Genomic DNA, 144,179 nt, shown 5'->3' on the forward strand with positions numbered 1-144,179 from the left:
TAAGTGCACCGAGCGAATCGAGCAGTAAGGCTGTGACGCCGCTCTAGGCTTGACCTTGTGCTGGTTTTATCATACTGTCTAAATGCGTTTGTAAATCAGTTGCGCAGGGCTCGTATCTTTATGCTATCTGTGGTCCGGTTATGTCAGGGTGGCCCCTGAATACTTTTCACCACGCAGTAATTCATAACGGAAGCGGAAATCTGCACACGCTGTAATTATCGTTTTTCGTCGCCATCACTAAAACAGTAGTCCTGGCTGGGATAAAAAGGCGTTCTTTAGGCTCAGCTACACATAAGACACAGAGACTGAGAGAGAAAGATCGAGAGGGAGAGAGAAAGATCGAGAGGGAGAGAGAGAGGGAGAGATAGAGAGAGATTGTATGGAAAAGAGTTTTGCGTAAATATATCAGAAAAAATGGCACCGTATCTGTGCACCTTTTGTTGCAACTGTGGACGAGAGACGAAATTGAACGGGCGCCCCTGCCAAGTATACGCCTCCCTTCTCCTTCCCGCTACTGTTGAGAGAATTTTGAAGCCAGGGAAATAACGTATCAGTAGTAACATTTTAGAAACGATGGTATGTCTTGGGACTACCCACTACCCATCATGGTCCTGCTACGAGGAGAGGCATCGTCAAATCACGGAATGATATCGAAATGTGGTGCTTCATTGAACTCCATTGCATCGCCATTTACCCATTCGATGCTTCTCTGATGAAAGCGAGGTATCGGCGCACGTTCAAGATCCCCTGCAGGCGGTGAAAATCAATCCGTAGCCCTCCACTACGGCGTGCCTCATAGATCAGGCGTAGGTTAGGGTCGTTTAACCTCACAGTCCATCCCAATAAAGTATTTATCCCTTTGCCAAAGCAAGGTTGAAATCCCGCTCCACGAACTGATGGAGAGTGCGTTCCTTCATTTCATTCCGCTCTTAACCTTAGTGAGCACCAGAGCTCTACGCTTGTTGTGGCCTGCTCGGTAATTATGATGACGAGAAATAGAGCTAAACATTTACTTGGCTGTAAATGTAGAAGTGGAGAGGAAGCGATGCGGAATATGTGCATAAGGGCAGTTCTCTGCTTGCAGCCAGGCGTGATTCAGTCTTTGTCAAAATTTTGTGGGCCACGGCGACCGTGGCCGGAGCAGGCGCGCAGCCAAGCAGGGACGCTGCGCTTGCCGCTGTCGGCTGGTTCTGCGGCTAAAGAGAGCGAGGGGAACTTCTACTCTAGCTTTTGTAGTGTGTCCGGCGCGCATTTCACATCAGCACAGCGAAGTGCCTGTGCTGAAGTGAAGTGCGCCTGCTATGAGAAACCGGCCCCGCTGCACTTCCCACCTTGCCACCCTTCCTCCCCACACTCCCCACCCGCCCTAACTTAGGCCGAGTCGCCATCCTTATGTTAATAACATTTTATTCATTAATTAATTAATTCATTCATTTATTGCGTCCTCAGGACAAGAGGCATTTCGAATGGGAGTGGGTACCCAAAGCAAAAATATCAAACCTTTGTTAAGAGAAAAACCGTTAAAACACGAAGCTTTCGCTCACACAGCCTCAGTCAAAGTCAAAGTACACAATCCAAAGTAGTAAAGTCCGAAATCCAAGCAGCTTAAGTGCAAAGTGAACGTCCAGCCCCACACCACCAAAGTCCAAAGTCAGCGGCCACGCAACGAATCCACATGAAATGATTAAATGCCCTGCCGGAATGGCGCACTCAAATAGACGTCTTCTACGTGAAGCGAGGTACCCCGGTTCCATTCTTCACACGGGAAGAGTTTTTTTTTTGTTTTGTTTTCTTAAAGTGCTTGATGGACTTTTGTGGAAACCCGTTTTGTAGGTTGGTTTTCATAGACTGCGTTTTGAGCGTAACAATGAACGGAGCCAGTGGGCATAGAAAGTGTCGCTTTAAAAACTACAATACAGTGAGTATGGGAACAAATAAACTTTTGCTTGGTTATACAATGTTTCGAAAAGCACCTTGAAATAAACTGTTATCTTCTATGGACCCGACATGTGCGTCAAGGCGGTTCTACTACCTGGTGTTGTTAAAGGGAATGACGCGGAGAAATGTCGTGCGTTTCTATGCTCGATGCCAATTCCATCCACCATATCAATTCGGCGAGAAATGTACTGCGGTTTACTAATGAAATCGACGTGCATAGTATGGCGGTGGTACAGTTTCTGAAACCATCTGGTGAAAATGCTTCCACGGGAAGCTACAAATCGTTGGTGGATTTCATGGACATGATGCTTGCAGATGGCGTCTGAGCAGAAGCGGAAAATTTTCATGCGATGCTAGCGGCTTCCGACATCGTTATCGCGTTCAATGCTTAAGCGCGAAGCTCAAGTGTGTTTCAAATTTGTATTGCAGTCTTAATCGGCCTTCATTGACAGGTTGCTACCTTTGGAACAGAAAACAGCCTGAAAACTTTCGCCCTAAGTGTTTTGTCTGAAGGAAAGCTCTCCTGTCGAAAATTCCGTCTCTATAAAAACTCGGAGGATTCCTGTTACACCTTATAGAAACAGACCGCTACGCGTATTTCTATCACTTTGAACACTTTTGCCGCGCTCTTGCTTTTACTGGAAATGTTTTCGTTTTATTACTTCAAGCTTTACCGGCAAACACCTCGAGCTTTACCGGCTTAAGTAAACGGGAGACCCGAGAAACAGGACTAGTCAACAAAAAGCGAAATTGACGGATGTTTATAGCACCGAATGTTGTTGACATTAGGTATCTGCAAGCACCAAAAAGGTGTGAAAGACATACCCTTGCTGTTACTGTTGCCCATTATACATATAAAAGAGTTGAAAAGATGGCGACAGCACGCTGATGAAGAACCCGGAGGGGGGTTGTTACGATGCCCGGGTGCGGGAATGTGCGATACGCGGCCGGCGTGTAGGTCCTGACGCGTGGGTAAAGAGGCTTATACAGCACGAAAGTGCCGGAGGAGAATTCGTTGCGACTGCGACCGCAAGGCCCAGGGAAGTTTCGGGAAAAATATGCTTCAGTTCAATTTGCCGCATTCCACGTGGACGCCGAGAGTGGAAGATAGCGTAATCTGCTTGAAAGGAAAAGATGTAGAACATGGCAGAGTTCTCCCTTCTACAGCTTGTTTCAAATTCTAACAGTGCTCCTTGTATATAGTTTACGTAACGGTTTCACTCTATACGATGGTTGCTTCAAAGTTACTCTTATCTTTCCCACTGCTAAGATGTAGTGATACATTTTGGAGCATCTCTGCATTTATTTACGTTTTGGTACTTTCGTTGCCAGTGACGCAGATGAGTAGTTTTCGATGTTTGTCAGAGTTTGAAATTTGTAAAGTTAGTCATTCTACAAGCGACATAGACCGAAGCAAAAGGACTCGCATGAATCTATTATCAGATATTATCAGATTTCTATTGAAATAAGACAAATGGTCTTCCAGCTGAAACGATGAATACTAAAAATCTCGTATTGTTGTGTTTCAGGAAAACAATGCGAATGTGGGGGTGGGTCGAGCATGATTTCTACAGTACCGGAGCAGGACTTGTTTTGTTCATAGCGAGAGGTTTTTGGGACCTCTACCAATACAATGTTAACGAATGCACCTGCGTTATAACGCTGCATCTCACATCAACTGCGGTATTCTTCCTATGAAAGGGATCGTCATTGCGGTTATCCAGGGCGCCTGGTCATGCAGGGCATGACAGAAACCAACGAGCACGCGCTACCATAGGTCGGCAAAACAGAAAGAACTCACTCAAACTCAATCACATTTTTTTTTATTTACGCTGTACTCAATCAAACTCAGACTCAAAAAGTTCGTCTGTTCATAAAATCACTCGTACTCACTCATCAAATACTCATTTGTAATCATACTCACTTGTACTCAAACTCATTTGTCCTCACGAGTATTCGTACTCAATCTGTACTCATGAGTACTCAATGAGTACTACTGCTCATGAGTACTACTCATGAGTACTACTCATTCTGCACTCACGAGTACTACTCATTCTGCACTCATGAGTACTACTCATTCCGCACTCATGAGTACTCAATCAGTACTCATGAGTACTCAATTTGTATTACTCACGAATAATCAACTTATCTGCACTGTTAGCTAGACCGTAGCTCGAATGAAAGACTAAGTAGAAAAAATAAATTGTTTAATTGGTTAGAAAAACACAGGTTACATATAAATCACGACAGAGGAAGAAAATGTCTGACGCGGCGCACTGTCGTTGGGCGACTTACTGTGCGAAGGCAAGTGCACTCTACATGTGAGAAAGCGAAACGGAACGTAAGCACTCGCGTTGCGCCTGGCGTCTCGTCTTGTTCTCAGGCCGGGTCGGGCTCAGGGGAGCTCGGGGCTTGTCGGTGCGGCCGTGGCCGTAAACTGCGTTTTTCTGCGTGTCATCGGGTGGCAGCTTTTGTCGTTTGTTTTCGTTTCTGGGCGCGCTGATATGTATCCTAATCGTGCTCTGAATCCGAAATGCGCCTGCCCCCAGGCACAATGAAGCGTTCGCGTAGATTGACGTCCGTTCGTATCCAGATCACTGTCCGCTTGTTCACAGATGCTCGATGCTGGCGTTTGTTTTTTGTTGTTCCAGATACCAGAAACTTCGTTAAGAGGGTGTTCGTCTGGTTGAGTTTCGGTGAATTTCAAATCTGCTTGATTTTATTGTGTGTGTGCCGTGAAGTTGCCTTCGTCAGACCTGAACTTGACAGTGTTTACGGCGTTGCGCTGGTTGCGCCGCTTCCGTCTGCGATTGTGTTCGTGTAGCTCGTCGCGTGCTTGATGCATGTGCAAGCGTAGATGTCTGGTTTGTTTTACGGCGTTGCGCTGGTTGCGCCGCTTCCGTCTGCGATTGTGTTCGTGTAGCTCGTCGCGTGCTTGATGCATGTGCAAGCGTAGATGTCTGGTTTGTCCGTTGGCGAGCTGCGCTAGGGATGGCATAGTTCGGCGCGTTGAGGACGTTGCTTGAATTGACGCGTGCGTTGCGTATGGTGCGGGAGCCGTTTGGCTTTTCGTTTAGTGTGCGGTAGCGGGGCGTTTTCGTAGGGTGGCATGGCTGATCGGTCAAAGTCGTTGCGGCTCCGTGCTCGCAGTCGCCGTGGTTGTTTCGGAAGTGAAACCGTTGTGGTGGGGAAGCGGGCGTAGTTCGTGCCGTCCGTTCGGTCCCACATTCCTCGGCGTCGCAAGCGTGACTTCATCGTCAGGGCATTCGATGCTTCGTCTGGATCGGGTTCATTCGTTGCCGTTCTTGCCGTGTCCGTGTCGTGGCTCAAGACCTCGTCTTTTGCGCGTTGTTTCGAGAATGCTATAATCGCTATCTCTCCCATGCAAGCAGGCTCCGTTTATCGCGAGTCCGCTTGCTCGCGGTTGCGTCCTCTTGTACGAAATGGTGTTTGTCGTCTGAGTCTCGATCGGAGCGCGGGTGCCGGTGATCTTGTTAATTCTGGCTCGGACATGCCGCATGCGCTGGCCGTGTCGTTGCTCGTTGACTGACCTACTTGCACGAGTGTCACGTCGTTCGTCCGCTGGACTCGGGCGGGAGCAGCGGGTGTCGGAGAGCTCGTACTTTTCGGTAGGGTTGGACCGCGTGCGCTGGGTCTTTTGTTGCTTGTGGCCAGGTGATTTCGGCGGTTGTAACATTCTCTGGCCAAGTCCGGATAGCACCTGCAGTGGGAGCGGAAGATGTCGCGAACAGCAGTTTCCTCCGTGTGTGCTGGCTTGCTGGCGTTCCGTGCGTTGTGCATTTCGTCCTCCGTGGTCAGCTCCACTGGTTCAAGTTGGATGTCGTTCGTCACTTCTGGTGCGTTTCGTGCGCTGTGCGTCTCGTTTTATCTAGGAAACTCCCCTATAATTGGGGTGTGGTCGTTCGCCACGTATGGTGCATTTCGGGCGTAGTGCGTCTTGCTCGCTTGTCGTGGCCATATCCACCAATCCGGATGCGATGTCGTTGGTTGCGTGGACCCGGGCCCGGACAGCACGTGCAGAAAATGTACGTACCGGCTCCGTTGCGTTCCGTGCTCTCAGCGTTCCGTTCGTGTACGTCTGTACCGGAAGAGCGGGTGCCAGAAACGTGGTGCCTTCTGGCTCGTGCGCGCTGCGGACGTTGCGCGTCTCGTTGCTCGTTGCTGGAATGACCTGCGCGTGGGCGATGTAGCTCGTGGGCGATGTAGCAGAGCAACGTGTGTTCGTGATCTCGCCAGGAATGCACTGACCTTCGATGCGTCTCCGTAATCGTGGCGATTACCTGGGAAAGGTCCGGTGAGCACGCAATCACAATTGCATGCGTCGTCTCGTTCATGTGCGTGCCGTCGTGCATTCTGCCTGTGCCCGGATCTCCTGCAGTCCAGACACCGTGGAAAACGTGCGGCCGACTATCGCCAGTTTTCTCAGAAAACTTTCTCGTTCATCACGCAGCCTTCTGCTCTCAAACAGCGCCGCTTGCAGGGTCCTCTGCCGTTTGTTGTCGGAGGCAGCCTGAAGTAGCGTTGGCACATTCGTTCGTTTGGAGAGATGGCGACGTTCTTCGTTGTCCTCTAGAAGACGCAAGATGATGTCGTCCTTACGGCCAGAGCAGGGTAGCCCTCGTAATCGTAGTGCGCTCACGAACTGCTGCTTCTTCGTAGAGCGTAGGACGTAGCGTCAGCACTGTGTCGGCCACCGCTTGCGTGGAGTGCGTCGGTGCCCATGCCTGCGTGCTGCACTCTCGTAGTCGGGGTGCGGTCCGTCCAGGTTGTTCGTCCTCCCGTGGCCTTAAATCATGATCCTGTCGACTGCAACATCTTAGCTAGGTCGTGGCTCGAATGAAAGGCTAAACAGAAAAAAATAAAATGTTTAACTAATTAGAAATACTTAGATTACATATACATCAGGACAGAGGAGCCCGAGAAGAAAACGTCTTACACGGTGCATTGTCGCAGGGCTTCCCACTGCGCGAAGGCACGTACACGGGAGAGAGCGAAACGGGACGTACGCACTCGTGTTTTGAATCGCGCGCTGAATCTTGGCTGAATCGCGGGGCAGTTGGTCAGTTGTAGAGAGGGCGCATTATGTACATGAAGCTACTGCAACGAAAAAGGACCAGCGTCTTGCTTCCGATACGGTGATCGAGTCGATTAGCGAGGCAGTGAGCGCGTCCGATCCTCCTCTTCCTCCTCCTCTACTCCCCCTACTGTCGGCAGGGGGCGACAGTAGGGGGAGTAGAGGAAGAGGAAGATAAGCGTACGCGCGTTCGTAAGGCGCAGATACGCTCGTCGTAATCGATCGCTTCCAGAACTTCAGCATCAAATTCTTCATCCTTCAGCTTCTCCTGAACTTGAGCGTCGAGTTTGTGAAGGCTCACCTGGTCATGCAAAATGAGGTCGAGGACATGTTGTCTGTCAAGGGCCGTTGCTACCTGGCTCCGCAGCAAGGCGTCGAGGACTGCCATGGTCCCGGAGACGGTCGCTCGCAGGACATCTCGGCGAATACAAAGAGCGTCCATGGCACACCAGTCGATGAAGCAAGACGCTGGGGTTGCGAATACCAAGGGGACAAGGGCGGTCTTGGGCACGAGCGGAAAGGGGCGGCGGCCGAGGGCAAGGCTTCCAGGATAAAGCAGCACGAAGGTATCCAAGCCTCGCGTGCCTCGGAGCCGCTGCGCCGTCGAACGTAGATTCGCTCGTGCGCCCGTTCACGGGTTTCGGCACCAGAAAATGTGTAACGAAAAAGGACCAGCGTCTGGCTTCCGATACGGTGATGGAGCCGATTAGCGAGGCAGTGCCCCCCGATCCTCCTCTTCCTCCTCCTCTACTCCCCCTACTGTCGCCCCCTTCCTGAGCATCTTTATTTCAGCTACTTAACGGCAACCCCAGTAGCTCCCATGTGTACAGCGGGGCGTGATATTACGTTGCAATAATGAATTATCTTTATGACGGACACAGACAGAGAGACTGACAGGCCAACATTGTCGCGCTCAAGTGGCCAAAGAAAGACTATCGTCTTTAAAACCATCTGGAAAGAGACGCTGCCGCCGCTGTTCCGAATTCTGCGAACATTGCGCAACCGTACCCCTCGCAACCACCGCCAGCCCGCAAAGTAAGAGATAAACAGAAAGACGAAAACCAGCTAGCGCGCGAAAAGCCAAAGAGGGAGGTCCCGCTGCGAAAAAGGGACATGACGGTCGCTACGCGTCGTTGTGTCTATTTCCGTTAACAGCTAGGCCAAAACCCACACGGGTCTGATCTTACTAATTTTTCTATGCGTGTGTGTTAAATTTGCTGCACCTGTGTGTGCGGTTAAATTTGCTGCACCTGGCGACGCGCCGACGGTGGGCCCGATTCGCGCCTCAGTCAGCCAGCCCGCGGCAGACATGCCGCAACTGGCGGCACACGGCGCCGCCGAGTCTACTCTCCTTTTCCCATCGAGACGGCCGCACCAAATCATGCTTGGGACGACCGGCCCGCAAAAGACACGCAGCGACGAGTAGACTCTGGAGACGGCGCCGCTGAGTCGCCTCCCCTTTCCCATTAGTGGCTCGGCTAACGCAATCACTTCGCCTGTATTCGCCGGATTCAAACTGCGGCCAGTGATAGTCCTGATTGGAAAGATTCGAACTGCATGCGGCTGCGGCGGAACCCCGGGGGCATAAAACCAGCCCTGAAGCAGCGGCTGTGTGGCGGCATTTCATCGGAGGCACTGAGTTGAGAAGTGCTTTTGTGCGAGCCATGTAACGCTCTTGCTACTTTTGTATATATTGTATATGAATGCAGCTTAAAATCACCGTCGGCTCGACAACTTCATCGCTCTCCTCTGCGCCGCGTCGATGGCGGAATGAGCAGGGCAACGTCGCAACATCTATGCATCTGTATTGTTAACCTGTGGCTTTTGTATCTATGTTGTACAACACCCCCCTGTGGGGTCTTCAAGGAAATAAAGTGAAGTGAATCGAACAGTGGTGACTGAGCTAGAATGGCCCAGTCCAAACAGTGTGTGTGTGTGTGTGTTCGGGGGGGGGGGGTCGTGGAGGGGGTATCGGTCGCAGTCGAGGGCCGCAGGGCACCCAGTTGCTGCCGGTACTTGGCAGCCATTACAGCAGCGTAGAACTGCTCTGCCGTGCTTTGTGTACTCGAGAACAAAGTTTGTAGACGCGTTTTTCGGAGGCGTGATAGCTTGCACTGACGTCACTGTATTGCCGTGTTAGTGGGTTGGTTGCAAAGTGGAAATCTGCAGCTCTTATCTCCAGCAACGCGGATGAAGCTGACAGCGATCGATCAAAAAGTGCGGTGACGTCGTTATGTGCAATCCACATGTTTTACGAGACGTTCCAAGATGCGAGCTCAAGCGACAATCCCGGCGTCTGGCGTTGGCGTTCACCAATTCAAAACAATTCCTTCACGAGGCCTCCCACAGTGCGAGCCTAAAATCGGTGGTATAGTTGCTAGCGAGGAGTGGTCGCCCCGCCTGTAAACCATAGAGTTAATACCTGTAAACAGTAGTGAAGGTAGGGGAATAACCACCGAAATTCACCATCATCGTCAGCGCCCTCATTACACGGTGGCATAAACGAGAAGCGGCGAATCGGGTTGCCACTCGAAAGTAAAGTCATTCGAAAGCAAAACGCTCCTCCAGCAGCAAGATGACAGAGCTCCTCGTCAAAATATGCGAGGCTAAACAAGGCGCCGCACGCGTTGAACTGGATATTATGATGTCCGATTCACAACTCACAAACGTGCTTAGGTGTACTCGGATATTTTATTTCCATTGCTGGGGCAAATTCCAACGCCACGCCTGCACGCCGTAGTGCACGGTGGGGCTATATGCTCACTTGTAAATGGCACTACACGAGACCACATTACTAGCGAACCTGAGCAAAATGTTTCAAAACGGGAACCTAATAAAACCATATGGGCGCACGTACATCAGCCAAACTGTCGCTTGAATACGCACAGCGAACGTTACAAACCACGCAGTCGGTTTGACGCGAGTTACGTAAATTAACTGCGACTGTTGAAATGAGCGGTTCGGCTCACGAAACGACTACACAGCGTGACATGCGTCTACGAAAACTTCTGAAGACCGAAAAAGAGGGACTTTAATTAGTACGCCTAGTTCGTGCGTTGTTAGCAGCCTCCACCGCCTCTCCCCTAAAACAATTGGAAGGGAGCAATCGCAATGAAGCCGCCACGCGTTCACAGGCCGCGTCAACAAAAATAACTGCGGCAGTCAACAAGTCCCATCAGAGAAGAGCAACTGCGGCCGCGTTTCCCGCCGGGCCCTCACCCCCTCTTTTTTCCCTCTTCACCGTGACCCCTTTGCGAGTGACCGCCGAAAAATGCTTACAGCGCCAAACAGGGACCGGGCGAGGAGGGAGGTGCAGTTTTCGTTGTCTAATTTTACCACCCTGACAGTTAAGCTGCACAGCGGCACCGCTAAATGTTTGCGACTCCTACACGCGCGTCCGGACTCGAGCTCGTGATAAAACTTGTTTGCACTACTGTACTCAGTAGTGCATATACTCATGAATACACAGTACTCATGAGTACACAGTATTCATGAGTATTGTACTCATGAGTGCTGTGTACTCATGAGTACTGTATACTCATGAGTACTGTGTACTCATGAGTACTCATACTCATTAGTACTCAAACTCATGAGTACTCATACTCAAGAATACTGTACTCACGAGTACTCATACTCATGAGTAGTGTACTCATGAGTACTGTACTCACGAGTAGTGGACTTACCCCTGTACTCACTCGTCATCGTACTCACTGTTTTTTTCTGGGTGTGTGATCACTCATCATCGTACTCACTCGTGAGTTTGAGTACAAATGAGTACAAATGAGTGTACTCACGAGTGAGTACGCCGACCTATGCGCGCTACAGCCCGCGCGTGGACCCTGCGGGCACCCCACCATTTGCGCGGTTACCCAGAGCCGATCCAGCCGCAGTACGGTGCACTCTAAAACACCACTGTCTACCAAGGTGTGCTGGGGCCTGGTGGGACGTACAGACAACTACTTACCATCAGCTTCTTGCATATTCGAGAACACACCAGCAGCTTTCATTATCCGCATTCCACACCTGGAGCAGTTGTAGGATGCGTTGTCCAGCTAGTATCACGAGAGCCCGTGACAGTTTGCGGGCTCCGCATGCAGGACAGCAGCACACACAGGAGGCCTATACTGAGGGCCTATCGCGCTTTCCAGCATGAACCTCCGTTCACCGGAAATAAAATTTCACCACCAGCACCAGTGCTGCCAAATCACTGCATCAAAAACTTCCACAATGTTAGTAATTTTCTCAATCTGAGTAGCTGATTGCTACCTATAGAACAATTCCGAAACAAATCACAGAGGATCTTATCAAGAACATCCCGGGGTTATACTGAGCACTAAGTGGCGGGTTTGATTCCCGGCACCACCGGGTGGTTTACAATTCACACGAATAGGAGAAATAACCACTCCGTGAGGTAGGTTTTCGTGCACGCCCGATACCTGATGCTGGTTTAAATCGGTCCGAAACAATCTACTGCGCCTCGGCTGTGAGGGCAGGCGTCGTAGATTATGAAACGGCGTGAAACCAAAATTGAAACGTTTATAATGAATCCGCGTAAGGTTCGGTTGCTTTCATTCTGGGTGTACGACGGGCGTCCATCTCGTGCGCTTATTTCCCACCCAGTATTAATAACTTCGCGCTCTACTGCACCAGATGCGACTTCTCAGACATGCACCGACAGGCGATATTACGCCAGACTGACGGTGAAGTTCAACGCGCCGAAGCTGCACCTGCGTTGAATTTGAAGTCTGGAGTTGAAGACTGCCGTTTATTTTGGCCGAATAGTGTAGAGTAGAACCTTGTTATAACAAAGTAGTATCGGGACAGCAAATTAGTTCGTTATACCCGATATTCGTTAAAACAGTAGAGGTAAAAATTGGATGTAACGAATCGATAATCTGGTGCACGCAAAAATACTTCATGCAAAAATACTTGAAGCCTCTCCATGGCAAAGAGAACCCAATGCATGGCATTTCTCCACACTCCTGCTAGTAAGCTGGAGGGTCACGTGATCGGAGTCAAAAAACAAATAACAAGGAAATCTGACTGTTTTATTTATTACTGCGCTGATTCAATTTCCTTTTGACGAATGAGTGAATCGGCGCCATCGGTACGCTCCGCCGTTATCAAGCGTAGCGTTTCGCTGTCCATACCGCGTCATAAAAACGGTGGTCACGGCCGTCTTTTTCTCTGGCTACGCCATAAACCTTTAAAGGGACCCTAAACAGGGTTTTAAAAGTTGCGATTTTAAAGCGCAATCGTTGAAGTACTATTCGACAAACATCCTGCCGGAAAAATGGTTTTAACGCGTTCAGTATTTGCCGAGTTATCATTAATTAAAAAGGGACCGCAATACGGCCTGCCGCATTCGCCCTTTCACATCACCTCCAAAGCACTGCGTGAGCTGTGACGTCATCGACAGGCCGCAAGACCACCCAGAGAAACATGCTGCTTCGAGATGCGCGCCGCCATTGGCTCCACTCGGCGGTACGTCACGTTTTTTTAGCACACGACGGCGTAGCTCCGCCCACTACAGTCGCTACCGCCAAGCGGGAGCGGTCGGTGGTCCGCCCGCATCGAACTGCTCCTCGCGTACACCGTGCCCGCGTCGGCAAGTTGGTTTTAGAACAGCGGAAACGAGCATTTGAAGTCCAAATAGGGTGGTTCCAAACACAACATGCTCGCTCACGACAATAATTCAAGATTGCCACCGACGACTAGCGGCCCTCTAGCGTTTCTGCATGCGGCGCTGCCACGAAGAATTGGTCCTTCCGAGGTCGGAGAAAAAGCATAGCATCGCCGCAGTTATTCAGACATCGCTTTGCGAGGCCGCGCCGACGATAATCCCCAGCGATATATTTCACTGCATTATCACCCCCTCTCACGCATTCATAACCTCATTTTCAGCAATAGTCCCGCTCTGGCGGGCGGCGGCAAGTTTTAGCTGCTGCCGTGCAGGGCTTCATCCAGAATTTCGATTTTGGGGAGAGTCTAAGTCCAATTAGGGGTGTGTTGGGAGATGTTGTGGGGCGTGGCCGGGGTTGTGGTTGTGAAATCTTTTTTGGGGGGTGGCGAAATAATTATGTTATTCCAATGTTATTCACAGCATGTTTACAAGAAGTATTCAGAACGTTGGATTGGGAACAGGTGGGAGTAAGGGTTAATGGAGAATACCTCAGCAACCTCGGATTTGCTGATGACATTGCCTTGCTAAGTAACTCGGGGGACGAATTGCAAAGCATGCTTTCCGCGCTGGACGAACAGAGTAGAACCGTGGGCCTGAAAATTAATATGCAGAAAACTAAAGTAATGATCAATAACCTCGGGACAGCAGAGCGGTTTGAGATAGATGGCGAGGCAACGGAAGTGGTACGCGAATATATCTGCTTAGGCCAAGTTGTGACCCCAGATCCCAACCATGAGACAGAGATAATTAGAAGGATCAGAATGGGGTGGGGTGCATATGGCAGGCATTCTCAGATAATGAATAGCAGCCTACCATTGTCACTGAAGAAGAAATTGTATGACAGCTGCATCTTACCGGTACTCACCTACGGGGCAGAAACTTGGAGGCTCACTAAGAGGGTTCAACTTAAATTGAGAACGACTCAGCGGGCAATGGAGCGGAAAATGATAGGTGTAACATTAAGGGACAAGAAGAGATCGGAGTGGGTCAGGGAACAAACACGTGTTAAGGACATATTAGTGGAGATTAAGAAGAAAAAATGGACGTCCGCAGGGCATGTAATGCCAAGACAAGATAACCGCTGGTCATTAAAGGAGCCATGAAGAGAAAATGCAAGTTGATTTTATTCGAAAGATTTCGTGTTTTATAGTGCCCCCAGTGCTTGTCCGGATACAAACGGTGCTTTATTCACTGAGAAATTAAACAATTTAGGTTAAAATTTTGATTTTCCCGCTCAATGGTGCGTTTTCGTGGTCCCAAATGACATCACAGGAACCGACCGTTCTGCAGCCTAGAGTACCTTCATTCATGCATCCGCCGTACAGGGTAGAGACACGTATACGCTGGCGCCGCCATTTTCGGTTGCTCGCTTGCCGCCGAAGCAAGTCATTGTGTCAAAACCGCGCTAAAATTATCGCCGCAACGCGGTTTACTGGAGAAGTTTGAATCATATTGTCTGTTTCGCGTTGCTAGGTCTCGTGGGAAACAAAAAGAATAACGCGTTGAGCCCGTTGGCCCAATTGCGGCGGCACGGGACCGTTCAAAAGTTGTCTCCACCATGTACAGCGGTGTTGGTTTGTTCCCGCGTTTCTTTACGTTCCGTAACCTAGATGGCGCCACCATACCGTGGCAAGCGTTTGGTTTGTTTTTGTCCGCATTTAAACCTGGCTTGTTTTTGTTCTGGGAGAAAATATTCGTTCCCTGAAACAGTGCTCGCTCGACAAATGTGGTCACGTAAGATACCATTGCTTGCGTCAAGACTCCGTTGCTTGCGTCAATCGGCCAGTGTCGTCTGAGACAACCCCAAGTCCCGTAGTGCTGTGCAGCTAAACCATGCATGCTGTGCGCAGTACGAACAGCAGAACGCATCAGTACTTCTATGTTTACATGTGCTTTCGTAACTTCCACTGTTTGTCCCATCATTCTTATTGCTTTGTAAAGAATGTGCCCTAAATTTAAGCGCAAATCGCTCGTTCGTCTAGTTTGTAAGCTCTACCTAATTTGCGTCTGCTTCTGCCAGCCTCCGCCAATCGCAGAGCTAGCTCATGTGACATCATAGGTTCTGTTGCGGGAAATGAGCTGGTGGGTCGCATGACCATTCCCGTTTTTCCTCATTATGTAGCTTATTTGAGCGAAGTTTACGTTAAAAGTGGTGCCAGTATGATTCTAACGAGACAATCTTTTGAATGAACCAAACTTGTGTTTTCTCTTCATGGCCCCTTTAAGGGTAACAGAGTGGATCCCTAGCGAAAGCAAGCGTTGCAGGGGGCGGCAGAAAGTTAGATGGGCAGATGAGATTAAGAAGTTTGCGGGGATAAATTGGTCACAGTTGGCACAGGACCGAGGTAATTGGAGAATAATGGGAGAGGCCTTTGCCCTGCAGTAGGCGTAGATAGGCTGATGATGATGATGATAATTCTGGGGGAGTGTTGGGGAGGTGTTTGGGGGTGTGTATCAATCCCTGCGGCCTTGTATGCTGTACGGTGCATACACCGCACAGTGGGCTCTTTGTCGACCGTGCCGGCAGACGCCTGCAGAGACACTCCGTGTTTTTCAGCGTTATTCATACCTTTAAATGAAGCGCTGTATATACCAACTCAGCTAAGCTCGTCTGAAGGATGGCAACGATCGCCGTTCGTCCCTACTCAGATACGCCGTGCGTCGGTGCAGGAGCGTCGCTCGAGCCGGCGTTTCCCCCAGAGCCAGGAACGCTGATTGGCTACAGCATTTAAAGGGGCCCACCAATAGCAAGGCCGTAATGCTCATTAGTTCGTGTGCCATAGAGGCTGCGTCGCAAGCATTCTGCCACACGTCAGACTTGGCGGCGAGGAAGCGGTAGGTAATCAAATAAAAAAATCGGCCGCGTATCTGCTCCTTTCGTAGCAAATGCCGTCAAAAGACGATAGTCTTTATCGACTTTTGCCAAGTAAATGCCTCCCTTCGCGTTCCCTCTCACCTCTGATGTTGTTCCTGTTGCGTCGCACTCCTCCCAAGGTAAAGACACCAAAGGTTTGCTTAAATCATTTTAAATTTCTAGCATTCCACTGCTCCAAACCGGGTGTCTCGATGTCAACGCTGCCGTACGGTGAAGACGCGTGTGAATCGAGGCGCCCTACTTCAACGTTTATAGAACCGCGTGTCCCTAGTCCACGTGCGTTCCAAGCAGAACGTGGAACCTATATAGTGGAACCTGTCGTAACTCTTGCCAATTGATTTCTTCAAATGCCGCCAGAAGCTATATGGCGCGGGCGACAGCAGGCGACGGCGGAGTGATATTTTTTTCTTCAGTTGATGAAGTATTTAATCTCGCCAAAATCAAACATGTACGATTTTTTATAAAGTAACGCTGCAAATATCACTTCTGTATTAATTTGTTGTCTTATATATGCGTAATGTCTTGTTGTTCTTCAACAATATTGACAAGTATGAACCTTACACCGGACATAGACGGGCACATTTAGCTTTGACTATATAAGACTATTTCGCAGGCATTGTTTTACTTTGGCCGGGTGGCTGAATCGAGTCACAGACAGATAGACGGACAGAGAGACATACAGACAGATAGACAGACAGAGAGACAGACATACAGACAGACCAAAATGTCTGGGTTTATGTAGCCCAAGAAAAAAAAGAAATGATCTTTGTTGCGTGTTTGTGCGGTCCCTGCTTTACGCAGAGGTTTAATATTTGGTACACGTTGTCGTGAAGGGGTACTCCAGTGATAGCGCGATTGAAATGTCGACCTTCAGAAGCCTATTTAGGGCCTATTTAACAGCAGCAGACGATAGCACAGCGGCGGTGACGGCCGGGACGGTAATAACGCAACAAAGCTTGCATTGAAGCAGATATCTCGACTATGTTACTAAAAGGGATCGAAAGAAATAAATAGATGCGGTAAAATAATTGTGTGATCTTTTTTAACTCAACATCTGCTGTTCGCACGCTGTAGTATCAAGGTTGCGTGATCGCCTTGTGGTGTTGACGCATATTTTAACCTAAAGAAATGCATTTCTCTTGCCTGCCCCAGCTGCCTTCCAAATTTTTATAACATATGCCAAGTGTTTTAATACGAAAGTGTTTTATGCCAGGATACACCAAGGTTTCACTGACGTCATATCCATCACGGAAACTACGCAGTAAACGAACACAGGCGAAACGGCAGAAAAAGTTTCATTGACACGGATGGTGCTGCCGTCTTGGAGAGGTGAAGTGAAGTAGTGCATCATGACGCTAACGAGCGCCGACAGTAGGCGCCTCGATCGGGCAGGGTAACCCGTGTAAGAAAACGGTAAGCGCAACAAAAAGTCAACGACGGCGATGGGGATCGTCGCGAACGTGACTGATTTGTTGCGAAGAGAAACAGCGGAAAGCGGAATGCGTTCGCGCGTTCAGAGTCCAAGCTACGAACTTTGCCTCTCGCGTTCCACAAGCTGAGCGCGTTGCAACGCAACCCTCTGCCGTACAAACCACGAAGCAGGACCGAAGTGGTCGCGCCTTTGCCGAAACGACCGGCGAGCAAGACGTCGCTCGCCAAGCACACCCACGAGATGACCGCCATCCAGCAAATCATGCTCCTTTCGCTGCACATTTCGGTGCACATTTCACTTTTGTGTTTTACTGACTCCTGTAACAGAGGAATCAACCACAGTTTTTTTTATCTTTTATGCGCAATATTTCATAGCTTTGCCGTGATCTTTCTCAGCTAAACATCAAATCGCACTGCACGTCGTAATACCTATGCGTGCATCACGTCACTGATTGCCTACGTTTTCCTTGCGCAAAAAGCATGGCGAATTCACCGTGAATTTATACAGCAGAGAATAGGGTCGCAGCTTAGCTTGGCTAGGCTGAGCTAAATCATCCAAATTCCTCGCGCTTTACGTTCGCATTTAATTAGCACGATCGGATATGCTGCGATGATGCTTCCCGCTACCAATGGTGCGTTTCCACGTGCGGCGTGCAACACCTCCGCGACCTTCCGTTTGAACCTGGAAGCCGACGACGCGCCTACGTTGCTATAGCAACAGGGCACATGCGCAGAGGGCAGACGGGTGAGATCAAGCCTGGAAAACCTTTCCCCATATGGCCAGGAGTCCGCGAAAGGGAGATGGACCGCGTAGGACGGAGCGTGGCATCGTAAAGCAGATCGAGCCGCCAGACTGCAAGAAGCATTTTCGCGCGCAGTGCTAGATTTATGAACTGCACGCAGGCGAAGAGCTGGCTTGTTGCCGTGTGGCGCTATAACAGAGTACCTAGGGCTACTTACGTACAATTTAATTGCTACAGATTAGCTCGCTGTCTCATGGATGACTGTGAGTGCTGGAAGTAGTGCATTGCGCATTTAGAAGGGCGACACAGCAGAAACAGATTCACGCCTCAGCACTCCGCCCATTGCTGGGTTGATACATACTCGGACTCCGACGTGCGTGGGGAGAAGCTAGTTACACCATTGCGATCCTTACTTTTACTGGTAATCTCCTGGAAAGAATTAATTGTGTATGCTTCTGGAGATGTCGGTTCTCGTACTTTGATTGCGAGTTTTGCTCCAATGGCATCTCGCTTGTCTAGCTGGCAATGCGCCACATGTATTTTTCCATTGTTTAAATTTTTTCGGGTGACAGTATCTTTACGACGAAGCGTTCCCGTTTCTGACGCCTTGTTTTTCTCGCGCTTGATGGTGGCGCGCAATCTGTATCATCTTATCTGTTTATCTTGCATCGTACTCCTGACAGGAAAACAATCAGTGTGATTTCACGCTTGATTTGACGACCTGTTCACACGTGTGCCGACCTGTCCACACCAGAAAACGTGCCTCGCACCTACAGGCAGTATTTTCGTGGAGCCACTGAAAAGTTTTTCCCGCTATTTTCGTGACACTTAAAAAAAGATAAACAATACGATGTTTTTCCGCTTTGCTTGTCTATGTATTTTTAGTCTTTTCTGATGGACACCTAAAGTGAACTTGGCTCCCAAGTCAACGAAGTCAAGGTAATCTCCTCCGAAGCGGGCGCGGCACCCCAAGGGCCGCTGCCTGGTTCTTGGACTGGACAGCCGCTTAGGAGACTGCCAGCTGCAACTTGCCATCTTTGCTAAAGGGCCAGTCAGCGTCCACGGTAGTCTTTCTTGGGTTACTTTTTTTTGCGAATAGTATGCCCTTTGGCATAAACTCTAATAGGTACAAGTTGGCACCCGTTTCCTGGAGGAAATCCAGAAGGCAGTGGTGGTGGGGCCCCCACAGCCATCGTTGGAGATCAGGGGGTCTCCCAGGATGCAGGCCTGTGCCGCGAAGGTGTCTGGATCTCGCTGCACTCAGGAAAGGGCACGTCCATAGCAGGTGGTTTTGTGTCCGTGTCTTCGGCAGGAACCGTACAGAAGGGGCAGGTGTTGGTAAACGGGGCATGGTATCGTGGTGGCCACGCCCGGGGTACCGTAGGAGAGAGGGCCACCCCAACTCGAATTCTACGCAGCAGGACCTCCTCCCAGCGAGCGAGCCCACTGGGAAGGTCTGTTCCACACGGTGGGATGAGAACGCGTGTGGCGCGACGCAGACCTTCCTTTAGTTGGACAAATTGTTCATGTGGGTCCGTTGTCAGCAAGGGCAGCGGTCGTGGAACCGAAGAGAGGTGACAGAAACTATCCGCCGCAATATGCGCGGTGATAGTATTACGGCGGATCCACGACAGTCGGAGAGGGCAGGGGTACGTGTCCAGCAGTTTATGAATCTCTCTTGAAACGGACGAGTTGGAGGCTACACGGCGCAAATCCCGTATGGCCGCCGTTGAGTCCGTGTACATTTGTACAGTAAAACTATCAGGGGCTTGAAGTGCCAGTAGTAGCGCTTGCAGACCGTCCCGGATGGCTTGTAAGCTCCACCAGCATAGAAGGCCAGGGGCGGAGTGTTTCATAAGCGCAGTTTTGGTTCGCTTATGAATGAGAGGGACATTTGATCGCCGTAGTTAAAACGCCGTCTTGGGCCACAGCGTCCACAAATGCCTCTACAACCTGGGGCTGGTTCACAGCCACTCGTAATGGTGCGCCCGCGGTCTGTGCGTCTGCGTTCCCGGTCGACCGACTGTGAAGTCTAGTTAGCGGCCTGTTGTCGGTCAGTTGATGTTATAACCAGGGCGGCCTAGTTACAGGGTGGACTGGTAAGGTGGGTAGAGGACGGCCCATGTAGATCGCCAACATCACTGCCTCCGCAACAAAATTGTTTGTGCTGGCGGGCGGAGCGGCGCTGATGTACAAGCTCATCCAGGGTGTTCAGTTGAGCTTCTGCCTGAAGAGATGGTATGGGGCGTTAGTTGAGGGAGGCAGGTGATTGCCCGCATTGCAGCTCTATTAATTGATTAAAGTCGGGCCCACTCCGCTTGGGTCCTATGCTGGAATTGAGCCTGATAGCCTGATAGATAAGTCGAGGCTGAAGTATTGACCGCACCAAGAGTTGGGCTATAAAAGCCTCCAGCCTTTTGTGACATGCGCCGGATAAGGTGTAGCATTTGACCTGCTTGTTTGCGGGCAGATCGAAGCCACAAGGCAGCTGACCCTGAGGACGAAACTTCCAATCACAGCACGCGGAGAAAGGTAGCAGTGCGCACAGGCTGCAGGCGGATAGTCTCCAATCTACGACATGTTACATAAACCCGAGAATTGTGGTCTGTCTGTCTGTCTGTCTGTCTGTCTGTCTGTCTGTCTGTCTGTCTGTCTGTCTGTCTGTCTGTCTGTCTGTCTGTCTGTCGGTCGGTCGGTCCATGCCTCGATTCAGCCATGCGCCCAAATTTTTGCAGAATACTTTAACCGGAAGCTTCTATAGCCAACGCATCTCCGAACCACTAAATCTTGAAGCATACGGAATACTTGTCAACATTGTTGTGCCAAAGGAAATTATTGAGCATATTTGAGGAAAATTATCAATACATAACAGAGTCGCATAATTCGGGATTGATATTTGCCAGAGCAAATAAAAATACGCGTTTAAATCAATATTGTTACGTGGCAGAAAATGAGACGACATTAAACATACCGAAGGCCAACAATCTACTAACATAATTATACAGCAGCAATCAGAAAGCCAGCGCCATGTGCGCCAAAGCCAGCGCCATGTGCGCCAGCCCCTTCTTCGTCGTCGTCGTGACTGGTCTTTGGTCATGGCTCTATGGACCGTTGCCCACCTACATGTCTCGTGACATTATTTTCACCCTAAAGGAGCCGGCGCGAACCTGGACCTCGTGGCATTGTTCCAACATCTACGATAACAAAAGGTTCCAGTTAATTGCGCAAGCAGAGGAACGCCGAATATTTGAATTGACGTTAGCAGGCCTCCTCCGTGGTTATCATTGGAGGATCTAAAGGGAGGGTAGGAGCATTAGAGGTGCGCTGTGAAGAGAAGATAGGGACTTCGCCGAGGTGGAAGACGACGATCGTCTTTAGGCGACATTTGTAGCGATGCGAGAAGATTCGCGCCCGGAAAATTTTTTTTCGTGCGCACCAGCTTCCTCTACTCCGGTTGTTTTGGTGAATATTTTCGAACGAGCTCTGCTTTCCGGTAATACGCCGTCAGTGCGAGAAATTGCTGGTTAGGCGACCAATCTATTGACCGAATCGCCATATAACAACCCTCTGGCAGTGTTGATGACGGAGTCTCCGACAAATATGACACCACCACGATGTCTACCGAAGAAGCCCAAGAGGCCTACCAAGGACTCCACCAGCTAATAGCTAGCGCTTACATAGAAGCGCCGCCGGGGTTCTACGAAGCACCCCACTCTTGTTGAGACCTCATGAAGACAGTGACGCTAAGACTTTGGTTTGGACTGACTATCCTAAAACCCTTTTGTCACATTCTGTTTTCTCCAGCCCGCACACACGCTTTATGTGGAACCGTACGCAAAAATATGGGAACCACATTGATTTTTTACTTCTGATGTTTCTTTCGGGCTTTCCTCTGATTTCTCTTTCCTTGAAATCTTGCTGACTTCTTTTCTTTCCTTCCCAGTCCGTTTCCTTGTCTCTCTCTTCACCATTCGGCTTTTATTTTGTGTCTGACTGTCTTCGTGTAATTTTCAGGGATTGATTCAACGCTTGAATACTAATTAAACATTTATAGCACTTCCGTTACTGTGAAGGTGAACACCAGCTAAGCTGTATCAGAGGAGATATATATTGAATATTATATGGTTAATTGGTTTCTTTACAAATAAAGACATATATAAAACTGCGTATAATAATTTGAAATAATTCTGAATTATTACTAACATATTTCCTTTCAGCATAGTATCGATAAACGAGCACCTACAGCCGCTTTCCTTAACCATGAATACTCCCTGCTTAGACGACATTCATGGACAGCTTACAGGAATTCTCTAAGCGTTACCGACAAGGAAATGAAGCTCGGCGTAAAGCACATTCTTCTTAGCGGAAATTTTACTAAAATATTGTTACATCGCGGCAGAAGTGGTGAAGCTACACATGGTTGATGGGAAGTGGTCTATTTAGAGAGATGCGATGGACGTATTTACAGAGTGTGGCTCGATGCCGTATTATCGCGCGCGTAAGGACCCAGCCACTTCTTCGTCGTCCCCGTCGTCTTCTGTCCTGAGCCATGGGAGTACGGGGATTGCCCGCCTATTTGTGCCGGGACAATATTTTTCAAGGTACCAATATCAAATCGAGATATACAGAGTAACCTAATATATCTCTAGAGCGAGCGCATGCGAATCCTCGTCGATTCGACCTGATAAACTCACGAAAGGTCGGTCAGAACCAAGCACAAGCCAGCATAGCATTGAATGCGTATTTGATTTTGCAATCGTACACACCATTTGTTCATTTGCTCACCTTTCAAAAATATAGCCACGCGGCAAGGAAAAAGTGTACGTAGTGCAATCCATGCTCGCCACCTAACAAAATTTCACCTGATGGGCAACACCTAGAACCGAGCAGAAACGCGCTTCGCTTGCGGCAGCTTAGACCAAAGAAATATGTGGCCATGAGAACACCTTTAAATACCCGACAATCGCAGTGATCGGCAAAACTTCTCTGCATCACGCGTAGGTTCCCGTGAACCGCCTACGCGTGAGGTAGAACGTGATCGCCACGACAGAGCTTTGCTCGTTTCGCGGACTCTACCATTACGGCACTCTCCCGCTCAAACGTGCCAGGCCCGACTTCACATGAATCAACTAGCTCTGGTAATTGAGATTTGCATTGATCCTGGCCCGGTCAGCCAACGTCACCAACGTGAATGAAGAACTTAATTTAAACTACCCGACGTAATCCACCCAACGCTCGATCTGGCGTTCTCCGAGTCGTTTAAGTCCTTGCATATGTCTTCACAGACAACTATCGCGCCAGTTCTCGTCACTGCTGCGTGAGTAGAACGCCCGGGCCGAAACGGTAAAACTGAGCGGAAAAACGAAAGCGCTTTTATTTACAAAATGCTACGAGAACCCTAACTCATCGGTCTCTACACATTATGCACGCCATTTGCATATTATATTTCTTCCGCGTCATTTTTTTTCTGGGTTATAAGAGGTGCGTTAATGCTCGGGTAATATTTTACTGACTATATAGCCAGAATTTTGTTTCCTTATTCTCAAACAAGCTTGAAAGTGACTTTAAACACATATCGTGCTCCTCTCAGGCTATGTACAACCCCCCCCCCCCCCACACACACACACAAAAAAAAAAGAAAAAAAGTACAGATTTGATTTATTTTCCGCTCGTGTGGCTTTATACCATTTCTTTGCCGCTTCAGGTTGACTAAACCAGTCGCTGAGCAAGTTCGGGAAGATAAATGGAAAGAACCTCCCCTCGCGTTACGCATGTTCAATGTTCGTGCGTTGTAGCCCGAAATTTCCCCTAGTGCGGCCGCATATTGCTTTATAATGCTTGACTGACCCTCCACAAACTGATCCCCGAATGTGTTTTATTTCGTATTTGGGCATGCTCTCCTGCGAACGACAAAATGAAAAGGACGCGCGGAGTGTGAAAACTTGGAGCACGTCAGCAGCCGCTTATGTGAACATCAGGCACAACCTGCTCCATGACAACAAGAAGGTAATCCACATGTCTGCTCTCCTTTTCCCCCGATCTGCACTCAAGGCGACAATAAATTTACCGGCCACAATTTTACAAGCATAAGTCCCTCAGGACAGGCGGAACGCAACAGCCCCGCTCTTTAAACCTCTCGCACAGTGGAGGGCCTCGCGCTTCAAAGATACTTTACCCTCCAAGGTTTCGTTCGCTGGCACAAAAAATGCATTGAACACTAGCCATACAAGCAATGCGAGAAGAATTCCTTGCGGCACCAAGGTCTGCTCAGCGCGTCTTGATGGCGAAAGGGGGGCGATACTTGATAACAGCTCGTTTATATTTCTTCTACATCGCATTTCGATCTTTGTCTTGACGTTCTTTTTTTCACTCTTTTGTGGCGAATTTGTTGATCGTATTCGGTGCGGCCACCCAGTGTTCACGTCTGTTTCTTCGCTTCAGTTTATTTGTCTCACGGAGGAATTACGCAACCAAACACACTGGCGCGCGCCACAGCTTCTCCATAACTAGGGTTCTGCCTCGCTGGTGTAAACTTGTTCTAATGGCGCGCCGTCCCGATGGGGTGTCACACAGCACGCACTACTTCACATCTTTTGCGCTTCCCATTCCTACTTTTGTGAATTTTGCAAAGCGGCCATGTTAGCCGTCAATGTTCCCGAATCCTAGCCAATCCCCAAGTAGGTAGTGTGACCCTAAAAGAGCTAACCTGGCTCTACGCTACGTTTACTTGGTACCGTCCTGTAGACACCAACGCAATCTCTCCCAATGCCTCGCACTATGCTCCCGGACCCCCCCCCCCCCCCCCCCCGTCTTCGAATAGGCCAACTTTCTCACTTCCCTTGAAGCTTTCGACCTAGAGATTGGTGTCTCAAGATTAGTTCAGGCCGCTGTCTACACCGGTCATAATATTTTGCTAAACACATAGACTCTTAACCCTAAATTGGCTCTGCTGACTGCAGCGATCCCGTCTATGGCGTTCATGGGCTCACCCTTTCTGCTATTCGGCTGCTACTCCTAGCTGCCTTCCCCCACGCTTACTGTATTTTGGTAGCATGGATTTGCCTTTATAACAAGGGACTACAACAACAACTACCGCTGGTAATGTGGTCATATTGATAAGTAGTTCCGCATTGGCCTGCTACGGCGGAGACTAGAGCTCATAACGGAGGTGGGGGTACGACTTATTAGTGCGGTGCTATTCAAACTTTGCACAACCGCTACTATAAAATTCAAAATTATTTCTTTGCTGTGCAGGTATTCTAAATGCCTGTGTCACATAAAACAACTTTTCTGCGCAACGTACACGCGATAGTTCTCTGATCAGTGTGTTTCCAGGGAGACCAAGCAGAGGCGAAAAATTGCCGCGAGATGCCGCTGTTTCCCTGAAAGGAAAAACGCACGGAAAATCAATAAAGACATTATAAGCCTGTCAAAACACTCTGGATAGGTGTGTAATGGCTTACTGCTCCATATATTGGTATTCCTTTTTTTCTAATAACTCACCAGAACTTTCGCTCTGCCAAAATCACGACGGTATTTTTCTGCTTATGCTTTCCGACTGAAAACTTGTGGAGTCATCTTTTTTGAAGAGAGTGGCCGATTATGCACTGAAAATTTTTAGCTATGAAAATGAAAGCGCTGATACAAATAAAATATCGCACTGGAAAAAGAAAAAAAATTTTAGCGATATATAATCGCTTTCAGAAGATGAACACCGCTTTGGGAAACAGGTGGCACATTAGTCAGGTGGGAAGGGTGTTGGGGATAGGAATACGGGCGCCTTTTACCTGCAGGGATAATGGTAAAATCATTCTGAAAATGGCATTTGCGCGTGTTCTCCCACCTAATCGATACGAACGCGTATGAAACGACAGAGGGAGGAGGTAATGGTTTTTTTCTCGTCTAATGCTTCTAAAGTCGCTGCATCTCCCGTGATGTCGGTGGCTTCTTGCAGTTGTTGCTCGAACTTAGAAGCGATTACGAGACACAAATGTGGTCGGGGTAAGTGCTCTTTGATGCGCACATGAATGCACACATTGTGAATTGCTGCATTGGCGGTAGACGCTTGAATTAACGCACTCTCGAATTCGCGAACCAAGGAACTATTATGTGCAACAGTTGCAACATCCCCATAACAACCCAGTAGATTAAAATGCAACTGATAGAGCGAAGTAACGATAAATGAAACCAAATAAGCAGTAAACGGGGCAGGGAAACCGCAGCTTATCAAAGGGTAAAAAGCGTGAACATTATACTACCGAATTTAACGTACAATTACCACACAACACACGCGGTATCGAGCAATGGTAGGTTCCTTTATATTTCAAAAGATTCAATATTTGTAATAATATTGACTGCAGATGTGGACTACCAGACGATGTCTTCGACAATTACCTCTCAACGTGCAAAATTACGAAAAAGAAATGCGGTGAACTAAGCGAACTATTTAAAACAAGCTTCCCCGAATTAAAACAGCAAATTATCAAAAACAAAGCATCTATTGATATGTAAGAAAAGCTGGTCAAGACTAGTAACGTAAACATCGCCTAACAATAAAATTACCAAACAAAAATCACGTAGAGTGCTAACAGGTTCTTAGCATAAACGGTAAACAGGTCCATAAATACACAGGTTTCACCACTGCCATTATGCAAGTTACAAGAAAAAACAACAAGAAATGATATTTAAAAAAATGCCATTCAAAGAACACCAAAGAAAGTACAAGTATAATCTATTTTGCAGTTTTATATTTTGTACATGTTTTTATCAATCCGTGCAATGAATTTTCCAGATTTCCTCGCTTACAGTCATAGGCACCGGTTGGGGCTTTTTTTCATTTTCCTGTAGTTCTTTTTGCGGCCCTGAAATACCCAGAACTTCTTTGTCAGCCCTACTTGTCTATTGGAGGTATAGTGGTTCTTCAGGGGGTCATGAACACAAAGTGCAACTTTGTTTAATTTGTGGCAAGTAGGCTTCAGTACCTTACTCACTCAGCTCCATTCAAGCCACGGAAGGTTTTTTTAACCAAAACACTCAATAAGAATTAAAATTTTCCTATTTCACTCTACAGCGACGTGTTATCAGGAGATGTGTTAAAGAATTTTATTCTACAGGGACGTGTTATGGGCAGACGTGTTAAGGAATTTCACTCTACACCGACGTGTTAGAGACGTGTTAAAAGGAGTGACGTCATATGAGCCAGCACTAACAACATAATATTAATTGGGTGAGCAACACATTAGCAATCAAGTGATTCGATAAAACGGAACTACCGGCCCCAATACAATCGTCGAGTCATGTGTATTAGCGATGATATAGGTTCATAGTGGTGAAACAGCGCGGAAAAAACAAGGACAGAAAGAAGTTCTCCAGTTGTTAGTCAGCGCTCGTGTTGTTGTCTTCTTCCTTCTGTCCTTGTTTTTTGCGCGCTGTTTCACCACTATGAATCTGTACCAACTGGCCCAGTTCGCGACACTTTTGATGGTATAGATAGGCGATCGCAAATCTCGCAAACAAGCTATTGTGACGTCATAGCAAACTTGCTAAAAGCTAATGGGGAGTCGCCACTGCTTCGCATTTTTTTAATATCGCCATTATTTCTCGAAAATCCGCCATGACGTTTGTATCATTTTTGTGGGGACAAGGCATTCTTTTTAATCATCCAGACTTGAATTTTTCTTCATGGCTCGTTTACTCAAGTGGTAAATCATAGGCTAACATTACATACACGACGCCAATGATACAATGCTAAACGCATTCACGTAGGCCATCTCGGGCCGAATTGGAAAAACTTTGCTATCCCTTCCTCAAGAAAGTTCAAACAAGCGCAAAAGCTGCGCCAAAAGTGCGACGATATCTTCGCCTAAGTGCGCCCATATCAATGTTCAACTTATCGAAAGTCCAAATCGCAAACACAGAGCGAACTCGTGCCATGATTTTTTATGCACTCAGTAAACGCACCTAGGGAACATTTACCTTTTTCACGTTGGATGCGAGTAGTGTCCTATGTAGCACCGTTCCGTTTTCGCGATTTTGGAGTAGCCGTTTTCACACAAAGGAAAATCGGTTTATCGCACGCGACGTGCGTCCAGTGTTCTTATCAGTGCATTTCGCTCGACCAACTGGTTAAAGGGAAATGCATTAGTTGTTTGACAGGATGTCATCCGTCCCAATAAGAAAGCTTCCACATATGAAAAAAAAAACGTTGTTCTGTGTCAATTTTTGTTTGCGTGATAACATTTTTCTCCCACTGGTGCTGCGAGAATCATTCAGGTCTGAATCTTTTTTATGAAAGGGGAGACATGCGCAAACGACAGCCAAACGGTTAAATATTGCAGTAAAATTGCAATCAGTTTCAAGCTGCGCGTCTAGTGAAACTCGCGGGTTTCCGTACGCCCCAGCTTTTAATAAACAATGGAAATTGCTTTCCTACGACGAATACATCAAGTTACGGCACCTGCTTCCAGGCAACAAAAATATGGCAAAATGACAGACGATTTGCGCTTAAATGAAACGAACATTGTTATCCGGCGAGATTCGCTTGCCTTGCTTGTGCGAAGATTGGAAAAGCAGGGCGGAATGATTTGGCCCTTGGCACTACTTTGAATGTACGCTGTACAGGCCAGAAAATATTAGGGCCGGATTTCTCCCACGAAGACTGAACATACAGAAGAAATCGACCAGAGGAGGGCTGAAATAAAAGGCAACAACTGGATTGTGGGCCATCACGAGACAGGCTGAGTAAACAAGCGTCGAGGAAGTGAAGAATGCCGCCAGGTAACGGCCTGCAAAGCGCTTACCGTCGAACCGTAATGGCTTCGGAACAGAGTGTGTACACACGAACTAAACAGATTTATGGGATTGCTACGCGTGTAAACTGAAAGAAAAACGATTTCCGGTGAGCTTAGAAAATATTACAAAATCATAGAATAACCGGCAGTCACTTTAACTCGGATGTAGCATGCAAAAAACACGTGACTATTTCTGGCAACGAGTATTGCCGGAAGCAGAAGAGTTTCTTTTGAGGACCCGAAGCCTCTACCGAGATCTAGAGAAAAAGAATATTGAGTAAGGAAAAGTTTTCAGATTCAGGAACTCGATGCACGTTGTAATATATGGCTTCTTTGAGAGATTGCGCGTCAAAGTAAAACTGAACGCCGTACTTTGACAATCGACTTCACTGAAATAACTTTTATTGAAGCCCCATCCTGGTCCGTGTCAGGAGCCGGACCAGGGTGTGTATGTGTGTGTGGGTGTGTGTGTGTTCAGGGAGTGGTGGAAGGAGGGGAAGTGCGCGACACCCTAGCTGCGTCTGGCCGTGTGTACCCTTTATCACCAGATGAAGCAGGGGACCGCATTCAGAAATGCATAGGTAAGCCACCCACCTAGAAGGGAAAAGGTGAGGATCAGTCAGCGTATTCAAATTCTACATCCCGCAGGTTTCCATGGCGTGTGGCGCCATCTGTCGGCTGGTGTGATCATATGTTTACTTGCTTCTTGTACTTTGTTGAAACGAACACAGGTTGTCTGGTTTAATGGTATACAGTTCCGCTTCTCCATAACGACTGCATGAGCAGGTTTCAGATTACAAAGTGCAGGTTTTTTCTTTTAATTGTTTTTTTTAAATGAAACATGCGTCATTTAACATGGCCCGATATCTCTTTATGGCGCATTTGGGCATTTTGAGGCAATTTTCGGGTGGTTTTGTGCTGTTTTGGTCAGTCACAGCCGTTGTTTTCTACTTAGTATTTTAAGTGGTTTGGTCTTTCTGATGCGGTTTCAGTTATTTTTCTTGAGTGTTTTTGTACATTGACTTATTTTATACGTATTTTTTTTGTTTTTGTTCAGAATACTTTTTTAGGTTGAGTGGGTTTGTTCCCTTTACATTGGTTTCAGTTGTCCCGTAGCTAACCTGCCGTATCTTTCCTTCTGGTGCATCTGAAGACGACTCCGTTTTGCCGACCATTATTTATTCCCACCTGCGCTGTCCTTCCAATTAAGTGACTGGTTTCCCAAGGCTAACGTAAGCCGTGGTCAGAACCTGTGGCAGTGGCCCTAAGCAAACATGTAATTCCCACCCTACCCTGGTTTCGATGTCAGCGGTCGTCTCATCTGTTACCATCAGACATGACCTTTACTACTTCACTTCTCGTCCTTGCCACTCACCCTTCTTCCCTCTTGTCCTCGCATGGCGTTCCCCTGCTCAGAAGAGGAATAGAATCGCATTATGCAACGCATAAAAGTTTGGCCAGTCGCACATCCCCCACGGTATCACGTGACACCACCCGTCTACGGCCCAATGGCGTTCAACACGCCGCCACCATCGGTTTGAATGCCTGCCGGTCATTTACCGGGAGTGGCTTAATCGACAGTGCTATGGTCGCCAACTCCTAAGACGCCTGTTTAGTTCCCCTAAGAAGTAGGCTGAATTTTCGCGCGGGCCAGTTTGTTACCGAACATCAAACTGAAGGAAGCTAGCTTAGAATAATTTTCGGGCAAAACGCTGCTGGGATACCGAAGCATTAAGTTAGGAACACTGACGTCAGCTTCCCATGGTGTGTGGGGTATGCTGTCATTATTCCGACGCATATGCAGATAATCCGATGCTATTAAAGAAGGAGCACTACGGAACACAATAAAAACAAGTGGAAGACGCGAAAAGTTCGCCTTTGAAGTATTCACAGTAGGTGTCAACGTTCTACACTTGGTGGACTGCTGCAATATCTTCGCCCATGTGTATGCTTGCGGCAAGTACCATAACCAAGTAGAAGGTGTCAACTCTACTAAAAGAAGTTCCTTTGCGCTGGTATAAGAATTGGACATGGAAAAGCGCCAAACGCCACGCTAAATCCCCAGGGAAGAACTGGGCAGGCACGAAGAAACCGCCTGCCGACATCAAAAGACGGAAAACACATCCTCTTGGGGCTGAAATAACTTCGAAGGGAGACAGATGACAACGGGGAGCCGGGTAGAGGGTTCTAACGGCCGCTATCATTTCTCTCTATACAGCAGTGATATATTAAAGCCTCCAGACGTGAAGAAACCTGGACCGCTGGCAGGGCGAGATTAAACGCCCACCGGGGACACGCCTCAGAGGGTGAACCTAAGAGCGGACCGCCTCAGCAGAGAACCTTCCCAATGGAGCATTCAAGCAGACCGAGGGTCAGGCAGGCCCCTGCAAAGCATAACACGCCAAAACAGCAGATCACGATCAAATGAGAACGTAGTTGGCTCAGTGGCCCCCTCCGCGGGAATCGAACCGAAGGAGAACTCTAACTCACTCACGATGACGGTAAGTGATCAGAACAACGACAAACGAACTTAGGTTTATGAATGGTCAGGTGTGGAGGGGCTAGACAGCGTCTTAGTGCGCACATGAGTCAGGATGACATTATGGAATGCGTTAACACAACGGTAGGTGCACAATTAGGACAGGAATTCACGCAATACCAAAGGAAATTTAATTTTTTACACATAGCTGACCACACGAAATTGGCTGGAATCATTTCTATTTATACATTGCGTTTGAAAAGCATGAATTTCGCGCGGAAAGTAAAACAAACTATCTGCAAAACTTGCCCTTTTATTCAAATTTTAGACAGACAGGTGCGATTTGCTGTGGCAAACCTTTCCCGTTATACGCTGACCCCAAGCTCAAAATATGTAATATGGCGTACCTCTATTATTTTGACTGTTCTTTGTGCATGTAAGATTGAATAAAGGACATTTCACTTAAACTGTGAGAGCCGTATTCTGAAGTCTTCATTGATCTTGCGTAATTTCTTTGAGTAAGGCAGTGGCCTTAGGCTCTTCCTCTCGTAATTACAGTGCTAGTGGAGATGGAAATGCGCGCACAGATCAAAGGGTTGTTGAAAGAGAGACATAGATCCATCCCGTCTTAAACACAGTCGAATATACTTGAGACCCACCAATCGACGACGATAATGAAGTTCTCTGACTTCCGATAACTTTAAAGGGCCATGAAGAGAAACTAGAAGTTTGTTCAGTTTGGAAGAACTTGCCTTCGGTAGTTCACTGAGCTCCATTTCAGCCACGAAATAGCTTTTAGGGGCAAAGCCCCTTAGGCACTTGACTCGTAGGCGTCTCCTGTCACCGTCATCTTATGTAGTCACGGTACTAAAACACCAGAACACTCGTTTCCCAACGTTTTGCTCTTGAACGTAAGGGGTACTAAAAGGAATGTGTATAACAGGATAAAACCAGCTCAACATAAACTAACATGATTTAAAGATTTGTGGAGCACTCTCTCTTCGCTTCAGCGATCGTCTACACAAGCAGAAGCTGTTCGTAAACGGGCTATATTTTCGTTACACTCATGTAGACACCTGCTCTCAATGCTAGGTCACTTTTGGATAGCGTGGTTGGTCGAAGCAAGAAAAGGCATACTTACCTGGGGCCGGTGCCTCGTCGTTCAACGAGGATAATCAGTTGTCGCTTTATGTGTATCGGTTCTGATCATGAGGAGTCATGTGAAGCAAGTTGACTGGGTGCGTTAGCCTCACGACAGCCGCTACGACGGAACGCCGTGTGTGACGAGGCCTAGTTCTGCATTGTTGCGAAGATCGGGCCCACCTGGTGTCGGAGTTTCGCTGGTCACGACAGTGTCACGACCCGGCCTCCCCCGTTGTTGGACGTCTGCTGCCTTCTGGACTTGCCTCATCCTTGACTTGTGGCCAAGATGGCCTCTCATCAGCCCGCAGCAGTGCACTACCGGCCTCCAGTGCCGAAGTCACAGTGCTTCAAGTTTGATGCGCCGAAAGACGCCTCTGTTGACGACATCATCGATGCCATAGAAGACGTCGTTGGTCCCCACGGCATGAAGGGTCTCCAACACCAAGGAGGCATGAAGTTTTGTGCCGTGGTCACGTCCGCTGCTGCAGCGAAGTCCCTGAACGAGCGTTCTGCCATCGTCGTGAATGGCATTTCGTGCCCAGTTACATGCATCGGACCCCAGATTGTGTACGTAACCGTGTACCGTTTCCAGTGGTACATGAACGACCAAGACTTGGGGGCAGCCCTAGCGCCTTACGGTCGGGTGCTCAGCATTCAGTACCCGAACTTCAATAGTCGGCCACGCATTGAAAACGGCATGCGCCCGTCCGCATCGAGATCAAGTCGCCCATCCCGAACTTCCTGTCGGTGCGTGGGTACAAGGTGCAGTGTAAGTACAGGGGCGTGAAGAGAGTTTGCTCTCGTTGTGACCTTGAAGGTCACAACGGCACGGACTGTAAAACGCCGTGGTGCCGTCGGTGTGAGACATTCGGTCACGAGTTCAACTCGTGCTCGGCCCGATGTCGCCGTTGTCGGGGAGATCACGCCACAGCCGACTGCCTTCGCCCACGTTCTTACGCGCAGGCGGCAAGCGACTTTCCCGAACTGCCCCGAAATACCAGCGAGACCCCTCAGGCGACTTTGACCCCCCTACAGGCCCTACCTGCCGATATCCCCTGTAGCCCTGCGCAATCGTCCAACGATGACACGTCGCAGGACAAAGCTGCAGTTGATGAGACGCCGATGGATGATCTCCCTCCTTGCCGTATCCGGACAAGGACACGTCATCATCTGACGAGCAGACTAGCCAGCCCAGTGCAGCGACTTAGAGCAGCTCACCATCTGATGCTTCCCTCTCGCTGCCAAGCGCTTCGGATATCGAAACAGAGGAAAGTGGCTCTACTGATGTTCATACAGCCCCCGCACCACTGAAGTCAGTGGATTCTGCTCGTGCGACCAAGCTTCCCCGAGGACCTCGCAGCCGTGGTCTCCGTGCCCCATCCAACGAGGACGACGTGAAGCCCATTCGTTGTGAGGCGGCAAAACCCTACCATCGTGATGTGACAGCAGCTGACCATCATGGTGCCCCCCCCTAGACTCTCCGAGGAAGCCTCCCTCCCGACCGACCCAGCACCCTTGAGCGAACCGGACTGTTCAACGCAAGGCAAGGACCCGTGTCTGGTCAGCCCAATTAATTAGGTGTGGGACTTGCTAGGCGCCTCACGAGTGGACAGCAAGCGGCTGTTATCGATGCCAACGCCCTCAGATGACACGGCAGACCCTAGTAAGAAACTGTGTCTGCCCGCCTCCAACGCTAGTCCTGATTTGTAAATGAAGGTAGCATCAATGGATTTCGTTGAGAGTCTAGCCATCCTTCATTGTAAGATGGCCGTGTTATTTTTGCTTGCCCACGGGGTTTTAAGCTGGCGAAATGGGAAGCAGTGGTTGAAACGATTGCCAGCACGAAATCCCATTGATGCTCCTTTCATTGCCATTTTGAGGTTCGATTTTGTTTTTGGTTCGACGGTCATTTTCGTCGCCTTTCCTCCTCAGTACGCACATCATGTGACAGCGTTCTTCTTTGCACACGGCCTCTGCCAGCTCCCTCGGTTGCTCCGTTCCGGCATCACGTGCATGCCGTGGGCTCGCCCCACGCTAGGAGCTTGTTTAGCGTTGGGCACGCGAGACGCAGGAAGGCTGCGCCTCACGAGGCCGTATGCTTCGCCTTTCTTTAAAGGTATAACGAGGTCAGCTGAGCTCGTGATCCGCGTCGCTGATTGCTGTGGAGGAGTAAGGGATTGACAACGAAAAAAGGCCCTAATTTTACTATATCCTTTAATGCAAGTGCATTTACTTTCTTTAAATGCTCAAGGCTTCCGCAGCCTTGACAAGCAGAGAGAGATCATGCATTTTGCGCGAGCAATCAAAGTTGATATTCTTTTTTTGCAAGAGTGCAATTTTCGCACCCCGCATGATGTTAAATTATTTAAGCAGCGTTTTTCAGTTCATGCCTTTTTTTCGCTAAACGACTCTATGGCCTCAGGCGTTGGTGCTGTCTTTTTGAGTGCTTACCTTCGCGACAAAGCACATGTAACTTTTGGCTTTGACGGCCGGGTAATTGCCATTGATTTTTACCTGTTCTCACGCCGGGTGAGGGCAGTTAATTTGTATGTGCCTCCACCGCGCCATCTTTCCGCCAGTTTCTTTCGTTCGCTAGACATGTTTTTGTTGGATGCCTACCCAACTTTTCTAGTGGGCGATTTTAACTGTGTTGTTGACCCCGAGCGAGACGTTAGAGGGCCAGGCCGAGGAAGGCCGTATAGAGGTGCGAGCGCGTTGCGCGACCTGATGGATCAGTTTCGCCTCTGCGATGCGTGGGTTCATCTACACGGAGACGTGTTTGTTGCAACATGGTCTGGGGGTCGATCGGCTAGTCATTTAGACAAATTCCTTTTTCCGCCCGAGTTAAGTGGCTTGGTAGAGAGTTGCGAAGTGTTGTCCTTCCCAGAGGAGGCGCCCAGAATTTTAGATCACGTGCCAGTTTCGGTGAAACTAAAATCCCATACAGGTGATCCTAACCCCAATTTGTGGCGAATGGATCAATGCTTGCTTACTGATGCCGTTAGCGTTGCAGGAATTAGGGTTTCTCTAGTGGAGGAAAGGAACACGCATCAAGGGGGAGCCGACTGGGACTGCTTGAAAGCTGGATGGCGTACACTTCTTACCCAAGCAGGGCGTGAGCGCAAGGTTCGCATCACGCGTGAACTAAACGAAACCCTCAGAAGGTTACGAATAGTTAAGAGCGCGGATACTGTAACGTTTGCTATGCCAGACTACATGGATCGGCTAAAAGCGCGATACGAACGCCTTTTGCGCCAATCGTCACGCGCAGCAAGCAAAGCGTTCGTTTTGGGGCGCCCAGTTTCAGATCCGTCTGTCTTAAGGCACGTTAAAGCAGGCTCAATAGTCAGGCATCGCGTGTTAAAGTTCCATACGTACAGTCACCGAATGGTGAACGGAGTACGAATAATGAGGATATCTGCAGGACGTTTGCCCAGTACTTACAAGAATTTTTCAGTTCAGAGAAGGCTTGCCTTGATGAGAACAGCTTCAAAAATCACGTACGGAACTTTTGCGGGCCACTGTCCAGCGTCCCTAGCTACTGGCACGAGCGTCTCTGTGCCCCTGTCACGGCGGAGGAGCTATGGAAAGTACTGAAAGATCTGCGTGACTCCTCCGCTCCTGGTCCTGACGGAATCCCAGCGGGGTTTTACAAAGTGTTTTTTCCGGTCCTCAAAGAGCAGATGCTAAGAATGGCGAACGCATTCTTGGCCGAAGGAAGGAAACCCGACTCGTTTCGCGCGGGGAGGGTAGTTCTAATAGCTAAGCCCGGCGGTGATCCTTCAGAACCGCATGCCTACCGGCCGATAACTCTGCTGAATGCGGACTACAAGTTGGTAGCGTCTGTGCTGGTTAAACGCATCGGCATGGCGCTCCCAGAAATAGTTAGCTTAGCACAGACGTGCAGCGTCCCCGGCCGCACTATATTCTTGGTGCTGACACTAACTAGAGACCTTTTCACCTTCGCCACGCGGACGAGCATCTCCGGATGTTTTGTCTCGGTCGATCAGGCGAAAGCCTTCGATCGGGTCGAGCACCAGTACTTGCTCGCCGTTCTGGAAAACTTCGGCTTTCCTCGGGACTGCGTGGCAAGGTTGGGGGCACTGTACACGGACGTGACATCGCAGCTTTTTGTGAACGGGCAGCTCACTGAACCCTTCCCCGTCACTCGTGGAATAAGATAGGGTTGCCCACTGTCGCCCCTCCTCTTCGCCCTATGCCTTGATCCGCTTTTGCGTCGAATAATTGACCCCCCTGCGATACGCGGCTTCCCGTTGCCTGGCCAGGGCCAGGTCAAGGTCTCGGCGTACGCGGACGACGTTTCCCTGTTCTTAAGAGACGAAGACAGTTACGCGGCGTTTTTACGGCTTTTCACGGAGTACAGAAAGTTGTCTGGTGCTCAGCTGAACAGACGGAAAAGCAAGGCGCTCCGCTTTGGCGCGTTCGCTTCGGACCTGCCTGGCGGCATTGAATGGGTTGCACGAGTGAAAGTGTTGGGGGTTGTCTTTCGCGCGTCGGGCGAAGTGGCGAATGAGACCTGGAGGCAGTTGAAAGGAAAGGCGGAGGCGCAGCTAGCGGTAGCTGCATCCTTCGACCTTTGTTTGTAGGAGCGCAGCTATGTGACAAAAGCCTGTGTGTCGGCAGTCTACAACTACGTAGCGAGGTTGGCGCGGCCACCACGGCATGTACTCAGGAAACTGGGAACTATGCTCGGCTCCTTTTTCTGGGGTGGGAAAACTGAAAAAGTGGCCCGCACATGCTTGCGACTTCCAAGCAGCATGGGCGGTTTCAGTATCCCCTGTTTAGAAACCATGAGTAGTCTCCTCGCAATAAGGAACTTGTTCAACCTAGCGAGTGACGAGGAATACCCGGGGGAAAGCTCTGTGAGTTCTTCCTTGGCACTGACCGAGCATTGTTTTTTGATGGTGTGCGGGTAGGACCGTCAGCTGAGCAGCCACCCCCGTTTTATAAGCACGTCATAAAGTCGTTCAGAAATTTGAGAACGCAACTCCCTGACATTGACGTCCTAAACACACCGCCGAGTAAAATTTGCGAAAACCTCGCAGTGACGCAGCTCACTCAGGAACAGCTCCGAAAGAGCAGGGCGGTAAGGTGGAAGCAGCTGACGGCCTCATTTTTACCGGCCGACGTCAGAGATTTCAGCTGGCAACGCGGCTGGGGGGTCCTGCCCACGGCAGACCGCATCGCAGCATGGAGTGTGGCACCCTCCAACAGGTGCCCACAGTGCGGGCAGCGTGAAACCCTGCAGCATGCGATGTTCAATTGCCAGGTTGCAAAGACCTACTGGAAATTGTTATCTCGGGTGTTTGGACACAAACTCAACGCACGCACAAAGTCGCGTGACGCATTTGTTCTGTTTTTACTGTGCGTTCGTGCCCAGATCATCTGGAAAAGGCGCGGCTTTGCGGCTATCAGAGCACGGCCGCAAAAGTGCATGTTTCCAATGCTTCGAAAAATGCGCTCGCGTCTATTCGATCACCTGGACGCTGAGCTCGCCTCGCTGGGGGAAGAGCAGTTCCTTCAGCGGTGGTCCACTCGGTTTATCCGTGTGGTAAACAAACAAATAGAAGTGTCTATTCTACCCTATTGACTGTTGTATTGATCTTGACGTATTGTCGTGAACTTTCGAGGATGTGATCTACAGTGATCTTTCAGAGTAATTGTGCTTCTAATAGTGTGTGTACTAGTGAACTGTGGAGAACTGTGCAGTGAACTGTGTGTGTAGTGAGTGGTGTAGTTAGTGAAGTGATACATGCAGTGTGTATGGTTTAGGCGACCCGTGTAGTATTGAGCACAGCGGGTCTTTGTATCGGCTATTAATAAATTTTATTGAAGAAAGTCGTGCGTGTGAGCGGCGTTCTTTTACGTGGCGAGGGTAGCTCGGCCACCTCGTGACGTAACCCGTCGGCTGGCCACAAAATTCGGGTCATTTTTCTGGGCTAGCAAGACCGAGTCAGTTGCACGCGTTTTGCTGCGTCTGCCCCGCAGCATGGGGGGCTTTAGCTTGCCATGCCTGAACACGATGTCAAGTGTACTAGCATTACGCGGTGTTTGGGAACTAGTAGATGATGATGAGTACCCGGGGCAGGCTCTGCTTCGCAACTTCTTGAGTACTGCTCGCTTGTTGTTTTATGATGAGCCCATTACCTGACCTACAGCCACCGGCTTTCTATAGGTATGTTGCTAAAACACTTAGAGGCTTTCAATCGGCCAACTCAGATTTGGATATTAGAGCCTCATTTGCGACTGATATATGCGAGAAATTGGCTATTGGACAACTGAATGATCGGCAAAAAGAGAAGTCTCGCGGGGCCCGCTGGCAACACTTAACGTCAGCGGTGCTTCCTGCAGACGTGCGTGATTTCGGGTGGCTGCGTGGTTGGAGAGCCCTGCCGACGTGTGACCGCCTTGCAGCATTTGGTGTGGTTAGCTTTGCCCGGTGCCCGCAATGCAGACGCACTGAGACGCTAGAGCATGCACTTTTTGAGTGTCGTGTGGCCGCCACATTCTTGGTTTTACTCAGCAGAATGTTTGAGCTTAGGCTGGGAGCCCACACGAAATCGAAAGACCCATTTGTCAGCTTTCTGCCATGTGTGGGTGCATTTGTTGTGTGGCGCCGGCGAGGTGTAGCCGCCTTGCAGGCACGACCACAGCGTGCCATGTATCCACTGCTGTGGCGTGTTCTGAAAATGGCCATAGAGCATCTGCAGCATGAGCTGGTGGCGCTGGTTGAAGAATCTTTCCGGATGCGTTGGTCTACTCGCTTTATCAAGGTTGCCAATAACACCGTGCAATGGTGCATCGTGCCTTATTAATAAGGTGAAACTTGCGTGCTGAAGGGAGTTTTATGCTTAAGGCCTAGGCGCAGTTTAGGCCGCCTGGCTGAGCATGCATCTCTGTACGGACATAGAACTGATGTGTGTAAACTGTTGTGGTTTTGGTGCTCACTCCCACGTGTGAACTGGTGTCTGAGCCTCTGCCACGTACATTATTGTAAAGAACCTTCGGTGCGGTGTACTAGTTGTTTTGTGAACTTGTGTGATGTTCACTTCTTTTCCTCTGTGGCACATAGCGTAAATCCTGTGCCCTGTCTACCCGTGTAGTAGCTAGCTACAGCGGGTCCTAGCTGTAACCAGTTTTTAATAAATCCTCCTTATGAATGATTGCATTTTTTCTCGTTTTCGGGCAGCGCTGTTACCACTAGTCGCTGCGTGCTGATATGTGGTTTTATAATAAATTCTCTTCTCATCCCGAAGGCGAAGCGCGGGCATTGCACTGCGCCCGCGTTACCTCTGCCACAACCCAAACTGGGGCAGATGGGGCTTGGAAATTGCTTAAATCTGGTTCAACGCACGAGAGGGCACCACCGCCTCAAACAGCGCTATTGGTCCTCTCATCGGGGCTTCTCCGGTGCCGGTTCCGCGCTCTCCGTCTGGCAAGAGAAAGGCTAAGTACAATCTTTGAATAGACTTCTACACTGCACGCTTCGCCCCTCCCCACGTTTCAGGTTAGTGGAGATGGGCGGTACTTTTATTTTAACCCAGAAAACACAGGACATACGCAAGGCATTCAAATCTTGAGCTACAGTAACGTAATATGAGAAGGACTGGCGCAATAGGGCCAAGCTATAATAATGCAGTTACCAGTGCGTTAACTGCACGTTAGCATTCAAGTGATATGATCAAACCTAAACCTATTCGCCAGTCATGCGTATCGGCGCACGTTAAAGATCCCCAGGTGATCAAAATCAATCCGGAGCCCTTCACTATTGCGCGCTTCATCATCTGTCTGACTTGGGCGTGTTAAACTTCTTAATTAATCACTAAATCTGTCAATCCCAGTCATGTGTATTACCGATGGTTCGGTCGGCGTCCTCCATTCGCACAAACAAGATCCTGTGACGTCATAGCGAAATCCCCGGAAAATGCCTGCCGAGTCTCAACTGCGTCATGTGTTTTTCCTAACATCTCAATTATTTTTTTTCAAGTTTGCGATAAGATTTGTACGATTGTTATTTGGAAAAAGCAGCTTTTTGGTAAACCGAACTTCTATTCTGTCTTCATTGCATATTTAAAGGAACGATTAGAAGCGAAGCAGGAAGAACGTCGGTGGACGCGACGAAGTTTCAGCCCGGCCAAACTAGCCGATTTGGAGGATGGCTGCACTTTGTACAGAATGCAGTCAACATCTGCAGTGAAGGCCTCAATGTTCGTGGTCCAAGCAAGAAGTCTATGGAGAAATTTCCACGAATATTTCCCCCGCATAAGGCCGGCATCATTATAAAAGCGTGCCTCTGAAACGAAGTCATACATGTTACGTTACTGAATGCCGTAACGCTAAAAGTAATGAAAGGGGCAATGTACTGAGAATTTAGAAAATTCTGTGACGGTGCATACCATTTTGCTTTTCATTCTTCCTGTTGTTGTTCACTGTAAGCACAAGCTTACTCTACACAGGAACGTAATCCCACTAAACCGGAAAAAAAGTTGTTACTAACTCTTTTGTGATATTAGAAATCCCCAGGATCGACATGCTCCTCTTGAAATATTTCTGTTTACTTTTGCGGTGTCAATGCGTTTTCGCAAAGATAAACAAAGCAAAAGCCCCCCATCACTCTAGAAAAGGAGTTGCTATGTATTCGATCACGTCAATAGCGACTGAGACCAAATCACGTCGAGAAAGCAGTCCGCTTACTACAGTTAGTGAGCCGTAGCCTTATGCTGTCCCGGAGTATTCACCTCCTTGCGGCACGAATCACTCACAAGATTCTGATTGAATGGGTTCCGCGTGACCTACTGACGGCCCACTGCAAGGCAGACGTAGCAGCCCGGCTAGCACGCTCCATTCCATCTCCGACTTCCCCGATAGAGTTGGATGATGCGAATATCCTGCGCACTAAAAAGGAACACCTCCGGCACCGCTCACGTGCTCTAATTCCACCGTGAGCTGCCACCCTCACCCCGGGTCTTACCCGCACCGAGGAGTTTGCGCTTAGGAGGATCTTGGGGTGAGGGGGGGGGGGTGGGGTGTAGCATTAACTCCCACCGTGACCAGCCAATGGCCTCACTTCAGAGATTGTTTTACAAGCCACGGTTGCCAAGTTCGCCCCTGCAGCGATGCAATAGCCGACTTACACCAGTTGCTATGGTCTTGCCTTGCTTTGCGCCCTACGAGACTGCGACAACCAGCCCTGAGAGACCACTGACCCATCTATAGGTGGGTCTACGAACTGGTTTCTGCGAGGGAACCGGCGCGTCTAGAAACCTGCTGCTACCCCTCCGTTAATGCCTTTCGCTGGGAAACATAGTTAAAATGCAGCTACAAAATTGGAGTTCTACGCCTATAGAAAAATAGAGGTTAGACCTAACCCCTTGGTAACAACGGAAACACCTGCTAAAGCATGGAAAGAAACTGAACAAACCGACTCTGCATCTCGGACCTACTACAGCAGAAATAAGGACCCAGACAGCTGATAAAAGGTGACGAGTCTAGCGTATGAAATATAACTGAATTTAGCGCTTTTGGCACGCTTGAAGACTGGTGCGAGAATGCCAGCAACAAATGTGTGCCGGAGATAAGAAAACTCATTACCTTGAAAGCTACTACAAAGGGACCTCTTTCTAGGGAACCACTTTCCGCAATCTACCCACCCGACTTCACGGCAACAGAACTGTTTGTAGGCGTTGCGCTCCCATCTTTCCTTAGCCGACAAAGAAGGCGTTCTTTTTTTTGTTATCACTTAGAAAAAAAATTAGGCTGCTCAAGAAAACATGCCGACGTGAATCGCTTTCAGTTATGCTGCACAGAAAAAAATGCATTGAAAAATACAGACGCTTTAGTGTGGCAAGATTGGAGAGTCCCTGTTCCCGCGTTTCACAGCTGTTTGACGGCATTTTTATTTCTCTTTCTACGTGCACACCAACCATATATATATCAGGAGTGAAACGTCGTATCAATTACGATTGCCTTCTTCCGCCGCTGCCACGTAACCGGCTCTCGTGCCTCCGCTGCCCACCGCACTCGCCCCCGGCAATCACACGATAAAAGCAATGGGGTTCTGATGAAATCAATTAAAGTTTCCCGAGTTCGCACTTCTCACGCCATATTCTGGGACCACCTTGCTACTGTTGATCACGTCACTCTAGCCAGGAACTCGAGGCTCCAGTGCGACAAGTTTATGTGTTGTCCAGTTAATATATACTCCTTGACGCGCTTTTGTTGGCGTCGCAATAATTTCACTCACGTGTATTTTCCCCTTAAAAACACTGGTAGTATCAGTTATGTATAGATGCTTCGCCTCAAATATGCCAGATGTCTTCTTTTGGCTGAAGATTGTTGACAAGTATGAAGCAATGCATCACATTGAGTCATTTAAAAATACTTTCAAGAATTTTTCCAACTTTTGACCGTGTAGCTGAACAGACAGACAGACAGACAGACAGACAGACAGACAGACAGACAGACAGACAGACAGACAGACAGACAGACAGACAGACAGACAGACAGACAGACAGACCAAGATTTTCTTGTTTAAATAGCCAAGGAAACATTATTGTCTTGGAAAGGGAAGGAACACGGCACGTTGGTAGATTGAGGAGAAAAGGCGCTGAAGGGAAAACGGTTGGAGATATAGGAGGGAAGCGGAATAAGTAAAATGGTTCATAGTAGGAAAAAGTAGTCCCGCGCTTTTGCAGAGTCGGTGCGGATAAGCACCCAAGGGCTGAGGACTTCCCCTTGTAGCGATTTTTCTCTCTGCGCACGGGCTTTTTCTCCATTACCAATGAATGTACGAACAACTTTATTTTGCCCGAGATTGTGTTATGGAAGGCGGGAGGTGGGAGTCCACTTCAACCCTCCCCCGTTAGACGGCGGTTTTGCCGGCGTCTCCTGCCGTTTGAACTGCCTGGAGCTGGACATCCTGTTCGGAACTGAGCAGCACGGTCTCCCACTGCTCTAGGTACGTAAACGCCCTACCTACATACACATAGATTGACAACACATCGTCAGGAATTTCTTTCTGGGTAATCAGCGAGCCACTTGCTACAAGCGCCTCGTCTCCGGCACGCCGTCAAGGTGTCCCGGCGAAAAAAGGGCACAAACACAGCCAGTTCACCCTTACTTAGCAGGCACGCTGCTAAAAGGATCATGCTACCAAAAAAGCTTTCTTTTTAATTTGAAAGAACTAGCTTTTGGCAACTCACTTAGCCCTATCACAGCCACGAAAAACATTTGATTGATTGGTGGGTATAACGTGCCGACGCAACGCAGGCGACGAGGCGCGCCGTAGTGGAGGGTTCCGGATTAATTTTGACCACCTGGGGATGTTCAACGTGCGCCGAAATCTCGTACACACGGGCGTTTTTGCTTTTCGCCTCCCTCAGAAAACACGAAAGACATTTATTAACCGAGAAAACGTCAGAAGTATAGAAAAGTATAGAAAAATCTCAAATTTCGTGCTAAGTGACTCGTTGTGAGGAGGAGTGACGTAATATCAGCCAGCCCTAAAAGCAGTTTTTATGGTGTTGATCGCACGTTTGTATTCAAGTTATAAAGTCAAACGGAACTAGAGAACTCAATACAATCCACCAGTCACTTTTCACGGTGGTGCCTGAAGCAGGCGGCCTCACAATCGCACTGATAAGGTTATGTTCCGTCACAGAGGGGTCGCCAGAAAGTGTCTGATATTTTTATAACGAAAGTGTCTTATTCTGGGGTACACCAAGATTTCACTGAAGTCATATCCATCACGGAAATGACGCCAGTACAACGAAGCAGGCGGCCTGCATAGGGTGCACCCCGGCACACGCAGTCTTCTTGCGGGGAAGCAAACTTTAGTATTATACTTGGGGTTGTTCGTTTTAGGCTATTACATTTTAAAACGACAATGTCTTATGCCGGGATACGCCAAGATTTTACTTACGTCATATCCGCCACAGAAATGATGCCAGTACAACGAGGCAAGCGACCTGTAAAGGGTGCACCCCTGCACACGCATTCTTCCAGCGGGGAAGCAACTTTTAGTACTAACGAGTGCTAACGCGTATAACAAATATGAAGTAGTAAGAGGAATGTGGAAAGGAGTAATGGTTCCGGGTCACACACTTGTGAATGCTGTACTCTGCTTAAAATCAGACTTTTTATCAGGCCTTGAAGTGAACTAAAAAGCGGTATTACGTTTGGCCTTAGGAGCGCATGGAAAAACAACAATCAAAGCAGTACAGGGAGATATGGGCTGGGCGTCCTTTGAAGTTAGAGAAGCACAGAGTAAAATATCTATTGAGATGAGGTTGAGAGCAATGAATCAACCAAGGTGGGCAGCTAAGGTTTTTAGGTACCTATACTTGAAAAGCGTGGACACGTAGTGGTTAAGGAAGACTGGAAGGCTGAAGATGAAATACGGAAACAACAGCGGAGAATCCAAAACAGCCAAGGTAACCATGAAAGATACTAGGCTGATAGAAACGAATAAATGGAGAGAAAAAATGGAAGCTGAAACGTCGCTAGAGATGTGCAGGGCTCAGAAATTGGACACCAGAACGCAAAATTTCTATGAGAATTCCCCGGGCAGTGCTTTGCTTTTTGAAGCTAGAGCAGGTTGCCTGCGAACTAAGAGCTTTGTGGGAAAGTATTCACAAAATGATGGGGTATGCGTGATCTGCGGAAAAGAAACAGAAACTATGCGGCACATAGTGTTAGAATGTGAGGGTATCCATCCAAATCTACATGAGGGAAATATTCGGCTTCCAGAAGCCCTAGGGTTTAAGGGTAGCACAAGGACGTTAACCTCAAGGCGGTCGAGGGGACAAAAAGAAGATTAGACTGCTGGAGGACGAAAAGCAGAGAGGGGAATATTGCCTAGGACAGTTACCACCTGTAACAGGGAAAAAAAGTATTTTGTGCCTAATAAGCTTTTTGTGCCTGCCCTAAGCAGCGCTAGTATTAAACCAAGAGTATATAACATAGGTATATTAGCCCTTTTTGGTAAGATGACATGTCATCACCCGCTACAAAGGGAAAACCAATAGCAATCATCATCATCAGCAGTACGTTACACTTATGATTGTTCGTTTTCGGGTTTTATATTTTAACACGAAACGGTTTTATGCCGGGATGCACCGAGATTTCACTGACGTCATATCCGTCCCGGAAATGGCGCCGTACACCTTTGCCGAAGCGGTCCGCCAGCAGTACGTCGCTCGCCAAGCACACCCCCAAGACAGCCGCCGGCCTGCAAATCATGCTCAGTTGCAGATTTCGCTGCACCCCTCCCTTTCGTGTTTTTCTGATTCCTATTAGAGAGGAATCAACCACTGTTTTTTTCCTTAATATATCCATCATCTTTTTTTAGGTTGAGATAAAACTGGTATCATTGGTATTGCGACAAAGCAACCTGTGTATAAATGCTTACAGCGCGAAAAGAGTGGTGACACGCATAAACGCTACTTCCCTGCGTTTTTTCTGAGATATAGTTCAGTTGAAAGTAACACTTGTCCGTGTCACCACTATTTGTCCTCCGCTCTATTTTTTTTTTCGCGCTGTAAAGCAGGTTCTAACGGCTCTCGAATGGCAGCACCGGAGAGAAAGCTGCGGGCCGACGCCCTCCCTTCGGGGACAAGGGTGTCCACCCCCGCAGTGAGTAGCGAAAGTGTTGCTTAGTAGAATGCCACCAGGATCGACGAGTGGCTACGTCCGGGCGTAGTGGAGACATTACACCTGTTGCCGGCGATCATTAAAGTCTCTTTCACTGCACTTCACTTCGCGCTGTAAGCATTTGTTTAATGGAGAACCAGCTGTCCAAGCTTTCGCTTTATTCAGTGTTTTTTATTAAACCCAGCTTTCATTTTATCTTCATGGCCAGTTTAAGTGAACAACCCTACAGGGGCAGCCACGAGCAGCAACGGCACAAAGCGGGCATGCTTGTCCATGCAATCCCGTGAAAACAACAATCGCCTGTATTCAAGGGTGTCGCTATAGCATAACAGAGTACAGAAAGAGGTAGGTTTGGAATAGTCCGCGCTAGCGATAACCTTTATCGTTCTCCAACTGGACGGATCTGAAAAAAAAAAAGGAGAACCCCATTCGCTCCACCTGAGGGGGCTTGCCAACGCAACATCTCCCCGTGAAGCCCGGATGTTTAGGGGCGGGAACTCGGCTTTCCCGAGTTTGTTGTTTTTTGTTTGGCTTCCCCACTATAACAGCGCAAACTCTACTTTGGTGAGTAGTCTTTGTGCCTAAGTTCCAGCAGTAGAGTTCTTGCATGAGCAGCTGTTGAAACTCTTCCTGCTTTTGTCTGCTTTTTGTGCATCACACACAAAAAAAGGGGCGAACAATGTTACTACCCACTATCAGAAGAAGCAGGACGAATCGCTGCTAAAGTTGCATTTTCTAGTAGCCAGTAGTGCTGTTTTCTTTTTATTATTCAGTGTAGCCCTCTCTTCCACGCTTTTTTGTATGATTTATCAAAACCCGGTAGTCGAAATTTCTACCGTGCTGCCGTATCTTAAGCGCTGTACCCGTAAAAAACCAAACAAAAAAAGTCTAATTACACGAATTCCTAGCCCTCCTTCTCCTTACACACAAAAACGCAAAACACTGCTTCCCGCAACTGCGTCTCGTTCAAATGGCGTCGCCGGTCGATGGAGCCGCTGAATGAACGTGGGCACGGAATCCTCGCGGGGAAAGTCGCTAGGGTTTTCAAATTTCCCGCTGTCGCTTCGAAAACAAAAAAGGCGCATCTTGCCTTTTTCCTCCTTTTCATTAACTCTTCTTTTCGTGTAACCCGTGAGGCCTTTTCGGAGTCGAGTAATGAGGTCCCCGGCTTTCACTATCAGAGAATACCGGGCTACTCTGTTGAGCAGGTTCCATCAGCCCTTGGTCCCCTCCTCATCGTTTCGAAGCCGAATTTGTTTGTGGAAAGACCGCGAAGGAGGTTGTGCACGTGCTCCACAATGTCGGCCCGTAATGGTGCAGCTCCGGCCTAAACGAAACGCGCTGGCTTAACTTCCCTTCGGGCGGATTTGAAGCCATAGCCGTACTTCGCTTGCGTGTGCTGAAACACCCCCAGAGTGATCCCACTGATGTTTTGTGGTTTACTAGCCAGATTACGCCCCGGAAACTGACTTCGGTGGTGCGTCTGATTTTGATAAGCTAACCTATCTACAAAATGTGACCCAGGTCCCTTCGGGGTGTGGTCGGAGCAGTCATACTTGACCGCACCACAGCAAGCAAATTGAGGATGACTGAAGGACATTGTTTTCTTTAATCTTGAAAGCGACAACTGTAATATACTCATGATACAAATTGCATCCGTACGAAGTGCAAATTCGATATCCCTGCGTTTTTACGTAACTGTCGTAACGTGCTTCGCGTTCTTTGTATCGCACATTGTGCCCCGCTGCTCTCGTGTCAATAGACACTAGCAGCAACGGGAATAAAATAAATAAATGAATAAATAACACAAAAAAGTTTAACAAAGGAATATAAATATATATACGCAGTAAGCGCGCCAGCAAACCGAAATAATAATCGAAACCCCGGATCACCTGTTCTTTTCGTCCAATGTGTTTCGCGAACGCAAGGCACTCTATTTGATAACATTAAAGAAAACTAGGTAACTCTGCTTCGCGAGGCTCAAATTCTCGTGTCACCATCAGGCGCTGCCGCTTCTCAGCATAGAGCTCGGCAGATGTTCGGTTCTTTGCAGCTCGGCCTCATTAGTGACGTTCCTCCGGAGGCGGTGAAAGCAGCCGCTCCTGGGATTTACCACTGACAAGGTTCGGATTACCGGACGAAGGGTGAAGAGCCGAGACAAGTCTTCGTTCGCACCACAAACTAACCGGGAAGAGTACGTCAGAAACCGCCTCGAGGGTTACCGAGACGCGAATAAGCCTCCCTGCGGATTCGGCCATTGAGCTGCTCCTTGGAGTCTACAGATGCTGGGCCGCCTACGAAGCAAGCTCCAACTGGCTCGGGGCAATTGCTACCCGCTAAACCGAGCCTTGATTGCAAGGATCCCGTCGGAAGCCCGCGGGCGACCGGTCAGCACGATTTATATCCTAAACGGGAAGCAAGCCCTTAGCATTTTTTTAAAGATGATAGTCTTTCTTGGGCTACCTAAACACAGAAATTTTGGTCTGCCTGCACGTCTGTCTGTCTGTCTGCCTGTGACTCGATTCAGCCACCCGGCCAAAGCGAAAGAGAATCTGCGCAATAGTCTTATATGCTCACATCCAAATCTTAACGTCTAAGTCCGGTTTATATGTTCATACTCGTCAACATTCATGAACAAGAACAAGACATTGCGCAAATATAAGAGAGAAAATATTACACAAGGGATATATTCAGTTATCCCTTATAAAAAAATTTATAGATGCTTGATTTCCGCGAATTGAAATAGTACATCCACTTCAGAAAAAAAGAAAGACGATAGTCTTTGTAGACATTTGCCAAGGAAATGCCCCCTTTTGCTGTCCCGCTCACTTCTCATGCTGTTCCTGTAGCGTCGCGCGCATCCCTAGGTAAACACACCAAGGGTTTGCTCAAGGCGATTTGAATTTACCGCGTTCCACTACTACAGGCCGGGTTCCTCGATGCCAGCGCTGCAGTACGGCAGTGACGCACGTGAATCGAGGCGGCCGACTTCAAGGTTTATAGAACCGCGTTGCCGTGCTCCACGTGCGTTCCAAGCAGAACATGGAACCTAGCTAGTGGAACAACCGATTTAGCCCTGGCCAATCCTCCCTTGTGGGTGCGTGCCAAAACTTTTGAGGGCATCATCATCATCATCTTTTGTTGCTGTTGTCGCGTGATTTTTCATATTCCGCCTGGAAGTGGCGCGGGCAACACCAGGCGGCGGTTTTCTGCAGTAGATGTAGAATATCATTCGAAATCGAAAAACGAATCATCCATGAATTTTTTAATGCCGGAACACTGGAAATATCCCTTGTGTACTAATCTCCTGTCTTATATTTGCGTAATGTCTTGTTCTTGTTCAAAAAAGTTGACAACTATGAACATATCAACCGGGCTTAGACGTTTACCTTTGGCTGTGAGTATATAAGACTATTGCGCGATATCTACTTTGCTTTGGCCGGGAGGCTGAATCGAGTCACAGACAGACAGACAGACATACAGACAGACCGAAATTTCTGGGTTTAAGTAGCCCAAGAATGACTATCGTCTTTAAAAAATCACACTGTCACCTCCTGTCACCCGCGCCACTATAGCTTCTGGCGGCATATTATAAAATGAAACGCCAACAGTTACGAAAGGTTCAACTAGGTAGGTTACACGTTCTGCTTGGAACGCACGTTGAGCTGGGGCACTGCCGTTTTATAAACGTTGAAGTGGGGCGCCTCGATTCATTGCGCCTCTGCGCCGTACTGCACAGCTGGCATCGAGGAACCCGGCCTGTAGTAGTGGAACGCGGTAAATTTAAATAACCTGAGCAAACCTTTACTGTGTTTACCTTGGGAGGGGCGCGACGGAAGAGGAACATCACGAGAGGTGAGCGTGAAAGCAAAGGGAGGCATTTACTTGGCAAATGTCGCTAAAGACTGTCGTCTTTTGTCGACACTTGCTAACGAAAGGAGCACATATGCGGGCATTTTTATTTATTTATTTTTATTTATTTATTTATTTATTTATTTTATAGCTTTGTTGACGGGACAGACAACTGATTGTCGTGGAGTACACGCGTTCTATACCAAATGAAAGCGCATCACTTGAAATACCTTGAACCGAAATTGTTTTCCTGTTAGGACGGCAGAACGTTTGAAAGCGGAATTTTTACATCTAGCGCCCTCACGCGTGCTGCCAAAATGAACTCTGGCAATTATCACAGTGGGCGTGGCGACAACGTTTTTTAAACCAACGTTAGAACTTCTGCTTTTACCAGTACGTGAGATCAAAAGAGGAAATAGAAACTTGTCCCCACCAAAAGCAACCAGAGGTCGGCGAACTCACTCATGAGTCCACTCACTCGGACTCATTTGGACTCAAACTCACGCGTGAGTTTGAGTTTGAGTGAGCGCGAGGCTAGTGTGGCATGGTGAGTTTGAGCTTGAGTGAGTTTGAGCCGAGTGATCCCGACTGAGTTTGAGTCCGATTGAGTTTGAGTACGCCTGAGACCTAGTGAACTCTGAGTCCATTTTGAGTTGTGAGTACATTTTGAGTTTGAGTCCATTTTGAGTTCTGAGTATATTTTGAGTTTGAGTCCATTTTGAGTTCTAAGTACATTTTGAGTTTGAGTCCATTTTGAGTTCTGAGTACACTTTGAGTTTGAGTCCATTTTGAGTTTGAGTCCATTATGAGTTTGAGTCCATTTTGAGTTCTGAGTTGAGTTTGAGTCCATTTTGAGTTCTGAATACATTTTGAGTTTGAGTCGATTTTGAGTTCTGAGTAAATTTTGGGTTTGAGTCCATTTTGAGTTCTGAGTATACATTTTGAGTTTGAGTACATTTTGAGTTTGAGTACATTTTGAGTTTGAGTACATATTGAGTTTTGAGTACATTTTGAGTTCTGAGTACATATGAGTTTTGAGTCCATTTTGAGTTTGAGTACATATGAGTAGCCTAGCAGGCAGCTATGGTTGGCTGTTAAGTTTCATGCGTCACTGTGGGCTCGGAATTCAGGTTACCTGCGGGTACGGCACTCATCGCGATCTGCATGATCGGATGGGAGGGAGGGGGTGTCTGATTTTTTTTAGTTTCTTGTTGAATTTTCATGGCCATAAGCACTTGCTGTATACTTAATTTTCGCGGCTGGGCGCGTGAGTGATAATTGACTGGTGAGGTCATAAAAAAGGGTTGTCTTAACTTTTCCTCCTGACGGATCCACTAGGTGCGTGGGAAAGGGTGGTGGGAAAGCACACGGCGGCGCTGGCGTGCTGGTTGTTTGCCTGCTACTGTTAACGGCTTGATATACTAGGGGTCACAAAGGAAGAGGTGAGAGCCGGGGGGAAATAGGGGTGGGGGCTGTCCTTTCTACTGTTTCAAATGAATTAGCTGAATTGACTGGGCAGCGCCCCTTAAGACAGAATAATGACCACATTAGATTGGGTGAAAAGTGAAACTGATGAGGCTAAGGCGTGTAAGGTATCAAATGAAAGGTCCAGATTAACGGAATCACGCGGGGTAAATAAAAAATGCTTCCTGATTGTAGTCATCAGGCAGTCATAATGAGTCATAGATTTGGTTAAAATTCAAAATGACGCTGCGAGGGCATGTGGGGAATCAAATTCAAGGTCTCGATGTGGGGAATCATTCGGGACGAAAATGCGTTATGGCTATATCATGACATAGTCATGGTAAGTCATAGATACGGTTAAAGTTCAAGTTCATGGCACTAGGGCGTGTAGCGTATCAAATTAAAGGTCTCGATGAGGGTAATCACGTGCTTCCTGATTATTATCATGACATAGTCAAAATGGGTCATAAATTAGGTTAAAATTCACAATCATGCCACTGGGTGTCCGGGGCATCAAATTGAAGGTTCCGATAAGGGAAATCACGCGGGACAAAAATGTGGCAGGGCTATATCATGAGATAGTCATGGTTAGTCATTGATTGGTTTAACATTCAAATTGATTCCGCTAGGATGTGATGGGTATCAAATTAATGGTCTTGATGAGCGGAATCACTTGGGAGAAATACAAAAATGCTTCCTGGTTATAACCATGAGATTGCCATGGCGAGTCTTATATTGGGGTAAAATTCGAAGTGACCCCGCTAGGGCGTGTATGGTATCAAATTTACGGTCTTGACGAGGGGAATCACGTGGTACAAATAAAAAAAGCTTCGTAGTTCGAATCATGAGATAGTCATTGAGTCATAGATTGGGTTAAATTCAAGGTGAGGCCGCTGAAGCATATGGGGCGTCGATTGAAGGTTCCAGTTAGGGGAATCACGTCGGACACTTAAATAATGCACCCTGGCTAGTCATGTTGACTGGTATGAATTCCATATGACCCTGCAGGGAGTGTGAGGTATCAAATTAAAGGTCTCGTCGAGGGGGATCACGTGGGACAAATATAAAAATGCTTTCTGGTTATAACTATGAGGATATAACAAAAGGTACACTCTCACTCTCACTCTCACTCACACTCACACACTCACACACACACTCACACACTCACACACACACTCACACTCACACACTCACACACACACTCACACACTCACACACACACTCACTCACTCACTCACTCACTCACACTCTCACTCACTCACTCACTCACACTCTCACTCTCACTCTCTCACTCTCTCACACTCTCACTCTCACTCTCTCACTCTCTCACTCTCTCACTCTCACACTCTCACACTCTCACACTTTCACACTCACACTCACACTCACACACTCACTCTAACACTCACTCTCACACACTCACTCACACTCACACTCACACACTCACTCACACTCACACTCACACTCACACACTCTCTCACTCTCTCACTCTCTCACTCTCTCACTCTCACACTCTCTCACCCTCTCACTCTCTCACTCTCACACTCTCACACTCTCACACTCTCACACTCTCACACTCACACTCACACTCTCACTCTCACTCTCACTCTCACTCACACTCTCACTCTCACTCTCACTCTCACTCTCACTCACACTCACATCCACACTCTCACTCTCACTCTCACTCTCACTCACACTCACACTCACACTCTCACTCTCACTTTCGCTCTCACTCTCACTCTCACTCTCACACTCTCACTCTCACTCTCACTCTCACTCACACTCACGCTGACACTCTCACTCACACTCGCACTCGCACTCGCACTCACACTCACACTCACACTCACACTCTCACTCTCACTCACACTCACACTCACACTCACACTCTCACTCTCACACTCACACTCACACTCTCACACTCTCACTCTCCCTGTCTGAATCTCTCACTCTCACTCTCACTCTCTCAATCTCACACTCTCACACTCTCTCACTCTCTCACACTCTCACTCTCTCACAATCTTACTCACTCTCTCTCACACACTCTGTCCTCACTCACTCTCTCATTCTCACTCACACTCTCTCACTCTCACACTCACACTCTCACACTCTCTCTCACACTCTCTCTCATCTCACACACTTTCTCACACTCTCACTCTCACATTTGAGTGAGGCCATTTGAGTTCTGAATTCATTTTGAGTTCTCAGCCCATTTTGAGTTCTGAGTTCAATTTGAGTTTTGAGTACATTTTGAGTTTGAGCACATTTTGAGTTTTGAGTACATTTTGAGCTTTGAGTTCACTTTGAGTTTGAGTACATTTTAAGTTTTGAGTACATTTTGAGTTGAGTCCATTTTGAGTTTGAGTACACTTTGAGTTTGAGTACATTTTGAGTTTTGAGTACATTTTGAATTTTGAGTCCATATTGAGTTTGAGTACATTTTGAGTTCTGAGTACATTTGGAGTTTTGAGTCCGAGTGAGTTCTGAGTTTTGCGCTCAATGTGAGTTTGAGTTTGAGTGAGCGCAGATGTGCTGCTCAGCATTGAGTCTGAGTTTGAGTGAGCCGCGCCAACTTTGCCGAGGTATGAAAGCAACAATAAAATGCCGTCTTGCGCACTTTCTATGTGGTTTTAATTCACGCATTGAAACCGGTAGAGTTGTTTGCATACGTATTGTTGTCTCATGTTTAGACAGTATACCCTCTCAGCTTTCGAAAAAGCCGGAGCAAAGTTGAAATAATTTGTAAGTTTATTCATAAATTATTTGTGGTCACTCCACACTATGACACTGGTTTTTGTATCAGCGAGAGTACATGGACGCTACAGAAATCTGTAGTCGGTCCCTTTTTAGCTTTGGTCACCTTTTGTCGGTCGTTTCGGCATCCTTTCGGTTCATCTGGTCTACTCTTCATTCATCTCTATGTTTTAAAGCTTTCGTATAGAAACGAGCATGCTCTTTTGGCAGAGCTGCAATTTCTTGCATATACATTAGAGAAGAATAACAACTTGTGCCTTTAAAATGATTTTTCACATAGCTATCGTTGAAGGCATTAAACAGTTTTGCAGCAGTGTTGGGGCAAAATCTATGGTAGCGCAGTAAGTATCGTGAATACTTTCTAGGAAATCACCACTGGTGGGCTTCGCCACGGTGTTTCTCAATGAACAATGGTGTGTCCAAATGAGATAGAGAGAGAGAGAACAAACCGGTAATAGCCGAAATGGTGGTCAAATGATCAGTTTTTTTTTCTCGAAATGAGTCAAATCCACCGAAACAGAATTTTGAACAAACTGCAAAACTTCATTGCGGGACCTAAATGCGAGGCCACAAGTAATTGAGAAATCATTGGGAAATAAACGGTTGTTAATTTTACATGCGGATGCATCTCATTCACTCGCCTTGTCCCTCCATACGGCGTTGTAGTTGTCCGTCCACACCCCTCCCCCATTCTCCTTGCCACGCGAGCTGCGCTCTCCGCCGCTCTACTCCTCTCCTCTCCGATAGCGAACACTCTCTCGCGAGGGGCATTGGATTGGATTCGATTGGGTTGGCTTGGCTGGGCTTTGATTGGATTGGATTGGATTAAAGTTGATTGTGTTGGATTGTGTTGCGTCATAGCCGCGCCACGTTGCGTCATAGCCGCGGTCGTTCCAGCACCGGCGTTCCGATTTTGGGCACGTGCATAGACTTGACCTTCGCTGCAAATTGCACGGTGGTCCCGTTACTTCACCATCCACTACCCGTACACTTCAGCGACCACAAGGCCGTCATCGTTAACGTTACGCGGCGTGTTAAATAAAGAATACATCATACGCGTTCCTCACACGTTTCACGCAATTAGAGAATCAACCCAACGGAAACACCAAGTGAACCCCCGAGATGCGTCGCATCTCCACAGGGTTCCCCTCGCGGAAAGGTGGGGTAATTTTTAAATAATTACTCACTATTACCAAAAATTCGTGCCAGTAATCCTTTAAAGTAGCACGGACACCAATTTTCAGTGTTATTATTATTACACAATTCGCTTCCTTTGCTCAACAGAATACCCTCGCTGAAATATGAGTTGCCTGCGGCGCGTGAAACATGCCTCAATTTGATCTCAATATTTGACCTCAATCTGACCTCAATTTGATGCCGATTTGACCTCAACAGCACGCGGAGCAAATCGACACCGGCGTGACATCACCCGGTGGTAGGAAAAAAAAACATCCCCCTCGCGAGGGGCACGATCAAATGCAGAGCATTTCTGCGGGGGGGGGGGGGGGCGCCTGCAAGTCGTATGGATTACGTATTGGTTGTTGTTGTTGTAATTGTTGTCTTCCAGCGTAGACATTGTCGATGAAGTCGATGGTGAAACGTGCCGTGAACCCCCTGCCGCGGCTATGACGCAACGTGGAGCGGCTATGACGCAACGTGGCGCGGCTATGACGCAACACAATCCAACAAAATCCACTTTAATCCAATCCAATCCAAATCCAAGCCAATCCAAGCCAATCCAATCGAATCCAATCCAATGCCCCTCGCGAGAGAGTGTTATAGCGCCGAAATCGCCACCACGCGAACGCGTGATGCTGACGTCACGATCACGCCACAGATGTTAGCGACCGCAGCGCGCGCGAACGACATATGTGGTTTAAGCGCGAACCGACCGCGGCGAGAGAGCGCGATGCGAGCGCCCCACCTGTTCTTGCGCGCAAACCTAACGCGGCGAGAGAGGGTGTTGCGCACGTCCCCACCTGTTGTGCGCCCGAACCGAACGCGGCGAGAGAGGGCGTTGCCAGCGGAGAGAAGGCGATGGGGACGCGGGGGAGAGGGCGCACCTCTGGCCGACGGTTGAATGAGTCAAGGATATAAGGCACGTTCGTAACCTTCCGTTCTGTGTCGGCTTTGTGGCTCAGTTGGTAGAGTACCGTGCACCTTGCGTTCCGCCCGCAGAGTCTTAGGATCGAAACCTGGCGCCGGCAAGTATTAATTTTTTTATATAGTGTAGGGGGAGCGATGCGGACGCGGATTACGGACGCCAACGCGGGTGACATCGTGAGTTACTGAAATGCTCTGCATTTAAAATAATGTGGTTGTTACCTCTTCCACAGAAACCGGTAAAACACGAAAGCTCAATTTGCCTTCACAGGAGCAGTTGAATTTTTAGTGTGCACCGATATGAACATGAACACCGCTATTTATATTTCGTCGGTATGGCACCGCTATACGCATCAACATTAGACACTGGATTGCGGACGCCGGAGCATTGCGTAAATCCGACTGAAACTACAGACGCTCGCAAACCGTCGGGGTGCACGAAACCACACGGATTGCCAGAGAATTGTTTGGTGAACATGGTCCGCTGCAGCGAATGGAGCAGTGGAGCGTGTCGCGAGAGCGACATCGGCAAGTCGGCTTTTCAGCAGCTTACGCTGCGCGTCCCCCGTACAAGTAGGCACTGGCATCGAGGCGCCAATAGTCGGCGCTTATTAGCGTCCTCATGCAGTACTGCGATTCGCCTCTCCTAGATTGTAGCACCATCTGAAAGAAAGGATATAACACGCGTTTGTCGTCGTATTCACGTGATCTGCTCCTGCCCCCAGTGTGCAGCACAGAGAGGAGTTCGGCATTCTTCGCTCCAGAGGCTTGGGCTGCCCAACCAGCGCCTGGAAGACCTCCTCTTTTCGGTGGGCCCTGACGGCACCCGCCGCGACGTATTCCACCACCTCCTGGGCTAGGTTGAGGCCGCCGGACTGATCAAGCGGCTGTAGACGGCAGACTGCTGTCCGCGCCGTTGCTGCTTCTGCTGCTTTGCTTCGTTTTGCTTAGAGGGACCACTTTTTCACTTTCTACCTACCCTACCTATTTTACCACCCCTTTCTCCTCTCTACTCTTACACCCCCCTCCTTACTCTCCTCCCCCTGTCCCCGCATTGGGTTGTATGCAGGTGAGCCCCCAGATGGGCTCAATAATATCACCAGTGCATTTCCTTCCTTTTTCTTACCGAACCACTTAGCAGTAGTAGTCGTCGTATTCGCGCGTCTATCCATAGCGCAGTAGGGAGCGTGTTTCATACCTACCGCTGCGGCAAAAAGTTCGTGGCTCGACTCCTGGCGCAGCCGCTTCAATCGTAGTTTTTCTGGTGATGTCTTTTCCGTAATGGGTATGACGACAGTTAGATCTTGGTGTACCCCAGCATAGAACAATTTCGTGTTAAAAAAACTGACGTAGCCGTGTGCCTCCAATGCTCGCCATAAACTCGTGATGTCACTTCACACGTGCGGCCCCCGAGCGCCGACTGGGCGCTGGCGAGTTGAACTGATGCCCGCACCCAGAGTTACACGCATAACTGCTGCCCATACAGGCCCTCGTGCTGAAAAAATGAAGTTCCAAACACAGGAAATCAGCCGCTAATATAGCTCAAAGTCACAAAAGAAGTCGCCATCAGGACTTTTATTGAAAGGGGTCATGAAATATCCGCCGGAATGGTAGGCCTACCGCCATCAAGGAGCTGAGCCGCAGAGCCCCGGCGGCGGAGCGGTCGAAACACGCCCCCACCTGCCTGCGCCTACTTTGACGTCTGCACAGAATGATGAGGTCATACCGTGCTTGTGCGTCACCCGCCAAGCGTGCTGAAAGCGCGGGAAACTAATATAAACGATTTTCAGCCGGTTCATTTTGATTAATTATCTCGCGCTCAAGTATTTAAATTCTTGTTTAGGATTCGCCAGATCATTAGGCATAGATAAAAGCAATGAAAAAGGAACATAAAATTTCAGTTTCAGTAGTCTCTCAATTAATTCATCGCGCCTGACAGTCCGAGCTGTCAGGCGGGAACTCACCAGTATGTTGCCATGTTGGTTATATGACCTCAAACCCAAAGGAAATTCCCATCTAGAAAATAAGCTTGGATCATTTTTATCCTTGCTACTACAGGATCTCGCTCATTTTCGATCCAAAATAAGATCTGCGTACACGTTCGCCGCGCGTTATCAGACCCATTTTGCTGCACCTTGTTTTCTAGGGAAAGTTGTCGATTTTTCTCGGCACTACAGCTTTACGTGATTAAGTCTCGGTTTCTGGATTTGGCCTATTCCTAAATAAAAACTTTAAATGTGCGAATTCAGAGTACTACGAGGGTTAGGATGGGATTGTAGTAAAAAATAGAATCTGCGCTGCGGTAACATCACACATGCGCGTGAATGGGTTGTGGTCCCAGTGCAGGGTCTACTTTTGGCTCTAATCGTATGCTGGGCCTCTTGAATCTGCAAATTCACACATTCGGTCACGTTGATTGGCTGTTCTGAGGTCCTGTGGGGAAGCCAACCTGCGACGATTGCTTAGGTGTAGTATGTATGGTGCGGCGGATGTTGCATGATGAGTTATTTCGTAACCTTTTTATTGCGAAAGCGATATTTGCTTAGCCCTGCAAGTTTCGCTGAGCGTGAGAGTTTTACCATGTGGTGATACCACGTGACTCTCCGCCGCGGCTACTGTCACCGCCCCTCGAGAGCCGAACCTCTTCCCTCCTTCATGCCGCCGAGGGATGAGGGAGATAGAGTGAGGAATGGAGGAGGGCGCGAGCGCAGATGCGTAGTAGTAGTAGTCATAGGTCGGCAAAACAGAAAGAACTCGCTGAAACTCAATCACAATTTTTTTTATTCACGCTGTACTCAATCAAACTCACTCAAAAAGCTCGTCTGTTCACAAAATCACTCGTACTCACTCATCAAATACTCATTTGTAATCATACTCACTTGTACTCAAACTCATTTGTCCTCACGAGTATTCGTACTCAATCTGTACTCATGAGAACTGAATCTGTACTCATGAGTACCCACTCTGTATTCATGAGTACTCAATCTTCTGAACTCATGAGTAATACTCATTCTTCACTCACGAGTACTATTCATTCTGCACTCATGAGTACTCAATTTTTATTACTCACGAATAATCAACGTATCTGCACTGTTAGCTAGGTCGTATCTCGAATGGAAGACTAAATAGACAAAAATAAAATGTTTTATTGATTAGAAAAACACAGGTTACAAATAGATCAGGACAGAGGAAGAAAACGTCTGACGCGGTGCACTGTCGTAGGGCAACTTACTGCGCGAAGGCACGTACAGGCGGCCGCAGAATAAACCGGACCAAGCGAGCGGTGCGAGAAAACTATCGGCGCGACGCCTTACGGCCCAGCGCCTGCTGTCGAGATAGTGGAGGGCGCATGCGTGTCCCTCCCTATAGTTTGTGCATGTCGGTTTTCTTGGTTGCGGCTGCAGCACTTCGTTTCTCTCGAATGCGACGCGCGGCGGCGCCTTAACAGGCGGGCCTACCGAGCGGCGTGATGCTTGGCAGCAGCCGGCAGCGTGCTCTATTTGCTGATGCCGCGTAACTGTGAGTTCATCTGAGAATATTTGTTCGGCTCTCTTTTTATCACTTTATTGACTGGAACGCAAACTGGCGTTGAAGAAAGGCTACGATAAAGATTCCCACGTGACTGAACTAGTGCTGGTCGTTATGCTGGGCCGGAAGGTGTCGCACCGATAGTTTTCGCGCACCGCTCGCTCGGTCCGGTTTATACTGTGGCCGCCTGTACATGTGAAAGAGCGAAACGGAACGTAAGCACTCGCGTTGAGTCTGGCGTCTGCTCTTGTTCTCAGAAATAAAAGAACAAAGTCTGGGCCGGGTCGGGCTCAGGGGAGCTCGGGTCTTGTCGGTGCGGCCGTGGCCGTAAACTGCGGTTTTCTGCATGTCTTCGGGTGGCAGCTTTTGTCTTCCATTTTCGTTTCACTGCGCGGTGATACTCTCGTAATCGTGCTAAATCCGAATAGCGCCTGCTCCCGGGCACAATGAAGCGTTCGCGTAGATTGACGTCCCTTCGTATCACTGTCCGCTTATTCACAGATGCTCGATGCTGGCGTTTGTTTTTTGTTGTTCCGGATACTAGAAACTTCGTTAAGAGGGTGTTCGTCTCGTTAGTTTCGGTGAATTTCAAATCTGCCTAATATGATTGCGTGTGTGCCGTGGGATTCACTTCGTCAGACCTGAACTTGACAGTGTTTACGGCGTTGCGTTAGTCGCGCCGCTTCGTCGGCGATTGTGTTCGTGTAGCTCGTCGCGTGCTTGATGCATGTGGGGGCGTAGACATCCGGTTTGTCCGGTGGCGAGCTGCGCTGTGTAGGAATGGCACAGATCGGCGCGTTGAGGACGTTGCTTGAATTGACGTGTGCGTTGCGTATGGCGCGGGAGCCGTTTGGCTTTTCGTTTAGTGTGCGGTAGCGTGGCGTTTTCGTAAGGTGGCATGGCTGATCGGTCAAAGTCGTTGCGGCTCCGTGCTCGCAGTCGCCGTGGTTGTTTCGGAAGTGAAACCGTTGTGGTGGGGAAGCGGGCGTAGTTCGTGCCGTCCGTTAGGCTTCACATTCCATGGCGTCGCAAGCGTGACTTCATCGTTAGGGCATTCGATGCCTTCGTCTGGATCGGGTTCATTCGTTGCCGTTCGTGCCGTGTGCGTGTCGTCGCTCAAGCCCTCGTATTTGGCCGTTGTTTCGAGAATGCTATAATCGCTATGTCTCCCATACAAGCAGGCTCCGTTCGTCCCGAGTCCGTTTGCTCGCGGTTGCGTCCTCTTGTACTAAATGGTGTTTGTCGTGTGAGTCTCGGTCGGAGCGCGGGTGCCGGATCTTGTTCGTTCTGTCTCGGACATGCCGCATGCGCTGGCCGTGTCATTGCTCGCTGACGGACCTACCTCCACGAGTGTTATGTCGTTCGTCCGCTGGACTCGGGCTGGAGCAGCGGGTGTCGGAGAGCTCGTACGTTCCGGTAGGGTTGAAGCGCTTGCGCTGGGTCTTTTGTTGCTTGTGGCCAGGTGATTTCTGCGGTTGTAACATTCGCTGGCCAAGTCCGGATAGCAGTAGTGGGAGCGGAGGATGTCGGAATAGCAGTTTCTTCCGTGTGAGCTGGCTTGGTGGCGTTCCGTGCGTTGTACATTTCGTTCGCCGTGGTCAGCTCCACTGGTTCAACTTGGATGTTGTTCGTCGCCTCTGGTGTGTTTCGTGCGCTGTTCGCCTCGTTTTATCTAGGAAACTCCCCTATAATTGGTGTGTGGTCGTTCGCCACGTATGGTGAATTTCGGCCGGCGTGCGTTTTGTTCGCTTGTCGTCGCCATATCCACCAATGCGGATGTGATGTGGTTGGTTGAGTGGACTGGCGCCGGGACAGCACGTGCGAGAAATGTACTTACTGGCTTCGTTGCGTTCCGTGCTCTCAGCGTTCCGTTTGTGTACGTCTGTACCGGAAGAACGGGTGCCAGGAACGTGGTGCCTTCTGGCTCGTGCACGTTGCGTACGTTGCGCGTCTCGTTGCTCGTTGCTGGAATGACCTGCGCGTGGGCGATGTAGCTCGTGGGCGATGTAGCAGAGCAACGTGTGTTCGTGATCTCGCAAGAAATGCACTGACCTTCGATGCGTTTCCGTAATCGTGGCTATTACCTGGGAGAAGTCCGGTTACCACGCAATCACAGTTTTGCATGCGTCGTCTCGTTCGTGTGCGTGCCGTCGTGCATTCTGCCTGTGTCCGGATCTCGTGCAATCCAGGCGCCGTGGGAAACGTGCCACCGACTCTCGCCAGTTGTCTCTGAAAACTTTCTCGTTCACCACGCAGCCTCCTGCTCTCAAACAGCGCCGCTTGCAGGGTCCTCTGCCGTTTATTGTCGGAGGCAGCCTGAAGTAGCGTTGGCACATCCGTTCGTTTGGAGAGATGGCGACGTTCTCCGTCGTCCTCTAGAAGACGAGTAGTGAGCGCAAGAGCGAGTGAGTGCGAGTGGTCACGGCGAACGGTGAGCGCGAGTGAGTGCGAGTGGGGAAGGCAATAGGTGAGCACGGGCGCAAGTGAATGCGAGTTGTCACGGCGAGCGTAGTGATCGTCACGGCGATGGGGCTTTAGGCGAAGGGGCGTATGAGTGTAAGTGCGAGTGAGTGCGAGTGGTTCGTATATGCGATTCATAGTCAGTACAGCCAGCCGCCATCTGAGCTTACTGTGGGGGTTATAATCACAGCATAAACGTACATCAAGCATACAAAACCACCCGAACAGAAATAAATACGAGCCAAAACGGACCTCCATTGGTTAGAAACCACGGTGTTGAAAAATATTCAACAGAAATAGCAGAAACCGACCTTAAAGAGGCAAAGCCACAACAACAACAACAACGCCACATCAGCTAAAACTGATCAAAGGGCAACCAAAATAACCGAAATCCCATTTATAACGATTAAAGATGTCATAAATAGATCATATTCATGATAACAAATGTTAATATTCAAATATGACAAACCCTTGAAAATGAAAAAAAGCTGTAACGGGGTTTGAACCCGGGTTAGGATGTTCGGTTCGGAGGAGCGGAACTACTACACTACTAAAGCAAGTGATTTAGACCGGTTAAATTCAGTGCCACAAGCACGTGGCACAAGCACAAGCTTTAATCATGCCCCTACATGGCGCCATGCGTCGCTTGACTGTGCTGACTAGGAAACGCCTATACGCACCCCGGTGCAGTAATGCACTATTTCGACGCGGATATGAGATAAGGCGGGAGAGGACTTGTTTTACCTGTTTCGTATTTCCTTCGCTACTTTTGCGTCCAGCCAAGGGTATGGATAGTTCTAGGTAGCGTGGCATGCTACGACATTTCCAATCATCAAAGGGTTTAAAGCTATTTAGACCACTCTCCTCCTTTGGAATGATTTCTCTGTGTTTCGAGGTGAAACGAGGGTGATCTCCAAAACCTTTGAAAACATTTTTTTTTTTCATCAGGGTGGGGCATCCGCTAGCTTGTTAGGCGACAACCAAACGCAGTTCTGATGCAAACATCTAAAATTATAAAACACCCGCATAAAAGCACGCAAATTAGATCTTTTCCCGTTCCGAAGGAAACAGTCATCAAGGCTTTTGCAAAATTTCTTTCTGTTCTCGTGTTTTGGTTCGTACTTGCGTAAGTGAAGTGCCTGAAGCCTCGGTCCCCTCACACCCTGGTCGTTCGTGGTTGGAGGATTCGAGGGGAACTAACTCGGTCCTCGGCGGCGTGATTAGCGCGACCAGTGCTTGGGGCCCCGCGGGTGTGCGGGCCCAGTGCTCTAACACCGCGACCGCGAACCAAGCCTCGGCCTAATGTCGTTACGGAGTGCGCACGGGCGTTTCCAGCGCATACGAGCGCCCACATTTCTCCCCGGCCACCTTTGCCAACCTTTCCTATCCCTCCGAAAGTGCGGGTCGCAGGTGATGTTTAACCTTGGTGCCTTTGTGCTGGCTTCCCCTGGGAAGCGCTGCTCCAATGCCTGTGTTTCTAATTGCACAGCACTCGACGACGCTCATCAGTTAGCGGCATTAATGCGACGCTCATGTCAGATTTCACACATGCATCGTACCCAAGAGGCTCACAGTGAGAGGCTCACAAGAATGACCGGGCAAGTGGTTCGTTCATAATTTACTCATTAAAAAGATGAGACTAAAATAGTACTTACAGGGGCAATGAAGGTAAAAAAATTTGCGAAGCTTGCATAAGTCGCACAAAGCTTCAACCGTAACGAAGCTAGAGAATTTCTGTCTACGTAAGCACTGACGGACACACCACCACACATCGAATTAGGTTTTAAATTGTTTCTTCTGATGTTCCGTCGTCGCCTTTGACAGTGGTAGAAGTAGAAATTACCATATCCGTCTATATCGTCGTCTTCCTCATACACGAATGGAGGGCCCGGATCGTTTTGTCTGGAGGCATTCACATTTCTCACAAAGTGGAGCGCGTCGGCACGCTCTACACTCCGCGGCAATCGGCTTCGCGAACTGGGCGTCTGTAGTGCGAGCTGTCTTGTGCTCCCAACTTGAGGTGCGAACGCACATGAACTGTTTTCCTGGTATTTTTGTGAGCGCCACGCGCACGCCTGGATGACGCCTCGCGCTCCTCGTGAAAAGCCCTCTTATGCTTGCGGTAGACGTCGTGAGTAACTATGACCCAATTTATTGACAACGTCGCACACTGCACACTTATATAAGGGCCAGCAACAACAGCTTCCCTGTCAAAATACATGTGTGTTGAAGTTGAAAAAACAGGCTTCAAGAAACTCCCTTAGTTTCACTCCTTCCACAAAGGGCGTTTGTATGACCAAAAAAAAAACGCAAGAACTATTGAGAAAATTTTCAGTTTGCCCTACAGTGGCCTAATATGCGCTAGTGTAACCTATTATGGTACAGGAATATATACAGAGTTATTACAGTTCTAACTGTAGGTTCACATTGAAGTGATGCGGTCAAATGGAACAAGAAGCCCGAACATAATTTCCACGTCGGTTTCTCGGCGGTGGCTTTGGTGTGTGGCCGCCAATCGCACAAACCAGGTTTGATGACGTCATAGAACAATCGCCGCAAAACGACTGGGGAGTTGCCGCAGCTTCGCATGTCTTCTTTAGCATCTCGATTACTTTTTTGGAGCTTGCGACAAGATTGTTCGAATTTTTAAAGCAAGAAAGTACTTTTTCTCAAAGGGACCCTGCAACACTTCCGGTAAACACTTTCACTCTTTCCTTCGCATCTGGAAGCACTGAAAAGCTACAGTTATCGACAGCGCGGAGCAGCACTGCGTGATTTGCTCGTCGCGGCAGATACAGTTTCCGTTTCTGACTTGCTTTTGTAGCTTTTTTTGTAAAGGGATTATTGAATGCTTCATTGCTGCAACTGAAGCAAAGTCGGCCAACAGCCGCTACACCACTGTAATAACGCAATTCGAGCAATCGAAGCAGGCCAAGACCGAGAAAAAGAGACAAATCATTTGAACAAGTTTCTTAGTTATCTGCTTGGCATGGAGCAATAAATTTTGGCTGAGGTGCTTTGTGACCCCATAATCTAAGTACTGTACATGCTGGTTGACTGCGTTCTGCAAGCATTCACGATTTCGAAAACAGTTGAAAAAAGTATTGCAGGGTAGCTTCAATGAATCAGACTTGCGTTTGTTCTTCATGGCCCCTCTAAGAAATCGACCTCCCACTAGAAAGAGAACGGCAAATGTCCAGATCATGTGTCAGACCAGGCTGTCGATTCGTTTTGCGCGAATACTACGTTTACTTTTTAATATTCTTTAAATTTCATCTTTGAACTTTCAATTTATTACAAACAGAAATTGGTTTTGCGTTACCTTGCTATCGTGAGGTCAAAATTCACCGTTTACTCATTATTCAGTTTGCAAGCGCTCGTTAAGTTTTAATATGAAAAGCGACCTTTCCTTTCAGAAAAATCAGTGACTAGAAGTGCCAGCGGCTTGAACATTGCTGTCGCAAAAAAGTTAGATAGATAGTGTTTTAGAGAGGATATGTCTATGGATAAAATGTGGGATTTCGCAGAATCCACGCGAAAAACGTAATGCACGAGAGCCAGCTTACAAGGGAAAAAATTGGACGTGTATCTGCTACTTTCATTGAAAATGTCGACACAAGACAACAGTCGGCTGGCACCACTGCCAAGTAAATCCATCTCATTACTTATCCTGTTCCTCTCCCGTCTCGTTTCTTTCAAGATAGCACGCTGGAGGTTTTCTCAGTCAATTTAAATTTACCGCGTTCCACTCCTCCCAGCCGCATGCCTCGATGCCAGCGCTTCCACACGGCGGAGACGCGCGTGAATCGAGGCACCCGATTATAACGTTTATAGAACCACATTGGCCCAATTCACGATTGTTCCAAGCGGAACGTGAAACCTATCTAGTGGAACCTTTCGTTTCTTTTCCCGTTTGATTTTTTCAGGATTCCTACAGGTTGCGTGGCCAACAGCAGGCGACTGTTTTCGGCAGTTGATGTAGTATTTTATTTGCTATGGCAAAAAGCAAGCATCTGCAATTTTTTTAAATCTCGGAACACTGCAAATATCACTCATGTATTGATTTATAATCTTATATTTGCGTAATGTTTTGCTCTAGTTCAACAATGTTGACAAGTAAAAACATGAAAACCGGACTTTGACATTCATATTTGAATGTGAGTATATAAAAATATTGCGGGGCAAGTGTGCAGTTTGGCCGGCTGCCTGAATCGAGTGACATACATACATACATACATACATACATACATACATACATACATACATACATACATACATACATACATACATACATACATACATACATACATACATACATACATACATACATACATACATACATACATACATACATACATACATACATACATACATACATACATACATACATACATACATACATACATACATACATACATACATACATACATACATACATACATACATACATACATACATACATACATACATACATACATACATACATACATACATACATACATACATACATACATACATACATACATACATACATACATACATACATACATACATACATACATACATACATACATACATACATACATACATACATACATACATACATACATACATACATACATACATACATACATACATACATACATACATACATACATACATACATACATACATACATACATACATACATACATACAGACAGACAGACAGACAGACAGACAGACAGACAGACAGACCAAAATTTTCCCGCTGAGGTAGCCGAGAAAGACTATCATCTTTAAAAGCTTTCACCGCTAAGGGATGGCCCTTCATATTTTGGTATAGGACGACTTATATCGTCCCCATAGAAGTGAAGCCAACTATCAGAGGATCGTTGGAAACTTGGTCAGTTTATAACACGAAGCTTGGTCGAGAGGTCGACGGAATACCATCTGGTCAGGTAAAGACATTTGTATCAAAAAAGGGACGACACTGACCATTGTTAAAACAAAATTGATATTTCACGATTCGTGCGGATCCGTGCACAATAGAATGAGGGCTAAGCAGCAGGTTCTTAAGTTGTGCTGAAAGAATGACGTAAAGTTCGGGAGTACACGTGGTTTAGAGTGCCAGATGATTTATTGATTGTATTGCTTGATGACTAAGCAATCTTGGAGATTGAGCCTCACTGCAAATATTTTTTCAAATGGCTATGATGCACGCATTGCGCAAGTTTATCTTGTAGTCCATCTTCTCAGCGTGCTTTGCAAGTGCATTTGACATTGTGTGGGCCTTGGCGACGTCATTCTTGTGCGGCTTAGGTGCCAGCCGAAATTTCTGCTTTCGCCAATGTATACCGAAACGCAGTTGGCGCATGGGATCCTATGGACCACACCAGGAAACGTTGCCGAGGGAGAGGATCCTTCACGTTAAGCAAGCCACCCTTGAGCTTGCTTGCTGGCACATGCGCGATCTGCATTCCACGTTTTCTGAGGACACGAGATAGGCCTTCACTTGCACCTCGAATGTACGCAACCGCAGCACGATTGCATGTTGACGCTGGGTTATCCGTGGCTTGACTGTTCGGCTGCTGGTCATGCATGATGAAATTAGTTGTCCTCCTAATAAAATGTTTGGGGTACCCATTCTTGAGGAGGTCGTCTTCAATGGTCTGGAGCTCCTCCTCAAGGCAGCTTGCATAGGAACAGTTGCGAATAGCTTGTTGAACCAAAGAACAAATTACTGAGCGCTTGTGAGCTTTCGTATGAGCTGATTCGTAGTGAAGGTATCTACCGGAGTGGCTTGGTGTTCGGTACCCGCCAAAAGGTGAGGATTGTGGAAGCCTGCTTTACAGCTCCTTCCAAGAAAGGGAGGCAACCGTCTTTCTGTTGTTCCAAAGTGAGCTTGATGGAAGGCTTGATGCCGTTCAGGTAGTCAAGGAAAGGTTGCACGCCCTTATGCTTTATAACGCAGAAGCAGTCGCCAACGTATCTGAGAAACACCTTGGGTCTCAGCTGAAATAATTGCAGTGCCTTGCTTTCAATTGCTTCGATGTTTAGATTTGCAGCCGTGACTGATATAGATGCTCGCATAGCGGTACCGAAAACTTGCCTATAGAATTCGCACTTGTACGAGAAGTGTTGAAGAGGCAAAACCGAACACGGTTCAGGGCTAATTGACTTCGAAAAGCGTGCGATACACTAATGTCGAGTCTTTGTGAAGCAACTGTCTGAAGTTTCTACCCCAACCTCGACGGGAACACTTGTGAAAAGGGAGCAGACGCCCAAAGGTACTTCTTCTGTGTCCACAGTGATACTCGTCATCTTGTTTATGAAGTCATTCGTGTTACGGAGGGGAGTTTTGCCTGCCAGGGGGAGCCAGGATGCTATGAAGATACCTAGAGAGACTGTATAGAGGTGACATTGTGGTATCTACTGTGGGCCCGTGAGGCGTCCCGGTTTTATAGATCTTCGGTAAGCCGTATATTGCTGGAGCAGAACCATTGGTGCAGAGCAGTTGGAAGTACAGCCTTCTTGCTGACGCAAGCAGCGTCTGGAAAATAGCAGAAAGCGTCTTTTGTAGGCACGTTTGGACTTTCTAGGTCGGATCCTAGTCAATCTTGGCGTCCGTCGTGCAGTCCTCCACTGTCTCCTCCATCTTCGAACAATTCGCCGAACGGTCAAGCACTACTGTCACGTTGCCCTTGCCGGCAGTAAGGAGGCAATATTCTTGTTTTCGTGCAAAGATTTGACCGATTTTTTTCTTGTCTTCCCAGAAAATCTGCCGGCCGTCACAAGTGCGAATCCTCGATAGTATGCCTACTGCTCTCGTGCGAACTTCGTCTCGTTCGTTCTCATCAAATAGGAAAATAGCGTTTTCCGCAGCACAAACGACCTTGGGAGTGTCCGGTTGCTTTCCGGTGGTTTTCCTTTCAGGCGTATTAAACAGTACAGGAATGACGTCGCCAAGGGCCACACAATGAGAAATGCACTTGCAGAGCAAGCCGAGAAGATGGACCACCAGATAAACTGGGACAACGCGCGCATCATAGCCACAGAAATAAATTTAGCCGAACGAGGCTCAATATTGAATGACTGATAAGTCAGACAACAAGCAACACAGTCAATAGATTATCTAGCAATTTAAACCACGTGTGTTCCCGAACTTATTCCTATTTAACTAACCTATTTCACTAACGTGCATATGTTGCAAATTGCTTGAACATATTATCGCTTCTAACATTTACTCTCACCTCGAAACCAATAACTTTTTCTTTGATAACCAGCACGGCTTCAGAAAAGGTTTTTCTTGTGACACGCAGTTATTTGAATTTACCACTGACTTGCACAATAACATGGACAATAACTTGACACTGACTGTATTTTTCTTGATTTTTCTAAAGCTTTTGATCGTGTCGCCCATTGCCGTTTAATCTCTAAATTGTCCGCCCTTCGACTAGATTTTTTAGCATTATCTTGGCTTCGTAACTTTCTTTTTATGCGGGAACAGTTCATGGTAGTGAATGATTATACCTCGCCGCTGTCCCCAGTCACTTCGGGTGTGCCTCAAGGCAGCGTTCTCGGTCCCCTACTCTTCTTAATATTTATTAATGATTTGCCTTCACGCGTCACATCTTGCATGCGCCTTTTTGCTGACGACTGCATAATTTACCGGAAAATAAATGACCCCACTGACCACGTAACGCTTCCAAAAGACCTAAACCTTATCTGCGATTGGTGTAACACATGGCAAATGTCTTTAAACTTAACTAAATGCCAGAAAATATCCATTAGCCGAAAACACAATAACTCTAACTTTTCGTATTTCCTGAACAACCATTTAGTTTCTGAGGCACTAACATATAAATACCTAGGCGTGCTCCTAACGGCAAATCTTTCATGGTCCACCCACATTAACGCCATATGTGCTAAAGCCTCACAATCATTAGGATACTTACGCCGAAATTTCTCCGTCTTCTCCGTCTAACATTCGTCAACTAGCCTATAAAACATTTGTATTACCACAACTACAATTCACGTCCTCAGTTTGGTCCCCCTATCAAAATTATTTAGTTGACAAACTAGAAGCCGTACAAAATCGCGCAGCCCGGTTTATATCCAAATCATATGACTTCAGTTCAAGCATAACAAAAATAAAACATAATCTTTCACTAGAACCATTGCATATCCGACGGCAAATCGCGCTTCTATGCATGTTCCACAAATACATTAATCCTGCCAGACCCTCCCCATTATCCACTGTAATCCCTCTTTCCACATCACGCAGATTATTTAATCAACGCAGCTTCACCAGAATCTACGGCACCACAAACTCTTTCAATTCATCTGCTCTCCTACGTGCTATCCGGTTGTGGAACGATCTGCCTGATAATATCGTATCGCTGACTAACCCAGAAACATTCCGCCATCAGCTGCACAAGCATTTTTACATGTGAAACCACCAAACAGGAACGCTGGCATTCCTTTTTGTTAGCACCATGATGTTTTCCTTTTTCTTTCTATTTTTGTTTTTGCGGTTGCGGCTGCTACACTAGATGTTATTATTGCTTGTTCTTATTGTCTTGCCACTCTTGCTAGCTGTTATTATGTTCTTTTTTTCTTGTTTCACTGACGTGTTGCTGTATTATATATCTAGTTTTTGTATAACTTCTCTTGTTATTTTTTGTTTATCTGCTGTTTTTGCCCCCCTTACCCAATGCCCCCGGGCCTGTAAGGTATTTTGAATAAAAAAAATAAAATAAATGACGTCATGCGCTCAACGCTGCTTAAGACCCTAATGCTTACCCGTCATTCCATTGTGAAGAAGGGGTTGATTCGGATCCCGAAACGTCACTTTTGTTTTAACATTGGCCAGTGTCCTGCCAAAACGAAGCTTACACCGATAACGGCACACGGACTTCATATAATTTGATTTTATATATCTTACATTTCTCCTGAAAAATGTTACCCCCAGCAGTGCATTTGCGTTAAGAGGAAAAGCCTGCCTTAAGAGTTGGGTGTAAAGTTTGTTTTGTGTAAGGTTTCTCTGCCATCCTATGTATTGCGCAGTAAAGCCAACTGATGAAAGGTAGCCCGCATGTCTGCTCGCGTCGCTGCAAATGTCGTCGAAAGACAATAGTCTTTTGAAACTCCTCCCACGTAACTGTCTTTCCTGTTCCATCCGCCCACCTCTCATGCTGTTCCATTCCTGTCTCGGTCCACCCGTTAAACGTTTCCTGAATTCTGTTTTCCCTCTCTCGCACTGCTTCCACGCCATACGTTTGGACTGCTGGAACTTCGCTCTCGAGGCACAAACCTGCTTTGTTTGTTGTGGCACAGACATTGTTTTCAATGAGTTTGTTCAGTGTTCTACCGCAAAAATCGAGCACTTATCTATTTGTAATTCAAATAACACGGTACCTAACAGTTATGTAATGATGTTTTTCTTCAAATATGCCTAATGTTTCCTTTTTGTTGAACAATGGTGACAAAGGCAGCAGGTTGCGCATTCAGTAGATTCACCATTTTTTCCGTATATAAATGTCCTGTTTTAGAACTCTTTCACCTTCGGTTTGGCAGCTGAATCTAGGACAGACAGACAGACAGACAGACAGACAGACAGACAGACAGACAGACAGACAGACAGACGGACGGACGGACGGACGGACGGACGGACGGACGGACGGATGGACGGACGGACGGACGGACGGACGGACATCCGAAATGAAAACATTAGAAATGAAATCTGTGGAGTTATGCAAATTAGAACTAACATTTCCGTTGTTTGCAGTAAAAATGTAGATATTGTGGAATCGATTGTTTCGGTTCATTGATGTTTGGTTCAACCCATTAGGGCTACAACAGGGCTATCATGAGCGCCGTAATGAAAGGCTCCGGATTAATTCTGACCACCTTCGGATCCGAAATCTCGACACACGGGCGATCTCGCTTTCGCCTACATCAGAACCGCAGCCACCACGGCCGGGATTCAACCCGCTTCCTTGGGAACAGGGGAACAACACCTCATCTGTTATGCCACCACGGTGGGTCTCGTAGAAAGGAGCTAAAATAGGCCTGCCGCGCTTAGCCAGAGTACGCGGGTTACCCCGGCTGCGGCAGCCGCTTTCCGGATGAAGGCGAATATAAAACTCCAATGCGTCGAGATATCTATCTATTGAATGATTGATTGATTGATTGATTGATTGATTGTAGGGTTAGCGCGCCGATGCAACGCAGGCAATGAGGCGCGCCGTAGTGGAGGGCTCCGGATTGATTTTGACCACCTGGGGACCTTTTACGTGTGCCGAAATCTCGCACGCACGGGCGTTTTTGCTTTTCGCCTCCATCAGAAAAGCGGCCGCCGCGGCCGGGAATCGAACCCGCGACCTCGTGCACAGCAGCGCAACGCCTTGGCCACTGAGCCACCGTGGCGGGTACGTCGAGATTTCCTAGTGCTTGCGAAATTCCCGAGGTAACTAGTCTAAAGTGTACCACATGCCTTCACTACGGCGTCCCTCACTCTTTAAGTGCACCTGCACGCCTGAAACTTCTAAAACTGGGTTTATTTTTATACATAATGTATAGGAGCAGAAAAAATATTTGGGAAACGTTTTTGAAAGACAACGCCAATTTTTTTGGATTTGTATAGATGCAGTGACCGTTAACGAATGAAAACTTTTAAGGCTATGGATAAACGCCCTACATCGTCCAATTCTGCCAGCATGGCTACACGCACGATTTCGTTATTTTCGGTCATTTAAAGAGTGTGTTCATGTACGAATTTTGGCAGCGATCTAGAAGGGACTACCCCAACCCAGCTTCTCAAAAATGCTGCCGTTGTAAGTGTAATAAATGAGGCGGTTGCTTGAATAGGGGAGTTCGTGGGTTTCAGAGCAGTGGTTTAGGAAGGAGGGAACAGTACAACAGGAATGGGAGGGAGGTTAACCAGGCTACCAGGAGGTTAACCCGGTTGGCTACCCTAGTCAGGTGATAAGAGATATGGAAATGAAAGCGAAATAAACGACCGTGGTATATAATAACAGAGAAAAGAAGAGGAACAAAATTAGAAAAACAGAAGACGTGGCCATGGCAACTACAAAGGCAGTACACAGAACGCCCACAAAACAAGAAAATGCACAAAGCTAACGCCGTTCACCGATAAAATTGGCAAACAAAGGAAGCTGCACTGTAGTGCAGCGTAGGGCAGCGTAGTGTACCCTTAGGTGGCCTGTGCCGAAGGCAGCCTAAAACGTGCCACTCAGGGAAGAGAGATAAGGCTTTAGAATTGCTTTAGAAAAAGGCAGCCATTTGAAAAAAAGACAAACAACTGCAGTGAAAGACGGCCATTGCAAAACATATAGCTTGAAAGACACGGGACTCGAACCCACAGCGTTTGTAGAGCAGTTGAAGGCTTTGCATTGGCACCATGAAGGCAAGGAAACAATTCGCCTTCGTAACCGATGCCCAATAACACATGAGCTCGTGAGTAAGAAACACGGGCCCTTTATTTTTGCAGTGGCTGCAAGCTGCATGCCCAGACTATCCCCGACGCCGACAGATTATTTGTGTACGGACCCCTTAAATATTAGCCTACGTATCACAGTCAGGAGCATTGCAAAAACACCGATATGACAGTTCCTGTGATCGCGACGCAGGAGAGGAAAAATGTAACATTTTGCCGTCAAATAAATACCGCGGTTCTTTGATCACTCGATGAATATAAATATTCGGGATGATAATTTCGTCTATATTATTCCTATCTGAACTGCGCATATGAAGTACGTAGCAGCTAAAACCTTCAACAAGCTTGTTATTGTTAGGCGGACTCGGAAGGAAGTCACGTAAGAAAAAAGTTTTAGTTGACAAGTACTTCGGCGGCCGATACTGGGGTTTCGGGGCGGCATGCATTGTAACCGACGAACGATGGGTAGAAAAAACACTGAATGGAAACGAAGAGGGAGAGTGTCGCGAAATTGCGAAGTGGATGTCCGTTTGCAAAGGCGGTGCAAGACGCTCCTCCGAAATGTGTGGGGGAGGGCAGTTGCCGAGCCCGCGCCGGGCACGTGTGAGAAAACCACCTCCGCGTCTTCACACACGGCAGGGCACCGTCCGCCGCACAGCTCTCTGCGCCTGGCCGGCCGCGCTCCGATTGCCGCAAGCGCCGCCGATGCAGGCATCACGGAGGAGCCCCCTTTGCGGGCGGCCGACGGCTACCTAGGAAATCGTTCTAAGGACCATAGCCTAGTGACGCCCGAAAAGGGAAACGCAAAACCCGGCTTCCATGAAAGCAAGCGTCTTGTTCCTAAGGCGTTGCGCTGCTGACAACGAGTACGCGGGTTTGATTCCTGAGCGCGGCGGCCGCTTTTCTGATGGAGGCGAAAAGCAAAAAAAATCCCGCCATCTACACGAAGTGAATGATGATGAGAGGGGCGAAGCTAAAATGCTTATCAGTAAAACCGTGAAACATTCGCCCACACATCACATAAAGACTCGACACGTCAAGCTTTCCACCGCTCCGTTGACAAGCTTGTCGACGACGTCGATGTTTGTGGTGATTATGTAGGGCTTGTTTGGGACGATAAGAATCTCCATGGGTTAGTTGGCGAATTCGGTGTGTGACATTGTAGCCACCTTGGCCGCCGCCTTCTACAGAGCGTCTTGTGTCGCGTACCCCCGGTACGTGTCTTCAGCTCGCAGGCGACGAACGACAACCTCTTCTTCTTCCTCTCCTCCTTGTTTGGTAGCAACAAACGCGGTGAACGTTTTGACGTATTCGGCCAATCTTTTCTTGGCCAATCCCTAGGGGGATCCTGCCACAATCATCATCATTCCGTCGTGTATGGCAGCAACGAGAGACGGGACAGGGCCCGAGCATGAGTCTTGAGCTCGCACGCGACGAACGACAACCTCTTCTCCTTCCTCTCCCCCTTGTCGGGTAGCAACGAACGCGTTGAACGTTTTGGCCTCTTCGGGAAATCTTTGGTTGGCCAATCCCTCGGGGGATCCTGCCACAATCACCATCAATGTGCGAGTACAATGTGCCGTGTTACACGGCACATTGTACTCGCACATTGATGACGTACCGGCTGTACACGGTGTACGGCCGGGACAGGGCCCGAGCAAGAGGAGCTTCGCCCCTAAAACGCCCGTGTGTACGAGATTTCGGTGCACGTTGAAGATCCCAGTTGGTCAAAATAATTCCGGAGCCCTTTACTACGGCGCGCCTCATCACCTGCGTTGCGTGGGCGCGTTAAATCAATCTGGGCGCGTTAAATAAATAAATAAATAAATAAATCAATCAATCAATCAATCAATCAATCAATCAATCAATCAATCAATCAATCAATCAATCAATCAATCAATCAATCAAGCGTCTTGTTCTTTTAAGTTCTGCGCGCTGTACGTTCATCGGTCCTTCGGGTCCTTCGCCGTCGTCCGCATTGCGTGGCCCATCCGAACCACGTGACATTTGCGCGGGAGGTTCAAACCCGATTTCCAACAACATGCTCCTCGGCGACGCGCTGCAAGATAACGGCAGAGCAGAGCGCGTCGCCGTGCGTTCGCTGGTCACGCGATCGCTTCCTGAGACGAAGCAGCTATGCGTCGTGACCGAGAAGGCTGCGCACAAATTTTGCATTCAGGAGAATAGAGTTTTTTTGTTTGTGTATGTGTATGTGTGTACCACTGCATCAGTACTGAAAGTCGTTCGAGCTTTCGAAGAGCTACCCGAGTTGTACGTCGTTTTGGTACCTGGACATTAATGCCTCGACGGCAATCAGGCGGTGTACGCAGCAGCCCACGCGTAGATACGCCATGCAATTACCCGAGAGGGACAGTCCACGGTCACTGCCACCATGAAACCAGAACCGCTTTGTCAAAACAGAGACATCCTGGAACACTTAGAGCATAGCAGACGAAAACTTCCGCCGCCTCATTCTGGGCTGCATTACCAGACTGCACTTTCGGGGTTGACCTGGGCACGTGTTCTTTCTTTCTGAGTATATATGTATGTTTACGCCTAATAACGTCAGTTGCGAGTTAGCGCCATCGTGTGTGTCTTCTTTTCTGTGTCCCGTTTCAAGCGCTACTTACGATGAATCATTCTGGGCTACCCAGGAAAGAAGACACCGCTCTCGGGAGACGGCGGACAAATGCCTTTCAACTCAAGCACCCTCTACCCTGCTATCTACCCGACTCAATATTCGTCACATTGCAATTTCTGTCCCACGCATGGCGCGCTGTACCATAACATATGGCAGTACCAACAAACCCCTCTAGAACTGCCTACATTCCCTCCCACTCCTACGAGCAGTGGATGACACGCCTGGCCAAACCGGACCACGTGTCTCAGCTAACCTTGGCGAAAATGGCCTGTACAGCCAGCCACAGTCTCAGTATCCCGGACTACAGAGTCCTTACTCTGGGCGAGTGCCCTGTCATCAGCCGTTATGCTTGCGAATAAAAACTTATGCTCATCTCTCTCTCTCTCTCTCTGTGTATGTGTGTGTGTGTGTTTGTTATATTACTTTCATACGCCCTGACCTGCAGCATGCAAGCATAACCTTATTCCCGTTTTGAAAGGCGAAAATCTTCAAAAGTCCGACAAAAGGCTGTGCGCTTCAGCTTTAACCGTTACAGATGAAATGACTGTCCAAATGATATGTATGCTGCAGAGTGTGTGCTTTGGTGAAGTTGAACGGTGTGCTGAAGTGAACTCCGATAAGCTCTTGTATTTACTGCATCAAAATGCATTGAACAAAAATTCCGGTACTTACATTTGGACTAATGAAACCCGTCATACCCGAAATAAACGTCACACACATTTGAAGAATATGCTTGTAATGATAACTCGTTCTACTTTTTTCTCCTTTGCCCGTGCCACCAGAGATTGGAATTAGTTAGATCATACAATCATCGAACAAGCAACTATTGAATAATTCAATGATGTCGCTCACATCGATGTTCTGTCGAGACAGCAGGGTTCCGCAGTTTATATACGTGGATGTGTGTGATTGGGTTATCTCTTCGAGCAATAGCTAGCTTTGTCTGCTCACTTTTTCATTTTCTTTATTGAATCTTTTGTGTGTGGTTGCAAATTCTGTACATCGGGAGAGCCGTCGCTATATTTTACGCAGTGTCTAGAGTTACGTATGACGTTTACCCAAAATCAAAAACTAAAGTTACGGCCGACTGAACTTTCAGACAGTGTCCAGTATTGAAAACTAAGGTTACACGCGACGGAACTTAAAGCCAGTGTCTAGAGTTACGTCCGGCTTAACCTGTGAAGGATATTGAAATTACGTCCGACGGAAATTAAAGGTACGCCGGACGTATCACGACCCCAGCGCTTAAAGATATGTCGGACGTACGCCAACCCAGAAAATCTTACGGTACGTCAATATGAAGTCCCTCCTCCGTTGAAGGGACTTTACGACGGACATACTCAATGCCCAGAGGCTAAAGAAAGGCACGGCAGACTGACAATGCAGGCCCGTCCGACACAGCCGCAGGTGTATCCTGAGGTTGTGCTATGTGGTTGCCTTGGTCACTCGATTGTTCGTCTTGTTGGGGGTCCGTTGGTGCGATTCCCCCTGGCTTCGTAGTGGCGAGGAACCGCCTCGCCGCTACGAATCCCCCTAGTTTCCTTTCATTTTTTTTAGACAATCACCATTGCTATGCATTCTTCTTTCTATTTTATAAGATGAACCTTCCTGTGCCAGCCCCCACTCATAAGTTTTCCCGCGCACGCGGCGCTAAAAAAAGAGGAGCCATCTGTAGCTTGTGTCTATGTCTGTGTTGCTTTAATCAATTTTGTCCTTCCTTGACCACCCGCAACAGTGTTTCAACGACAACCCACAACTGTGAAACATTCACTCTGTGTGCAGTGTAACAAATTTAACTTTTGTTCATCTTTCGTAAAGGGTTTATGGTGAGCCTGTCCTAAGTTCACGAAATTTAAATCGTGTTTTTTTTTACGCTGTGTGGACCGTAAACTAAACGGTACCGCTCCACATCAGCTTCCAAAAATCGAGTGATCATTGCATTGATTGATTGTAGGGTTTAACGCGCCGACGCAGCGCAGGCGATGAGGCGCGCCGTAGTGGAGGGCTCCGGATTAATTTTGACCACCTGGGGATCTTTAACGTGCGCCGAAATCTCGTGCACACGGGCGTTTTTGCTTTTCGCCTCTTTCAGGAAAGCGGCCGCCGCGGCCGGGAATTGAACCCGCGACCGTGTGCTCAGCGAGCGATCATTTCAGTTCCTCGTGTAATGAAAGCAGCGCAATACGTACCACTGCCGTCCATCTTCTATACATGATGCAGAAATGCATGGCAATGGTCATTGTCTCAAAAAAAAGGAAATGAAAGAAGGTTATGGGACTGGGGGATTCGAACCTAGGACTTCTGTTCATGAGCGCGGGGCGGTACCTAGTCACCACGAACATAAGAGTTCCATACAAACATTAGTATGAAACTCTATGGCCACGGAGTCAGACTGGTAACATCTTGAACAGAGGCTTAACAAGACGACCACCCGAGCGACCAATATCCCAGCGGTAATCTCGTCCGATGTACATCGTATGAGATCAAACGGGAGGCTCTTTCTTTGTGGCACCGGATTTAAATTTCCAGAGGGAAACACATGGCACAACCTCAGGATACAACTGCGGGCGCATCCGACGAGCTTGTACAGTCATCCACCGGCTAAGTCCGCCGTGCCTTTCTTTAGCCTCTGGGCATCGGGTACGTCCGACGTAACGTCTTTCAATCGGAGAAGGGACTTTGTTGCTACGTACCTTAAGATTTTGGAAGTCGGCGATCGTCCGACGTCCCTTTGTTTTATTTTTACTTACGTTGGACGTAACTTCAATCATTGACAGGTTAAGCCGGGCGTAACTCGGGACACTGGCCTAAAGTTCCACCAGACGTAACTTTAGCTTTCAATTCTGGGTTCCGTCGGACGTAGCTGTAGAGGCTGGTTTAATTTAAAGTTGCGTCGCACGTAACTTTAGTTTTAGATTTTGGGTTACGTCGGACGTAAGTCTAGACAATACGTATATGTTAGTTTTAACTGATATGTAAAAAAAACATTGTTGTTAATTGGTATTTTTTGTGTATTATCTATTTATTTTTTGTTAATGTGGTATTTATTTTTAAAACAAATAAAAACAGATTTTTTTGTTTATATTTAAGTAGATATTCATCATATTTCATTTATTTATTAGCCAAATTTGCCCGATTCAACAAATAAATAAATGTTTATATAAAGAAGCAAAAATTAAGAGCAATGTCGAAATCTCCGTTTGCTTAACACGACAACGCGTGAAATACCGCGCGCCTTTATGCGATGATCGCGCAGGTAAACAACGGCAAGCTATATATTACGGAGCCGCTATTATGGACCGCATTTATAAAACCCTTTCTTAGTTTAGATACGGTCTAATCAAAGTTACTGAAATGCCCGTTTTGAAAACATGTATGCCTAGAATATAACTTCCTGCTAATAAATGTTTAGATAATTTCATTTCGCCCGCGTTAATCAATATTCCCCTTCTCCCGCACTTTAGCTGCAGGTGCTTGCCTAAAACGTTCTAAGCGGTGTACGACAAGCATTCGCCTTCGCACAACGAAGCCTTAGGCTAAACACGACCACAGGTCATCGCGTAGGATAAACAAAACACGACGAGCACCAAGAAGCCAATGCCTTTTTCCACTCGAAAGTTTGACGTAACGCCGAGGTACTCTACCAGTTACGGCGGAGTCGAAAGTTTCGGCAACGACATGTCAGCAGGGTCGTTGCTCCCGCCTTGTCACCGCCAGCACCGCGCCCTCCGACGACATCAGCCGCCGATTCCTCGTTATGTCGCCGCCCATCAAGAGCATCGCATCGATCCCAGCTGAGCAAGCAAGTCAGCGCTGCTAAGATTAAATTATCGCCATATTTTCCCAACCTTCCAGCTCTCGTTACCACGGCGCCTGGATGAGAGCTGAGACAAAGTGCGGTCCAGTTTTTGCTGTCGCGCGGCGGCAGAAAAGGTCGGCACATTTATTCGGTTTGTGGATCAAGCGTTAATATCCTGCAAAACTCGACATCTACAAGAGGAACGTGGGGATCAGTTGATGTGTTTCTATTTTGTACTATGCGAACGGTTTCCAGGTGTCGCTCAATTCGACACTTTCCGCGTGCAAACTAGGACTAATCTTCTGCTTCCTACTTGATTGGGTGTGATGTTTAACGCGTGGAAGCTACCGATGTGCAGCCCGTGTAGAGAGGGCCTATCCTAAATCCCCATACTCATTATACTCATTCAATGAAATCACTTGACACCACACGACGCAAACATTTCCCAAAATATAAACACAATATAATCCACACCACACGTCTTACTTTTACGATATCAATCAATGTTTCATGTACAACTTGTTTTTGAGTCCCTCATCGACGTAAAATTTTTAAATCTCATTTCTTATCACGCATTTTGATTTTTACATCTCATTTCTCATCATGCACCTTCACAACCTGACATTTACTCCAGTTAGATCTTCATTGCCTTGTGTTTCACTATTGTTTTTACTGAAATGTTTCTCTTTTGCTTTCCTTTTACTCTCACGGAATAACTTCCCTTTAGCACGCTTTCCATCAGTCGGCCTAGCGCCATTAAAATTCACGCATCTTCATTACGCACTCAAGCTACCCCTGCGGTATGAGGTACGCCGTAGAGCAGAGCTCCTGATTATTTTGACCACACGGGCATCTTTAAGGCGCGCCGAACGCTCGCCGCACAAAGTTTTTCGCTCTTCTCCTTCATCTGAAGAGCGGCCACCGTGGGCGGATTCAAACCCGGGTCCTTGGCCTTAGACAATGCGCCACCGCGGTGGGTTGGTTTCTTCCTGCTTTACGACCGGTGCCAGATGGCGACTACTTACTTGCCCCCTAACTGAACTCCTACAAATGCGAGACGTGGCACTTCTGCGTACCGCGCTTCGTGTTGACGCAGCACGGTGAGCAGATGTGACGCCCGCTTGATTCATCGCAGGTCATGCCACGTATTCCCCACTAAAGGTTGAATTGTCCAAAAGGAAGTAGACTGACCACTAATTAAAAACAGGATCAAGTCCTCTTCCAGCCTTTTGGCGTTGCCGGTAGGATTGGTAAAAAAGAAAGTTTTAGGCGATCTGGTGTTTTCAGTTCTCCAGGATGCCCACATGCTGTTGTGTGCCATGGTGCACAAAAAGTGGGAACAGATATGCTCAAGGGGTAAAGGTAACAACTCTAGAAGTTAAAGTAATATCGTTTATGGTGTCATCGCATGTGCTGCAAAAAACATGGGTATTGCTTGTTTCTCATGTATGCGTGTCGCGCGAGCTGCGAATCGTATCGGTGTTAGTTTCCGTCATATAGATACGACAAGAACAATCTGTGTGATACGTAAGGTGTTACCAAAGAACTGCCCGCTTGCCTTAAATCAGCCATTTACTTCGCGCTAACGAATCGGGATTGCTGGATACTACGGCGGTGATCGGTGCGAACGCGATGGAGGCTCTATTTACCCCGATTACTAAATCGAACGGCTAACGCACGCGTGTCTAATACTGACACGTTAGCGCTAGTTCTTGCTTGTTTGATGTTTAAAACTATTTTGTCCTTCGGGCGGCAAAAGTGTCAACAGGCGTCCGAACATAGAGGCTGAAACTCCTGTGTTTACATGCTTTGTGACTTCAAGGCAAACTTAGTTGCTACATTTAATGGCTGAATGTATTTTCTGTACTGTTCGCAAGAAGCCGTGTTTTACGTGCCCATGACGAAAAAGATTTCGCACGGTAAGTTTTGCACTCTCTGTTCGCACCAAATGCAATGCAAATTACGTTCGAGCGTTCGCGTGAACGAAGTTTCTGCCCGACCCAACCCATAGCTTCATGTGTGATTGTTCTTGCCACGAATGACGATTATCTGCCGCAGTCAGACTAGAAGAGCGCAGAAAACGCTACGAGCGCAAAAAAAAGCGCTTTTCAAAGAAGCTTGCTTCACTTGGCAGGTCATTGTGAAGGCTATGTTCACAGTCTACAGGTCTGCATCCTCTTTCCGGCTCCGGTAACGGGCACAAAGCACAGCAACAGCAGGACCAGAGCCCCTAAAACCAAACAGGAAACCCGTGAAGTTAAATACAGACATAGCTGCATTTCCTGCTTAAAAACTACACTACCGCTTAAAATTGAGCGCACGAGGGAGAACGCGCATTCAGAGTTTCTCATTTTTACTACAGTGTGACATGGCCTTTAATGCAATCCCTTGGGAATAAGCAGGGTAGCTGGTGGTTTAATCATTTGTGACGACTATAAAACTGAATTCATGATGGTATATAGAATGTGGAAGTAGAGCACCGTAGTCAGAACTCCAGTAACAGCTTTGCATGACAACACAGCCCTTAAACATTCGGTAATTAGTATACACTTTCACAAGTGTTGTAAAGTAAGTTAACAGAGTTGCACACAGGCAAAATAAATTCAATGAATGCCACAAGCAAAGGTGATGAAAATATGACAACGTTTTTAATGTCCCTGGCACAAACAATGCGTCTGTGCATAAGGCGTACAAATATATGTTCTCGTGCGACAGAGCCAACACGTTGTCCGTCCCGTTATTTCCATGAAACTTTGTTTCAATTCCTCACCAATTGTGCTCGCTCGATCGCCTAGGTCATTCACTTAGTACGACGGAAAGAATCCCTTCGTTTTTTTTTCTTGCAGAACGATTTGCAATTGCTAATTCACTCTGCACCGGGGTGCAGCATTGCAGCGGTATTTTGCTTCTTGGGCAACACAGGTTAAGTTTTTTTTTTTTTTTGCGAACGACCCAATATTCCAGTCAAAAGAAGAAAAAACGCAAAGTTGAATCGTGAAAGAATTTTTTGGCTTTTATACGGGAGATGCAGCGCACTGTTTGTTGCAATACATACCCCCAGCACGACTTGAACACTCAAGAGCCATCAGCCAAATATTTATTGCGTTAAATAAGAAACGCACATAAAGTGAAACGAAACGCGCGTGTTGTGGCTGCCCAGGCGACTGATTTTTCTTCGATTTGCATGCAGCGCCGTTGATCGCTCGCATGCTCGGTACGTTTTAGGCCAGCAGATGATGTAATTAATTCTAGGCACCATTTAAGAATTTTTACGCAAACTCAAAAGCACATACAAATAACAACGAAGCAAGCGTACTTACCATTGCACCGCTTCGTCTTCATGCTCGCCAGGCAAACATATGATTCGGTGGCAATCTTGTAACTGCGCTACTGCGGCCGCGAAGCCGTTTGGGTACCGGAGCAATACGGACAAGTCCACACACCACTCACAAGTTATTACGTGCGACCAAACAGTACGAGACGTGCAGCAAGTCAGTTAGACGCGAATAAACGCATGCGTAACACACGTGCGGGCGACCGGCGCCATGTCGAATGTCGTCGAAGGGAGGGTTCGCGGCGGCTCCGACAGTTGGCAGCACTTTTGCATGAGGTCTATTGTCCTCCTTCACGATCGGTGCGTGTATGTCTTGTCCAGAGCCGTCCCTTTTTTGTGATTTTCAATAACCGTTCTGACACAATGGAAGGCCGGTTTCACGCACGCGCCGTGCGTACAGAGACCTTAACAGAGCTTTTCGGTCGATGAACCCGTCTATGGAGAAATGCCTTATTGTTTTGACAGAACGCTATCGGCCCCTCTAAAAAAGCTTTCGCTTTACAAATATCTCCTCCTGGGACAAAGAACTGGGGAAGGTGTGTTCGCACGACGCTTTGTTGCGTAACGCAAGCACTTTTCATGCGGCCGGCTATGCTGCGGGCGACATTCTCGGAATCAAGGCGCCCGACTGACCGAAGGCCGCAATCAGCCGAGGCCTTCAAACAGACCGCACTCGTGGCCGATGACCCACACGGAGTAGCGAAGGGGGCGGAACAACAGTTGCTTGTGAGGGAGCTTTCCTCTGTGGTGGGCCGGGCTACACACTCTGCGGCTCCTAAACGGCCCCTGGAACGCGATCGGCGCTGTTCTGGGACCATCCCGAGCTCTCGCATCGACCAGCTTCGAGGGACGGGGCGCGATGGCGCCGATTGCTTCCCGGAGGCTGATGACGGTGGTGGTTTGTAGCGCGCCCTCTTCTGACACGTAACGCTTGTCCACGTCGAAGTTAACTGCATTTCTCCAGCTTCTAGATCTGTGAAATTAGTTCGTGGTTCCAAGGCAAACGCTAATTATTGGGATATGGAAAGTGTTTTGATAGCCTGATTTGTTAAACTAAGAAGTAGTAAGGAAATGTCGACTTGTTAACCACTTGTTTTTTATATATTTAGAGTGTAAAATAGCTATCACAAAGTTTAAGACTAACGCACTGCCTGCTTGGTCTAGTTGGCTAGCTGGCTCGTGTTTACCTAGCCATGCCCGCTTAGCACAAAATATTTAAGTTCTACTTGTGCAATTACTTCTGGAAAAATCACGAGTAAAGCAAGGTTTCTGGAAGCCTTAGTATAAAGGAGGTCTGACGGTGCTTTCTAAAATATATTAAAGTAGTTCACTCTAAAAAAAAATGAACTGTTTTATGCCTATTTTTATGCTGTTTTATACCGGTACAAAACACAAAAAAGGGAATTGTACAATCCTCATACGTTTGACCAGAGCATTGAAGGACTCTGGTTTGACTTACGGCGGGCGTAATCGAAAAACATGTGTTTAAAAGCAAAGCTATTTAAGCTTGAGCTTGGTACGTTGGAGTTGGCAAAAACAAAGAAAAAAATAGAAAACCTCCTCCGGCGGGAGGCGTCAGGCACGACCTTCGCCCAGCCGCGCAGGCGTAGCGAAGCCTCGCCTAGCTATGACGTCATCCCTCGCGCCTGCACCACTCGACTTTCCCGAACACTCTGCCCAGCGTTTGTGGCTTGATCTCTCGTGCTCTTTTCCTCGCCAGTTTACGTGCGTTCGCGCCCGAAGTGGGAGCACGGAACAGCTCGCGCTACAGACGCGGAGGTCGTGAAGCCGGTTGCCGCCGGGTCTAGCGCGTGATTATGCGGTCGACAGATATTAAACCCCGCACACAAAACAATCCGGGCCTGCCAGTCATCGAGAACTTTCAGCGGCAAGTTAGGAAATCTATGTGAGGTACAACAGCCGGGGCACCGACGAAGAGAGAGGGGCCGCCAGCTCTGCTGTTTCTCCAGCCTTGCACCCCTAGTGTAACCTGCGCCAATTTTCCTTTCTTTTAAGCGCTAAGAACTATCGCAAAATCAGCGGGGCTGCCTGAGTGATTCTATAAAATTATGCACGTTAATGCTGCGCGTGTAGATACTAAAACCAAAATTGAGGATTGTATAAAGTACTCCACTTAAAGGAGAGGGTGGATTGGTAAATGTAATCGGTTTTTTAGGGCACATACCCCGTCTCATTTATTAAGGCGAAATCCTCAAGTACCCCGTTATACACAGAACCGCCGTTATTGTTGCACGCTCAAGAAATTGGCCGCAACTCTGAAGGGTACATAAAAAACACATGTGTGGGTTGATGGGATTTGAAGTCGCGAGAGAGAGATAAACATTTTAATGAGCTCAAAATTAAGAGTAGTACCCTACTCTGTGAATCCATGCGTTGCCCTAGCCGTCTTTGCCCTTGTCACCAGGAGAGCCTGGTCTTCCGGTTGGCAGCTGCTGAACAATGTCTCTCAAAGCTCAGGGAAGGAACGGGTGGATAGGGGTGGTACGGCTTGGTTGTGGTTGTGAGCGCATTCCACAATTATATGCTGGAGGGTACCTAGCTGTGGACAAATGTTACATAGAGCGGAGTAAAGTGCGGAAAACAATAAGTTAATTCGAACCGAGTGTACGTGACTCGACAGTAGTAGCCTGATGCGGCACGGCTTTGCTATCACAGCACGTTCCAACCGGCAGAAGTAAAGTTGTCCGTGTTTTACCGATATTGTTGACTCCTACCCACTTTGGGGGGTGGCCACGAGCGGCAGCTTTGCGGAGCTTATCTGGCCGTTTTACAAAGTTCACGAAACTGCCTATCGGAAACGTAAAGGTTGTAGAGTAGGGCATGTCGGGCGTCACCTGGACGTGATGCACGTGAGTAGAACAGGTGCAACCCATCAGCACAGAATTCTGGCTCGGAACAAGCTGTGACGAGCGCCAGAGCGCTTGCTGGCGTAATTCACGCCGCACTATAAAGAAACGAAAGTGAAGAAACAGACGTTAATACGATGTTACAGCAAATAAATCGTAAATAGGCATGTTCAGGCTTTGTCCTTCAAAGCACACAAGCAGACTTAAGTGCCCCGATAATTTTTTTTGCAAAGATTTCTCAAAATATAAGTGTGAGACGTACTACAGGCTTACAGAACGCACATAAAGGGCGCTAGTGATTTTTTGCTGGAGGAAAAAAAAAAACGTCTGTAACAAAAATCGCTGATGAAGTGAGGGCTTCGTGCTGACATCTGACTTCAGGTATGAAGGAAAGCGTAGAAGAATGACGTCGACTTTTTAATAAGTTTAGTGGGAGCAAACAGACTAAACCGGTCCACTTTGTATTAAGAGTTTATGATTACACGTCATCTTGAGCGGCTAGGGTAATTGAAGATGCGGCAGCGGCCTAACGAATGCGCAACTTAATACTGCGGTCCTTTGCGTCCTTGGGCAGCCTGTCTTTTCTTGCACTGTGGGCGAGCGATCGTGGAAACGAAGCTGCGACACGGGATGATATAGGCAATGGGAGATCTACATAATTGAGCTTGGATAATATTGCAGCGGAACTAATTAGTTCTTTGAACACATTCTCTACTCATCTAGAGTTGGAATTAATGCGGGTGCACTTTTTTGGGTGCCGGCAAGAAGTACAGTGGCGAAAAAATATGGCATAAATGTGGTCATTCCATTGGCGGTTCCTCGTATGTCGGTGTATGATTGAATTTGTAATTTACTGTTGCAATATTAGATCGTTTTTTGTTATATATAGATCAGAACTTTGGAATTTGGAGAAAGGTGGAAAAAGCCACTTTAGTTCCTATAGTACGCCCGGAATAGCTGCTATTAGACAGCCATTGTCGATATTATACACTCGTTCACGTTCAAAACGGGCGAGCCGCAGTTTACGAAGTCATTGTTGTGGCGAAAAGGAGAAGCAGCACTTTTTCCCTGATAACTGCACGACATTGTATCACGGAACAAAAGCTGCAATCATTCTGCCTATAGTCGTTTATCTAAATAGACGAAAAAAAAATATGTAAACAATAGCCCTGAATGGTGGCACAGACGGCGCAGTGTGAACCTGGAACAATGGGCACATCGAATGGCTTAGTAGCGAATAAGAGAAACACAGAGCCCACATTTCCCATTGTTCAGGTAACAGATTCATTGTCACCACATTTCGCTGCCACTTTTGTAGAGAGTAGCGCGGTAGGACGTGGCAGGGTCTGGGGAAAAGTAAATCGTTTCGAAAATCAGCGACCTCTCGTGTGACTTGTATCTTTATTTCGAATATAATGGAGGGTTTTCCTTGAGTGTGTGGGTTGCTATGCGAAGCAATTCGTTTTAAATACAGAACATTTCAGTAACTCACGATGTCACCCGCGTTGACGTGCGTAGTCCGCACCGCACCCCTCCCTACTATATGAAAAAAAATCCTATCTGGCGCCCGGTTTCGATCCCTCGACCCTGCGGGCGGAACGCAATGTACATGGTGCTCTACCCACTGCGCCACAAAGCCGACACAAACGGGACGCTACGAACGCGCCTTATATCGTTGACTCATTCAAATTACTGCTGACGAGCGCTCTCTCGTCAGCAGTTGCCACAAGTCCAACAACATTAACGTAACGCAAACTACTTAACGTCGTGCGCCCCTGGTGTTGTGCCAGAGCGCCTGGCCCAAAGGCGTTGCACGAGGCGACGCGCCGACAGCGAGGCTGAGTCACGCCTCTCCCTTTCGTCGCTGCGGCGCGGCCGAATCCCGCATCTCAGAACGCTGCGGCGCGGCCGACTCCTGCATCTCGAAACGCTGCGGCGCGGCCGAATCCCTCAGCGGAGAACGACCCAAACAAGGGCATGTCGCTACGCCCGGAGGCGAGGTCACGGAGACGGCGGCGGTATCGCTCTCCCTTTCCCCATTGGCGGCGCAGCTGACTCACCGCTTCGCTACCATTCGTCAGAATTCAAACTTCAGGCAGCGAGAGCCCTGATTGGAGCTTTTCGAACTTCTTGGGGCCACAACGAACTTCCCGGGCTACAAAAGAAGACCGGAGGCTCTCATCGTCGGCTTTCCTCGGCGGCTTCTCTCCGGCACCAGTCTCTTCGGAAGCACCAAGTGAAAAGGGTGCTGTCGCCTTTGTGCGAGTTATGTAACGTTTGCTTCCCCTGTAAATTGTATATAAATGTTACTTCAAGTTTTCGTCGACTCGAGAACTTCTTCGCTGTGCTCTGCGCCGCGCCGCGTCGATAGCGGACGGAGCAAGGCAACATCGCTACACCGGTAACTGCGCTCGGGTGCCCAGTCGCAACAGTTGGAGGCTGCGGTGAGAGGGCCCAGTCCCAACAGCGGTGACAGCGTCGGGATGGCTGATTCTCAACATCGGTGACGAGCTGGATGCGAGTCACAACCTTGGCGACCGACCTGGGATGCTCATTCCCAAAAGCGGTACCAGCGGTGGGATAGTCATTCCCAACAGTGGATGGCAGCTGCGGGATCGACCGGCAACGGCTACTACCTGATGTGGTAAGCGCTCGACGTTTTCTCTGAGTTCACCAGACTTCTCTAGCACAGGTTATGGTAGTTTAGAGAAGGGCTGTGTGAAGCACTGTGTGTAGCTTTGCGTGTTTCAAGCCTAGAGAAAGTGTTTTGAAACCAAAGCTAGTGGCGAGAGGTAAACAAAAGAGCGTACAGAATTACTTGCGCGTGCCTTACTAGTAGCTCGATAGTATAGGTACGCCAAGGGAATTCTAGCGTGGGTAAGCAGCAAGAGGCCAGTGCAAACGATGGAGGACCTTAAAGTGAAGGAACTCATCGAAATTGGCGAGGAGCTGGGCCTTGACTTAGGCCGTGCGAAACGGAAGCATGCGATCCTTGAGATCATGCGGAAGGAGAAAGCAACGGCTGAGGAAGTCAATGAGGCCAGGCTGAAATCAAAGAGCGCCGTGAGCGCGAGGAAGCCGAAAAGAAAGAGCTCAGCGAACGCGAGGAAGCCGAAAAGAAAGAGCTCCGCGAGCGCGAGGAAGCCGAAAAGAAGGAGCGCCGTGAGCGCGAGGAGGCGGAAAGTCGGGAACGCAGGGAGGAAGCCGAAAGACGGGAACGCAGGGAGGAAGCCGAAAGACAGGAACGCAGGGAAAAAGCCGAAAGGCAGGAACGGGAAGCCGTAAGGCAGCTCGAGTTGAAGCGGTTAGAGTTCCGGCAGGGCTCGCCGGCGCCTAGCGTGACTTGTCCAATGGTCAGGCGAGCGGTCCGAGAAGTCAGGACCAACGGCCGCCGTTCGTTGTTGAGAGGTCAGAGCCGGAAGACGGAGCGTCTCAGGGCAAACGCGAAGCGACCGCTATCGTATTCTTGGCCAGAGAAGCGAGCCAAAAGGCGAGAACGGCGCGGAGGCAGAGAAGCCGCTTCGAAATAAAGATTTCGAAACCCGCGCACAGTCCGCGAGCAGTGGCCAGTGCATGCCACTTACGAGTTCACAAGCGGGGAAGCTCCCGCAGAGATTTGACTCTTCCCCAGCGAGCGAGACGCGAAAGGACGCCGAGCAGCGTAGCCCGAACTACGAGCCGACCGAAAACTCTCGCGGTAGGTTAGTAGAACCGCCAGCAGCAGAACGGGGTTGCGCGAAATCCTCCAGTGGAGAAACGCAGCCGGGCCAGACGAACGAAACGTTGTCACCGGTTTCTGATGAGCGGTTACGCGAAGACGAGCTCAAGGTCGAAGTGCTGCCGACAGGGCCGACAGAGGAATCCGGTGAGCTCGTAGCGAATGAAGTTGACAGAGACTGTACCGCCGTCTCGGAGAGCAATGGCGTACCCAAAGTAGATAACGCACTTTCTGAGACGTCCGATAGAGGGCCGTGCGGGTCCGCTGATCGTGTTCATGTGTCGGTCTCGGGTTCAACGATCTCGGCAGAACGCTCAGAATCAGAGGAGACCTCAGAGACGGCTCCCAACAGGATCGCGCACAGTGCGCGAGAGAGCGAGGTTTCGCGGGAAACTTTGGACAGCGAGGCTAGCCGGACGAAGCCGCTAGAGCCCCCGGAAACAGAAGGTGTTCCTTCGGGTGCGAGCTCTAACGCGGGCGATGTGGTGGCTAAGCCTGCGAGCTGGACACGAGAGACGCGCGAGCAACGAAGGCCGAGCGGCGAGCGGACCGAAAGGTCTGGCAGTAGCTTAGTGGAGCCGCCGACGGTCGAAGCGGGTTGCGTCATCCCCATCGGCAGGGAAACCCATGTGGCCGAGTGTTGCGCGGCGAACTCGATGTTGTCCCCAGTTCGCAATGGCTTGCTTGAAAGCAAGGTGGGGCACTTTCACCCGCATTCCAAGCCAGAGGAACGAAGGCGCTCAGGGCGAAAGCGAACGTTCAGAGCTTTCTGCTATGAGCAGAAACGCGATAGGGAAGCATGCGTGCCGGCCGCAATGTTGGCCTTGAAGTCAGCTCCGCGCGACATTACGGGCGTCAGCTTTGCGAGGCTTGTATATGACCGGGGAAAGAGAACGCGTTTCGAATGACGAAACTAGCCTGTGGGGAAGAGCTAGTTGTAACGCTGCGTTCTTCGTTTCCCCGATCGGACAGTCCGTCCGGTCATGTTCAGTTTTGGACTAAACACGAGCCGTATTGCTTTTTGAAACTAACGCATCGGGTGTTTCGTGGCCTGTCAGATTACGCTCTGGGTAGGAGCAAGTACAGCAATTACGAGTCGTGCTGAGCAGGCTCAAAGAAGCAGGCCTACTAATCAAACAGTCGAAGTGTCACATAGGATACGCCGAAGTGACGTATCTAGCGCATGTGGCGGTGGTAGCGCGGCCGACGCAGACCGTCGGAAATCGAAGTAGCCGCAGTCGTAAACTATCACCGACCAACGACTAAGTCAGAGATAAGGACTTTTCGGGTTTGACTAGATATGGCTAGCCCTATTTGAAAGATTACTCCACACTGGCTAGCCCGGTAGTGATACTCTTAGAACGACGGAGCCAGTTAAAGGGGCACTGACACAAAAATTTTGCATCTTGTTTTTTTTTGTTGCGTAAGTAGCTAGTGACCTACTTATAACCTGTAGAAACCTCATTTGCTTCAGCGTACGACGGTTGTTTAATTAGAGGCATTTTCAATGCGGCCAGTCGCAGTTTCGGTTTCAGCGAGTGCCGCGAAACGATGGATTTTGTGGATTTTGTGTGAACAAAGCTGACCACGTGACCGTCGGAGGGATATCACAGAGCAGAGCCGCCGTAGCACTGTCGAATCCGCATCGACGGCAGTTTCTGCGAATGCCCCCACGTACTGATCTCGTGAAGCGCCTAATTAAAAAGTGACCGTGGATGTGACGCAGGCGCTGCGAGTGCAAATGCTACCGCGGCTAAAGAACGACGCGCGACGCTCGAGACGGTGGGTGACAAGACGCGCGCTGGGAGCAGCCGGCCGGTCTGCCTACAGGTCCGCCTACAGATGTGTTCGGCTCAGCACTGCGGCGGATATTCGAGTGCCGCTCTCGTAAACGGTGCAGATGACAATTTTTAATGCAACCCGCCATCGCATCATTAACTCCTTTCTCACGTAAGCCACCATGGTCGGGACTTGGGGACAATTTCGTGCAGCGGTAACAAGCTATCACTCGAGCTACCTGCGCCGGCCTGGGCCACTTCGCGGCCGTGGCCGCCGCCTGCACAGCGACCGTGCGGCTAGCTCAGTGAGCTTTTCGTGCCTCCGGCGCGTTTTCGCATCCAATGGTAGTAAACAGTAATAGAAACAGAGTGCCTGGAATCGCTGTAGAACTTTGGTCGCGGCCAGCTGCTCGATTAGCTGACGAAATCACGGCGCCTCCGCCGCCAACGATCGGGTCGTTCGTTCTCGAGAGCAGAAGCTCCGCCCTCCGGCCCTCCGATTGGAGCGGCGAGCCGCGCGAGCCGGCGCAAAATGCCGGTAGTGCGGAAGCGGCAAACACAAACTCGTGACGTGTTTGGATGTTGTTTATTTACAATTGCGCGTGGTCCTCTGCTGGCTGCTCGGTTGCGTTTCGCACACTTCAAAACTGATTTTAAATATGTTCTAGGCTGTATTCGCCGCTGATATTTTGCAGATTATGTATGTGTGTTCCCACCAATCTATACCCGAAGTTATCTCGCCTTCAAAATTTTGTGTCAGTGCCCCTTTAAGGTGGAATGGGACACAAAGTAGGAGGACGCGTTTTGAGCGCTGAAACGAGCCTGGAGCGAGGAGCCAGTTCTAACGGTCCCCGACTTTTCGAAAGGTTCGTTATTCAGTGCGATCGAGCGATCGTGGCATGGAAGCTTTACTATGCCAAGAGGATACGAATGGCCGCGAACGACCAGTGTTGTACTTCAGCCGCAAGCTAACTTGCAGGAAAGAGGCTAACCGTACATCTGAAAAGGAATGTGGCTGCGTCGTGACGGCAGTGCAGAAGTTTGCGTGCTATGTAGCCGGAAACGCTAACTCAGACGCACTAAGCCGTGCGTTCTAGGTAAGGCTGCGTTCGTCCTCCCCGCGTCTTTCGTTTCGTTCTTTCGTGAGCAGATTTTAGCGTAGCAGGTAGATGGGAGCAAAATTATTGCCCTCATTTGCTGCCTCAGTTGATTATTTCCGCACCGCGTGATTTCAAGCAATCCACCTTAGTTATCATTTAAGTTCGTGTGTTACGTTTGACACTTAATGTGAGTTCTTCTTTTAAGAGTTTTACGTCCCGCATGGGTCTCTTGGTGTAGAGGGTCTAAATTTGGGGATAGACACTTAGCTAGGACAGTTTGTCACGTTTTAGAGTCTGGTGTTCTGACAGAGGACAGACGGTGGTTGCTTGCGCTGGGTGTTGCCTGTTGTCGGTCGGTTCTTTGCAAGCTCCAGAACGATGAGCAACCGGTGCTGAGGACAGACCGGAAGAGCCGGACGAAGCTGGTCGAGACACCTGGGCAGCACGGCGAGGTACCTGCGATCCGGACCTGGCAGGCGGTACCCGTTCATGGAGAGGGACCTGGTGGAGTCGCCCTTTTCCTGGGGCACTGGAGGTGTACCTGGATGAGCCTGGCGAACGAGCGCGCCCAGCATCCGAGCCACGTGGAGGCAGCTCGTCTTCACGGCACATTGTCTGGCGGCGGGGGTGCTGTTGTGCCAGAGCGCCTGGCCCAAAGGCGTTGCACGAGGCGACGCGCCGACAGCGAGGCTGAGTCACGCCTCTCCCTTTCGTCGCTGCGGCGCGGCCGAATCCCGCATCTCAGAACGCTGCGGCGCGGCCGACTCCTGCATCTCGAAACGCTGCGGCGCGGCCGAATCCCTCAGCGGAGAACGACCCAAACAAGGGCATGTCGCTACGCCCGGAGGCGAGGTCACGGAGACGGCGGCGGCATCGCTCTCCCTTTCCCCATTGGCGGCGCAGCTGACTCACCGCTTCGCTACCATTCGTCGGAATTCAAACTTCAGGCAGCGAGAGCCCTGATTGGAGCTTTTCGAACTTCTTGGGGCCACAACGAACTTCCCGGGCTATAAAAGAAGCCCGGAGGCTCTCATCGTCGGCTTTCCTCGGCGGCTTCTCTCCGGCACCAGTCTCTTCGGAAGCACCAAGTGAAAAGGGTGCTGTCGCCTTTGTGCGAGTTATGTAACGTTTGCTTACCCTGTAAATACTGTATATAAATGTTACTTCAAGTTTTCGTCGGCTCGAGAACTTCTTCGCTCTGCTCTGCGCCGCGCCGCGTCGATAGCGGACGGAGCAAGGCAACATCGCCTCACCGGTAACTGCGCTCGGGTGGCCAGTCGCAACAGTTGGAGGCTGCGGTGAGAGGGCCCAGTCCCAACAGCGGTGACAGCGTCGGGATGACTGATTCTCAACATCGGTGACGAGCTGGATGCGAGTCACAACCTTGGCGACCGACCTGGGATGCTCATTCCCAAAAGCGGTACCAGCGGTGGGATAGTCATTCCCAACACCGGAAATGCTCTGCATTTGATCGTGCCCCTCGTGAGGGGGATGTTTCACTGCGTCTTCTCTCGGTCGCGGGACCCGTGGCGCCATCTGGCGGAGGCGCGGCACAACTCGTAGCACTTTCTTTGAAAAAGCGCCTCGAAAGCGCGGCAAATATGAAATAGTGATGACTTTACTTATGAGGCATGTACCCTGGTTTTTGCCGTTCCACGCCCTAACTCCGCTCACAGCTGGGCTGTATAGGCCAGCAAGACCTATTTAGTGGCACGGGCAGGATGTAAACCAGCAGCTAAAAGTGGAAACTTCTTTAAACCTGAGGTTCGCACTTATTGAGACAGCTGTTTCATTGGTCAGAGGTTTCTGACGCTGGAATGAAGCAAGCACAAGAAGAAGTTTGTATTCTACGAAGATGAAGTGGTGCTGTCTGCGGTGGTCAGCAAACGGAAGTACATTGTTTTGCTGGTGAAAGTCGGATATTATAATTTTGATACCATCCTTATTTCGTATCTGCTGTGAATTACGCGGCTACAAACGTTGTACGAAACAACATTATAGGCTTCAGTGCGCACTGCTAGATAGTAAACCTGTGCCTCATTAACTGATTGAGAAATTGTGGAGAGGCCTAATTACGCAAACATGTAAGAGAAAGAAGCATTCCACATAGCAGAGCTACTTCCTGGTGGCAGCAAGCATGCAAGTTGCATAACTGCTGCCTCTCATGCGCAGAGGGTTCATTCTTTGAGACGGTAGCATTAAGGTGAATAAACATACACTTTCGTTGCATTCTGTACATAAAGATACCCTGAATATACAATACAAACTTCCTTTATTTGAAAGAACCAGCCTTGCTAACTCACGACAGTGCTTTCCTTACAAATGACGCAGATCCCACAAACAAAAATATACACAATAAATGTGGAACCAACGTTCAAATCTTGCTCCAGGCAACGTCAGCTATTACGTTAGCGAAACCACATCAAATACAGTTATCATTGTGGTAAAGAGATGTTGGGGCATCTTGAACACATTTTAAACAACGTATTCTTCCTGAACATAGTAACAAACCCATCCACTGCCTCAAAATAGGGGACCTAAAAGTACGCCGGCCAACTGTGATTCTACGCCTTGAGATAACTTACAGAATACCTCACAAAGCATTGTTCTCTTTCCTTGTCTTGGAGTTCTTCGAGCGCTGAAATTTCGTCATTCAGGCCATGCCGCGCCCAAAGGCTAGCTTCCTTTCAGTGGTAGCAATAGGCGGGTTCAGAAGCCTTTTTAAAGAAAATACAATAAACGCAAAGTCGAACCTGCTAAACTTACCTGGTGCGAGCAGCAAATACCCGAAGGCCGATCTTCGCTAGCGACAACTGTTGTTTTGCTGTACATCCAGGCACGAAGCAACAATTTACAGCATTTACCGGCAGTCCTGCAGGGTTCCTTTTACCCTCTGTTGGTCTTACTCTGCTTTCATCCCTGTTGGTCCTTTTGCTCCCTGTTGGTACACCTTGTAGATCTGAAAACCAAACTAAACGCCCCACTACCACGGCACAGGGACATGCGTTGGCACTAGTTATTCTTGTTTCCGACAACAAATGGGGCATACTAAATGGGGCATCAAAAAAGGTAAACGGAAAAGACTCTGCTAAGTACCCTCTACTTCAGCTGCATTTACTTTTATTTTGAGCAATGTTTTGATGTTTCGGTAAAATTTGCATACGTGTGCTTAGAACAAATAAATCTTTAAGATATAGCATAGTTACATTTTAGCGCGACTGATCTGATGCTTCACATCTTTCGTTTGCGGCATCCGGTCCTTGAACTCTGAAGCCTGCCGACCAATGTCGCAAAGGGAAGAATTTCGTGCTATAGCAGAAAGGAGCGTTCTCAGACTAGGAGAAGACAGCGCGGTTTACACACGGACACAGGGGAGAGTACTTGACACACACGAGCGCTGAACACAACACTTGGGCAGTGTTGGCCAGGGCCGAGTGGAGACGTCGAGCACGCATGTACAGGCCCAGCACGCCCAGATAGCCGCGTTAGTTCGTTCTTAGACGACGTGTTGATGAGGCGGCGCATCGACAATTGCAGGCGCAGCGTCTGTTTTTGTGCCAGTTGAGAGCGCGGGAAATGCACTTAATGCACGGAAAAGCGAAGGTTGATAGCATACAAACTATGGGTTTGTGCTCACGTTGTCCTGCCGCTAGTATTTGTGCAGCGTATCGCCGCTATTTCCTTTATCAGAGAGTTATAGATGAGCGGAAAACCGGTCTCGCTAGGGTACCCGGTGCATCTGCGCATGCGTAATGCAAGTTTTCCCGCCTCTGCGCATGCGCAGTAGCCCCGGTGGCGTACCGGTTACCGTACCGGGACCGGTTCTCCGCTCTGCTATAACTCTCTATTGTCTCTTCTCGTGGAGTTTGGGAGAACGGGCGGGCCAAGTGAATAGAGCGATTTCGGTGCTCAGCGTCGCACTCGCGGCGTTAACAGCAGCGTAAACGACGACGAGCTCAACGTGCGTTTATACACATGCGCACGGTCGGTCAACTAAGATCGCAGGCAGCGTGTAGGCAGTGATGTAAAAATAATGCAACATAGTTATGCAAATGATAAATAAAGCAAAATTTAGAATGAAAGCATAACAAGTCAAAGCACCCAAACGGCGTTCCGTTCCCACTCCAGCATCCCCTCTCCCGTTCATCTTACAGGAATGGCGTTTAATTTTTATTGCGGCAGCAACATGTGGCCTGCGTCGTCAAAAACTTGTACGATCGGTCGTATACAGAGATCTCCGGAGGAGCGTAGAACTACAGCGCTTGCGCAGAGGCAGGTGACGTCACGCCGAGCTAGCAGCGGTGGGAGATGACTCCGCGCAGTTGCCGGCCCTGCTGTGGAAGCGGCGGTTTTTCGCTGCTTGGCGCACCCGTCCCCCGGTGTTCCAGCGCAGACTGGAGTGTGAAGAGAGTACAGGGCCGAGTAGGAGGAACAAGAGACTGGAACAGGATTGACGGCCACAAAGTGTCGACACCGGTGGACTAAGGGAGCGGCAGGGAGGCGACGGGGCTACTGAAGGGAGCGAACGTTACGAGTTCAACGCAAGTCATTGTTGGCACGCCGAGCGCAGGGAAGACGGGAAAAGCAGTGTTGCGTACAACACAGCCGCACAAACGTGTGCTTATCGACCCCAGTCTCAACTCCACGAGGAAACGGAATGAGAGGTTCACTTATTCTTTAGGATCAACCAATAAAATTTCCATTTACTTTTTCCTGGCGCGTACCTCGTTGGATTCACACACTACAAAGTGCTCCGAACATACCATAGAGCGAGTTTAGAACGTACAGAGGGCAACACCCTTGTCTATAACACCGGTTTCGTACTTGTAGCCTTACCTTGCGTCGGCCGAAAAACATTTGAAGAAAACTATTGTGTCATTCTGAAGTATTGACCATATAATTTGACCTCAACGTTTTTTGTGACAAATTTAAGTACGCAGTTTTGAGAGATAACCAGTTCAAATCGAACTCAGTGTTTTATACAAGGGTGTTGCGCACTGTACTCCTTATTTTATTTTTGTGTCAAGAACAGTGCCATCTGTATACAGTTCCCTCGGCAGGACTGGGTGTACAATGTAACGAGCAGAAAAAGAAATGAAAGGGTGGTATGGTATGCTTGTTGCATTCAAACGTTTTAGAATAACCACAGCATGGTAAGAGAAACAGTACGGAAAACCGGAAAACCAAGAAAAGCAAGTATCCTCCCCACGTCATGACGTGAGCAATGCTAATCAACAAAATTATTGGGTAGACAATTGCTCACGATGCCACACTGGTAGCCCACTCTGCCGGTAATGCATGTACAAAGGGCAACACACTTGTCTATAACACAGGTTTCGTACTTATAGCCTTATCTTGCCTCGGCCTAAAAGCATTTGAAGAAAACTATTTTCTCATTCTGAAGTCTTAACCATATATCTTTATCTCAACGTTTTTTGTGAAAAGTTTGAGTCCGCCGTTTTGAGGGGTAACTAGTTGACGTTGAACTCGGTGTAATAGACAAGGGTGTTGCGCACTGTACGAACATTACTCAAAGGCATTTTACCCCGCCTAGTGCAAGGCGTTTGCATTCTTACAAGTAGTTTGAAGTGCTCCGAAGGGCCGAGCAGACATGCGGAAAGCGACGCGTTTCTGCACACGTTTTGCCCACGACCGGCTATATTTTGTACGACCTGCGTACGCCGCCGCTCCCCAGCGCGCGCTATTTGTTTTTGCTTGTCTTGTTCTTTTTAGTTCGCCGGAGCGCTACTGCAAGCCACGGCGCTGCGTTTGATCCTCAAGTCGCGGCACAGTCGCATTGACTTGCATAGGGATTGTGCTAGGAAACTGCGCGGGACCGGGACTACCGAAAGCCCGAGCCCGGCTCTGACCGCATGCCGGGTTCGGGCGTTGTAGCACGCATTTTGTCGGGCTCGGGCCGGGCTCGAGCTTGAACAAAATTTTTTTCTGGTCCTGCCGGCACGCGCCGGCCCGCGCCGGCCCGCAGGGCCTGAGGCCCGGCAGTCGCGTGCTGCAGATTTTAAATTGTTGATAACAAAAAGTTTGCTAATTTACCCTTTAGGTTAAGTGAACACATAGAAAAGCGAATGAAAACAAAAACGAACGGAACTTCACCGCGGAGGGCTACGTAATGCAAGCAAGGCCGGCCTGTCTGAACAATTAGAGAGCTTTTTGGACAACTTTTTCTGTTCCACAAAATCCACAAAAGCATATTGAAGGAGAGTTTTTCTGTGAAACGAATTGAACGGATCAACGGAAGGTGGAATATCTGTTCAATAAATGTGTAAATAAAGCAGATTATCCTCTTTTCTCAAAATCCTTTAAATGACCCCCGTTGTGCGTCGCAATTAAGTGCAGCACATGCATTCGCCCAGATTCTTGAAAATACATACTCTAAGTCAGGAAATTTTGGTTGTACGAAGCTCAGGCCAAGTTTAATAGACGTTTAGATCCAATATACTTGCAGTATGCTTACGTATGTTTCTATGTTGAAGACCACACATTTTTTTCGGGCTCATGTTTTTGACTAGGGCTGATATTTAAAAAAAAATGACTGGTTGGCTCAGGCTTATTTTATAACATTCTGTCAAGCTCCGGCCAGACCAGGGTCACATTTTATAAATTTGTCGGGCTCGGGCCGTGTCTCCCGTGTCACTCCGGGCCTAGAAATTGCAATTGCAACACATGTTCACAGCTCTATATGAATTGTGCGTGGTCGTGATATTTCACCTTTTTTACAACACCTTTAGACCACTTTTTTTACAATGCTTTACACGCTGCGGTTTTTTACAAAAACCGCAGCGTGTCATCGCGCTTGTTGTCGACAATGGTACACTGCTGCTGCGTTCCGTTATGCCAGGGGTCGGCCACCTGGCATGCGGCCCGGTTGTTAGAACCGTACGCCCCTCCCCCTGTTCTTAATACTTATCTGAAGGCCGACGCGCCAGTTTTGACATCAAATGGACCGGGTGATAGGTGGGAGACAGCAGCATGCGAGTTGATCGCTTCCCCATCTTCACATTTAGCCAGATTATTGTCAAGTAGTATTGTCAATTTGCTGAGTTTTTTCTCTTTGTCTGCAACCCCCCCCCCCCCCCCGCCCTTTTCCGATTTGCCGTGGGGACCTCCGCTGTGTCGGATTTATGCAACTCGGCCTTCCACCTCAAAAGGTCGAGACCCCTGCGTTTTGCCGTTCCGCCAATCGAATTTCCTTTCACAAGTTCCCGTTGACCAACAATTTATCAACCGAATACCAAATAATGACCACTTTCCCGAAGACCGTTTTAATTTTTGTAATGTAAATGTTCCTAGTCGTTTTTTTACTACATTCTCAAAAAGACAACATTTTACAGCATAATGCTCTACGTTTCGTAACGTAAACTTACGATTTAATTATGCTCACTGATATCTAAAACGTTTTCCCGTAAAGAAACTAGCCGAACGTAAACTTATAATTGAGCTGAATATTCCCTTATAAGTTTAAAATAAAAAAAACGGAGTAGAAGTCTATCATAGCCACAGTTACGAGTGAGGCTGTTGTCAGCGCACCAAAGCAAAAATACATTTGCACGAATATATACAAATACATTTTCACGAGACTTAGATGCATATCTAATTAACATCGAAAAATCGCGCGCCACTGCCGCTATGTTTACGTTATCTGCAAACGTGCAACTTCGCAGACCGTATGGAACCCACAACGGGCCGCGCGTAAACAAGCGATGCTGAGGATCAATTACAGTGCCACCTGACGGGGGCGCCCGGCGCCAGAGCGAGACCACGTGATATTTCGGGGGATGCGGGAGGCAGTTGGAGGCGGCGGCATGCGCAGGTCGTACAAAATATAGGCGGTCGTGGTTTTGCCTCTCTGGGAACCTGTCCGGCAGCCGTCAGGAACACGCATGAAGGCTACAGAAGTGGTTATTGGAGAGGGAAAAACACGTCCCGAAACGAGTCGCTTTCGGCATACCTGTTTGGCCCTTGACGAATTTAATTTTATAGGAAAGCGGACGCTAGGAGGGGCTGCGTTCTGCGGCCATTCCTTCCCTGCAACATGGAATGCTCGTGGCGCTCTCGCTAGCAGAGCAACGTGTTTTGATTTTCCCGTTTGAGCCATTTGCGATTGTGCTCAACTTCTCCCACTCTGGCTATGCATTGTGCGGCCGCGTCTGTTGCCAACTCCTGAATCTGAACTACTCGCACCCAAGAGAAAAAGACACATGGCGGTTGCGACGCGTCCGCTTGAGTTGCGAGGCGAAGTCCTGGTGAAAACGTATGGACGGGGCGGAGATAGAGAACGGTCGAGTGCCCCCAAATGCTGGATGAGTTACGACAGCCGCTCGCGTACCTTGCCTGACGTAATCGCCGAACTCTGGAAACAATGCTGGGTGAGGAAGAACAGCACGCAAATTTTAGGGGCGAAGCACGTTAAGGCCGAGGCTTCTCCGTCCGGCATCCGTGCGCACGGCACAGCACCGTGCAAATCGAAACATCTGTTAACAAAAGGTTCACGAAAGGTTAACAAGAACAAAATAAAAAGGTCCACAAAAGGTTAGAGAGAAACAGAGACGCACGGCACCGTTAAATTGAAACATCTGTGAACAAATCTTCATGAAAGTTTAACAAGAACAAAATAAAAGGTTCACAAAAGGCTAGAGAGAAATAGAGGGAGAGAGTGTTCTTGGAGAGCCGTGCTCCGCATGCGCGAGAAGCATTGGATGGAATTAAATATGATTGGATTTGGATTAGGTTGGATTGGATTAGATTGAATTAAATTGGATTGTATTGGAATTCGTTTTAGCAGCAGTAAGCCCTCTCACGGGTCATTTACGGTAAGAACAATCCCCAGTGCTTCGCCCGCTCGTCATGATTCACTTGTGGAGATGCGTGAATTTTTCGTGCCCACTTTAGTGTGCACAGCGTTGTTTTTATCGCAAAAATACCGTCTTTCAAAAACACATAAACTAGGCCTGGAGAGAAAATACTTGGTGGCATAGAAGTTAGCTGGGTATTGAAAGCAGGCGAGGTAGCGGAGAGAAAGGGAGGTGCGGGAAAGACGATCTCTTAGACCATTCTTCAGCGCGTAGTGGGACACACATTTCCTGGAGAAGTTGTGAGGCAAAAAATAGATCGGTGTTATTTTTTTCCCGGCTCGCCACGTGCTCATAGATGCGATAGAATCTTAATGTATCGTTTGCTGTGTTGATAGGGGAAAACTCCATAAGGAAAACGAGAGGGAGATAAGAAAAACATGGAACCCCACAGGCATCCTCCTACCGCGAATTGCGGTACAGGGAATTATTTTGAGTCATGAATTATTTTGATGCTAAAGGACGAAGTAAGCACCCACGCATTCTTTTAAATTCCCCATGAGGGGAAGTTTCCTCAATTTAGCTGTTGTCGCGTCTCCACAAGAAGAGTTGCACAGTAATTCTCAGCCTTTATTAATTTTCGGGGTTTATGTTTTATGGCAACTGTGACGACAGCTCTCAGCATAGATGCATGCAAGACAGTATTCAGCGCTCCTGATTTTGAAATTAACTGAAGATCCCGTTTTCCTTTAAGTGTACGCTGAACTTCACGGAGGAAAATCGGGAAAAATGTTTCTCAATAATAATTGGACGGCACTAAGAATTCGCACAGTGCAAAGATCTTCTTTTGACACACAAACTCATTAAAAGTTTGCAAAGCTTCGTTTTGATTGCTCACAGAGCAACAGCAGTATTTACGCTTTCACATTGAGGACACCGGGAAGTTGCTAAGATATTTAGGCGAGTTTCTAGTCATATTAAAGTTTTTTCAGCTCAGTTTGTTGTTACACTTCGTAAGAGTCGCATGTCCTCGAAAGTGCTTCTTCCTTACGCTTTGTATGCGCTTAGTTTTCCACACATCTTTCAGCCGTGGTATTCCAATCTTTCTAAGAAATATTTTTGCCTTTGCTGCAAAACAGGTAGGACAGCCTCAAGGGCTTTCGAAAGCAAACTCGGCTGCCGTATACACAACAGGCAGGTCTCTACCAGCAGGAACGAGGGCGAGGCGCCGGTCCTGCCGCTTCCGGGCCACCTTCCGCCCAGGACAACAAAAGCGGAAGCTTTCTCCTCTATAAGCGCGTCTACATCCTCTAAAATGCACCTCCCAGGGCGGCTTCCAAAGCGCACCTGGAGAGTTGCCATAGCAGCGACAGCCTTGCAGGGCTCTCATCCCAGCCGAAAATGACAACAGGAAAATTTCTGTAGTATGTCGTTTGTCGTATTTTTGCGTGTTGTACAGTCGTCTTGTCGTACAGTCGTCGTGTTGTGTCGTTATTCTGACAGTTGTCGTGTGTAGTATTCCTGTAGCAATTTTGTTGTTTCACCGTGTGTTGTAGTCCTGTAGGGATGCTGTAGTATGTCATAGTCCTGTAGTGATCCTGTAGTATGTCGTAGCCCTATAGTAATCCTGTAGTAATCCTGTAGTATGTCGTAGTCCTGTAGTAATCCTGTAGTATGTCACAGTTCTGATGGTCTTCTGCGAGAATCATGCCTGTCTTGTCACAGTCCTGATGCTGTGTTATGTATTCCTGGCATCTCGCATTCGTGACCTGTTGCACAACGCATTCATAACAATTCTGTTGCAGCAAATATCAGTATTTTTGAATCTGGCCATGCACAGTATTCGGGCTATCCACTGTACGTAAACAGCTAGGCAGCCCAAATATGCCATGAGCCCATGCACAGACAAACTGAAGAGAATACAAAAAATTTATTGGTTTCCTTCATGCAAACGCAGCTCCAGGCTGGAAAAAACAAGTACAAGTGCCATTAGAATCAGCTTGCCAAAGGCCAAAAGTGCACCATCCCTAACTAAAAAGCATTATGGATGATCTGCGCCATTCTAAAGCTGCGAAGTTTTCCGAAGATGCAAAAAGCTTACAGTAAATGACTAAATTCCCAGTGAAAAACCACCAATAGCTAGAAGCTGTCAATAATTAATTATAGCTGCAGAAGGCCATGGAAAGACTAAAAAACTATCAATGCAGACCTCGTGAAGCACAAAAATGACATTGCAAATTACATCAACCATAAAAAATGCCACCATTTTCTTAATGATTGTTTAGAATTAAAATGGTACAGACACTGGCTCTGGCGTTCACACCAACCAAATTGGCACACAAGCCCATGTACCTTCTTATCGGCGCAGATCCGCGCACTTCTGCGCAAGATACCTGGCCAGAAGCTTGTTACGCTTCTGCATTTCTGCTGGATCACAGAGCTTTACCTGGAGGTAATGCCACAAGGAATCTGCATCGATAGAAAAAAAAATGGTGCAAGAAAATGACAAGCAGCACAAAAAGACTGAAAATCATACTGCTAATACTCTGTCCTTAAACTGCGCCATTTTATAAAACTAAGCACGTCTCCGCATGCTGAGCAATGCTGAGCAATAAGAAGTGCTCTCTATATGCTGATAACGTGCTTTTCACTTTACCGTGGCTATTCAAAATCATTCAATTTAAATGATATCTTGAAAGCCCCTTTTCATAGCGTTCCTGGAACAAGTAAAGCTATTTGGACTTATATCAGAAAATGCCATTTCAAAAACAGTTTTGTTTTCATTTTGCAACAAAAGTGCAATTTTCGACACGCATCACGTGGGTGCAGAAGAGGGGCGTGGTCATCGCGTGTCACTGCTACCCCACAAGGCATGCTGCTCGTACTAAATCTGCATCAGCGTTTGGTTTGTGTTATCAGAGCATGAATGGTGATTCAAAAGATAATTTTTAATTGTCAAGTTTGCAGTCAGACAGTAATAATCCCTGAAATCGGCTGAAAATTTCAAGCATGCTTGATATTTCGTGAAGTAACTTTGCAAACAGGCACTGCAGTGCCTGTTTGCAAAATTACTTCACAATTTTAGGCAGTCTTATTGCCTTTGTGCATGTTGTTCTAAGTTGTGTTGTAGTTCCACTTACTACAGGACCATTCAAACAGTTAGCAACAGTTTCGGTTTCGTTTCTGCATCGCGAAATGCATATTTGCTGCTACTATACGGTTACTCAACTTCAAGCCTACCTGCCATGGAGTTCAGCGTCCACTACAGATCCACAAAAAAAGCATGCCACTCCTGATTTCACCCCACCCTAACCCGTTTTCGGCGATAACAACTTCCGATGCAAGTCAGAAGATAACACCCAGTCACCAGATATCAGTTTCAACAAGGAGAGCGCTTCAAACCGGCCTAGGTCTAGTGTTGCTCCTTATAGTTGAAACGTCTATTCAGACGGAGTCTTCAATACATTTGGTACTGTTTCATTTTCAAAAATGTTAAATGCACTGCAATGTAGGAGGCTCATAGTGCTAATCTTTTTTATCGCGCAACAGCTACTCGGCCAAAATTTACAGGCCACAATTTTCACTCATCTCACCTCATTCCTGCAAGCAAGGTTAAAATAGCAAGTCAGAAAATGATAATAAACCGCAAGTTTATGTTTTTAGAGATAACTGACAGTGAAAGCCAAAAGCATCAACCACGTGCAGTTTCATTTTCAACATGCATGTTTTTCCGCATCGTTTGCTTGTCCCCAATACTGTGCTGGCTGTAAATGCAAAATCAGTCATTGAGAAGATGTGTTTACGTCATGTGGGGCAAATTGGTGCCTCTGATAATGTCAAACCGCCAGAATTCTTCCAGAAAACCACCCAAAATTGCACATCTTGAAACGAAGGTTCGGCTTCACCGCATGGCATAGGCACCACGCGTGCTAAGATTTTTTAGTTCCGAAGCACCTTAGGACCTCGCTTTGTCCGGGGCTTGGTGTCCTAGAACACAGTGTTGCGCATGCGCGAGGAGCATTGGATTGGATTGAAATAGATTTGGATTGGATTGGATTAAATCTAATTGTATTGGATTGGATTGCAATTGTATATACTGTACACACGTGTTGTCACTCATTTAGATGCGCGAGTGGGCAATGCACGGGTGATTTATGGTAAGAACGATCCCCAGTGCTTTGCACACTCGTCGTGATTCACTTCGTGGAGATGCGTGAATGTTTTTTTTTATATCTGCAAACTTTTCCGCACAAGCCAACATTTTTTCTAGAACGTGTTTCTGAAATGTTCCCTTCAAAATGTATATTCGAAATTTTTCCTACTGTCGACAGTTTGTTGTACACAACACCTTCAGCAACTTGATTTTCATTTTCTTTGTTTTCTCATTTTCTTTTCGCTCATTTTCTTTGATAATTTGACAAAAATTTTGACTGATATTTTTTTTGCAACTAAGATGCGTGAAAACATGTAAAAACTGGTGTTATTGGAAAAGACAATAAATATTCTGCATTTGGTGTTCCTGTAATTAGTGCCTAACCAATTTTTTTGCAGAAAAAAATGTTTTCTTGGACCCCTATAAATCGGTCAATTTTCCAGCAGGAATGAGTTAAATTACTACAGAGCATGACTCATACTCATAAAAGTTCCCCACCCAAAAGTATAAGCCAGCTCGTAAAACTAAGTGAAGTTCAGCAACGATAACAGTTCAGCAAATTAAAAAATGAATTAAAAAGAAAAAAATGCTGATACTCCCAATGCAAAATTTCTGCGCAGCACGAACTGCTGTCTTCTTGGTCGAGGCGCATAGTTGCTGTGTCTCAGAAAATGATTGTGTGATCATCTTGCTGTGCGTCGGCACAATGGAGCATGTTTTCTAAATCGTGTTTGAACTACCACACAAATGTCACGTGGCTCGACGAGCGATGCGACGAGGACGACGATGAAGGGTCCGAAGAATCGATGACCGTGCAGCACGCAGAACTTGAAAGAACAAGACGCCTGTTTTCATGGATGCCTGGTTTTACGTTTGCTTTCTTGGGTGCCACTACACGCCGAGGGCAGTTTTCACACACGTGTTGGAAACAGCCTTGGCAAGTGCCCTCCCGCCCACACTCTCAGAGCGTGTCGCGCCACCTCAACAAACGCCCGTCTCCCTCACAATTTCGCGACACTCTCCTACTCCTTTGTTTTCTTTCTTTCCATCGTTCACTCAACTGCAACGCCGAGCCATTGCCATCGTGAGACCACAGCAGCGGTGGCCGAAGTGCTGTGCACAAAAGTGTCAAGCTGGCGCCTACATTTTCCCTGTGCAATTTAATGCATCTGGACGCCTAGTGTCCACGTCATTGCGCTGTTTCAGTGAGAGGGAGTTTATAGCTGTAGGGCATAGTTAGAGCAGTAACTAGTGGCATCACGCATTAATAAATTTACCTGATACTGCTGCCACCTTGACCGGGCTCAGCGCTTTGTGGACCTTCAGGCCACCCTTCGAGATGGCTTTGTTCGAGAGGGTGCCGGTCAAGCTTCGCACTTTCAGAACATCATTCCCCCACATCCGCCCCGCCAGCTGCTTGCAGAACGCGGTGTCACTCGGCAGGAGGAGAAGCCGCTCCCACGTTCCCAGGTCAATGTAGATGCCCCTACCAAGGTGCACCTACAAAGAAATTAGTCGGAAATGAAAGCAATTGTACGGGAATTTCTCTACAAAGATACACTGCAAGTCATGCGCTAAACGTCTTAATAAAGTGTGCTTTACATCAGCCTACCTGCCCATCGCTCACGGTCCCTGCAGTGGTGTCTGGGATTAGAGTAGCTTGGCGAAGGGCTGTAAAAAATCAGATTATAGGCTTCAGTTGTAAATCTTGACTACATGTTATGCACTGCCTATAATTGCTTAACTTCCATAACGAGGTCTCTTTTGTTCCTTTCTAAGAAGTCAGCAGAACTTGGTTAATATTAGCTGGCCAGGCAAAACAGATTTTTAAGGGACATGCGATTTTTGACTGTATTCACCCATGCATATATAATTTGCACCAATAGTTGACAAATGTCAAAAGTGAGGTGGAGAAGGAAGCATGACCAAGAAGGATGATTCATGTGTGAACAGAGCCCCGAGCTTTCTCGATCCTGTGCTCAGCCTGTGTTGACACCCTGACCGTGAATAAACCCTTCCTCAAACAGCAACCCCGGCATCCAAAATTGCCTTTACAGCTGAAATGTTTAAATTTCGTCACCCACTACATGTACTGCTGTGGAACAACCCCTTCTGCAATGCAGCACACATTATTGCTGGGAACATTTGAGCATTTGTATATGAGCCCACTTATAATGAACTCGATCATCATGCTGAACTCGCTCGTTATATCCGCAGTTCATAATAAGCCTTTTCTGCATGAGAAAACGCTGTGTGCATACGGCAGGTGCACTGACGCAGCGGCAGACGTCACTTGCTCAGCGTTGGCTGTAGCAGTGAAGGTGCTTAGGAAAGTTTACTACTCGCTCACCAGAACAGAACTATGGATGGTTAGAAAATGGCGGTGCCCAGTGCACGATGGAAATTCTTGTAAGGAGAAACAAAGAGTGTGTTCACTCAAGCCTAGGTAATTCAGTGGCCCCCAGCTTTCCTTCCTCCATGACTGAAATCGCTCTTCCACTTTCTCCTACCCCGGGCTGGAGGTGGGGGAAGACACGACCCACGCTTCGCAGGTGTTGCTACTGTGCCAGCACGAAGTTTCTGCGCTATAAATCTATTATGCTCCCTGTCTCGCGCTCCTCCTTTTGACACGCTCCCGGCAAACAGGGATGGATAGAAGGGGAGGGGGGTCGGAAACCTGGAATTCCCAAGAGCGGTGCCCTGTTTTGTTTACATTTGTGTTCACTGGCAGTTTATTTTGCTGGCTGCTATCTGTTGAAAAAGGGTGATCATGTGCAGTGCATATGACACTATGCGGGCATAAAACAGCCATCGAAGTGGCGACTGGGACTGGTGTTGTAGACACACAAGGGTGGGTCCTTCATTTTACCCAAGCTTCACCCTCACACTCGTTTGTTGTATCGGAAATTGATTGCCATCGGCCCAGTGCATACAATCGTTCGTTATAACCAAGCCTTTGTTATAACTGCGGCAGTTATAAGTGGGCTTGGCAGTATGTTGTATATGCATTCTAACATTCAACAACAAAAGTAACCAGCAAAAATTGTTGCCATGGTTAGCATTTTAAGAACATCATGAGGAAGTGCACGTAAGCCTGCTTGTTCCTAAAGCCAACCCAGGCATAAACAAACACACCTTTTTTTGGCTGTGGTCTTGCCGCATCCTCGACCCTTCCAGTCCCTGCTGCAGTAAAAAAAAAATGTTAGGACAACCTGAAGTTCTAATGGTAAAGCCACGATAAAAAGTAAATAAAGCGCAGGTTCACTTGCTTCCAGGAAATTTGTATGTTGAAGTGGCTTGCATAAGTAGGATGCAAAGCCATCCTATTTATGCAAGCAAGGAATCAATCCACTGCCCACATCAGGCTTCATAATGCGACATGGCTCCACGGCCATTGCTACTGAAAACTGCCACAATGACCAAAACAGGCCTCCGCCACAGGCCTACTATGTAACTCTGCGGCAAAATCATAGGTTCCACTATACTCGGTTACAACTTAACGGCAACGGAAGTTGCCGCTGTGCCTCATCACCGCTGCCAGATGTTACTCCGCGCGGCGCAAGTAGTGCATTACTGGGAGTGTTTTGTTGAACATTGCACGAGCCGTTTCCGTCATTTTTCGGAGTTAGTATGCTTATAAACTACTGCAGCGACGACAAACAAACTACGTGAGAAAAGGCAGACGACATCACTCATTCACAGCAATCTCCTTTCAAAATGCGCAATCTCCTTTCAGAACATCCGGGTCTGTCGCTTGAGCGGAGTGATACCGTACATGAGGTATTGCCTTTCTTAACTTGTTCCCGAGTATAGCCGAACTCGGGAAATACGCATCTGTCAATATTCCGAGCCAACAGCAAGAAAGCGTTCAACACCTACTTTCTTCACAGCCAGTGTCTAGGGCAGGTGGTGGTGGTTCTGCCAGCCCTGCGCTGGCACAGCTAGTGGTTGGCAGTGCCACAGGGCCTGTGCTCGCGCAGCTAACGGCTGGTGGCGGTAGCGACCCAGGGCTCATGTTGCCGCAACTCGTGCCTGGTGATGGTGCACCGGAGTCCGTGCTGGCGCAGGTAGTGCCAGATGGTGGTAGTGCCCCCGGGCCCGCGCTGGTGCAGCTACTGCCAGGTGGTGGTAGTGCCCCAGGGCTTGTGCTGGCGCAGCTCATGGCTGGTGGCAGTAGTGCCCCCCCCCCCCCCAGCCCGTGCTGGCGCAGCTTACGGCAGGTGCTGCAGCAGGGCCCATGCTGGTGTAGCTTGTGGTGGGTGCTGCTGGTTCCACAGCTGGTTCCATGTTGGTGTGGTGCTGCAGGCCATCTCCACTCTCTTCGCTGCATGGAGGGGTGCCAACGTTACCGTGTTTGCATGTAAATAAGCGACCTCAACTATAACGCAACGGGGGCACTTTTGGTCGCTCCGAAAATGAAAAATATATATATTACGATTATAACACGAGGTAATGCAAAGCTGTCACGAGGCCCACCAACCTCACGTGCAAGCTCTCTGGCATTGAGTTAAACAAGCTTAGCGTTTACAGGCACAACTGGCCGCGAGGTTTGCGGACGAATTCTGCAAGGTCATTTTTCAGTGTACAGTAGTGGCCATTCTTGGGTCCGCGGAACGCTTTACCAGTCGGTGTGGCTTCAAAGGTGCGATCACACTTCCTCCAACCTCGAATGGTTGCCTCGCTTAGTCCATGCACTATGCACAATGCATACAACGTCGAAAACAAGCAAGCCAATCTACATAGCTGCAGTTTGTTCTTTTGGGACTAACAAGCCACTTTCGCAGTTGGGCCTGTAAGAAAAATGTAGACCAATAAGCTGCGTTGCCCAATGAGTCGCATCATTAGCAAGTCTGCTACACAATGTATGGAGCATTTACATGTTTCTCCACTTTATATAGCAGTGCCGTTTTATGAATTTGTAACCCGGCCTTCTATTCCACAAGGCGTAATTTATGTGGTGCCTGCAATAGGCACTACAGGCTTACAACTAGATAGGAAAGCAATATCTCAAAATGCCTACAAACAAGCCATATAACGAGGCCATGCTGCAGGGCTAAGTTTTGTTCTAACCCGCACAAAGAAAAGACCCTGTTCAATGAGGGTGCAGGCTGTTTAGATGTAATGGCGCATGTTAGCAGATGGGCTACCTTCCCTGCACCAGTTGAGATTACAGCCAACTAAGCATGACAGTAACTGCAGCATCTGCCACATAACTTAGCTCATAACAGTAATAATACACCATGCACACTGATGGTTTACGCACCTGCGAAGAGAACTTTCCGGCACAGAGCTTTCTGAAGCTCCCTATTCATGTACCGCAGCTCCTGCAGCTCGCTGCTTCAAAGGCTTTCCTGGAGCTGCTTGTTTGAAGCCTTCAGTTGGCTGTTTTCCGCCTCCAATTGTGCAATTCTCATTTTCAATGCTGCTACGGTACTTTCTTCCATCGCAGCAGCCTGAAGAAGCATGGTGGCTTCAGCTGATCTTTTTTGGGCTTTCTCAGCCTTTTTGTTAGTCTTTGCCTGCAATGAAAGGTGAAGACAGGATAACAAATGTCACTTGTTCTGCATCTCTTCCACCAAAAAGACTCGCCTATTTAGAGCCACAAACATACTGCAGTGTCATTTGACACACAAATTTAAGTGTTGTTTTGAGATCAACTTTTGCACAAATATTGGTTGACTTCCAAAAAAAAGTCCCTAAAAGTGGTTGCTAATTTATTGCCATAGCGTTTAAGTGGGTGCTTATGTTCGATATGAACATTTACGATTAACATTACTATAGTGGCTAAAAGAAACAAGGCCTTCACAGACAATTCACGATTTCGAAGCTCTGACATGAGAAGTTACTTAAAGCCTTGTTTACTTACATAAGGGTCGTGTGGCGATAATTGGAACACTTTAAAAAAATTTCCTAACGAACCGCCGCTCTGTTCGCACTCAAACTTCACACGAAGGTCGCATTTTGTGGTCTATTTTGTTTGACACCGAAACAACAACGGTACTTACCTGGTTATACTTAAATAATTAAAAACGATTTTCGCCTGTGGGAATGTGGCGGCTTATTTGGATGTGTGAGCAAGCGCAAGTTGATCTTGGAACGACGAAGCCACCTGGGTTATGCAGAGCAAAACCCACATTTCCGATTCCCAGTAGGAAGAAGCAAAATGGTGTAGCAGACGATAAGAAAATCTTTTTCGTCCCTAGTTTACGATGATCACAAATTCTTGCATAACAGCTGATACCAATCATAACAAAATATGCCCACGGTTCATCGTTGCCAAGAAACATTGGATTTGTTTCCTCCCCTACTGTTACATTTTCTGATCGTCTGCTAGCATTACCAGGTGATTCGGCCCTGCGTTCTTGTTTTACTTGTGAAGTTTTGTGTGTGTGTTTGTATGTGCCTGTCTGTCTGTCATCGCGAAGCATTGAGATGCGAGCTTTTTCTGCGGAAGAAAAGGCAGCTGCGGTATGTTTCTTGGCAACGACAAAGTCGTACCGTCGAGTACGCACCCTCTTCAAGAAAAGATTCAGCAAGCGACCCCCGAGCTACCCTTCTGTGCTTCGGTGGAGGGACTCATTTGAAGCGAACGGATACTTGCAGCTTAAAGTGTGGAAAGAAAAAGGGTGCCGGCGTTGGTACTTGCCGAGGCCATTGTAGGAGCGTTCGAAGCCAACCCGCGCTTATCGTGCAGGTCTGCGGGGCTAATGTTCGGGACGTCAGCGTCAACAGTCAGTCGTGCCTTGAAGGTCAAACGCTTCAAGCCTTAATAGCTACAGGTCCACCAGTGACTGACGGACGACAACAAGGGGCGTCGTTTGAGCTTTAGTCACTTTGAACTCAGGTGAATCGTGACAGACCCTGGGCAGCTGTTGTTTTTTGTATTTAGCAACAAGGCAGCTATTCATTTGGGCGGGCGTGTGAACCGCCAATGTACGCATTTTCCGGCGAAATTAAATACAAATTTTGTGACTACACGAGCAATAAATTCCCCCGGCGTCATCGTCTGGTGCAGAATCTGGCGGGAGGGTGGGTTCCGACGGCACTGTCACAGCTGATTCGTGGGAATATTTTATTATGATTGGTATCAGCTGTTATGCAAGTATTTGTGATCATCGTAAACTAGGGACGAAAAAGATTTTCTTACTGTCTGCTACACCATTTGATTTCTTACCGTGAATCGGAAATGTGGGTTTCGCTCTGCATACCCCGGGTGGCGCCATTGTTCCAAGATCATCTTGCGCTTGCTCGCACGCCCAAATAAGCCGCCATTTTCCCATAGGCGAAAATTGTTTTTATTTATTTTCAGTCCAACCAGGTGAGTACGGTTGTTCCCGGTGTCAAACAAAATAGATCACAAAATGCGAACTTCGTTTGAAGTTTGAGTGCGAACAGAGCGGCAGTTCGTCCAGGAAACATTTTTAAAGTGTTCCAATTATCGCACCACCACCCTGTATTTGGCTTGGGGACTATTCGACGCCAACACGAACTACGCAGAAAAATTCCTAGAAACTGCATTTCGTACACAGCGTTCGTAACCAGCACAAGAGCAGTGCACGGGCCGCAATTTCTAGGCCCTGACCGAAAGAGACACGGCCCAGGCCCAGCCCGGGCCCGAGAAATTTATACAAATTGAGCCAGAGCCCGACCCGACGAATTTTAAAATCTGAGCCTGAGCACGGCTCGAGCCCAACAAACTACTAAAATATGAGCCCGAGCCCGCCGGAGTGTTGTTAAATACCATCCGTAGTCTGACAGGATATTAACATGAACTTGAAGAAGTTTGCTGTTAACCTAAAAAGCGTAAACACAAAGCAAATACGACTACTTTGGATTTAAATTTCCTTGGACCGAACTTTGTACAACTTATCCTCACTTAGAAGCTGTATTTTCGGTAGCCGTGTAACTTCATTTGCCAGTCCTCGAAATCAAGGCACACCCGAAGATACCTTAAATGATTCCGAGTAAGTGGTTTTTTTATTATTGCAATTCTTCAATAGATATGGCACCTTTCGTTCTTCCATTCCTTGCTGAAATTTGATCAGACGATGTGTCCGGTTTCACCATTTGATTTTTGTCTTTCCCTCTAGTTACGTAGGCAGCATGATTTTATCTGCACTTCTGTTCTTTCTTGCCTTTAGTCATGGCTCTAAAAAATCTTTGCGCGAAAACATCATGGGCTCTGCTTAGAAAATTGGTTCTTAAAACTCTGCACACACTGCAAAATCCAGGTCACGTTTGTTCTGTTTGTTTTAGTTTGAAAAGGAGAGAGAAAATACAATCATGTCGTATTCTGTGGCTGGAGTGCCCTCGTTTTCTGGCCCGCTCTCACCCAATAAGCTGATGGGACCCAGACGTTTCTTTTATTGATGTGAAGGCTTTCTAAGTGCAATCGTCATTTTATCGTATCATTTAACGGCGCCGTAGTGAATTAGCACTTTCTTTTTTTTGTTTTCACTTTACCTGAAATATCAACAAGAAAACTTTCTCTTGCCAACAATTTAGAATTTGCGGCACAGGATAGCCGGGCCTCAGGAACTGCCCGAGCCGGATCGGACCGGCACGGCCCGACAAAATGCGTGCTTCCCGGCCCGAGCCCGGCCCGCGGGCCGTACCGGGCTTTCGGGCCGGCCCGGGCCTGTGCACTGCACTAACCAGCACTATCCTGTGTAAAGGTGAAAATTGTGCAAGCTTTTTTACGAACCTTTTTTTTCGGAATCGGTGCGATCTCCGAGGTAGCAGGCCTCGTCGGCGCCTTGCGACGACTCCGCTGCCACGAACACATTTCTTCCTTACTTTCTGCGATTAGTGTCGGGTTTAAAAATGTTAAAGCACGCTCAGATCAGATAATATTACGCACAATTTATGGGTAAGTACACTTACCGGTCATATGAATGACGGTCGCTTCGTAATAGCCACCCCGCGTCTCGCTGTCCCCGGACCAAAACACTTCATATAAAGTGTCCCTTTCGTAATCATCGACATCCTGAGGAAAAAATCCGCGCACGTCTTTGTGTTCTACAACTTCTCTTTTCCCCTTCAGAACGTATTGCACGAGAGCATACATTTTTAACACTACGATGCTCGTGCAATACAATAAAAGAAATGGCTGGGCAACGCTGCCATGAACGCTGCCTCTAGTGTGGGCTACGGCTGTGGCTTCAGTCGGCCCGCTACAGATGTTGAAGCGCCGCAAAAATACTTCAAAACTCGCTAATTTTTGTTTTTTAATATAAACAAATATTAGTAACAGTTGACGAGTTTTGTGAATAAAATTTTACATTGTATTGTCTACTGATACCACCTTCCAAGTTTTGCACAGTTCTCCTTCAAATCATGTAATCTTACGTCATTTTCTATCAGCAAAACAGCATCCTGTAGATTGTAACTGTTTTTTGCGTCGTTTTTATTGAAAAGTACCATCTTTTCTATTGATAAAACGGTATCGGTAATTTTGTTGAAAGTATATTTTTAGTTTTGTATGGTCCGCCACATTAGCAGCGGTGACAAGCAAAACTATCGCGTGACCCATGTAATGCCGGGGCCTGGCAGGGTCTAGTTCACTGTGCAGAGGACAGGCGAGTTGCTGTATCCCCACCCTTGTTTTTGCGGTTTAGTGCTATTGCGTTGTTTTGTTTGGTTAATTAAGGTGTTACAATGAGTACACCGGCCGGAAAGCGGTATCGCCGATACCTCGAGCCCGGAGAAGCGAGAGATGTCCCGGAGGCAACGTTGCGTTATCAGCGTGCGAAACGCTCTCGCGAACTTGATCGTGTCGAACCACGGAGTGTCGAACAGTGTGGAAGTGGCGCCCAGCTGTCGTCCGATGAAAGTGCAGAAGGACAGGACTTGCCTCACAGTGATCTCGTGGAGGAGCCAGATGAAGGTTCGATTGGCGAACAGAATGCGTCGGAGGACAGCGACACGGATGACTTCTTTGACTGGACGACTTCTTTGACTGCACAGATTCTGCTGACGACTCGACACCTTTTGATTGTGGCGACGAAGACATTAGGCACTTTTTTGAGAAGTGTGCCCATGAAGTGCTTCCAAATTCAGCCATCAACAAGGCGCAGGCCATATTGTTGGTATTGACGTACGTCGTGTTCGCTGGCTTAACTTGGACACAGGTGGATGGCTTGTTGAAGCTCATCAACACGCTCTGCGGTGCCGAAGTCGTTCCAAGAAGCAAGTTTCTTTTTAGGAAGATGTGGCAGCGCCATAAGGATTCCCTGAGCGCCCAATTCTTCTGCGAGACATGCTTTAGTTGGGCGCCAGGGACCGAAAAGACAGGGCACACTGCTTCTCCTGTGCAAGTTGCGAAGACTCCGGCCGGAAGTCAGTGAACAGTCTGCTCACAAAGGGATGTTTTTTTCTTATTTTTGACATTGGGAAGCAAATTTACGATGTTGTTTCCGCGTCCGCTGAACTTTTATACGAACGCCTAAGAAGAGGAGCTAGCATCCTTCACGGAGAGTACGGCGACATTTGCGACGGGCGGCTGCACAAGAGCATTAGGAAGAACGTCGGCGCTGCATGGAGCGACCTGGCGTTAACTTTGAACACCGACGGTTCTCCAGTGTTCAGCAGCAGCAAGACAAGTATATGGCCCATACAGCTTATGGTCAACGAGTTGCCATTTAACGTGCGCTTCCAGAACGTGATTGTCGGAGCGCTGTGGTTTGCCAAGACTCACCCCCCTGCCCACCTGTTCGTGAAGGCATTCGTAACGGCGCTGAACAATATGGGACCTATAACTTGGCATTGTGGAGACGAGTGTGTGAAGTCGAGTGTTTATATCACCTGCTGCTGTGTCGACTCTCCAGCAAGAGCCAGCCTTCTCAACATGAACCACCACGGAGGCTATTTCAGCTGCCCATGGTGCCTGCAGGATGGAGCCCCTGTAGATGGTGAGTTTGGGAAGCGAACTATATACAGAAGAAATACCAAAAAATACACGCGGACCGTGCAGGTTTTGTTATATGCTTTGCAGTATTGAGCAGACAGATGTAGCAGGGCCGCACATGTGGTGCCCTTCAAGGCATTTGTGAATACAGCCTATTGTTTAATTCACAGCTTGCTTTGCGAGGTAACGATGTACACCGCCCAATTGTTTGTCAATATCATGGGAGTGTTGACCTTGCAATTGATCAGCCACCCTATGACGGAGTGGCACAGCAAACACGGCCAATGTGTGGCCACAGCACTAGCTGTGGCGGCTGTCATCTTCTAGCCTCTTCAAGTTGTTAAGCACACCCCCAAATTGTTTCCTCCGCTTATCACACTCCTTTGGGTGCTCGCCGTCTTTGTTCACGAGAAGGCTCGTGCCAGTACTTAACACATCGCTAAAAACGCAAATTTCAAAATTTTCTCGTGGAATGCTTAGGCTTGCGCTATTCACCTGCTCTCTTTGCACCGTTAGTGGCTGTTTGGCAGGCAGTGTGCAAGTTTTGTCATTTGTATTTTGTTGTTTTCACTTACACAAGGAAAATAGAAACTTTTATTGGGAATGAACCAACTTTATATTAAAGGAAATACGATATTACCCGCATCTTTTAATTCCGTAAGCAAACTTCTACCATAGCATACTTGGGCTCTTAATGGCACACATATTTCGCTTGTTCTTTGTAGACTAGCCAGTTCTGTAGTACACTGCAGTCTGTTTGAGCTGCAGATTTGGTGCTTGTGGTAAGTTCGTCAAGGGAAATTGACACGTAGCTGAAAGACCACTCATTGTTGGTTTTGTCGAAGCAGGGAGTAATACTGTTGTTGCTGCAGTGGTAGGTACCACAACAATTGTCTGTAATTTGAGCAAATGTGATGCTGGATTTTACGTTAAATGCAATTACTGCTCTTAGTTGGACTTGCTCATGCAGCCTGAAATAAATGGCAGTGGATGGACAGATTGGCGTGTGCATTAATACAACGTTTCTAACCCAGGAACGGTGCGGTACAAGACTGGAGGGAGTCCCGCAGCACCACGCACTCACAGGAATGTCCTGAAGGACATGTATGACGCCCACGACAGCAATGAGATGGTTCGCGGCCTTAAAGGTCAATCACCGCTTATCCTTCTGAAAGGGTTCAACCTTGTTTGGTACCTGCCACCAGATTACATGCATTGTGTTCTTGAGGGTGTGACACAGCAACTTATAGATATTTGGGTCGCTGTCAAAAAATATAAAGTTAAGAAGGATCTAAAAGAAGTGGAGATGCGCATGAAGCAGATAAAACCTCCGAATTCATTTTGTCGTCTCCCTCGTCCAGTCAAAGAGAGGAAGAACTGGAAAGCCACTGAGTGCCTTTATTAGCTCCTTTATTACTCACTCCCTTGCCTGAGCGGTATACTCGACGAAAGAGCCAATAATCATTCTGCATTGCTGTGTCAAGCACTTTTTCTTCTTCTTCAGGCCACTGTTACTGATGCTGACCTTCAAACAGCTGATCAGCTTTTGTCCTTATTTTTGAGTAGAGTGCGTGCAGTTTATGATGACAGTCTTGCCACCTTCAATGTCCACCAGCTTGCACACCTCACAGAAGTGTTGAAATGCTCGAGCCGTTGTGGGGGACGTCCACGTTTCCATTTGAAAATGGAAATGGAATGCTTGTTAAATTGGTTACAGCTGCACAAGGTGTCCCATTTCAAATTGCTGAAAGGGTGTTAATGAAGTCATGGTTAAGGACAGCTTCTAAGTTTGTGGAGCTTCCTTTACGTCTTGCCGATTTAAGGGATAGAATTATCGGCTTCCACAGTGTTCGAGAAACTGGCAGTGTGCCTCTTCTGGGAGCCCCGCTAAAGTCTGTGTCTTTAGAGCAAGCCGCAGTGCTGCTCTTCGTTGCTCGGTATGGCGAAGTGCCCTCCTTGGCGCACTATGCTCGCTCAGAAGTTAACGGCACTGAGATTCACAGCACGCGCTATAGCCGGGTTACAAAGACTTGCTCTACATGTGTCAGAATGAATGATGGGTTGTACTGCATGGTTACTGACATTTGTTCATTCTACTTAAATTGCCAGAAGATCATTCTTGTCTACCAAGAATTAGTGACTTCACAATCGGAGTTTAGGAACGTTACATACATACAGAAATGCAAGCTTCCGCCTCCAGGTAGGAACATCTGCCTCTACTCTCCTGAGGATGTTTCTGCTCAGTGTGTTTTTGTCGATCTGGAGCATCAATCCTATGTTTGTGACATACCAAACAACTATAAAGTAGACTGAGAAATCAAGAATCACCAAACCTCATCATGGTCATGAGCCGGCATAATTGCAGCAAGTCTGCCATTTCATTACAAAAAAATTAAGCCTTTTCAGTCTGGTCCTTTTATCCAATTTCTGGCCATTCCGGTCTGCAGCTATTTCGCCAGTTTCTGGCACCACAAATAAAATGCAAAGAGCAAGAAAAACTCGCAGGATATTTATTTTTTCTTTTGCATTCTGTTTGCAACTTTTTTTGCCATCATTTGAGCAGTGTGAAAACTGCTTGAAGCATTCTCCTGGGTGCAGGCCAGGGTTTTAACTGACTTTTGTTTTGCGGTTGCTACGAACCGCACAGTTTTTGTTGCTTTGGCCTGGGAGCTTGTAGATGAAATGGCTTGTCCCATCTAGCCTTTACTCGCACTCCATATGTGCAGACGGGCCCAGCTTCTTGACTCAAGCCCACCCCCCACCCACCAGCTGATGGATAAGGTTGCGGCAGTACTGCAGGTTTCCCTGCTCTTTTTCGTCATGATTCTGCATCTGTGTGTACCTCTAAATAACACTATTGACTAGGTAACCTCTAGATGCTAGAACAGAAGCTTTCACCACCATTTCATTGTCTTTCGACAAAATGAGCAGATCAAAGAGTAATTATCCACGTGGTGCTGTCTCCACTACAGTTGTGGTCTTCGTCACTCATTTCTGTCGTCATTCACTTCTGTCGAATCACTGTCATCACGAACTGATGGAGGAACGCAGTTCTCTTCCTCACTGAAGTCGCATCACTTTCACTAAGTGCACCACTGTAGAGCGCACACGATGAGGAAGCAGGCATGCTTATCAGCAAACACTGCACATTTGAAAGCGCTCTGGAATCCAGCGAGCCCATGCTGAACATTGGGCTGCACCCTTGTGAAAAAAAACTTCAACAAAGTGCACTTTGTCCCACGAGACATGGCGCATCATGTATGCAAAGAATGAGGAAGCACTGCAGTTACAGAAAAATGTGAACTTTAAACTTGAACATTCATGTTGAGAATAGCCCGACAGTGGACCGCTACGGTGGTTTTGCTTTCTCGGACAGGGCCCGGCAATAGACCACAAAGGGTTAGGAACACCTGTCCGTGCTAAATTGAAATGTGATGGAGGAAAATTTTACATCCTACCTGACACTGCTATATCACCACGAAGAAACAGCTCCTATGTCGTTTACGTGTCTTCTTTGTTTCAAATTTGAACTGTTCACATTTAAGTTTCTCTAAAACTGTGCTGCTGAAGAAAGATTTGTCCTGGTATGGTACGCGAAGCCGAAACCATTGCCTGTCTAAGGAAGTCACTGTATCGACTAAGCCAACCAGAGGTTATCTGCTTGTAGTGCGAGAGCAAAATAATTCACAACCTATCCTCCTGTGCTCAAAGATAGAGGCATTGCTTTAGAAGATTGTTTGTCCAGGTACTCTTACGCATAAACGGTTTAGGTGTCTATGAACCTGTCCAGTAGACGTCTGGACTATCCAGGAACGAAGGCCTTTCCTCTCAAGGAGTGTGAAAGGAATCAATCAAAGCCCTTTCCCATAGGTTGTAACAAAAAAATTCTGTTGTAGCTGCGACTCTTTTTTTAAGCGTCTGATAATTTTGGATGGTGGCTGGAGCTATAGGCAGCACTAGCAGCAGTAGTTCTGTCCTGAATTCATGACCAAATATCAGCTGGTCTAGGCTTTTCTCTGTAGATGGCCAAGTGGAGTTTGAAAAGGAATCTGGCCAAGTGAAGGGTATGTCTGTACCTTGTTTTCTCAGTGGCACCAGTTTAAGGTCACATACGTCACACTTCCCGTGGCCATTAGTTGCCAGGTTACGGTATGCAGCACTTGTGACTATCTGGATTCCATTTCCCAAACAAAATGTGGTAATTTCAGCTGAAATGAATGCAGTATTGTCTGTCATCAGCTTCTCTGTAATGTCAAAACTAGTGAACAGTAGATAAAGCTCCATGATTGCTATTGCCAAAGTAGCATTTTAAACTCGCTGCATTTCTGAGAATTCCGTGTATGCGTCTATGACGACCAAGAACGTTCAGCCCTTGACTGGTCCAGCAATCGAAATGTAGCATCTGCCAAGGGCACAGTGGGTGTTCCCATGAGGGCAAAGAAGCTCAGGTTTCACGTGTCTGAGACCCTTGGAACTCAATATATTCACCTGAAGTGACCTTAATTTCTCGGTCTATAGCAGGTAACCACACATAACTGTGTGCCACTATTTTCATGGCTACTGCACCTCTGTCACTGGCATGGATGAGCTTCCCCAAAACAGGCAACCACACTGTGTCAGTAGCTTTAGGGAAAAGTTGAAAGGTTTCCGCCGTTAGGTCAGGAATCTTGCTGTTTTAGATTTTATTGTTGACTCGAAGAAGGGCATCAGGTCTACTTGCATCAATGAAATTATCTTTTTAACAGATATTGGTGGATTCCGGAGTGTTTTTGCATGCGTACATGTTATTTACAGTTTTCAAATGTTACTTTGAGTGCTGAGTTTCATTGTAGCCATGCTTGCTCTTGATTTCAGTATGTGATGCCTTTGTTTTAGTATTTGTTATGTAGTTTCTGATGCTGCTGTTTTATTTTTATTTTTGCTCAGGTGAACAGATGTATTGTGTCATACGGCACTTGCATTGTATTCACAGTTTCCAAACTTTTTGCTTGTGTTTCTGCATGGAGTGGTGAATTTATATTCTAGCCATGCTTGCTCTTGGAGTATTTGATGTCATTTTTTTAGTTTGTTTGTGAAGCTGCCGTTGTCTGTTTCTTTACCTTGTCAATTGCTTTCTGTACATTTTTTTTCATGCTTTTGTATGGAAACATTTCAAGCCACAACCTTACAGTGTCCAACTATCTTCTTGTGCTTTGTTATTTTTTGTGTGATATATTTTTTTTACCTGTTGCCCTATCAATTCATATGGGGTTGAGTGTACTTGTTATAGATGTCTAGATTTTTTAACAGTTAAAATGTGCAACTGGGAATGTGTTCACTATTTCATATCGTTTTGCTCAGGTGGACAGATGTACTTTGTATATCATACTTCCTGACACAAAACATTTGTGTCTTACCTAAATACTTGTTAGGGTTCATAATCTCAAGCATTGTGTTCAGGTCTTAAGTCAGGGGTCTCAAACTCACATAAGTGAACGGGCCACAGTTCTGAAAATTTGTCCCGCAAGGGCCGGGACAGCGGAGAAGGTTGAAATGAGTTGGGGAGACAACAAAATGACAGCTAACGCTGCCATTTGAAGAAATAAGTCCTGTCGCACATATTGGAAGTTTGCTGGGTGATTTCTGAATAAAATTTGGTGTCAGGATTCCTTGGCTATGAACGAACCAAGCACGCACTCACGCATTCGATCTGAAAAAAAATAAATGAACGAAGGCACTCATGAGTAGCCCAAGCCGCAATCGAAAGATCTGCAGGCCGCGTGTTTGAGACCTCTGTCTCAAGTGTTCTTTACAGTGTGGAATAGTTTGTAAATACGGCTTACTGTTGTAACCATGTGTACCGTTTGAATTTATAACTCTGGCATCTTACAGCTGCCTTGGATCTAACTTCAAATGTAAATACTTTTTTTTGACAGTACGATTTTCAGTGTCGAGATTGGATGACGACTAATGCTGGACATTACACAGTTTCTTGCTAATAAATTTTTATGAAGACTGAAAGCAAGGTGCGGTGCATGCTTCTACTTTAATATTAAGCTTGGTGTTCGTCTGTATGCATTTATTTGGCTCTGCAAACTACCTCGTCACTGTGAAAAATCTCTCATCAGTGAGAATAAATGATTACATCATTTTTGTATCACTTTGTGACTATTCACACGACACTAATGTCAGAACCACAAGCAAGGGAATACAAAGGTAGCACTAGCAAAGTCATGTTGTTGGTGCTTTTGCAGAGTTGCGCTCCTGATGCCAGCACTCAATCAGAATGTGCATGCGTATGCTGTTTCCGCGATGTGTTCTTCAGTTGTGATAGTCGAGCTGAAGTCCGAATAATGGAGTAATATTCACTTGTAAGAGTTTGGTGGCCATCAGTTATTGCAGATGGTGTGAATGTTATGCTCATTGGGACAACACCAGGTCAATTCATTTCAAGTGACAGAATGGAGTGTACATGCACATAGTATAAAACTAGGGTTCTTTTTCAGGTAAAGCCAGATCTTACCCAATTTTTACACCCCGAAGATGTTTCAGAAGAATCTGGTTAAACCCGATTTCTCCCCGAACAGACCTTTTCAAAGTAGCGACCTGCACAAACGTTCTCTGACAGTCTGCCGTTCTCAACCTGTACTTGCTGAAAGCAAGGCCTCAAACACAGCGTCTAAACTTATTGAGTGTTGGCATGATGCTACCTCTTACTGCCTAAGGCTATAAAATGCTGCATTGATATTGTTGTGCCTAGCTAATATAAGCTGCGTTGTCGAGAGAACTTTATCCCAGTGGTGTCTGGAGAACTTTATGAGAAAGTTCTCAAATGGAGACTGACATATGCTGTGCATAAAGATAATTTATGTAAACAAAGCTGAGGAAAAAATTGACTACCAGCTTTTCGTGAATGCATACTTTTCATTTCTTGGAAGTTATTAATTCTCCTTACTGTCATCATGATTCATCTCCAAACTAATGCCGAGTTTCAGAAAGCATTTTAGTCTTGATATGTTCCCTCAACTACCAGCTATTCTGTAACTACTTTCGCCATTCTAGCGTAACGGCAATGAAGAAGTCACTAAACTTGCCTGACCTGTTATTGCGCCGCAATTAAGCGTTCACGGCTTTCAATCTTTCACAAAATCTTTCATCACAACCCCATTTTAAAAGAACAGCTTTTCACACACCCCTCCTATATTTCGTCCCGTTTGGATAATGTTTTAAAGTTAGAGTGCCATCTAGACGAACAAATCTTTAACATGACTCTCATTCCACGAACAAGCAGAGACTGGAACCACCTTCCCGCTGCCATCGCCTCCAAATTACGGACGTAAATAACTTCAAGGTCATAACCCACCAAGAATTGCTTTAAATGTATTGTTCGCACATTTTTAGTTCTTGTTAAACCCCCCTCCTTTCTGTAATGCTCTCGGGCCCTGAAAGTAAATAATCTGGGCCTGCGGGCATTAGAGACGCATTTTATAATTGTTGCGACCTAGGTAGGCCAGACTGCGGACCGGTGACGATGAAGGGGATCCTAACGAAGGAGGAGGCCACAGGCCTTTCGTCGTCCGGAGGAGGAGGAGTAGGAGCAGGAGGAGGAGTGAAACTTTATTTTTGTTAAGAAGAAAAGAGAGTTAGGGCCCAGCTGCGGCCCTCCGCACAGGTGCAGTCCCTATTCCGGGACCCCATTGGTCAAGGCCGCCGCGATCGCGCCCGTCGAACTAGAGCCAGCGTTCCGTGGACAGCCGTTCTCTACCGTTGCCCAAAGACGCCTCTCCCGTTTCCCTCTCCTCCGGAGGTCTCGAGTCGCGGGCACCGCCACGGCCGCGGCCGGTCCGATCCTTCGGTCTCCTCTGAAGCCAGCGGGTTGTCCCCCCGATTCCGCCGGAGCGCACACGTGTTCCTATTTTAGCGACCGGACACCCAACCAGTGGTCTAAATCACTTGCTTCTGTTGGGGGCCTCCCAATTCTTTCCGACGCGACAGGGATGCGCAGGCGCGCGAGAGTTAATGGCCGCAGAGGTCCCCCCAGAGTACCGCACGCGCAACAGTGCCCTCCTCACATTGAAATAAAGGTTTGTTTTTACCGTGGCTATAGAAACAGTAAATTTGCAAAATAATTATGTCCCCCTTTTTTTTCACCGCAGGAAGTAAATAAAAGAACAGCTGTCCTCGCGATAGAATTGTCTTGTTAGCATTTGCAACTGCTCTCTTTTGTAAGTAGCGCGACATATTTTGTCATGGCAAACGCATATAGGGTTCTCTCGTCGCGACAGCCGGCTATGTCACTATAGCATTCTTGTCGTGGTCCTGTAGTAACGACAGACGTCACGATAGCATGATGCCGCTGTAGTGACTACAAGATTCTGTCGTCGCGACAGCCGGCTATGTTACTACAGCATTCTTGTCGTGGTTCTGTAGTAACGACAGACGTCACGACAGCATGATGCCGCTGTAGTGACTACAAGATTCTGTTGTCGCGACAGCCGGCTATGTCACTACAGCATTTTTGTCGTCGTTCTGTAGTAACGACAGACGTCACGACAGCTGGCTATGTCACGACAGCATGATGGCTGTCGTGACGACAGGGAGTTCTGTTGTGACTACAGGAATTTTTGTCGTCGAGAAAATTGACTCTGTCGTTACGACAGAAATGTGTGTCGTAACAACAGACGGCTTCGTCGTAACGACAGAACTTCTGTCATCACTACAAAAAATTTTGTCGTACGGCAGGAATTCTTGTTGGATTTCTGTCGTATTCCTGTTGACCTTTTCGACTGGGATCTTCGACTTTGCGGCGATCTTCTGTCCCACACAGAGGACGTCCTCCGCAAAACCTCAGAAACGGAGCGAGCGTAATAGTTAGGGGGGCGGGGGCGCTTTCCGGTGTGCTCACATGAAGGTTTGCGTCTTTTGGATGAAAGAAACCTTCCAATCGAAGGTAGCCTGTGTGGTGGCCCTACTCGTCTGCGTCCTGGTTAACGTTAATTCAAAGTTATTCAAGAACGAATGGGCTCGTTGCAGCAAAGCTTGAGTTCACGGCAGATCCTCGAAGCTGTTTTTATAGGGACGTTTGGAACAGAAATAGACGCAGTGAGTGGAGTGGAGGTCCAGAAGCGTTGTAGGCGAAGAGGTGGCAGGATTTAAATGAGTAGGTGAAGGCAACGCCTTGCGCTTCAAGGGCGGTTGATTGTCCCGGTCAGGGGATAGGCACGTGTTTAAAAGGAGACAGTTGCAATAACCGTGAATACAAAAAAACTCCCCGAGGAGAGACCTTCTGAGAGTTTACCAATAAATCAATAAAATATTTACACCTAACTGCAAGGCGAGCATTGGACTCATTTCGAACCACTTGAAAATTGCAACTAGAAGGTGCCTAGGGCAAGTTGTGATGGTTCTAACGAGGAAGCACTAACTAACCAGGGTCAGTTATCTGTGAGTTGACGTGTTTCATTCGTAACTTTAGAAGGAGAGCAGAACGGCAGAATAAAACAGTTTACGAAATAGGATTTACGAACAAATCAACGGCAGAAAAAGCTCATAATAAAGGGCAAAGAGCAAGCCAATGAATACGCTGGTTTGCTATCCAGTGAATTTTAACTGCCTCGACGAATGAGTATGCCCCGTACATGTCAACGAGACTGCTTATTACCACGGCAAGTTCCTTGATGCGCTGAATTATTTGTAAGCTTTTCAGACACGCAACAGTTGTTTAGTATTACCGTTAATGTTACGGACTACTCGCGTCGATTTGCACATAAGTTGTATTTTGTAGTGCCTGCTAGTACTTCCTCTTTGGTACCATTGCAGTGGCAACGAGGAAGCGCCCCGCACGAGTTGATAGCATGCACCAGGAATAACGCAGCAATGCGAGTGTTTTAGACCCAGGGTTTATCTAGAATGGAGGGTATATTACAGTAAGAGATGCAATCTGCTCACTAATGGTCGAAAGCACGCTTCCACCTTACCTAGCCTTTCTGTCATGAGCGATAAATGTTAAACGTGTTATATTTCTCGAAGATTTCACTAACAGGTATATTTTGGGGAAACCAAATTGCCTTTGAAACAACAATATTAGCACAACACAATTCCATAGCCCAGAAAATTTTATTCTCTAATTGCAATTTTGACGGCTTAATGCGTCGAAGTTACCTCTGACTTCCAGGTGCGCCGTAGAGTATCGGTGGTGTTTACTGAAAAGTTCAGCTGGAGATTTTATCGCTTGGCAACACTAAAAACCGCCATGACCGTGATCACTGTTCCTGCGCATGCCCTTTGAGCCCATATCTCGCAGAAAAAAACAACACCAGCCTGCATCGCCTTTCGCATTTTAACCCGATTTGTGGTGGGAGTAACCCGATATATTATTAATTATTTAATTGCACTCACATTGCTCAATAAATATGTTTGTACAACCACTACCACCACATTATGTAGAGGCGCTCTTCTTGCCCTCGAGCACTCCGTATCCGTTGTCTCGGCCATGGCGTCAACCGATATGAATAATATCAGTTACATATCGAAGGGATGCTACGATAGAATAAGGAAAATAAAGATTAGAAAGGCGGGGAAATGAGTAGAGAAGAGTAATTACACTGTGGTTGATGCCATCGCACACAACACGCCTCGACCACTGCTGGCTGGCGTCATGCTGCGTCCCGGAGACCAGAAGCCTCGAAGGGAACGATGAAGCGTGGAGCCGAGCCAACTTTCTGTGACGAGAAGCGAAGTCTGCGGCGCTTCCAACCATTTCGGAGTTCGCTGGAATGGAGTGTAAACGGCAGACTAGTACTGGGACCGGGAGCTGGCACTCCATAACCCCCGCCAGCAAGGCCCAGGCCAAGCGACAACCAAACCCAGGTCGCCGGCCCGCGTAGACAACGGGCCGCCGAAATGAAGTCCCTGTGAGAGCGCCCGATGTTGAAAAAATTAGCAGTGGCTTAGCTCGGCTATGCCAGGATATACGTAGCGTGAGCCAAAATCCAGCAATCCATCCAATTCAATTCAATCCAGACCAATCCAGTCCAGTCCAGTCCAGTCACTGCTCCTCGCTCATGCGCAGCACGGCTCTCCAGGAGCCACGCAAAACGGCTATCAAGCGGCTCCGGCGCAGCGTCAGACTTGGCTACTGCGCAGCGGAGGCGCACAGCTGGGCAAGCGCCGGCGCCAGTGCGTCTGCGCCGGCTATGACGTCCCTCCTCTGGAATGCTCAGACCGATTAATGGGCAGACCCAATTCTCTACACACCTGTAATCCAGTTGGATTGGATTTCCAATAAAATCCAATATAATCCAATCCAATCTTAATCCAAATCCAATCCGATCCAATGCTGCCCGCGCTTGCGCAGCACGGCCCTCCAGGATCCACGCGAAACTGCTCAACCTCGGCCAGTGTAGCTTACGCTAGAAAACAACGCTACGCAGTACTCGCTGAAGACGTAATCGAATACGCGCGGCGGGACCACGTGAGAGCTGACGCGCATTTTGCCGCGAGAGGAACACTTGTGGTACGCCGCTTCGAGTGAAATGAATAAACACATGTTTCTCCAGAAGGTAATGCTTTTGGTCCCGGTAGGACGGCGTGATGCGTGTGCCGCCACAATGGTGGCCGCGCGTCTCCGTTGCTAAGGCGGCACACATGGTTGCCGGCATGCGCTCCACGCCATGGATTACCGTATTTACTCGCATAATCATCGCAGTCGCGTTATGATCGCACCCCTGAAGTTCGTCGTCGAAAATCAATGTTCTTTTTATTATTTCCCGCGCAATGAACGCACCTTGAGCTTGCCGCAAAGTTATTTTGTATGGGTGCCAGGTCTAGCTCATGATGGTCGTGCTTACCTCTGCTTCCTTACCTTTCCAAGCGGACATGGCTACGTTGCTGCCGCAGAGTTTCTGATTTTCGCGATATTGGCAAGCATGCGTTCAATATTGATGAGGAAGAAACTCTCTCTAAAGGCACATGATGTACTCACAAGACAAAGAAAACAACGCGCTCAGATTTCTCCGTCGACATCAACGTCTCCTATAATATCCGGAACTGTCAGAGCGTCAGGCAGTTATTCGTCGACCTCTTGCCACCTCCCAGAAACCTCGTTCCGGCGCATTCTGTAATTCATAAAAACACTGCATTTTGCGTGACTTTGGAAAGCGGCCGGTCGCGGTGTGCGAAGTTTTTATCATGTTTTGATATATTATTTTTATGTTCATAAGCATAATTTGTAAAACATTTTTACCTGAAACTTGCTTGCATTTTTGGGCTCAAATTGTTTCGCTAAAACTTTATACGGCGTAATGAACGCACCCCTAAATTTGCACCAATATGAAAAATAAAAGTGCGATCATTATACGAGTAAATACGGTATTACCTATAGGGTCCTGGACATTCAACGCGTGCACAAATTTAGGCAGACGCTTTGTTTAGCACACTTATAATTTCTGTGAGAAGAATTGATGCATATCAGGTAGGGATAGCCCACAACAACTCCCTCTGCTAGCGTTATTTTGGTAGTTATTTTGGTTATTTTGATACTGGGTTTATCTGAAAACCTGCTTATCTGATAATGGTGAACAAATTGGGAGGTTGTGGCTGACTGGCTACACAGTACTTAGTAGCCGAAGGGGAAAGGATATTGTGGTTTCGATAACTTCCCCTGACTAGGGGAACACAAGTAGTCCTATTCATACAGTTTCTCACTAGTTTTCTGAGGAACTCTATAGTATCTGTCATTGATCTGTCTGCCATTTATCATTTGTCTGTCACTTATCTGTCATTTTTTTTAACACGAAAGTGTTTTATGCCCGGGTGCACAAACCTCACCGACGTCATATCCGTCACGTAAATGACATCGTCAGAAAAAGTTCCATTGGCGCGGCAGCGCTGGGACTCGATCCCACAATCAGTTTGGCCGCAATAGGAGGTGCGCAACTGTCTGCTAACTAAGCCACGAAGTCATGCCTGAAGTCATGCCCGGGACTTTTTTCAGACGGTGCTGCCATCTAGGAGCGGTGAAGCGAAGTAGTGCGACATGACGCTAATGTGCGCCGATAGTTAGCACCTATATAATGCCGCGTACACCAGCGGAAGCTGCTGTGTTTATCTGCCAATGTAAAATGGCGGCTCACCTTATGTAACGCCGTTACCGCGTTGCACAAGCTGAGCTCGTCGAAACGCAATCATGTGACATACACGCCACGGGGCAAGACCAATGTGGTCGCACCTTTGCCGAAGCGACGCACCAGCAGGACTTCGCTCGCCAAGCACACCCACAAGACTGCTACTGACCCGCAAATTATGCTCTTTTCGCTGTAGTGGACCGTGACTTCGCCAAACGATTGGCTGACAACCCTTTCGGTTCCGTTCGCAAGGATTGCGAGCGCCTGGGGTTTCAAACGGATTTACGCAATGATGCGGCGCGTGTAATCCAGTGTCTAATGTTGATAAGTCTGACAGTGCCATACCGACGAACTATAAATAGCGATGTGCAAGTTCACATCGATGCACAATAAACATTCAAATTCTCCTGCGAAGGCCCATTTCACTTTCGTGTTTTTCCGATTCCTATGGAAGAAGGATCAGCCACATTTATTTTTTATTTGACTTTCTTCGAAGGAGTGCAGGGCAGTAATTTTGAAAATTGTAATAAATCGTAGCTTGGCCATGTGCGTTTATGACGAAAACTTTGTTTTACGTGCAGGCGCCTCTCTTTTCACTTCAGCTTTGCTTGATCAAGTTTTTTTTGTCTTAACGACAAAACAACTCCTGATTGTAGGGTGACATTTTGTACCCTGAGACTTCCCCATTACATGTGCACCTTCACGGAGCAGGGTATTAGGGCACTGTGGTAACATGTGTACTACTTTTTACAGCGAAGCTGTCTATGTCTAGGATTCAGCAGATAGACACCGGCGACGGACCTAGCGTATACAAAACAATTTTCAGTGTATGCAAAAATTCATAAAACGATAAAATGAGGTCTCAGGGCCTCAGTTCTCTTTATACCAGGCGGTTTGCATTGCTCTTCGAGAAATGTCTTCAATGCGATGCATTTGTGTTTAGAGAGGCATCCAACTTTAAGGGAATCGGTGTTTTCTTTCTCTTTGTCAGCTGCCTTTTCACGCATTGTGTGCTGCGTTGTGAAGCATAGACACCTGTGGAGGAAGTAATGTTAGAGCCCCACTTTATACTCCTCGCCACGGCCGCCGCCTTTTTCATGCACGGCGTCTCTCTTCACCCTGGCGTTTATGCAATGCAGCACGCTCTTCGCTGCAAACCTGTGCGGCGCACTAGTGACGTCGTTTTCTTTACCCACAACCATCTGTGCCCTTAGTTATGTAGGAAGCGCGCGCAGCGGTCCTTATTATTCAACATAGCAAATCCCACCACAGCACCAGCTTCACTGGACTTACCTCATCACAGCTTGAAGGGCTCAGTTTTTTTAACAGGAAACTTTTATTCCGTGATTCAGGAAGATTTCAATTACGTCATATCCGTCACGGAAGTGACGCCAATACGGCGAAGCAAGCGGCCGTGCACCCCTGAACACAGGGTCTTGTTGCGGGGAAGCAACCTTTAGTTCTAGACAGTACGTTATACTTCGGGTTGTTCGTTTCCGGGTTTTATATTTTAACACGAAAGTGTTTTATCCCGGTATACACCAAGATTTCACTGACGTCATATCCGTCACGAAAATGACGCCAGTACAGCTTTGCCGAAGCGACCCGTTAGCAGGACGTCGCTCGCCAAGCACACCCACGAGACAGCCGCCGACCCGCAAATCATGCTCAGCCGCAGATTTCGCTGCACATTCATGTTTTACCGATTCCTATGACAGAGGAATCAACCACCAGTTTTTTTTTCTGCGCCCACGACGTCTGCTCATTACGAGTAACATGAAAGGGAAGGTTTTCTCGCCTTGCCCTGCTTTCCACCCCGTCAATACAGACTGTGTAACACAAATTGCGGCTGAATATTTTCTGTTGCTGTACCCGCATTCTCCACTGCGGCGCTAGCTTTCGAATTATCGTTAACAAATTTGTTTTGCAATTTTACTGAAAAGCTGAGAACAATCACGGGTTCAGAATTCGAGTCAACCAGAAGCAAAATATAGAAATAGCGGAAGTCTTAAACAGGTACTTGAAGTGCTGGCTAGGCATTCCGGCTTCCTTCCGGTACGCCGTGACAAAGATAAGTGACCTCCCTTCTTGTTCTTATTTTTAATCTCAGCCAATTCATTCTGCAGGTAAACAAAGCGCCGCCGTTACATCCAAGTGCGTGCGGGAGATTAGTGCGCAAGTGTGCTTGACTCGTCTTGTTCCGCATCTTCCGGAAAGACTCGAGAATGCGAAAAAGAGCGGAATTTCGGCAGAAGAGAACGAGCAAAAACTGCGGTATTTCTCGCATACTGAAGGATCGCATTGACCGATTGATGTGGGTGAGTAACCATACCGAATAGAATCAGCCAAGTAAAAACAAACTTCTGGTTCGTTTTATTGACTTTGGGCAAGGTTTAGGGAAACTCAAAAACCAGATAATGAAATGGTGACCTACCCTTGTATACACGAAGCTCATGCTTTAAAAAAAGGAAGGAGCAGGTGGTGTTTGGAGGGAAACCTCTCTCCTCCGAATGCAGAAGGGAGAGTTGGAACCGCGCGCATAGCTTACCTTCATTCGGCGAGCGACAAGAGGACGTCGACTCTTCGCTATGCCAAGGGGGCAACACAGTGTTCTCTCGAAGCCAGTTTTGTTGTTGAGGTCGAGACAAGACTTCACACAAGCTCATGTAACGTATAGGCTAAAGGATGAATCGAATAACTTAAAAGAGGGAGTCGAACTAAGATTGGCATGCTGTAAGTTCGACCTTTATGTGAATGGGGAAGGAAACGAGCAAGTAGCTGAAAGGAAGGTGGCTATAGAGTGCCGCGAAAGCAATAACACTAACCGGAGTAAAGGCGTCTGCTGCTTCATGTCTTTCAGATAAGCAAAAGCTTGGGGCGCTTGGGTAGACCCTTGCTCGCCACGCATCCCCTGGAACTCTTATGCGAGCACGCGCACTTGGAGCTGGTGGTTGGTAAAGTGTGGGTGGCTGGGAAAAGTGCTTAAGCATTGCTCAGTATTACGACAAAGGAAACTATCGCTCTTTACCTGCATGCATTAATTGCACGTTTTTTTGCACGGGGAAAGTTGATGTCAAGCATTTTAAATAGCTAGTTGGTTTTTTTCTTGTGAGACTCCTGTGTCTTGCTTGCGGTCGCCGTCCAGCGAAGCAGTGAGGAATGCGGATACAGGAATAGAAAAAATTCAGGAGCAATATGTGATAAACACACTTCTAATGACGAGGTGAAAACCCGGCCGCCGGTGATTCACGGTAGTGTTTTTCAGGTGCCACTTTCTTAAACATTATTATTGAATAATTTTTATTGGCAAATAGCAGCCGAAACATTCTTCACGTCGTTTCCGCCTTCATTTTTTACCATTTTTCCCACGTGGGCTACATCGTCGTTTTCGGGATTTAAAGCAGCGCCAAAAAATTTGTGTTGAACCGGTGAAGTTGAGTAGTGAAAGCTGGCTCTTTACGTGAATATTTTCTTGTTTCTGGTTTATAAGGCTGAGAACAAATTCTCCAGAATGTATTTTAGCGCCGCTTCAGCAACGTTTACCGATCTGAAACAACAGGTTTCAACACTTCGTACTTACTGAAGGTGGTGCAATTAAAGCGGTGATAGTTATCGTCGTTGTCACCCGGAAACAATAACTACAACACTCTAGTCCGTGTGACTGCATGAATTGTTGCATGCGTCTATGAGAGAGGGTAAAAGAGTTCCTAACGTTACTTCGTTTTTTTTATTTATACTGGGAGACGTAATATTTAAAAACTGCTCCAACCGTTAGTTAAGGAGACAGGAAAAAATGTTTATTCAAATTTTTATTTAAAATTAGCAACACGGTTACTTTTTGTTTCCGTGCACCCCCACTGAACCTTGCTTCGGCCCTGTTTTCACAGTCAGTTGATGCCCGTGGGGAAGTATCTGATCATAGGAACCGCATTGCCCTTTTAAATGTGGTAGCACCACTCAAGTGCTACTTGGATGGGGTGGCAAAAACGTAAGACTCCAGCAGCCGCACCACCAAACATCCCAAATTTAAGTGGTCGGCAAAACCCTGGCTCCGCCATTCAGTGAATTGCCCTGCGAGGCAGCGTTCGTGAGAGCACTAGATGTCGCAAGCTCGCCCAATGCGCCTAGTTTCTAGCCTGACTGAGGGCGGGAGCAGCTACGAGGGAAGCGTCTCGTTTGCGTCCAAACGATCTGGTGAGCAGCCGAAAGGCTTTCTCTTTCATAATAAGAGCGCCATTGTTTGAATAAGTGGAACCTTTGCAGGGGGAAGGAGTGCAACCTTTCGCTCGAACACTTATTTCAACATACACGAAACGTTCAATAGATTATTAGATGCAGAGCATCTGATTCACTCGCCTTGTCCCTCCGGCGTCGTCGTCGTTGTCGTTGTCCTCGTCGTCGTCGTCGGCGTTGTCCACCCCTCCCCCATTTTCCTCGCCGCACCAGCTGCGCTCTCCGCCGCTCACCCCCTCTCCTCTCCGATAGCGAACACTCTCTCGCGAGGGGCATTGGATTGGAATGGATTGGATTTGGATTCGATTGGATTAAAGTGGATTGTGTTGGATTGTGTTGCGTCATAGCCGCGGCAGACGCGCTGGGGCCGGCGCATGGGCAGTACTCTCTCTTCCGCGGTTTCCTCTCCTTCGGGCGCGCTGCGCATATAACCGATGTGCCGTTCTCCGGCGATGCAACATCCACGCTTGGCTCAAACACCTCGAGTCCAAGCCGCTTTACAAGTACGCCAACGTCGTCATCGACTGGGACCGGCTTACGCAGTCCCCTCAACGTTATGCGCGCTATAAAACGCCGTCCCTTCGGCGCTCCGCCTATGCGTCGAATCTACACAGGGGTTCCCGCGAGGGGAGGTGGGAGTTCTTTTTGTTTTCGCTGAAAGGCCCCGCCATTCCAAGTGGTACCAGCTTGTGTTCCACGACAAACTATGCTCGGTTTCTCCAGAAAACAATAGTTATTGACGCGATTTATCCACGAGAAATGTGAAACAGAAATCAAAAGTGTAACAAATCTTAGCAGCAGTTCTAGTAGGAGAACCTACTTAACAATATTTGGCCGTCAATGGTTGGTGCATTTATGAAGCACTAGTGCTCTGTGGGGAGTGGCTTATCACGTATTGTGGGTATACACGTATGTGGTTGTATGTTCGTTTCAGGAAATTGTTCACACGTGATCGACGAATCCCGTTTTACCATTAAGGATTCTTGACCTCAGATATTGTAGTGCAGGAAAGGTTATGTGTGCGGGGCCTGTACCAGTTTTGCACCTTCTTAAAGTTTCTGCGCTTTTTAACTGTAGCCGCGTGTGGTATATTTGTATTTGCGGCACTTTAATGGCTGATAGAGGTCAACTTTTTTATACATGCTAGTGTCCCTCTAAGGTGAAAGGATTCAAAGAATCCTCAACTGAAAGGTCGAAATATGTCACGTTCTTGTTTTCCTTGTATCACACACATAAAAACAATAAACTCAGCCGAACAATACCTGGCCTTTCAAAACTCAGCGACCCTTTGCGACATAATTCGGTGGCATAGATAGCTCAGCGAAACCATTGATCACGCCTGCTCACGAGCTTAGCTGTCCTGTAGTTTTCACGATGCACTTAATACACAAGAATTTGTGCCACACTGCACTTACACAAGCCGCTTTGAAAATCAAATAATATACCTTTTTTTATTGCTTATACTGACGTACAATGGTTCGGAGCGGGGAGATGAAACGATGCGTCACGTTCTTTTCGATGCTCCGTTAGTGTTTGTTATGAGCATTGCAAGGGTTATACGGATCAACACAATGACGATTGTGATGAATGGCACGCGCTGGTACACTGAGGAATAGTTCGTCTCTTTTACGCGGTCACTTCTTGATGGGAGTGACCATGCTGTATATCGCTCCAGTATAGAAGCACGCCCATTTCCTCGCCTCATGATATTTCTTGAGCCATTCCTTCTTCGGGACTATAAACGAAGGGGCGGGGTATACGGGGCAAAACCATGTGGGCGTGGGACAAGCGGTGATAATGACGTTCGGGAAAAGGGGGCCAAAGGATTCCGCAGCGGCGTACGGCACTGCATCGTAACGAAGACCGGCTGAGCGGGGACGTTCACGCGGCAAAAGATACGAAACTGAAGACGAATGAGCCTCCAAACAGCGTCAAATGCATCAGCCAGCGACCACAGGCGACGGGTCTCGCTCGTTTATCTCTTCGGTGAGCAAACTCAGTTTCCGGGTGTAGGAAAACAAAAAGTTGGCGAAGCATGCACTAGGGGTGCAAGGCTGGAGAAACAGCAGAGCTGGATGCCCCACTCCCTCCATCGAGGACCTGGCTGTTGCGCCCCACATGATTTTCGGAACTTGCCACTGAACGTTCTCCATGACTGGCAGGGCCAGGTCGTTGTGTCTGCACGCTTTCCCATCTCTCCCAGAGTGGACCGAGTTAGCACGCGCTAAAACCCGCGGCAACCGGCTTCGCGAACTCGGGGTCTGTGCTCCCCCTTCACGAGTACTCGATTCCCGGCCGTGGCGGCCGCTTCTCTGATGGAGGCGAAAAATAAAAACACCCGCGGGTACAAAATTTTGCTGCACGCTAAAGGTCTCCAGGTGGTCAAAACTAATCCGGAGCCCTCCACTGCGGCGCGCCTCTTCGGCTGCGTTATATCGGCGCGTTAAACCCTACAATCAATCAATCGATCCCTTCACGTGAACTGGCGAGTAGAGGAGCGTGGGAGAGATCAGGCAATCAACGCTGGGCAGAGTGTCCTCGAAGGTCAGGCGGGCCGTCGCCAGGAACTCCTCATGAGGCGCACGTTCAACTGCACTCGGTATTTTTTTTTTGTATTTTTCTGCGAGCTCTTCACGTGAAGCAAGCCTACGCGTAAGCCTGGACGACGCCGGGTGCTCCTCACGAGGCGCCGTTCATGTGCTCTTAGTATTTCTTCTTGGATTTTTTTCCTGGAAATGTTCGACAGGGGAACTACAAGAATGAACAGCTTTGATGATGAAAATCGCCACAACAGGTATGCTGAGGCCAGGTAAGGAAGCATTCTGTGGCGACCCAATCAAGCATTCCCGCTCTCTATTGGGGATACCGAGGACTTCGTAGCTGAATCTAGTCTCCATAAAAACCGTGAAGGTGTCTCTCAGCTGTTTTTCGTGGCACATAAACGATGTTTCACTTGGCTTGGGAAATTGTGAATAAGAAATATATTCCACTCTGCTTCTATCCCTTCTCCGTTTAAAGGTGTTCCAACCTTCCCTCGTATCTGTGAAGGGTTTCCAATTCATTGATTTATATACATTACTTCGTACTTTTGGTATTTTCTGATGGGAGTCGAACACTTGCGAAAGAGATCTGCTGTGCCGTAGCAGTACGTGTTTGCTCATATTTCCTTCCACATTTTTCGAAAATCAGTTTCTGACACAAAAATAAACAAACATTTTTTAGTTAAGTTATATTTAGTCTGTGGTGCATAGCGGAGCAATATCTTCATCGGGTATTAAGTGGCACCCAAATTAATGATCAGACCCGCTCACCTACCATTTTCAAATAAATGTTAAAAAGTGATGCAAGGAGCCTCTTACGTGCTGTAGAAATGCTGCACCCACAGCTGGTTGTTATTGCTTACGATGACATGCAGTTTAATTTGTTTATTGCAAATTATAGCGGCTCACAAAAAGAACGAAATCTAGCTGTACTTTGAACGAATTTAAAAATGCATCACTGCATCTTTCCCGCTACGGCACCCATATTTCTGAACGATGTCGTGTAGACTTCTCTTCTATTATTTGAGAGCTACCCAAAACCACTTAACGATTTTCTTTTTCTTGTCTGAAAGTTTCACCCCTCGTGAGGGGCCTGAGGATAAGGACTTGAAATTAAGCTTGCTGAGAGAAGAGAAAGGAAAGCGCTGTACTCTAACTTTAATTATCGCGGAGGTGGGTCTTTATCTCCATCATGATAAAAAAATTCACGCATCTCCACGAAGAGAATCATGACGGGAAGAAGACGACGACGCTTGCTGACAGGTTGCTGCCCAATTCAGCTCTATTCTTTTGGTTATTTCTCGTTTATTCTGCCAAGATTTCTGCAAGAACAGCGGTCTTGTCACGGCGGTATAGTCCTTATGCGTCGCATAGGGTTCTTTTGGAGTCATCCACTACGAGGAGCTCCCGGAGATTGAGTGAAGCCAACGGTGGTGCACCATGGCTGCCGCCTCGGATACAGCGGCAACTGCTCTCACCGGAGAAAAGTGCTCGGAAGACTCATCGGTGGAGCCACCGTGTAAGCGACCTAACCCGCGTGACAACGGCGATTCCTCTACCACTATTTCGGCCACTGGACAAGCCTCAATTACCTGCGAATGTGATGACACCATTGCGGAGGTGGACGATGTAGACCAGGAGGGCTTCAAGGTGGTAAGCCATCGGAAGCAGAGAACTGTCGGCATACCCGTTCTGTTATCTCCCGTAGAAACTGGCAAAGATCTGAGAAGATCTGAGGCGTGAAAACCCAATTGTCCTTTTTCTGCTGTTTCGGCTTTGCTAGGCAAAGCACCCAACCGCAGTCGTTTCACAGCTCAAGGCGCCTTACTACTTGTTGTGACCTCTGAAGAAGAAGTGAACGCCCTTTTGAGATGCGACCGTTTGAATGGTGTTGCTGTATCTGCCCGAATACCGCACTCTTATGTGCAGAACACATGCATTATTAGGGGCGTCCCCAAGTCGCACACGGAAGAGGAGTTTCTCATCTATATAAGGCCGCAGGGGGTCCTCCATGTGAGGCGCATTATGCGTCGAGACCATTCTTCGCCCAATAAGTGGAAAGTCTTCCCGACCAACGCGGTTGTGCTGACATTTGCCCCAAACTCCCAACGTCCGGTGAAGATCAACATTGACTTCACGAGACCCGAAGTTGCGGACTATACGGAGTCAATTCTACGCTGTTTTAAGTTCCAACGGTACGGCGATATTGTGAAATTCCACAGAGCTGAACAGCGCTACCAGCGTTGCGGAGGTTCACACGATTTTGTGGGCTGCAAAGAAAAGGTTTCTTCTGAAAATTGCGGTGGTGATCATCCCGCAAGCTTTAGTGGATGGCCATTTAGGGTGTGTGCATTACATCGACGGAAGGCATTCATCTCTGGGCCGGAACCTCCTCCAGAAGCGCCGAAGCCATCCGATGAAGAACAGTTTCCAGCATTGCCACCTTTAAAACCTACCAATGAAAAGGAAAGTGCACGAGCTTCACCATGCTCAGCATTAGCGACGGCGCCAGCTACTCCCAGTGAGGCTGAATCTGTCCAAAAGGCACCTCAGGAGGTAGAGACTAGGCAGGGTAGAAGAGCTCAGTACTCTCAAGCCTTGAAATAGCGCCATAATAGACAGGAAGTGCCAAGGAGCGGAAACATCGTTGAAACTATACGCTCTCTCTTTGCAGCCTTGCGGTCGTACCTCGCCTCAATGGCTCCTGGCACGACCAAGATCATCCTTGAGACAGTGCTCGGAATAGAGCCAGTCATTGTAGGATCTTTGGTTTCATTCCTGCAACAACAATATGGCGTCCGTACGACGTAGCTTTACAAAACTACTACGAAAAGTGTCCCTTATCATGCAATGGAACTGTGCTGGTATAGTATGTCGCTTGACCTCATTTAATGTATTTGTTAAGGACACTCCGATCCCTATTCTGGCTTTGTCGGAAGCTGGACTACCGGACAGAAGATCAATACCTGACTATGTGGCTTACAAAACTCCGAGTCTCCAAATATTTCCGCATGGAGGGCCACACTGTACATACGGCGTGAGGTCACTCAAGTACCTTTGCCGGTTGGAGATCTTTGCTCGGAAGTAGCAGAAGTGGTTGCGGTGAGCATTCAACTGGGCAAGGATAGGGTTAGTGTTGCATCTCTTTATTTGTCCCCAGGAAGACTCATCGACTGCGGAGTTCTCTTGGAACAGATGTGTAATCGCTGCCCCGCCACAATGATCATCTGTGGGGATTTCAATGCCCATCATAATCTGTGGGACGACACGAAGACGGATGCGAGGGGCAAACATCTTGTCGACGTAATTGACCACTTGCAGCTGTGTGTTGCGAATGATGGGGCTCCCTCATTTTTCCGACCACCTGCATCGGCAAGCACAATTGATCTCACTCTCCATACCAGTGACACCGAAATCCAATGTTGTACATCTCCCGACCGTATGGGCAGCGTCCACATTCCCATCTTTATTACGCTGCTGGCTTTCACCACAGCGAAGTGAAAATTGCCCGTGTGGTCAATAAGGACCAATATAGAGAGGGGCTGAGTGCTGTATCAGATGACCTGCTCAAAGATAAGTGAGCAAGTAAAGAGAAGGCAACAACAATCTGTAAGCTCCCATCGCACTTCCCAGCGCCAGATTTGAAGTTAAAGATCCCGTGTGCCACCAGGCGAAGAGCCGACCGGCAGCTTAAGCGAAGAACGGGTCATCCAACGCTGAAGACCACCTTCGACAGTCTAAACACCGCTATCCGGCGCTATACCATCAGATTAAGGCACTCCCAATGGGCTTTGTTTTGCTTTTCCGTAAGCGTATTCACACCAGTGCCTCGAATTTGGAGCATCGTGAACTCGTTGTCTGGACAGTCACGTTCGATAAGGCCGTTTGCGGCTTTGGCATTACGGAAGGATGTGACGATCTCCCAATTGGCTGATGAATTTGCGGACGCGTATACTTAGACCATATCTGCGGGACTCCCTTCCCCGTTAGCCCCCATGTCCTTCTCAGTGTTGGATGCCCCATTCACGCTTCGGGAGTTCGAGAGCGCGCTAAGTTCCCTACGCAGGCGATGTTCACCAGGGCCTCACGAAATCACCAATCAAATGCTGCTTAATTTGCTTAATCTGCCTATGGAACGCAAAAACGATTTCCTCCGGTACTTCAACCACATTTGGAAGACTGGTGCCATTCCTTCTTCGTGGAAACTCGCCTGGGTGGTGCCGGTTCTTAAACCTGGAAAGGACCGAATTGTGGGGTCTTCATACCGGCCTGTTTCCCTCACATCTTGCGTGGCGAAGTTGATGGAGATACTGGTTTGTGCGAGACTAACCTGGTGGCTAGATCGTTATGAAAAACTACCACACTGCATGACTGGGTTCCGACGACGCTTAAGCGCCCAGGATAGTGTTCTGGACTTCATCAGCCATGTCGAACATAACCGAGTGCATGAACTTTCAACTATAGCTCTGTTTTTTGACGTTTCGAAGGCCTGTGACTGTATCCTGAGGCAAGCAATAGTGGACAGACTACATGCAATGGGGGTGTCAGGAAACCTTCTTCACTGCGTTCACGGCTTTCTCACAGACCGGTACATGCAAGCACGGTTGGGGAGTGTGCTGAGGGAAAAAAGAAGCGTCTCGAGGGGGTTTCCCCAGGGTAGTGCTTTGTACCCTATTCTTTTTAATGTGACTATAGCTGGGCTACCTGCAGCACTAAAAGAAGTTCAACAACAAGCTCAACTATCCGTGTACGCGGACGATGTCCGCATCTGGTTGTCCGGATATCAACATTAGCGACCGGCAGTGATGGCTCAACGTAATGTTCACACCATGCATAAATATTTATCCGCCGTCGAACTGACGATCTCGGCCGAGAAGTCCTCTTTGTTCTTTTCCCTGGGAACAGGCGACGGTCTACCCGCGTTAATTTAACATTGGGCAGCCTGTCTATGCGTCAAGCCACTCACGTGCGGTTCCTTGGTGTCGCTCTCGACAGCAGACCGTATTGGCGACGGGAATTCGACATGACGGTTTCGGCTTTGCTTCCCCCTGTGAACATTTTGAGAAAGATTGCTGGAGCTAAGTGGGGGAATCACCCGAGGTCGATGATTAAGCTGCACTCAGCTCTGATTGTGAGTCGCATTCTTTACCACTTGCCTCTGATCTCCCCTTCAGAATCCCAGTATGAGAGCCTCGAAGCGTTGCATAGGAAAGGGCTGAGGATAGCAATTGGAGTTCATCAGGGAGCGGCAAACGAGAAGGTAATACGGGAGAGCCAGTCTCCTACACTCCGCTTGATGGCGTCACAGAGGTCACTGACGCAGGTAATGCGTCTTGGGGAAAGCAGTGCTGGAAGAGCAATAATACGGCGGCTTCGATCAAGGACGGCCTCTTATGCACACACTGCTCCTAACACTCTGAGAATATTGTGCCATCAGTGGCCGGGGAAACTTCCCATCTCAATGCCGCCATGGTCTTACGAGAGCCTGCAGTGTCAGCTACATGTTTCTCACATGAGAGTCAAGCGAAACACGCCAGTGGAAACAGCCAGATTTTTGGTTTTTAAACATTTGGAGAAGACGTATCCCAATCACCTTCAAATTGTTACGGATGGCTCAGTCGATCCGTACAGAGGGGTTAGTGCAGCGGCGTATATCATTCCTGATGCCCAGGTTTCCTGGGCAGGACGCCTAGCGCATGTGGTGTCTTCCACCGAATCCGAGTGCATTATCGTCGCGGCTCCTTTGAGAAATCTTAAGTCTTATAAGCCGCAGGAAGTTGTAATTCTTACTGACTCAAAATCAGCACTACACGTTTTGCAGCGTGGGATCCCCACAAACAAGAACTGTCAGCGTTCTTTGCGGCTTGTGCAAGAATTTAGCTGCAAGGGTTTCATTGTGCGGTTTCAATGGATTCCATCCCATGTTGGCGTCAAGGGCAATGGGACCGCTTATCAGATGGCACGGAATGCGCTGCAATTTGCACCGACAGTTAATTAAAGTTTCCCCCGATCACTGGAACGACTTCAGGCGAATAGTGGCCGGACATTTCAAAACTCTGGGAAATCCCTATCATCCCTATCACCAGCCTTGCGTTACAAAGGGGCTTAGAAGATCGGAGGCAACATTGCTGTACCGCATCCGAACGAGCTCAGCGAAGACCACAGCATGGCTATTCAAGGTGGACCTCGTGTGATCGCCTCTGTGTTCGTCATGTGCAGTCATAGGGGATATAACTGACTACGTAATGTGTTGCACAGAGCATGATGTCGACCGAACTGCAGGGCTCTCAGCGATTCGAAATCTGACAGCCCCATACAGCACTCTGGACCACATCGTCTTTCCAAGGGGACGTTGGATGCTGCGAAGAGACATGTCACGCCTTCTCTTAAGCTTCCTTGAGGGGAAGGAGCTGGCAAACTTGTGGTAAAGGACACTACCTTTGGCTAATTAGGAGAAGCTTGGGCGGAGCAATTGCCGGCATATCCAGCCAGGCTAACGCCGCCTGATCCCACAACAACCACCACCACCACATGAATCGTGATGAGTGGGCGAAGCACTGGGGATCGTTCTTACCGTAAATCACCCGTGAGAGTATTTACTGCTGCTAAAGCTATTTCCAATCAAATCCAATGAAATACAATACAATTCAATTTAATCCAATCAAATTTAATCCAATCCATTTCAGTCCAGTCCAATTCAATCCAAATCCAAATCCAATTCAATGCTCCTCGCGCATGCGCCTCCAGGAGGTCTCTCTCTCTCTCTCTCTCTCTCTCTCTCTCTCTAACCTTTTGTGAACCTTTTATTTTGTTCTTGTTAACCCTTTGGGAACCTTTTGTACGCAGATGTTTCTATTAATCGGTGTTGTGCGTCTCTCTCTCTCTCTCTCTCTCTGTCTCCCTAACCTTTTGGGAACTTTTTATTTTGTTCTTGTTAACCTTTTGGGAACATTTTGTTCACTGATGTTTTGATTTACACGGTGCTGTGCGTCTCTCTTTCACTCTCCCTTTCTCTCCCTCTCTCTCTCTCTCACTCTCCCTTTCTCTCCCTCTCTCTCTCTCACTCTCTATCTCCCTATTTCTCTTTCTCTCTCTCACTCTCTATCTCCGTCTTTCTGTCTCTCTCTCTGTAACATTTTGTGAACCTTTTATTTTGTTCTTGTTAACCTTCTGTGACCTTTTTGTTCACAGGTGTTTCGATTTACGCGGTGCTCTGCATTGAGCACGAACGCCGGACGCTGGACGTACAAGCCTCGGCCTTAGGTGCTTCGCCCCTAAAAAAGAGGTGGTTGGTACGGGACACTGCGAACAGGAAGTGAAAAGAAGCAAAGCGAATGAAAGCCGATTGCCGCACTATCCGTGCCGCTCGTGCTCTACCAAAACTCGCCGTTAAGCGGAGAAAAAGTTCATCACTCTAAAGCCGCTCGGGGAGTCGCCACTTCCGCCTTCTGAGTGCCGCGGGGACAGAGGACTACGTAGAGGCCGATTCGACCAGGAGTCCGAGGATTCTACGCTCCATCAGCTGGATTTCATTTTGGCAGAACGAGTTTTTCGTTTCCCAGTTGATACAAGTGCTGTCTACGGGCACGAAAGTAAACCTATTTTTGCGTTTCGGGTGCAATACTACCACTTTTGAAGACGGTAGTCTTTCTTGGGCCACTCAAACGTGGAAATTTAGGTTTGTCTGTTTCTCGGTCTGCCCCTCGATTGCGCCACCATGGCGAAGTTGAAAGAAGTCTTGAGCGAGAAGTTTAT

At 47.8% G+C, this 144,179-nt stretch overlaps 1 protein-coding gene across 1 annotated transcript in view; it reads left to right on the top strand.

Moving 5' to 3' along the window:
• The first annotated feature begins 136,643 nt into the window (after positions 1-136,643).
• The window catches only part of LOC144148064 (uncharacterized), a 17,290-nt gene continuing 9,754 nt past the window's right edge, over positions 136,644-144,179 (top strand). The window contains exon 1 of the mRNA XM_077679661.1: positions 136,644-136,693. Within this exon, the coding sequence (XP_077535787.1) occupies positions 136,644-136,693 (50 nt within the window). The remainder of the gene's footprint in view (positions 136,694-144,179) is intronic.

Source organism: Haemaphysalis longicornis, unplaced genomic scaffold, assembly GCF_048455015.1.
Source record: "Haemaphysalis longicornis isolate Haplotype H1 unplaced genomic scaffold, Haemaphysalis longicornis Haplotype H1 scaffold_75, whole genome shotgun sequence".
Lineage (NCBI taxonomy): Eukaryota > Metazoa > Arthropoda > Arachnida > Ixodida > Ixodidae > Haemaphysalis > Haemaphysalis longicornis.